The sequence below is a fragment of the Panicum virgatum genome, chromosome 1K, assembly GCF_016808335.1.
Source record: "Panicum virgatum strain AP13 chromosome 1K, P.virgatum_v5, whole genome shotgun sequence".
NCBI classification, from domain to species: domain Eukaryota; kingdom Viridiplantae; phylum Streptophyta; class Magnoliopsida; order Poales; family Poaceae; genus Panicum; species Panicum virgatum.
Window position 1 is genome coordinate 8,461,800 of NC_053136.1, and position 140,296 is coordinate 8,602,095.

General features: G+C 47.3%; 11 protein-coding genes, 1 long non-coding RNA gene, 2 other non-coding genes and 2 pseudogenes across 15 annotated transcripts; 8 read left to right on the forward strand and 8 right to left on the reverse strand.

The window, feature by feature from the left end:
* Positions 1–3,779: 3,779 nt before the first annotated feature.
* On the forward strand, positions 3,780–4,709 carry LOC120651145. The gene has a single exon (XM_039928542.1). It carries the CDS (start codon positions 3,780–3,782, stop codon positions 4,707–4,709), a length of 930 nt encoding a protein of 309 aa, XP_039784476.1.
* A 25,482-nt stretch (positions 4,710–30,191) lies between these two features.
* LOC120679504 (50S ribosomal protein L7/L12-like) lies at positions 30,192–32,206 on the reverse strand. The gene is made up of 2 exons (XM_039961143.1): positions 31,885–32,206; positions 30,192–31,085 (listed from the first exon to the last, which is right to left on the reverse strand). Exon 2 carries the CDS (start codon positions 31,046–31,048, stop codon positions 30,470–30,472), a length of 579 nt encoding a protein of 192 aa, XP_039817077.1. The 5' UTR covers positions 31,049–31,085; positions 31,885–32,206; the 3' UTR covers positions 30,192–30,469.
* Positions 32,207–35,194: 2,988 nt separating this feature from the next.
* Positions 35,195–35,810, reverse strand: LOC120679425 (annotated as a pseudogene).
* Positions 35,811–44,242: 8,432 nt separating this feature from the next.
* Positions 44,243–45,871, forward strand: LOC120679592 (disease resistance protein RGA2-like). The gene has a single exon (XM_039961237.1). It carries the CDS (start codon positions 44,364–44,366, stop codon positions 45,852–45,854), a length of 1,491 nt encoding a protein of 496 aa, XP_039817171.1. The 5' UTR covers positions 44,243–44,363; the 3' UTR covers positions 45,855–45,871.
* A 162-nt stretch (positions 45,872–46,033) lies between these two features.
* LOC120679662 (peptidyl-prolyl cis-trans isomerase FKBP16-1, chloroplastic-like) lies at positions 46,034–49,788 on the reverse strand. 2 transcript variants are annotated; one of them, XR_005677288.1, is made up of 9 exons: positions 49,633–49,788; positions 49,314–49,511; positions 49,181–49,215; positions 48,994–49,087; positions 48,834–48,894; positions 48,662–48,707; positions 48,510–48,580; positions 48,181–48,322; positions 46,034–46,220 (listed from the first exon to the last, which is right to left on the reverse strand). XR_005677288.1 is itself a non-coding variant. In XM_039961373.1 (8 exons), exons 1-8 carry the CDS (start codon positions 49,692–49,694, stop codon positions 48,245–48,247), a joined length of 645 nt encoding a protein of 214 aa, XP_039817307.1. In that variant the 5' UTR covers positions 49,695–49,788; the 3' UTR covers positions 48,168–48,244. The 2 variants fall into 2 exon arrangements, 1 of the variants encoding a protein (XP_039817307.1); XM_039961373.1 differs by lacking the exon at positions 46,034–46,220 and having other exon boundaries at positions 48,168–48,322.
* Positions 49,789–49,792: 4 nt separating this feature from the next.
* Positions 49,793–49,873, forward strand: TRNAL-AAG. Its single transcript has one exon. It is a non-coding gene; the product is annotated as a tRNA-Leu (tRNA).
* Positions 49,874–50,901: 1,028 nt separating this feature from the next.
* On the reverse strand, positions 50,902–53,026 carry LOC120679950. The gene is made up of 2 exons (XR_005677413.1): positions 52,905–53,026; positions 50,902–52,185 (listed from the first exon to the last, which is right to left on the reverse strand). It is a non-coding gene; the product is annotated as an uncharacterized LOC120679950 (long non-coding RNA).
* Positions 51,498–54,832, forward strand: LOC120679851 (F-box protein At3g07870-like). Its single transcript, XM_039961548.1, has 2 exons — positions 51,498–51,723; positions 52,950–54,832. The coding sequence occupies exon 2, from the start codon at positions 52,972–52,974 to the stop codon at positions 54,268–54,270; it is 1,299 nt and encodes a 432-aa protein (XP_039817482.1). The 5' UTR covers positions 51,498–51,723; positions 52,950–52,971; the 3' UTR covers positions 54,271–54,832.
* Positions 54,805–56,381, reverse strand: LOC120679773. The gene has a single exon (XM_039961455.1). The coding sequence runs from the start codon at positions 56,233–56,235 to the stop codon at positions 54,910–54,912; it is 1,326 nt and encodes a 441-aa protein (XP_039817389.1). The 5' UTR covers positions 56,236–56,381; the 3' UTR covers positions 54,805–54,909.
* Positions 56,382–63,056: 6,675 nt separating this feature from the next.
* On the forward strand, positions 63,057–65,201 carry LOC120680006 (pentatricopeptide repeat-containing protein At3g02490, mitochondrial-like). The gene has a single exon (XM_039961685.1). The coding sequence runs from the start codon at positions 63,119–63,121 to the stop codon at positions 64,919–64,921; it is 1,803 nt and encodes a 600-aa protein (XP_039817619.1). The 5' UTR covers positions 63,057–63,118; the 3' UTR covers positions 64,922–65,201.
* Positions 65,202–65,216: 15 nt separating this feature from the next.
* LOC120680211 lies at positions 65,217–75,113 on the reverse strand (annotated as a pseudogene).
* Positions 75,114–75,359: 246 nt separating this feature from the next.
* Positions 75,360–80,102, reverse strand: LOC120680113 (26S proteasome regulatory subunit S10B homolog B). Its single transcript, XM_039961765.1, has 10 exons — positions 79,880–80,102; positions 78,580–78,699; positions 78,172–78,308; positions 77,887–78,048; positions 77,685–77,771; positions 77,513–77,599; positions 76,985–77,122; positions 76,070–76,261; positions 75,896–75,994; positions 75,360–75,806 (listed from the first exon to the last, which is right to left on the reverse strand). The coding sequence occupies exons 1-10, from the start codon at positions 79,983–79,985 to the stop codon at positions 75,732–75,734; spliced, it is 1,203 nt and encodes a 400-aa protein (XP_039817699.1). The 5' UTR covers positions 79,986–80,102; the 3' UTR covers positions 75,360–75,731.
* Positions 80,103–94,001: 13,899 nt separating this feature from the next.
* LOC120680296 (SEC14-like protein 5) lies at positions 94,002–105,169 on the forward strand. Its single transcript, XM_039961919.1, has 11 exons — positions 94,002–94,239; positions 94,353–94,381; positions 96,313–96,396; positions 96,475–96,528; positions 96,775–96,852; positions 97,559–97,612; positions 97,855–97,914; positions 98,004–98,099; positions 104,120–104,221; positions 104,315–104,395; positions 104,583–105,169. The coding sequence occupies exons 1-11, from the start codon at positions 94,185–94,187 to the stop codon at positions 104,874–104,876; spliced, it is 987 nt and encodes a 328-aa protein (XP_039817853.1). The 5' UTR covers positions 94,002–94,184; the 3' UTR covers positions 104,877–105,169.
* Positions 105,170–106,200: 1,031 nt separating this feature from the next.
* Positions 106,201–106,271, forward strand: TRNAG-CCC. The gene has a single exon. It is a non-coding gene; the product is annotated as a tRNA-Gly (tRNA).
* Positions 106,272–107,937: 1,666 nt separating this feature from the next.
* LOC120680443 (glucan endo-1,3-beta-glucosidase 14-like) lies at positions 107,938–111,111 on the reverse strand. Its single transcript, XM_039961968.1, has 3 exons — positions 109,793–111,111; positions 108,611–109,653; positions 107,938–108,355 (listed from the first exon to the last, which is right to left on the reverse strand). Exons 1-3 carry the CDS (start codon positions 109,911–109,913, stop codon positions 108,281–108,283), a joined length of 1,239 nt encoding a protein of 412 aa, XP_039817902.1. The 5' UTR covers positions 109,914–111,111; the 3' UTR covers positions 107,938–108,280.
* A 16,032-nt stretch (positions 111,112–127,143) lies between these two features.
* LOC120680536 (protein WVD2-like 5) lies at positions 127,144–130,145 on the forward strand. Its single transcript, XM_039962062.1, has 7 exons — positions 127,144–127,721; positions 127,836–127,985; positions 128,101–128,162; positions 128,518–128,677; positions 128,767–128,838; positions 128,924–129,034; positions 129,564–130,145. Exons 1-7 carry the CDS (start codon positions 127,491–127,493, stop codon positions 129,957–129,959), a joined length of 1,182 nt encoding a protein of 393 aa, XP_039817996.1. The 5' UTR covers positions 127,144–127,490; the 3' UTR covers positions 129,960–130,145.
* The last annotated feature ends 10,151 nt before the right edge of the window (positions 130,146–140,296 follow it).

Here is a 140,296-nt window from a genome sequence, read left to right on the forward strand (position 1 = left end):
GCCTACCATTGAATGCACAACACCGTTCGACGGGAACATCACCTACCACTGAATGCACAACACCGTTAAATTCTAGAATATTCGCTGCCTTGGGGAGTCAAACCCAGGACCTCAGGTGCTACCGAGGCTCTTGTCATCACTAGGCTACATGCCCTTTTGCTTTTGACTTTCTTTTTTGGAAGAGATTTTGTAAACATTTTGATCAATTTTCGCTATATATCGGTTGGTTGCTTGGAAGGACAAAGCTGTGAGCAAGACTGTCCAGTTGGAGGAATGGTTCATGATGAATGAATATCTCAAGCTCAATGTGACATTTGCATATTGATACCAGATTGATCGTAATATTTGGGTCCAGTATATACTATTACAGGTAAGGCCCTGTTTAGTTCACGAAAATATTTGGGTTTTGACACTGTAGCATTTTCATTGTTATTTGATAATTAATGTCTAATTATTGACTAATTAGGCTTAAAAGATTCATCTCGTGCTAATCAGTTAGACCGTGTAATTAGTTATTTTTTCAACTACATTTAATGCTCCATGCATGTGTCCAAAAATTCGATGTGACGGGTACTATTGAAAATTTTTTGGGAACTAAACAGGGCCTAAATCATCTTTTTCTTTGGATCCATTTAAATATTCTTGTTGAACCTCGGTTAGTAGGTAAAAGTTAGAGAAGACATTGGTGGCAAATTTTATCCATCAAGCACACACCAAGATACGTGATACGGGTACCCAATAATCCAATACTCCCTCCGTTGTATTTACATGTCATATTAAGTTCGTCCTAAATCAAATTTGACTAACTTTGACCGGGTCTATAGAAAAATATAGTAATACCATATTATCCAACATATACTATATCAACAAATATTTCATAGTGGATTCAATGAAACAAATTTGGTTTACTATAAATTTGATCAAAGTTTGCTAAGTTTGAATTAGGACAAACCTAATACAGTCTGTAAATAAAAGCAGAGGGAGTATCATACAAGCCAGGGAAGACAGAAGCAGGAAATTTCAAATCCACACGAGTCGCTGATTCGAACTGTGTTTCATGGACCCAACATGCATCTTTCTGCATCGGTCTTTTTCATCAACTAAATTGCTCCAAACAAGAAAAGCAAAGAAAAAACTTCAGGCCTCCAGGGTGCAGGCAATACGTGCCACGCCCCCTACCTAATTGCAATGCAGATGGATCATTCATTTCCGGCCGCATGCGCGTGCCTGGTGGCTCAACGTATATATACAATCATGCGCATTGCTGCGTGCATCAACTTGAGAGCAGGCTTGTGATCGATGAGGATGGGGATCGATGGAGAGGGAGAGGCTAGCTGCTGAGAGAGTGAGACTGAGAGCTGTGAGATTTTGGAGGGGACCAAAAGAAGGCGGCTTTGGAGGGCAATGCAACCAGCTCAGACAGTCAAGCGCCATGGTTTGCTGTTGGAGCTCGAGTCCTCGCGCCTGCGGTGAGCAGCCAGGCCGCCGGCTAGCACGCAAACCAGCCAAAAGGATGTGGAGTGTGGAGGGATCCGAAAAGTGCGACAAGGAAGGAAGACCATGGTTCACTCCTCGTCATCGTGGCATGCTCCTACTTGATCGGAGCAGCTACTTGTCCACAGCAACGGTTGTGAGTGCGCTTGCGCATGTGGCCGGCCGCCCCCTTTCTTCCGGCAACCGACGGTGCGCCGGTGACGGTCGGGTTCCGCTGTGCCAGTGCGGCCATCGGGGGCGATTCACGCTTTGCAACATGGCGAGGACGATGGCGGAGAAAGCAATGCGAAGAATAGCCACCATTTCCACTTGATTGTCCTCGCTCGTCCGATCGACTTGTAGCCAGAGGCAGCACTAGTATCGGCGACTATGCTCCGTTGGCCACCAGAATTCTATGTTCGTGGACTCAAAATTTCTACACTATTGTAGCGATTGGTATTTATTCCGTTGAACATACATGATTATGGTGTCCTGAAGCTGCTGGTACAATTGTGCAGTTCTCCACTTTCGACTGAATCCACCACTGAACATATGAAACGATTCAGATTGGATCAGAGTGTTGCAACCAACAGCTGTCCACTGTCCCGTCGCTTTCAGATGCACATCCATTTTATAAAGAGAAGGTTTGCATTAAGACTCCAAAATGGTTGGAAATCATTTGTGCCCGCGAGCGTACCGTATTAAGCCGACGGCCTGAACAAATGCCATTAGTTCTTCGCCACGAAAAAGCAATGAGTTTACAATGATCTCTACTACTTAAAACGGTTCCAAATGGCGTCGTACTGTCTAGTTGACGACATTGTTTCCAGGGTCCGCGCGCGCCTAGCTGGTACCTGAACTTGGTTGAGCTACTGTGGCATTGTTCAGAGTAGTTTGGTCAGATTAATGTGCAGATTGTTCAGCTGTATAGCTCCCCAAATTTGCTTTCCCAGAGTTGGTCGTAGTATTCTTTTGCTAGAAATAAAAACTTGTCCCTTATGAGTGCAGCAGCGGCACAGCATCAACACTTCTATTTCATTTGCTAGAATCATCAGAAGCTTTTCAACAATTCCAACAGCTATCCAACAATATTTCTAGTTGTCAAATGCATGTCTCCAAGGACTTGCGGACCTATATATAGGGCAAAGAAATTATAATTCTAGCGAAGCCTACAAAATCCTGAAGGGAAATAAAGACATTTATTCTGCGTCTCCATGGATGTGGAAGAGATCATGTCAACCCCAAGCAGAAAATCTTCGTTTGGCTAATTTTGAAGGATAGATTGAACACAAGGGATCCCTTAAGAAGAAAGAATTAATATGGAGCTGCAAAGTTATTTACTCCCTCTAAGTTGGTAAAGCGAATCGTTTCAAAAATAACTTTGATCACTATCTTTTTGCTATAAAAAATTTATAAAATATAGTCAATATATACTTTTACGAAATTACATTTCAAGATAAATCTAGCTACTTATATCGCTTTTATATTTTGAAACTCAACAAAAAAGAATTTATTTATAGTAAGTTTAAAATATTTGACTCAAAACAAACTCAAAACGACTTCCTTTTTATGTATGGAGGGAGTACGTGTTTTGTGCTCCCAAAATGTTGATGAAACCATAATCTTTTTTTTTTGCATTGCCCTTTCTCCCAACTTTGCTTTTGGCTATAAATATAGTAGCAGCTGGCCGACAATGCATGCAGCACGTAAGGGCATTTGGAACCGAGGCTCATGGAGTCATGCATGGGCAAGATCGTCATTAGAAACTATATATTGAAAAAATTTGTCTTAAAAAAATGAAAACAAAAGGTGCTGCAACTAATTTGAGATGCCCGTCACCTTTTTACTCTCTCTTTCCTGGCCATTTCTTCGTTTCCGTCAGCCTCCTTTCTCGCACCTAAATAGGAATTTCCTCGTTCTAAAAAAAGATAGTCTTCTCACCCCAGCTGATTGCAAACTGACCACGAAAAAAGAAATGATTGCAAACCGACATTAAGGTATGTTCCTCACGTCCAATTGCCCATGTCCATTTTTCTTTGATTTTGTTCGATTCTTAATTCATTCCATGTCCAGAATCCAGATGTTCTTCCTCACTTCCCCACTTTTTTCTAACTGTTCATCCGTGTCGTTCATGCCCACGCACGCAGCCCTGAGCCCATGACGAGCGTGGAGGATCCTGATTCTCGATCATGGCTGGCATGTTCTTGACGCGACGAATGCGGAGCAGCCCATGCCCATGCGTTTGATCTTGTTATTAACAGTTACAAGTAACAGCAGCACGGGGGATTGAATTTTTTGTTTTGATCATGCACAAGCGCTCCAAATCTTGCGAGCCGTACAGAAAGATGGAGGAGCACGCCGGGTGCGGCAATGGCGCGACGTCGTGCGACGACTCCGCCGCCGCCGCCGGCAGGGCGCCGGCGGCGGCGCAGTGCTCCACGGTGTCGGTGTACCTCGCCAAGATCCGCGGCGCCCCGCGCCTCGTCACCGCCGTCTGGAGCAAGAACCTCATCAACCAGTCCTTCACCGTCTCCATCTCCCGGCCCGACGACGACGGGGCGGCGGCAGCGTCCCACAAGGTGGAGCTGAAGCCGTGGCCGTTCTGGAGCAAGAAGGGCAGCAAGGCGCTCGACGCCGGCGGCGGCCACCGGGTCGACATGTTCTGGGACCTCCGCGGCGCCAAGTTCGCGGCGAGCAGCAGCCCGGAGCCCGCCGGCGGCTACTACGTCGCGCTGGTGAGCGACGACGAGGTCGTCCTCCTCCTCGGCGACTCCAAGAAGGACGCGTACAAGCGGACCAAGGCCCGGCCGTCGCTGGACGACCCCGTGCTGGTGTGCCGCCGGGAGAGCGTCTTCGGCCGCCGGAGCTTCGCCGCGCGCGCGCGGCTCGACGCCAGGGGGAGCAAGGAGCACGACATCGTCATCGAGTGCTCGCCGGCCGCCGGCACCATCGTCAGGGACCCAGAGATGTGGGTCACGGTGGACGGCTTCGTGCTGCTGCACGTCAAGAACCTGCAGTGGAAGTTCCGGGGAAACGAGACGGTGCTCGTCGGCCAGGCGCCGGTGCAGGTGATCTGGGACGTGCACGACTGGCTCTTCGCCGGACCGGGCTCGCAGGCGGCCTTCGTCTTCAAGCCCGGTGCGCCGCCGGAGATCCAGGAGGACAGCGGAGGGAATGGCATCCAGAGTGAAGGGACTGACTTCTGTTTCTTCCTTCAGGCATGGAGGACGGAATGAGGCTGTGGCATGTAATAGGAAGGGTTGAAATTCAGAGGGAGGGTGGGACAATGATCATGTTAATATTTTGATGTGTGTGCCACTGATCTGTTGATACCAGTCACATTGAAAGCTTATTCAACAATCTTTTTTTCCTCGGCGCCTAGGGTTTCCTGGGCGACTCGAGGCGATCGTCCAGGCTGCCGTCGTTGTCACCATTGTTTTCCTCCTGATCTCCTCTTCCACATAGATCTACACTGCTGTGGTGTAGATCTAGTCCCTAACTCACGTTTCCACTCCATTTTCTGCGTTATTCGCAGCCGTTTCCCCCAAACCCATCTGCTAGCCTAGGGTTTGCGGTGACGACGACGAGGGGACCTTAACCCTTTTCGTTGGATTCGGTTTTCGGTGATGGAGGGCGTGGAAGGGTTGCTGCGGAATCTGCAATTGTCGGAGGCAGAGAAGAAGGGGGTGAAGATCGATGCAAGTGGGAAGAAGGGGTTACGGGGTTAGCAAGGAAAACAATTGCCAAATAGCTTTGGACTTACGGGGTTAGCACCAGTGGCATGGCACAATTTACATCTCTCCCTATATATATATATATTTCTAACCGAGTTCTAACCGTTCTTAACTTACGTAATCGTGGTTAGTATACCTGCAGAAAAATGACAGATGTATATTCATTGAACCTTTCATGCCAGCACACATGAAAGCGTCTCCATACATTACCGCTCACTATAGAAGCGGCATCCATGCGTCCAACACTGCATGGACAGCGCTCATACGCTACCGAGGTGACGTATTCACGGTTTCTTTTACTCCCAATATAATCGACCGATGGTCGGTATATTGGCAGCAGCTCAAGTAGGCCACTGCTTGAGCGCAGCGTTCGGTTCGCATCACCGACGGGAAGGTCAGACTCCCTCAGCTGACTGAGGATCCTTACCGTCTTACCTTAGCATAGGTGCGTCGTTACATAATGTAAAGTACTGAATTTAAAGTACAGAAAGAAATGTGCTGGAGGTCAGTCTTAAATAAACCATAATTTAGATAGCCACCTAGTAACTCCCATAATTTTCCTAGGGCTTTACGTACTATGCACGATCCTTTGCGAACCAACGTATTTTCCAAATGCGATTGTGAGGCTAAGTTTTAAGGAAAACTTTTGAAATCTAGTCGCACTCTCGGGTGTGCGCTTTGTTCGGCTCTGATACCAGCTGTGGCAGTACCTGCCCTAATTAATCCGGCTCAAGTGCGCTAACCATCATCTTAAAGATAATCCCGGCAAATAAGCACTTCAAACGGAGTAATTCGGCAGTGCTGTCGGGTAAAGTCCCGAAGAATCCACCTGAGTGTCGATCGAACCCAAAGCTTACATGCAACCCACACGAAGGTGAGTCCAGAGAGTACAACATTTCATAGATACATTACAGAGTCTTAACTTAATTATTACAAACCAAGTTCGAAATCTCCGAAAAGTACTTGAAGTTCGAATTGAAAGTAGTTCAGAGTTCACTGCAACGGAAATAAAACGAGTTCTAAACGACGATACATGATGTCATGATGAAGCCCGTACATGACATCACTCGGCATTGCCATCGTTAGCCGGAGTCGTATCCCACTCCACCGACCAACCAGGAGGTAAAACACACTGCCAGGTCAAACTAGCTATCTGATCTTCAAACGTATCACCTGAAAACAAAGTGGAGCCACAAGCAAGGCTGAGTATTCTAATACTCAGCAAGGCTTACCCGACTAGGGTATATTTAACCCTCTAACTAGACATGTAAGGCTTCTGGCTGGAGGGGTTTTGTTTTTGCCGAAAAGCAATAAAGAGTAAGTCCTTACTTTCCAATTTTAGCTTCCAAGTTCTAGTTCAATTAACCGTTCTATATTAGCATCTATCCAAAAGCATACATGGTGAAAAACAATTATTTTACATCATTCAATCATAATTCTCATCATCATTGTTCCACTTCTTACTCTATGTGGCAAAAGGGTTAAGCAGTCTCAATATCCGTGAGAGACGGACGATTCGAATCGAATTTGTTAACCTGACCAGGCAGACCTAAACACACGCATGGGAATGAAATCACCCACGCGACTTTTCCCCTTTTTCCCCGGGCATGAAACAGGCCCACCGCCCTAGGGTGCCCTGCACCCGTGCGTGACCAAAGACCAGACAGTGGGGAGTATGTTCCACGGCCGGTTCCATCAGGTACTTCAGCTTACCGATTACCATATTCTCGGCATGTGGTTAGTACGTTCAAACGCTTAACCACCACTACCACACATCGCGGCCTTATCCATTTTCACTAAACAGACGGGGTACCACAAGTACACAACCCCGCCCGTAAACCTTATATTGCAGTGAGTAGTAAGCATTCAACTTCTACGAGCTCGCGAGTGACAGGAAATCACTCGACTTCTACCGAACCATTAGCATAGCCAACTAGCGACCTACACATACTAGTATTCAAACATAGGTACTTAAGATTATGCAACTAGGGTTCCAAACAATTCCTACAAACTTAAATGCACAGGTAAATAGGAATATATAACAGTTGCATAAATTTAAAAATAGGTAGGACATGCTCCGGGGCTTGCCTTCCTGAGCGGAGCTAGCCCTGGGCTCTTCTAAACTCTGGTTCAGGTCTTCAGTGATTTCAGTTAGGTTAACTTGAGCTTCACGCTGCTCACTCTCGGACTCCGGCACCAGCTCGTACGTACCGTCGGCGAGAGTAGTCAAATCTACACGAATGCATATGCGTGAGTTGTGGTGATGGTAACAATCTTAATTTAATTCATTATAAAGTTGTAAAATAATTTCTCTACATCTCCTTGGGCAATCATTTATAGAGTAAAAATCATTATATCTGACTTCACAAAGTAATTAGGGGGGATTTTACCTTTTATCCCTATGCAGCAAAAGAAAGGATTTTTCTCATTTATTACTAGGTTAAGCATATCCTTATCATAACTAAAGTTACACCGAGATTCTGGGTTTGAAATTTTTATGCAAGGTACAGGTCTGAGTAACTTGCCTACTGTGAAATTTTCAGTCCATTTAATGTAGTATATTAACCACTAAAAATGCATTAAACAGCCACTGCTAGGATTAAGATTCATTTATACAGAACAAACCCTACCATTAAAGATGCTAAAATTTTTACTGAGCACTTCTAAACTGATTGTGAGTCTACTGAAAATTTTTCAGATTTAAAAGAGCAATACACAGGGCATGATAAATAGGACAAAATAAAGCTACAACAACCTAGTTTAAAACCTACAGACAAAAATAGATTGTTCCAGAGCTTCATATTTTACCAGCATGGTTGTAAACTCAAAGTTAACACTTAGAAAAATTATTATAATTTTTCATGCGTAAGAACTATTTTTCATGATTTAATGTATCTACCCTCACCATAAATCATTTGGTCCAGTTGGATTTAACTAAAAATTCTCAAACTTTTTATGTAGACTCTGGGAACAAAAATACAAGTACTGTAAAAGTTTGAACCCATGAAACATATCATAACAACTTAGATAAATAAAACTATCTATCCTAGGCATAAATCAAGACTTAAATAAACTGATAGCTAGGCATGCCAACTATCCACGAAACTTTTACACAAGGTTATACATCTAACATGTACCCCACTGACCAAAAATGGCTAACAACTCATGCTTGTAACTTGAGATCTAATATAAAGTATATTTTTTTTGTATTTTAAATGAAGCAAAAACTATTGAGCAAAAGAAAAAGTGTATGTAATAAAAGTCGTAGATCTAGTCACAAGGAACTCAGAACAGTTGAGTTTGAATTTTTCCAATTTTTCTACGAATTTACATCAATTTTACAAGTTTGCTGGAAAAACTAGAAAACACAAACTCAGATTTGAAAAGAGGCCCCTGGAACTTTCACAAAACCCCCTGGAAATCTAAAACTAATAGCGCAGGGGTCCCTGGCCAGAGTTGGGGATAGAGGAGGCGGCGGCGGACCGGTTCCCAGCGAGTCCGGCGGCCGGCGGCGAGGGAGGAGAGGGGGAACAGCACGAGGAGGCCACGCTCTACCTCTAGGTGGGCTCCATTGGGGCTGGGGACGGCCGGAAGGGGCTCGCCGGCTTGGAGCAGGACCGGCGGCCGGCGGCGGACGGCGGCGGCGCCGCTCTGGCGGTCCGGGGCGGAGGTGAGCTGGTCTGGAAGCACCGGGGCGGCGAGAGGAAGCTCGTGGGCGGGTCTATTGGGGCGACGATGGGTGGATGATGGGGTTCACCGGGGAGGCATGGGGCGGCGACGGGGCGGGCTTGCTCCGGCAAGCTTCGGTGGCCGGAGCGGATAGAGGAGGGGGCCGGTGAGCACCAATGGGAGGTGGGGATCCCGTTCCCGGGCTCCGTTGGGGCGGAGGGAGGCCGGAGATGGGGGCTCCGCGGTGAGGTGGGGCTCGGCGGCGGCAATGGCGTGGGCGGCGGCGTTCCAGGGCGCGGGGAGCGGAGTGGGAGCTTGGTTTGGGGTGGAACGGAGAGGGGAAGAGCGGGAACGCGAGGTGGCGAAGGGAAACGGGTAGAGGGAGCTCGGCAGGAGGGGGAGTTAAGGACGGGCGGCACTGGCGGCCGTCGGCTCGTCGCATCGCCGTCGTCGCGGAGTGCCAGCACTCGAGCAGGGGCGCAGCGAGGGCGGGCGAGCACTTGAATGCGGGCGCGGGGTCAACGGCGGGGACAGGCGGGTGTGGCATGGCCGGGCAGCGGGGCAGCGCTGGCGCCGCGCGCGCAGGGCGCTGGTGGCGAGGGTGCGGGCGGGCGGCAGCGAGCGGGGTCTGGGCGCGTGCGCACTCGAGCGGGGGTGGGGTCAGCGGCGCAGCGAGGCAGCAGCGCGGCGGCAGCAGGCGCAGCGAGCTCGCGGCAGCGGCGCAGCGAGCGCACGCACGGTCGCGCTCAAGTGCCTGCGCGCGCAGAGAGGGGAGGGTCAGTGAGGGAGAGAGAGAAAGGAGAGAGAAAGGGAGTGGAGAGAGAAAATAAAGGTCAACCATTTGACTTAGTCCAAACTCAAGATTTTCAATTGAAACTCAAAAAATTTTGAACACGAAAGTTGTTCAAAATTTAATTTCCTACAACTTTCCTTTCAGGAAAAACTTCGTTTGAGAGATGATTTGAAAGTTTAAAATTTGAATTCAAGTTTCAGGAACCCACTTGTTTTTTTCTAGGTTAACTCCAAATTTCATGTTATAACTTGAAAAACTTTGAACACGAAAGTTGCTTATCTTGTCAAACTCTACAACTTTCGTTTTGGGCAAAAGTTCATTTGAGCCAAGGTGTGAGAGTTGACTTTTTGGTTCATTTAAACGGATTTCGGCTTTTAAGTAATCACCAAACTAGGGTTTAATGTGTCATTTGATGTTAATTGCATGTTTAAACAGTGCTAAACACCAGAGGTGTTACAGCCTACCCCCCTTAAAAGAATCTCGTCCCGAGATTCAGATAAGTAAGCTAAGCGAGGAAAAGGGTGTACCTCCAGTTGTATTCAGAAAACCGGGGAAATTTTGATTTAGGTAGCTTTCAGTTTCCCATGTAGCTTCCTCTTCGGTATGGTGACTCCATTGAATTTTGTACATTTTAACTGCTTTTCTTCGAGTGACCCTTTCCTTTTGATCAAGAACCTTGATAGGATACTCGACATAAGAGAGATCTGGTTCTACCAATATCTCTGTTTGTTCAATGATCTCGGTGGGGACTCGAACACATTTCTTGAGTTGAGAAACATGGAAAACATCATGTGCTGCTGCAAGTCGAGGAGGAAGTCGCAGTCTATAGGCTACGGGTCCACAAATCTCAGTGATTTCATAAGGGCCAACATATCGGGGAACTAATTTGCCCTTTACTCCGAATCTCTGCACACCCTTGGTTGGCGAGACTCGAAGATAGACATGATCACCCACTTCAAATTGCAAAGGGTCTCTCCTTTTATCAAAATAACTCTTTTGCCTAGACTGAGCGGCCTTTAGATTCTCTTGTATTACCCTTACTTTCTCTTCTGCCTCTGTTACGAGATCGGGTCCGAATACCACTCGTTCTCCGACTTGCGACCAGCTCAAAGGGGTACGACACCGTCGACCATATAAGGCCTCAAATGGTGCCATTTTCAAACTCTCTTGATAACTATTGTTGTATGAGAACTCCGCCAGAGCTAGACATTTGTCCCAACTCTTGTCATAATGAATGACGCAAGCTCTCAACATGTCCTCCAGGATTTGGTTCACCCTCTCAGTTTGTCCATCAGTTTGTGGGTGATAAGCTGAGCTTCGAATCAATTTTGTCCCAAGAGATGCTTGCAACTATTCCCAAAAGCGTGCAACGAACTGTGTTCCCCGATAAAAAAATGATTGTCTTGGGTACCCCATGCAAGCAAACAATGCGATCGAGATAGATCTCAGCATACTTCTTGGCAGTGTAAGTAGTATGTACCGGAATGAAATGCGCCGTCTTGGTGAGTCTATCTATGATAACCCAAATGGAATCGTGCTTCTGGGATGTGTTGGGTAATCCAACAATGAAGTACATACTTATGTCTTTCCATTTCCACGATGGGATAGGCAGAGGTTGAAGCAACCCGGCTACTCTCAAATGGCTGGCTTTTACTCTCTGACAGGTGTCACATTCCGAGATATATTTAGCAATTTCCCTTTTCATCCTAGTCCACCAGAAATTTTACCTAAGATCTTGATACATCTTGGAACTGCCCGGGTGAATAGAAAATTTGGAAAGATGTGCCTCGTCGAGAATTTGCTTCCGAAGATCATGATTTTTCGGAACAACTAAACGACTTTCAAACCATAGGACTCCGTTATGGTCCTGACGAAAACACTTATACTTCCTTTCTCCTTGAGAGAGTTTTTGTTTAATGATCCCCACACCTTTATCATGTAACTGTGCCATGATTATTTGATCATGAAGAGTTGGTTCAGCTGAGATGTGATTTAAAGTGCCTTGGGGAATCATTTCCAACTGGAGCTTCCTCATCTCATGACAGAGGGTTTCAGAATAGGATTCCACGGCTAGGCAATGGCAATGAGCTTTGCGACTTAGTGCATCTACTACAACATTAGCATTGCCTGGGTGATAGTGCACCTCAAGATCATAATCCTTGATTAATTCTAGACACCGTCTTTATCTCATATTTAGGTCAGCTTGAGTGAAGATATATTTGAGACTTTTGTGATCGGTGTAGATATTGCAATGAGTACCCATAAGATAATGCCTCCATATCTTTAGAGCATGAATGACAGCTGCTAATTCAAGGTCGTGAGTAGGATAATTCTGCTCATGGGGTCGAAGAGCTCGTGACGCATAAGCAATAACTCTATTGTCTTGCATGAGCACACAACCAAGACCAGTACCCGACGCGTCACAATACACGTCAAAGGACTTGGTATTATCAGGTTGAGCTAAGACAGGTGCTGTAGTCAACTGCTCCCTTAGGGTGTGGAAAGCCTTTTCACATTTTTCATCCCACACAAACTTTACTCCTTTCTTCAATAGTTCAGTCATTGGCTTAGCAATTCTGGAGAAATCCGGAATGAATCGGCGATAATATCCGGCTAAACCAAGAAAACTACAAATTTGATGAACGGAGGTAGGAGGTTTCCAGTCCATCACTTCTTGCACTTTGCTAGGATCCACAACTATGCCTTCGCGGGAAATAGTGTGGCCCAAGAATTTCACACTATATAGCCAGAATTCACACTTGGAAAATTTAGCATAGAGCTGATGGTCCCGAAGACGTTGGAGAACAATGCGCAGGTGCTTAGCATGGTCTTCCTCATTCTTGGAATAAATAAGGATGTCATCAATGAAAACCACGATGAACTTGTCAAGCTCAGGCATGAATACCGAGTTCATGAGATACATGAAGTAGGCAGGTGCATTTGTGAGACCAAAAGACATGACTAAATATTCATAGAGTCCATATCGTGTGGAGAAGGCGGTTTTAGGAATATCACATGGACGAATCTTGATCTGATGATAACCAGAGCGAAGATCAATCTTTGAGAAAATCCTAGCTCCAGCCAGTTGATCGAAGAGAACATCAATGCGGGGAAGTGGATATTTGTTTTTAATTGTCACCGCATTGAGAGGTCGGTAGTCCACACACAACCTCAAACTATCATCCTTTTTCTTTACAAAGAGAGCTGGACAACCCCAAGGTGATGCACTGGGGCGAATGAAGCCTTTGTCCAGAAGCTCTTGAAGTTGAATTTTTAACTCGGCCAACTCCTTAGGTGGCATTCTATACGGTCTCTTTGAGATAGGGGCAGTGTCTGGTTGTAGTTCAATAATAAACTCAATCTCTCTATCTGGTGGCATTCCTGGCAAGTCATCCGGGAAAACATCGGTGTACTCGCATACCACAGGAATTTCTTCTAGTTTGGATGCGCTCATGGCAAATGCACAAGAATTAACACACTCTCGGAATGGTAAATAGAGAGTGGTGGCTCCATATTTTGGTGAATTTAATTCAACAGCTCTGGCGGGAATATCTATTATAACCCCATGCTGAGTCATCCAATTCATCCCCAAGATGATATCTATACCCTCCAGTGGTAGGACTATAAGGTCGGTGTTGATGGTTAGGCTACCCAACTTGAGTGGCACAAGTCGTTTTATTTGGTTCGAAGCAATTTTACCCCCTGAGGTTGATATCATGTATGACCCTTTTGTGTGAATAAAATCCAAACCCACTTTTGCACCAAATTTTGCACCAATGAAGCTATGTGATGCACCAGAATCAAATAATATAACTGCAGGCTTGTTGTGGATAGAAAACGTACCCATCATCACTGGTGCGCCCTCAGGAAGTTCTGCAAGAGTGGTGAAATTGATGCATCCTTGCCTGACCTGAACAGTCTGCCTTCTGCCCTTGTTCTTGTTGTTCTGAATAGAGCCTTGGCCCTGGTTTTGTCGCTTGGGCTGCGGGCACTCCCGGGCGAAATGAGTTGAGCTCCCACAATTGAAACAACGATTTCCCTCACTTGGACGGGCTGGCGGTGGAGCAGTTGGCCTTGGGCCAGTTAACTGAGGAACAGGGAAACGTGCAACGCTCTGCTGCGGTGGAGGCCTGATAACCCAACGCCCTGGCTGAGGGGCTTTCTGAGGAATCTGGGGTGCAACATTCTGCACTACGCGATACCTCTGTGGCTGCGCACTAGAGGGTCCAGCTGGCGCTTTCCTCTTTCTCTCAGCACAGTGAGCCATGATACAGTCTTCTTGAGTGAGTGCGAGATTAACCAGCTCATTGTATGTGTCGACGCTAATGGGGTTTAACCGTTCCTTGAGATTGGTATTTAATCCTCTACGAAAACGATCACGCTTCTTAGCATCGGTGTCAGCATGATAGCCCGCGTACTGACAGAGATTGTTGAAAGCTTGGGCATACTGGAGAACTGTACATGTCCCTTGAGTAAGAGCCAGGAACTCATTCAGCTTCCTATCCATGAGTCCTTCTGGAATATGGTGACCCTTGAATGCAGTCTTGAATTCATCCCAAGTGACAAGGTGATCAGCTGGGAGCATGCCAAGGTAGTTATCCCACCAAAGACGCGCCGAACCGCGAAGCTGTTGCTCGGCAAAGCGAGCCTTGTTTTGCTCTGAGCATGGCGCCAGAAGTAGTGAAAACTTGGACTCGATTGTGCGAATCCAAACATCCGCATCCAGTGGCTCTTCTGTCTTGTTGAACAGAGGAGGCTGAGTTGCCAAGAATTCCGGGTAACCAGCAGCTTGAGGTTGATGAACATTGGGTCCACCCCGCTGCTGTTGCTATTGTTGCTGTCCCTGGACGAGTTGACGGAGTAACTCGGTTTGGGCGGCCAGATATTCCGCAAAGTTGGGTGGCGGTGGTGGCGGCCGCTGCGATCCGCTACCATTCGCATCCCCGAAACCTTCAGGGTTGCCACGTGTCGCTCCCACCATCTGGAATGGCAAATTCTCTCATTAGTAGGGTGACATATGACTTCCCCAAGTACAGAAGGGTAAGCGCGGAAAAGTAGAACTGGAACGAGTATGATAATAACAGGGACAGCAACGCTGTTTGTTACAAGAAAATCCATAACTCGCACTCTGTTCATCGAAATGCGCCCAAATTTTGACAGAAGATAGATAATTTATCATACTACAACTTTGGTATTCAACTCCAAAGCTAAATCGACAGTTAAGGTGGGCGAAAAATACAATTTCTGCCGCTCTGTCCAGTCTGCTTTTCAGCAGGCCGAGATACACTGCTCGGGCCATAACTTTTGGCACACAGGTCTAATGATGCTGAAATTTTGTGAGCATCTAGATCATGAAATTTTCAACAACTTTGGTATTCAACACATCGCCCATAAATGCAAGGAAACATGGATAAAAATTTAGACAAGTTTCTGCAGCGATAGATCCAACTGCAATCAAACCATTACAACCATCCATCAAGTTCTTAGCCAAGGCATAAGCGATTAAGGTACTTTTACATATGAGTGGCGCTTATTACAAAAGCAAGGTACTCAACTCTTAGTTAGCCTATTACATCACCATCCAAATTAGGCTACCCTATAGAGGAGTATGCGCGAAAGACTACTTAAGACATCATCTAAAAGTCGTCCAGGTTGTTGACTGAAGACTCGCTCCTCACTGGTGAGTGAGCTCCCGGAAGTGGTGGCAGGGGCACTCCAGACGTAGTGTCAAGTCCTGAGATACCCTGAACCTCCTGAGGCTCCTCCTCCATGGCCTCGGGCTGGGCCTGCTGAGCATCCAACATCTCAATGTGATCCAAGGCATCATTCAGTTGAACCTGTTGGGCGGTGAACTGCTGCTCCAGAAGTGCATAGTCAGCGTCCCTCCCGTCCAAGAGAACATCACGCTCCTCAATTAGACCCTCAAGTTGGCCAACATAGGCATCAAGATTCCTGATCTGCTCGTTCTTAGCAATCACTATCTCATGGCTGGTCCGTGCAGAAGCAATGATCTGGGCCATGGCTTTGGCCTGTAAGGTCCGCAAGCAGTAAAGTGCATTCATGCACTTCACTGACATGGAGATAGTCTCTGCAGCTCTGTTCTGCTGAAGGTACCCAGTGTGTCCGACCCGACTAAGCCAATTAGGGTCATTGGGCTGCTCTGCTGGGAAGAGGCCAATAGGGGCTAGTGTGACAGCTGCATAATTCTTTTCGCAAAACTTGTTGAGTGCTGTCATGGCTGCAATTTCCCAAGTGTCAACCAGATGGTGTCCAACTACCTCCAGCTCCAAGAAAGCCCAGTGAGCGGGAAAAGGGTGGGGAGCATGAGTCATGCGCACGCGACAGCGCGCAACTCCCATCTCATGGAACTCCTCGCCCACATAGCGCGGGGGACTGGGATATCCGGCATCGCGCATCACTTCCCTAAGAATGGAGGGAAAACCCTGCCAGTGTGTGCACTTGGAGTGTGCACGCCCATCCTCATCAAACACCAGGAGAGCAGGGGCAGCCATCTGTACAAAAGATGTGCACAAATGAGTGATGGTCAAAATAGATTGTAGGTAGTGCACGAAAACGAGTATAACTGGAAGCATAGAGCTCTAAAAATTCTCAAAATTTACAAGAACATTCCTAAGGTTCTTAGGCACAACTTTGCTAGTCAACTCAAGAGCTAGATCAGAGCCTACGAAGGTCCTATCCTTAGTGATTTCTTTTGCTGTCTGGCCAGAATTTTCAGTGACCAGAGAGCTAGTAAACTGAATGCTGAGGACAAACTACTAAGCCTAAAATTACCAAATGTTTACAGAAGCTTGGTGAGTAAATTTGGCACAAGTTTTGTGTTGAACACATCTGCAGAAAACATCTCTAGGAAGACCTAAAAATTCGTGCAACCCAGGTGCTCAAAGCTGACAGAAAAACAGGGTGTCAAGGTTTCTAGTGTACCCCACTGTATATTAGTCGAAAAATTCTCAGATTTTAACAGCAGCTAGTAGACAAGTTTTGGAGCAAAATTATCCACTGGTACTCCTACAGATAAAGTCATCTACCATGTCAATTAAATTCATCTTCCAGGATATAGCAGAAAATGACAGATTTCTAGATAGGCCTTAATTGAGAGAAATGAATCATGCCTGTGTGCAAACCTTAACATTCCCGACTAACCCACATCTATTTTCATTGGCTTTCAATTTTATGAGCATGATGCATGCACGACCTATTCGTCCTCACAAGGAAAATAATTGCCAAATAGCTTTGGACTTACGGGGTTAGCACCGGTGGCATGGCACAATTTACATCTCTCCCTATATATATATTTCTAACCGAGTTCTAACCGTTCTTAACTTACGTAATCGTGGTTAGTGTACCTGCAGAAAAATGACAGATGTATATTCATTGAATCTTTCATGCCAGTACACATGAAAGCGTCCCCATACATTACCGCTCACTATAGAAGCGGCATCCATGCGTCCAACACTGCATGGACAGCACTCATACGCTACCGAGGTGACGTATTCACGGTTTCTTTTACTCCCAATATAATTGACCGATGGTCGGTATATTGGCAGCAGCTCAAGTAGGCCACTGCTTGAGCGCAGCGTTCGGTTCGCATCACCGACGGGAAGGTCAGACTCCCTCAGCTGACTGAGGATCCTTACCGTCTTACCTTAGCGTAGGTGCGTCGTTACATAATGTAAAGTACTGAATTTAAAGTACAGAAAGAAATGTGCTGGAGGTCAGTCATAAATAAACCATAATTTAGATAGCCACCTAGTAACTCCCATAATTTTCCCTAGGGCTTTACGTACTATGCACGATCCTTTGCGAACCAACGTATTTTCCAAACGCGATTGTGAGGCTAAGTTTTAAGGAAAACTTTTGAAATCTAGTCGCACTCTCGGGTGTGCGCTTTGTTCGGCTCTGATACCAGCTGTGGCAGTACCACCCTAATTAATCCGGCTCAAGTGCGCTAACCATCATCTTAAAGATAATCCCGGCAAATAAGCACTTCAAACGGAGTAATTCGGCAGTGCTGTCGGGTAAAGTCCCGAAGAATCCACCTGAGCGTCGATCGAACCCAAAGCTTACATGCAACCCACACGAAGGTGAGTCCAGAGAGTTCAACATTTCATAGATACATTACATTACAGAGTCTTAACTTAATTATTACAAACCAAGTTCGAAATCTCCGAAAAGTACTTGAAGTTCGAATTGAAAGTAGTTCAGAGTTCACTGCAGCGGAAATAAAACGAGTTCTAAACGACGATACATGATGTCATGATGAAGCCCGTACATGACATCACTCGGCATTGCCATCGTTAGCCGGAGTCGTATCCCACTCCACCGACCAACCAGGAGGTAAAACACACGGCCAGGTCAAACTAGCTATCTGATCTTCAAACGTATCACCTGAAAACAAAGTGGAGCCACAACCAAGGCTGAGTATTCTAATACTCAGCAAGGCTTACCCGACTAGGGTATATTTAACCCTCTAACTAGACATGCAAGGCTTCTGGCTGGAGGGGTTTTGTTTTTGCCGAAAAGCAATAAAGAGTAAGTCCTTACTTTCTGATTTTAGCTTCCAAGTTCTAGTTCAATTAACCGTTCTACATTAGCATCTATCCAAAAGCATACATGGTGAAAAACAATTATTTTACATCATTCAATCATAATTCTCATCATCATTGTTCCACTTCTTACTCTATGTGGCAAAAGGGTTAAGCAGTCTCAATATCCGTGAGAGACGGACGATTCGAATCGAATTTGTTAACCTGGCCAGGCAGACCTAAACACACGCATGGGAATGAAATCACCCACGCGACTTTTCCCATTTTTCCCCGGGCATGAAACAGGCCCACCGCCCTAGGGTGCCCTGCACCCGTGCGTGACCAAAGACCAGACAGTGGGGAGTATGTTCCACGGCCGGTTCCATCAGGTACTTCAGCTTACCGATTACCATATTCTCGGCATGTGGTTAGTACGTTCAAACGCTTAACCACCACTACCACACATCGCGGCCTTATCCATTTTCACTAAACAGACGGGGTACCACAAGTACACAACCCCGCCCGTAAACCTTATATTGCAGTGTGTAGTAAGCATTCAACTCCTACGAACTCGCGAGTGACAGGAAATCACTCGACTTCTACCGAACCATTAGCATAGCCAACTAGCGACCTACACATACTAGTATTCAAACATAGGTACTTAAAATTATGCAACTAGGGTTCTAAACAATTCCTACAAACTTAAATGCACAGGTAAATAGGAATATATAACAGTTGCATAAATTTAAAAATAGGTAGGACATGCTCCGGGGCTTGCCTTCCTGAGCGGAGCTAGCCCTGGGCTCTTCTGAACTCTGGTTCAGGTCTTCAGTGATTTCAGTTAGGTTAACTTGAGCTTCACGCTGCTCACTCTCGGACTCCGGCACCAGCTCGTACGTACCGTCGGCGAGAGTAGTCAAATCTACACGAATGCATATGCGTGAGTTGTGGTGATGGTAACAATCTTAATTTAATTCATTATAAAGTTGTAAAATAATTTCTCTACATCTCCTTGGGCAATTATTTATAGAGTAAAAATCATTATATCTGACTTCACAAAGTAATTAGGGGGGATTTTACCTTTTATCCCTATGCAGCAAAAGAAAGGATTTTTCTCATTTATTACTAGGTTAAGCATGTCCTTATCATAACTAAAGTTACACAGAGATTCTGGATTTAAAATTTTTATGCAAGGTACAGACCTGATTACACTAAAAATGCATTAACCACTGCTAGGATTAAGATTCATTTATACAGAACAAACCCTACAAGTAAAGATGCTAAACTTTTTACTGACCACTTCTAAACTGATGGTGAGTCTACTGAAAAATTTTCAGATTTAAAAGAGCAATACACAGGGCATGATAAATAGGACAAAATAAAGCTACAACAACCTAGTTTAAAACCTACAGACAAAAATAGAAGGTTCCAGAGCTTCATCTTTTACCAGCATGGTTGTAAACTCAAAGTTAACACTTAGAAAAATTATTACAGTTTTTCATGCGCAAGAACTATTTTTCATGATTTAATGTATCTACCCTCTCCATAAATCATTTGGTCCAGTTGGATTTAACTAAAAATTCTCAAACTTTTTCTGTAGACTCTGGGAACGAAAATACAAGTACTGTAAAAGTTTGAACCCATGAAACATATCATAACAACTTAGATAAATAAAACTATCTATCCTAGGCATAAAACAAGACTTAAATAAACTGATAGCTAGGCATGCCAACTGTCCACGAAACTTTTACATAAGGTTATACATCTAACATGTACCCCACTGACCAAAAATGGCTAACAACTCATGCTTGTAACTTGAGATCTAATATAAAGTATATTTTCTTTGTATTTTCGGTGGCCGGAGCGGACAGAGGAGGGGGCCGGTGAGCACCAATGGGAGGTGGCGATCCCGTTCCCGGGCTCCGTTGGGGCGGAGGGAGACCGGAGATGGGGGCTCCGCGGTGAGGTGGGGCTCGGCGGCGGCAATTGTAACACCCCTGTGTTAATCGTCTCGCTAAGCATGAGTTAACTCGCTAATCGTGGACTCGAATTCGTCGTTAACGCTAATCACGTTCGCGTATTAAACAGCTACTTAGCTGTGTTCGATCTCGTTTTTGCCCTTGATCCGAGCTCCAAATCAACTTTCACCCAAAACGAAAGTTGTAGATCTTCTTGTTCTCTACAACTTTTATTTTGGCCAAATTTCATGTTCCCATATAGAATTTTGAGTTTCAACTTGTCAAACTCGGGCTAAAATCATTAAACGAGCAAACAGTGCAGCTCCAGTGCTCAGCACTGTGCACGCCCGCGCCCATACCGGCGACTGAACGCCGGCGAGCGCGTCCACGCGTCGGCAATCGCGCCCGGCGCCGCTCTTCTCCTCTCACGGACGCCTCGAAGCTTCCCGGGCCGTCCCAATCCTCCTTCCTCCTTCCTCTGAGCTAGGTCGAGCTCGAGCGAGCGAGCAGAACCGAGCGACATCGCCGTCGTTAGTCGCTCCGGCCAACCCTCGCCGCCCCGCTTCGATTCATCGCGCTCCAACCCACTACACCTCGCCCCGAAGCTCGTCCATCTCTCCACGAGCGCGGCCGAGCCCTACCCGGCCGAAATCGCGCATCAGACCACCGTCCACCATTGAAGCTCCGCTCCGAGCTTCGCCCCTCTCCGTCGACGACCACCTTCCGGCCTTCCTCCGCGCAAAATCGACCCACGGTGAGCTTCCCCGCAACCTGCTCTCGCTCCCCGACCCTCTCCCCACCCTAATCCGCGGCCGCCGCCGTCGAAGCGCCGCCGCGCCGCCGCAGAACGCGCCGCCCGCCACCTGCTCACGCCGCCGGCTCCCCCTGCTCTAGCCCCGTGCGCTGCCTCCGCCCCCCTAGGCCCCCGAGAACCCGTTGCCGCCGCTCCGCCGCCCGCCGGCTCCCCTTTGCCGACCGAACACCACGCGCCGCCGCCTTGGCCTTGCGCCGCCATGCCGCCGCCGCCCTTGGCCCTGCCCTCCCCGCTAGCCGTCCGCCGCCTGCAGCCCCGGCCGCCCCTAGTCCTCTTCGCGGCGCCGCCCGCAGCGCCGCCTGGTCGGCCCCTCCGGCGGTGATCGCCGCCGCGTACTACGCTGGCCCGCGCCGCCCGTGCGCTGCAAAGCAGAGGAGGAAGGGGCCGGCCTGGGCCACTGGCAAGTGGGGCCCGGTGTCAGTTCCCCCTCCCCCCCTTTTTTATCTTTTAGTTGTTTTTCTTTATTCCGGCTGAGAAATTTATAATTTGCCTAGAATTTGTAGAAAAATCCAAAAATTGCAACCCAATTTGTTAGTTTCTAAAATCATATCTTCCAAGGAAAAATAGCTGTGCAGAGCAGTTGTCACTTTTTCTCTGATGAAAAATTCAATTTGTGTTTAACCTAGTTTATTTTGTACCACTTGTTTTGTTACTCTAAAAATTATGAAAAATTCGTAGTGGCTTACTCATTTCATGTGTAATCCACTGTAAAAGTTTCGTGGCCTGTTGCTATGCGCTTTTGAGTAGATCTATTTTATACTTTGCTGGCTTGCTAGGGTTAGTTATTTGTTTCGTGCATGCAAAGCAAACTCTTGTTAATCCATGCTAACCTAAGTCGTTTTAGTAGTTGTTTTCGTTGGAAACACTTCAGGCTAAAATGTTTAACTTTTGGAATCGCATCAGCAGCACTCATGTATTGCTGGGTTTTGATCTGTTGTTTTGGCATATTTTTATTCGTGTAGACGCCACGACCGACGCTGTCCACGAGCTAGTTGCTGAGCCGGTCCAGGAGCCACGAGCAGGAGCGCAACAGGAGGACGCCATTGAGCACGCCCCCGGAGACTTTGTTAACCCCGCTGACCTGCAAGGCAAGCCCCGGAGCATAACCATAATTTAAATTATTCAATGTTTATTTAAGTATTGTGCATGTATGTTCTAGGAGTTGAATGGAACCATAGTATGCATGTTCCCTAGGCACCGTGGGCCTATACTAGTATGCAGGTGTCGATAGAAATGCTTTGCTAAATAGGATTTCGGTAGAAGTCGAGTGATTGCTGTCACTCGCGAGTTTAGGATCTTGATCCCTTAGCTTTGGCTTGAAATGAATTGTTGAGTAAAGAGAAATGGAGACCGGGCGGAAATGAGTTGGTTTTGGTATGGAATAGATGGACAGTAAGTTCCGCCTGTGTCGATTGAGGACCGTTCCGTTGTTGGCAGTGCTGATCGAGGATTGAACAGTACTAACCACATACCGGAAGTAGGAGGTAGTCGAAACCGGTAAGCTGTGTACCACCTTACAGCGGTGATTTGAATTCCGCCATGCTACGCTGGGCGTGGGAGTTGGTGGGTGATGGATAGGATGCCGCCTCCGGGTTCTCCGGGAGTTCACTGCGAGGGGCCCATCACCTGGGTTTTAGCAGGCGTAGTTCAGATGCCGTGGTAATGTGGAAACAGTTGACGCGAGTGGCCCGACGGGGCTTACATGTGTCGTGTGAGTTAGGTCCACCTTGCAAGGTTAAATCGGATCGATTCGCCGTGACTCGCGGTTATGAGAGCCTTGATCTCTTTGTCACATCGTAGTAAGAAAGTGGAATGAAAACGGAATGGAAAAGACTGGGTTGGAAGTTGCTAAAAGATAATCTGTTCCACCATGTGTGTTTTAGATGAATAGGCGAACTTAGTAATACTTGGTATACTAAATGGGGCTAAAATATTGAAAGTAAGGATTCACTTCTAGCAGCTTTTCAGCAAAAGCACTCCAGAGCCAAAAAGCTTTGCATGTCTAGGTAATGGGCTAAGTATACCCAGAGTCGGGTAAGCCTTGCTGAGTATTAGTATACTCAGGGTTGTTGTTGTAACCCCTCTGAGCAGGTTGTGTCCCGGCGGACTTCGAGGAGATCTGTGCGTCCTGGATTGGACAGCCGCTTCCTCCAGGTTGGACCGTCGAGTGGGCCCCGTCTTCCCCGTGAAGATTGGGCAGGTTGGCATCACATCGGTGGGCAGGATGTGGAGCTCACCTTTTATCGTCGTCGTAGCTATCGTATTGTATTTCGAACTCAGTTTTAAACTTCCGCTGTGCGTTTGAACTCTGTTGTTTGTATTTAAGACTTTTATGTAAAACTGGTGTTGTAAATTAATTTGAAGTTTTCTGTTGCTGGTAACACCTGTGCTCGTCTTCGTACGGGTCTAAGTGCAATTGTGATCCTGGAGTACAGTAGTTTAATCGGGATTTTACCCGACAGCCTGTCAGGTTACACCGTTTTAAGTGCACAGTAACTTGATTAAGTATTAAGATGATGGTTAGTGCATTTAAGCCGGTTTAATTTGGATGGTGCTGCTACAGCAATGGCGTGGGCGGCGGCGTTCCAGGGCGCGGGGAGCGGAGTGGGAGCTTGGTTTGGGGTGGAACGGAGAGGGGAAGAGCGGGAACGCAAGGTTGCGAAGGGAAACGGGTAGAGGGAGCTCGGCAGGAGGGGGAGTTAAGGACGGGCGGCACTGGCGGCCGTCGGCTCGTCGCGTCGCCGTCGTCGCGGAGTGCCAGCACTCGAGCAGGGGCGCAGCGAGGGCGGGCGAGCACTTGAATGCGGGCGCGGGGTCAACGGCGGGGACGGGCGGGTGTGGCGTGGCCAGGCGGCGGGGCAGCGCTGGCGCCGCGGCGCGCAGGGCGCTGGTGGCGAGGGTGCGGGCGGGCGGCAGCGAGCGGGGTCTGGGCGCGTGCGTACTCGAGCGGGGGTGGGGGTCAGCGGCGCAGCGAGGCAGCAGCGCGGCGGCAGCAGGCGCAGCGAGCTCGCGGCAGCGGCGCAGCGAGCGCACGCGCGGCCGCGCTCAAGTGCCTGCATGCACAGAGAGGGGAGGATCAGCGAGGGAGAGAGAGAGAAAGGAGAGAGAAAGGGAGTGGAGAGAGAAAATAATGGTCAACCGTTTGACTTAGTCCAAACTCAAGATTTTCAATTGAACTCAAAAAATTTTGAACACGAAAGTTGTTCAAAATTTAATTTCCTACAACTTTCCTTTCAGGAAAAACTTTATTTGAGCAATGATTTGAAAGTTTAAAATTTGAATTCAAGTTTCATGAACCTACTTGTTTTTTTCTGTGTTAACTCCAAATTTCATGTTATAACTCGAAAAACTTTGAACACGAAAGTTGCTTATCTTGTCAAACTCTACAACTTTCGTTTTGGGCAAAAGTTCGTTTGAGCCAAGGTGTGAGAGTTGACTTTTTGGTTCATTTAAACGGATTTCGGCTTTTAAGTAATCACCAAACTAGGGTTTAATGTGTCATTTGATGTTAATTGCATGTTTAAACAGTGCTAAACACCAGAGGTGTTACAGTGGTGCTGGCAGATGTTGATCGCCGGAAGACATTGGATGAAATTGAGTTTGTGTCCGTGCCAATCTGGGTTAGGATCATGAATCTCCCGATTGGAATGATGAACAAGGAGGTTGGGATGACTGTTGGAAAGGAGGTGGGGAAGTTTATGATGTTGGATTTGGAAGATGGGGATGTGCCGATATGGAGGTTTTTGCGGGTGCGTGTGTGTCTTTGCATACACAAACCGATCATGAGGGGTGTCACAGTGCAGGAGGAGGATGATGATCATGGGAGATGGTGCCCCCTTGTGTATGAATATCTGCCCGATTTTTGTTATGTTTGCGGGATCATTGGACATACTGAAAAGTCGTGCTCGATCCAGCTTGAAGAAGGAGTAGTCCCACAGTTTGATAAATCACTGCGCTATATCCCAGCGAGGGGGAAGGGTGCTCGGGATACCCTGAGGAGGCAGGAGGGGGAGGATTGTGGGTTGGCGTTCGAATCTGAATTCTGGCGTAGTGGCTCTGCTGGTCGCTGGGGATCTGATGGATCACGTAGTGATGCACCATCATGGCAGAGTAGCGGGGATGGAGATAAACAGGACGGAAGGGGTGACGATGAGGTAACCAGTCCACTGAAGGCCGGGGGGAAATGGGGCTGATGAAGCATAATGGGGGGAGTGCAAAGAAGAATCTAGAGTTTGACAAATGCATGATTAAAGATGGTGCGGTGGCCCCTAATAATGATCAAATGGAGGTGGTGGTGGCAGAGAGGGAGGATGGAGTTAAGGAGCAGCAAGCTCTGGTGCCACATGTGAACAGCTCCATGCAGTCCATGCACGTGGAGGAGGCGGGAGAGAAGGAGGACCTGGTGACGATTGAGGGAGAAAAAAGTAAGATCCCAGCTAGCAGCAGGAATGGCCGCAGAACCTATAAGAAGAAGCCACGACCGGTAACAGAGGGGGATGATCTGACTTGGTCCCTTTCCGTGGACACTAGAAAGAGGGCTTTCGAAGTTGTTGAGGTGGAAGATGGTGAAAAGGAGGATGGGGGTGCGCTGAAACGAGGCAGGCTTAGTGAGAAAGAGAAGATGGTTGATGGGACTTCAACTGTGTTGGCGGGGCTGCCGGAGCAGCCCTGTGGGAAGCAATGAAGCTCATTGCGTGGAATTGCCGGGGGTTGGGAAATGGCCCGGCAATTCGCGGCCTTCTGAACCTTCAGAAGGAGGAGGATCCTGACATTCTTTTCTTGTCCGAGACAAAAATGGACGAGAGGGGAATTGAGCGTTTAAGGTGGAAGCTGGGGTTAACGAACATGGTGGCCAAAGATTGCAAGGGGAAGAGTGGTGGGCTTGCAATCTTTTGGAAAAAGGAGATCAACCTCCAATTGCGGGGGGTTTCCCGGTTCTACATTGATGCCGATGTAGTAGAACCGGATGGCTTTATATGGCGGTTTACTGGGTTCTATGGAGAACCAAAAACTGACCAAAAAGAGTTGTCGTGGAAAGCTCTCGGGGCGTTGAATGCATCACGTCGGCGGCCATGGTTGTGTGTGAGGGATTTCAACGAGATCTTGCTGAGTTGTGAAAAGGAGGGAGGACAACCAAAACCGCAGAGATGCATGGATCGGTTCCGAGAGGCACTGGAGGAGTGCTCGCTAACCGATCTTGGATTTGTGGGTGATCCATTTACTTGGAGGAATGATAGCCATACGAGTGAAAACTATATAAAAGAAAGGCTGGATCGAGCAGTGGCAGATGAAGCATGGTGTGGCCGGTTCCCAGGCTTTCGGGTTATAAATGGAGATCCGCGTCACTAGGATCATCGGCCAATCATTGTTAAGTTGACGACGGAGGAGAGTGAAAGCAGGAGCTTGAGGGGGGGGGGGGACAAACCTTTCGATTTGAGGCGGGGTGGGTTCAGGAAGAGCAGTGCAAAACTATTGTACAAAATGCATGGAACCTTACCATAGATGTGAGAAATGGCACTGTGGTGGATGCAGTCAAGGAGGTGGGAGCGGAGTTGTGGGATTGGAGTAAAAATATTTTGGGCGACTTAGAAAAAAGAATTAAGAGAGCTAAAAAGGCACTGGAGGAGTGCCGCCGGTCCATTACTAATGATCGGAATGTGGCTCGGGAGGGGATTTTGAGGTATAAGCTGGAGAAACTAGAGGAGTAGCAGGAGCTATATTGGCGTCAAAGGGCGAAAGTCCATTGGCTGCGGGATGGTGATCGTAATACCAATTTCTTTCATAAATTTGCCTCTGAAAGGAGAAGGAGAAACAAAATAAAGAAGCTGGTGAGGGAGGATGGAGGCGTGGTGGAGAATGAAAGGGAGATGCACGAGCTTATCACTAACTTTTATAAAGATCTTTTTCGCAGCTGTGCAGGGACTCGTTATGATGAACTTCTAGATCAGGTTCAGCAAAAAGTCACCTCAGAAATGAACCAATTTCTTTTGAAGGAAGTGACGGATGATGAAATAAAAGCTGCTCTTGACAGTATGGGGGAGTTGAAAGCGCCTGGGATGGATGGCATGCCGGTTCTCTTTTACCGGCAGTTCTGGGATACTGTGGGCGCAGATGTTATCAGGGAAGTCAAATCTTTTTTGAGTGGTGGTGTAATGCCCATGGGATGGAATGAGACAGTGGTGGTCTTAATTCCTAAGGTCCCCAATCCTGAGCGAATTAAAGATCTTAGGCCAATAAGTCTCCGCAATGTGATATACAAGATTGCTTCCAAGGTATTGTCTAACCGGTTGAAGATTATTTTGCCAGATATTATTGCATTAAATCAAAGTGCTTTTGTCCCTGGAAGAATGATAACAGACAACGTGTTGTTGGCTTACGAAATGACACATTATATGCAGACGAAGAGAAGCGGCCGGGACTTTTTCGCTGCTGTGAAGTTAGATATGAGCAAGGCGTACGACCGTGTGGAATGGTCATTTCTAGAGAAGATGATGCTTAAATTGGGGTTCCATGAAGATTGGGTGGATGTTATTATGAAATGTGTTACTACTGTCACTTATCGCATCAAAATTAATGGTGAGCTCACTGATGAGATTGTGCCCGAAAGGGGCTTGAGGCAAGGGGACCCTATCTCCCCGTACTTGTTTCTGCTATGTGCTGAAGCTTTCTCATGTTTGCTACATGCAGCAGAAGCTAGAGGTGATCTGACAGGGGTAAAAATATGCCAAGAAGCACTGAGCATTAATCATTTACTGTTTGCTGATGATTCCTTGCTACTCCTAAAAGCTGATGAACGGAGTGCAAATCATTTGCAACATATTCTTTCACTGTATGAGGACTGCTCGGGTCAGACAATAAATAAGGAGAAATCGTCAGTAATGTTCAGTCATAATACTAAGAGTCCACAGAAGCAAGTAGTGATGAATGCACTTGACATTGCGGTTGAAGCACGAAATGGAAAGTATTTGGGCTTGCCAGTCTATATGGGGAGGTCGAAGGAAAAAACTTTCAGTTATCTAAAGGATCGTGTTTGGAAACGAATTCAAGGGTGGAAGGAAAAGTTGTTATCACGAGCTGGCAAAGAAATTTTGATTAAGGCGGTGGCACAGGCCATTCCTAGTTATGCTATGTCATGCTTTGACCTCACTAAAACCCTGTGTGATGCAATCAGTGCCATGATATGCCGTTTCTGGTGGGCTCAGCAGGATAATGAGCACAAGATGCACTGGGTGTCGAAAGAGAAGTTGTGCACCAGAAAAGAGAAGGGGGGTTTGGGCTTCAGAGATCTGCATTTGTTTAACATTGCTATGCTTGCAAGGCAAGGGTGGAGATTAATCTCCAATCCGGAATCATTGTGTGCCCAGGTCCTTAGAGCAAGATATTTCCCCAATGGTGATTTGCTATCTGTACAGGAAAAGCCGGGTATATCTTATTCCTGGCGTAGTATTGTCCGAGGTGTACAAGCTCTGAGTAAAGGTTTAATTTGGAGAGTGGGTGATGGGACTCAAATTAATATTTGGCTAGACCCATGGATACCTGATGGTATTACTAGGAGGCCTATAACACCGAGGGGGCAAACAATCTTGACAAAAGTTTCAGAGCTTATAAATCCAGTAAGTGGAGAATGGGATCGTGAGCTGGCGGAGGAAATTTTTTGGGAAGAAGATTGGAACCGTATTCTGAGTATACCAATTAAGTCCGGTATGGAAGATATACTGGCATGGCATTTTGATAGTAAGGGAGTTTTTTCTGTGAAGTCTGCATATCATACACTAGATGAGGATAGAGCAAGGAATGCTGTCTGGCAGGATGGTGAGGGAAGCACATCTGCTGGCCATGCTGTAACAAATGGCTTCAAGTGGAAGAAATTATGGAAACTGAACTGTCCACCGAAAGTAAAACATTTCTTTTGGAGGTTTGCACTTAATTGTCTGCCTGTGCGAAGGAATATTAGTAGGAGAGGGATGGATATTGATACAAAATGCCCGATTTGTTTGAGATTGGATGAGGATGGAGGCCACTGTTTTTTGAATTGTAAATTTGCAAAAGAGTGCTGGAGAGCACTAAATCTGGAAGAGGAGAGGGCCAAGCTGTGTATGCTATCTTCATCTATGCAGGTTTCAGAGCACATTATGTCCCTGCATGAAGAGAAGAGGATTCTTATTATTGGTCTCCTGTGGTCTTGGGGGGATGCTCGAAACAAGGTGAATGTTGGAGAAGAAAGAAGATCAACTGATGAAATCATATATAGAGCGCGATTAGTGACACAAATGGGGCATGTAGTGACTACTAAAGTTGGTTCGACCAATGCACGTGCACCTGATCGTCGCTGGGTTCCGCCGAGGCAGGATGTGTGGAAGATAAACATTGATGCAGCTTTTTCTGAGAAGGATCTTGGGGGCGCATGGGGTTTTGTAGTCCGTGATAATCATGCCAGAGCAGTCTTGGCAGGTGCAGGCCGAATTGCAGTAGTGAGTGATGCCCTTTGTGCGGAAGCCACTGCTTGTATTGTGTCACTACAGGCAGCAGCGGATCAAGGCATGCAACATGTCATGGTGGAGACAGATTCTCAGATTCTGGTCAAGGCTCTACAATCTGATGAACTCGATCGTGCTCAAGGAGGTGTGTTATTCAGAGAAGCGAAGTTCTTAATGGCCACCTTGTTTAGCTCGGTATCTGTGGTGCATGTTCACCGTTCTTGTAATTCAGTAGCTCACGAAATGGCTCGTGTTGGGCGTACTAGGGACTTGGATCACCCTGCAGTGTGGGTGCATCCTCTCCCGGACTTTGTAAACACTTTATTGGTTCGCGATTCCGCTGAACCTCAGGTGGCCTAAATAAATCGATGAGCTTAACTCAAAAAAAAAAAGCTTATTCAGCTTTACAAATTTTTAACAAGGAATACTTCAGGTGAACCAAAGTTTCAGTCATTGGTGATTCATCCAAGTGTTTCAGTCATTGGTGATTCATCCAAGTTCCAAGCACACCAGATGGAATGCCTAACATGCAAACATTTCATCACAACACCACCAGATTATTATTGTTCATCAACACGAGCCCAAAAGGTGATATTATGAAATGTTTAATTACAGAGATGAGACTTCTTAGACAAATCAATATAGAACAAAAATAATCTTACATTGTGCTTTAACTGTGAGATAAAGATTTCAGCGATTGCCAGATGTTTTCGAGTCATAAGAAGGTATGAGACAATAATGGTGTCCACACTCATTCACTGAGTTATGGTGCACGGCACTCCACCAGAAAATGTGTCAAGCGACCAACGAAAGCTTATTGCGGAACAAGTCAAAGTTATCATCAATCATCATAGCAACTAAACTCTAGTTCCCTTCTCACTTTGGTTACAAACATAGATGAACCATTTCATTTATCAGCACAAAATATGATGCACCTCAAATGCCTCGTAATGGTAACAACAAAAACTGGAAGAAAATAAGTTCTGTTGTGTCCAGAAGATGATCCCTTCACTCCATCACAGCAACACCACCAGCAATCTTGATCTTCGCTATGATTGCTTCCGCTTCCTCCTTTGTAAGCGATTGCTTCAAAATGACAGGGGCCTTCTCCACAAGCTCCTTCGCCTCCTTCAGCCCCAAATCTGTAAATGTTCGGATCTCCTTAATAATCTTGATCTTTGCAGCAGCTTCGAATTTCTCCAACTTTACATCAAAGACTGTCTTCTCAGCTTTCTTCTCCTCAGCCTTCGCAGCGCCAGCCCCAGAACCACCCTGCGGACCAAAACTGAAACCCTGGCCAGATATTGCCTGTGGTGGCTCTTGGTTCAGTCTGAAGAGGAGGGCTGGAGCGATCTGTTTGATCTCCTCAGGAGGGAGAGCAGCGATGCGGTCAGCTAGATCCACAACTTTCTCGGATGGTGGTGGCATGGGCCCATAAGGATCGTATACATCAGGGTATTTGTACTTCTTAGTACCTGTGTCCTTTGCAGCCTCGGTGCTGTATAGATGAGCCCAAACTGTTGAAAGACGACTGCCAGAGGACAATCTTGAAAGACATAGCCGTCTTGCTATTGTACAGAGACTCATCCTACTATCAGCTATGTGAGTGGAGCACTCACTCTCCCTGCACAAGGACCCAAACAAAATTAACAGCAAGTGGGAGTGCCGTGAAAACTTTCTAATGATCAGAGACCATTTTGAACGGCAAGAGTTTTTTAGCACAAATGGAGGCATATGTGTACCCCCCCCCCCCCTCCGCATATTTTGAAGCTAACAAAAATATGTAATAGATGATTTGGATAAGCTGGTATGCATTCGCACCTACACTACACAAGCAGAATAACTTGATCCATGAAAAATGACCGTCACATAACCATTTCCCAACAACCATAAAAGGTGAGATGCTTTAGCTTCACCCAGTTCCCAAATGTTGCATATCAATATGCAGGCGAGAGCAACAGATACAATCTGCACGGTCCAATCAGTGTTGGTAAAGTACAAATCATGAGCAGAGAAATCTAATAATCAATCTGAACGTTAATATCGGGAGCAAACCATCACATTGATCTTGCCCTCGCCAATTAATCAGCTCATTGGTTAATCAGCAAAAGTTTTTTTCCCAACTGAAACCTAAATGATTCACAACTTGCTACTCTAACGCGAAGGAACAACATGCATAAGGGACAAGGCTTCCAAATTTCCACACGACGAACTAAATCCACCTCTAGTGATACTTCCTCCCAGGGGCGGACCCAGCATAGGGCACGGGTGTGCACCCGATAATTTTTGCAAACGAAATCGAACTTAGTAGTTAGTAGGTAATATATTGTAACTGGATCATTCAGATCCGAATACATAGTTTTGTTAGGGTTTGTGGTGCTCCGTCTCGCACAGCAGAAGGAAAGAGAAAGGGGCGGGCGTACCTGGAGGACGCGCTCGTCGCCGGCAAAGGGCTGGGCGAAGACGTCACAAATGGCGCCGCCGCTCGCCCAGTCGGCGCCGCCAGGGAAGGAAGAGCAAAGGGAGGAGACGCTCCTAGCACAGCAACGCGGGAGGACGGAGGAGGGACCTGCGCTCTCGCCAGGCCCCGAGGTCACTGATTCGCTGCGGCTTCAAGCAAGCAGGAGCAGCAGCCGGCGGCTGGGCGGCGCGGGGGGAGAGAGGAGAGAGGAAGAGAGAGCGGGGAGGGGGGTGGGGGGGGGGAGCTTGCTTGGTGCACGCGTGCGTGGTGTGTGGCGGCGGGGGTGGGTGGGCAGCCTGGTGATGGTGAGAAAGGTGCATGCGTGGGCGGTAGGGTGGATGCGCTGTTTTGGGCCGGACTAGTTGGGCTCGTATAAGATATATTTGCTGGGCTTGTTTAAAAGTTCGGTTTATATCGAGTAATACGGTTACCCGAGCCCCAGAACCGAATTGACCGAAATTATTTCGGTTAGTGCAAATTGGAGACTGAATTATGACCGAAATATTTCGGTTTTGGGTAGTTCGGTTTCGGTCTCGGATATTTCGGTTCGGTCTTCGATTAATTATGCCTAGGCCTAGAGAGGAGTGAGGAGAGCTGGCTTCTGGGACTGGGCTGTTTCTCCGCACGGCTTTCTGGGCCTGATATGGGCCTCAAATGTGTAGTGCCTGCACTTGCGTTTTTTGCTAAACTGCCTCCTCTCGAACGTTGCCGGCACTTAGTTTTTCTTTTTTTTTAAGAAAAACTAAGTGCCAACAGAGGCACCGAAAGAGTAGCAACTTCTCGTTCCTTCCGTTGCTACAGGTGCGAAGAGGCGAAAAGCAGGCGACAAGCTTCCGGCGCCGATTTCCTCCGTTCCCCCTCCAATCCGGTGGCCGATTTGGCGCCGGAGAGGATGGGGAACGGGGATTGAGGTTGCCGTGGTATATACTATCTACTAAGGGTAGTTTAGTTCCAATCGGTGGTGGTCGCAGGGCGGAGGCGACGCTGCTGCTGTGGAATAAGTGCCTGCAGCTCCTTCTCTGCCTCGCTGGTGAGTTCTTCGACGCCAGTGGCGAGTTGCAGTGGTCTGTACTCGATGGATTTGGAGAACTTAGTTTTCTCTCAGATCTAGTCGAGCTAGGGTTAGGTTGGATCTTTTGCCAAGCTTCTCTGGTATGGGATTTGTTGTTGGGGGCTGGATTACAGTGGTGCTTCCTGAGCGAGAGATGTACATCGAGGCTCTCTTTTGTTGGGGGTTTGACTTTGGCGATTTCTTTTTTGTTATCCTTCGTCTGCGTCGAGGTTCAAATCTCCTGTGTGCTTCTTTGGGGTCTCTGTAATTTTCTTGTCAAGAGAGGCGCTGAATCCGTTTCCTACAACATACCTGGCTGGAGGAGTTTAGATGCTTTTGCCGGTTTTGTTTTCACCGGATTTCTGTACCTCCAAGGAGTCTTCTTTTGGAGGTTTGTATCTACCGACTCGATGAAACCGGGTTGGTTTCTGCCTACCACCTGCGTTGGTGGTTCAGCTCCCCTATTGGGTGCTCCGTCGGCCGGCGTGCTGCGAGTTCTGGCGGCCACTGGGGTGTCAGATTTCTCAAAGGCTGGCGTTGCGATGGCCATCGGCCATCTTTGGAAGCCGGGGCGTTCAGTGCCAAGAAAGCATGTCATTGATGTGCTACTCAAGACGGCGATTAAAAGTTTTGTCTCTTCGCCGGTAGGGGGATCGGCTCCAGGCCATGGATTCCGGTCGTCAGTGGCGAGGAACACCGGGAGAGGGTTACAAGGACCTGAATGTATTTTTTATTTTTATCAAGGGTGTCTTTGTATGAGCTGTAATCACCAAAACCTTGAATGAAAAACTATCCCGGTTTCTCAAAAAAAAAACTAAGTGCCGACAAAAAAAGAGAGTGATTAAATGAATTTTATCACCAAAAGGAAATATTAAACTAAGTGTCTGAATTTTATTGCCAAATGAAGACACATATGCACATATGTACAACGAGAGATTATTACAAATGGTTTGCGACTTGCGATTAAACAACCAGACCAAGCAAAGCAAGACAAGGATCAAAGCACTGAAACTAAGAAAAAAAACAACTTTCTTTGCTTAGAGCAAGGACAACAACCCAGCCCGCCCGCCGGCTGACTGCGGCGCGCATGCGCCCGCTCAGCGGCCGCTGCAGGCTGACTGCCACCGTTTGCATGTGTTGGGGCCCACGAGCAGAGGCAGTGGCGGAACCAGGATTGAGTTGAACCCCGGGCCGAGTTTTAAATATAGTTGTGACAAAAAACCAGATGTCGACAAACTCATAGTTCAAAAGATACACGAGAACATAATGGAAGTTTAAAAGATACACGAGAACATAATGGAAAAATAGAAAACATACAACAAGTGTCATCGCGAAGTAGTATATTTATTCTTCTTCAGTAATTTTTTGGGCTTCTTCAGCAATTTTTTGGGCCGAACCCCGGGCCATGGCACGGGTGGCCCGGGGTGTACATCCGCCACTGAGCAGAGGCAAAGCCGCCCCTTTCAGCCGGCAGGGAGTGAGACGCCGCTTTATTCTCTCTTCCATGTAGGATTTAACCAACTTGTATCTCACTATAATACTTGCTCTTAGGGAGTCACAACATCGATTAGACCAAAACTGAATATCATCTCGGTGTCGTCTTGAGATCTGAATATTTGTTGTCGGCACTCGGTTACCGTGCCTTAATGATTTGCCAAATTTTGGCATTCCATACAAGGTTGGCACTTGCAAGGTTAAAGTCGTCTTAATTCTAATTGAAAATAAAGTTGACCAAAATACAAGGAAATGGCAAAACAATTTGTCCCGGAATCAGATTACAACATACTAAAGCTAGAACTAATAACTCAAAAAGGGACCATGAGGAAACAAGCATGCCTTCTTTACCATTTTCCAACTGTGCAACGTTTGATAAATAAAAAACAATGCAACATTAATGGTCTTATCACGGCATATGTGGACACTTGAATGGCTAGGCCGGCGATCTGGAACGAAGAGTTGAAGAATAGGAATTTTTGGTGTTGAGCTGATTGGTATCACGAGAAGTCAAAATCGCACGCTCAGAGTCGACATAACCCTAGTGGCAAGAACATTGTTTTCAGGTCATTATCAAGCTTATTGTGGAACAAGTCAAAGTTATCACCATAGCAACTAAACTCTAGTTCCCTTCTCACTTTGGTTACAAACATAGATGAACCATTTCATTCATCAGCACAAAATGTGATGCACCTATAATGCCTCGTAATGGTAACAACAAAAATTGGAAGAAAATAAGTTCTGTTGTGTCCAAAAGATGATCCCTTCACTCCACCACAGCAACACCACCAGCAGTCTTGATCTTCGCTATGATTGCTTCCGCTTCCTCCTTTGTAAGCGATTGCTTCAAAATGACAGGGACCTTCTCCACAAGCTCCTTCGCCTCCTTCAGCCCCAAATCTGTAAATGTTCGGATCTCCTTAATAATCTTGATCTTTGCAGCAGCATCGAATTTCTCCAACTTTACATCAAAGACTGTCTTCTCAGCTTTCTTCTCCTCAGCCTTCGCAGCGCCAGCCCCAGAACCACCCTGCAGACCAAAACTGAAACCCTGGCCAGATATTGCCTGCGGTGGCTCTTGGTTCAGTCTGAAGAGGAGGACTGGAGCAATCTGTTTGATCTCCTCAGGAGGGAGAGCAGCGATGCAGTCAGCTAGATCCACAACTTTCTCCGATGGTGGTGGCATGGGCCTATAAGGATCGTATACATCAGGGTATTTGTACTTCTTAGTACCTGTGTCCTTTGCAGCCTCGATGCTGTATAGATGAGCCCAAACTGTTGAAAGACGACTGCCAGAGGACGATCTTGAAAGACAGCCATCTTGCTATTGTACAGAGACTCATCCTACTATCACCTATGTGAGTGGAGCAATCTCCCTGCACAAGGAACCAAACAAAATTAACAGCAAATGGGAGTGGCGTGAAAACTTTCTACATGCTCAGAGATCATTTTGAACAGCAAGTGGTTTTTAGCACAAATGGAGGCATATGTGTAACCCCCCTAAAAGAGGACAACTTAATAAAATGTTGACAAGTCCAGCATTTCAAGGTGGCTATCTTACATGTTTTGAAGCTAACAAAAAATATGTAATAAATGATTTGGATAAACTGGCACTGCATTCGTACCTACACTACACAAGCAGAATAACTTGATCCATGAATAATGACTGTCACAACCATTTCCAACAACCATAAAAGGTGAGATGTTTTAGCTTCACCCAGTTCCCAAATGCAAGCTGGCACTGCATTCGCACCTACACTACACAAGCAGAATAACTTGATCTATGAAAAATGACAGTCACATAACCATTTCCAACAACCATAAAAGGTGAGATGTTTTAGCTTCACCTAGTTCCCAAATGCTGCATACCAATATGCAGGGGAGAGCAACAGATACAATCTGCGTGGTCCAATCAGTGTTGGTAAAGTACAAATCTTGAGCAGAAAAATCTAATAATCAATCTGAACTTTTAACATCCGGAGCAAACCATCACATTGATCTTGCCCTCGCCAATTAATCAGCTCATTGGTTAATCAGCAAAAGTTTTTTTTTCCAATTGAAACCTAAATGATTCACAACTTGCTACTCTAACGCGAAGGAACAACATGCATAAGGGTCAAGGCTTCCAAATTCCAACACGACAAACTAAATCCAGCTCATCCACGATGAACCCCTCTAGTGATACTTCCTCCCAGGGGCGGACCTAGCATAGGGCATGGGTGTGCACCCGATAATTTTTGCAAATGAAATGGAACTTAGTAGTTAGTAAGTATTAGTAGTTAGTAGGTACTAGGTAATATATTGTAACTGGATCATTCAGATCCGAATACATATAGTTTTGTTAGGGTTTGTGGTGCTCCGTCTCGCACAGCAGAAGGAAAGAGAAAGGGGCGGGCGTACATGGAGGATGCGCTCATCGCCAGCAAAGGGCTGGGCGAAGACGTGATAAATGGCGCCGCCTGTAACACCCAAAAATTCAGTTTTGTTTGAATTCAAATGAATTTATTCAAAGGAAGTTTTTGTATATAAAAAAAGAACTTTTCTTCTCCTGTCTCTTTTCTTCTACCAACCCAGCCCAGCCCACCATCCTCCTCTCTTTCTCTTCTTTCCCTGCGCGGCCCAATCGGCCCAACAAGCCCCTACAGGCCCATCCCACCTCTCCCTCTCACTTCCAGGTAGACCCCACCTGTCGGGGTCATCCCCAACCTCCAGCCGCTCCCCCCCCGCCCCCCCCCCCCCCCCCCCCCCCCCCCCCGCTGCTCGTGCCGCCGGTCGCCTGTGTGCCCGCGGCCGCTAGGCTCCCTCCCCGCCCGAGCCCGCCTTCAATGCCGCCATCAATGCCGCCGCAATCCCCTCGCCTCCCTTCCTCCTCGGCCAGTAATGGCCACCACCATCTTGGCCTTCATGGCCGGCCGCTCGAGTTCCGCCACCTCCCTTTCCCGGCGTTTCCTCTCTCTCTCCCTCGCTCTATAAATGGCGTGCCCGAGACTTGCCTCGCTTCTTTCCCTGCTCTCGCACCTCGCGCCCCCTCTTCTCTGCAGCGCAGCACCGCCGCCATTTCGAGCTCGCCGCCGCCGCCGCCGCCGATCTCCTTCACCGCCGCTCTTCCTCGGCGTCAAGCCGCAGCCGGAGCTTCGCTTGGTGGTGAGCGTCGTCTCCAACTCGTTTCCCCTCTCTCTCTCTCTGTCGTTCTGGTGCCACGGGAATTGCTCGCCGGAGCATTCCCTTTCGCCCCTCGCTGTTGTGAGGCGCCGCCGTCGCACCAACCCGCCGCCCCGAGGTCTCCATCGAGCTCGCCGACGTCTCCTCTTCCTCTCCGGCCCTTTTTGTGCCACGAACCGAGCTCCGGAGCGCCGTTCCGGCCGTCCGCCGCCGCGCTCGGACGTTGCCGGCGCTCGCCGCCGCCCCGCCCCGCCCCGCCCGAGCCGCTGAGCCGCGCCCCCGCCTGCATCGCGAGCCGAGCCGAGCCATCGCCCCACCAGCCAAGCCGCCGAGCCGCTGCAGCTGATCCTCACCGTTGGATCAAGATCCAACGGATTAGAACAACCCCAGCCGGAGTCAAAACCCCAGCATACCGGTCAGCATTGGCCGTTTTGCAAAAGAGTCTCTGGATTTATTTGAAATCAACCCACAGTACATTTCAGTTCAAAAATAATTCCATAAAGATCATTTTCTTTCTGTTTTAGCCCCTGAGCTTTCTAAAAATAGAACCCACCGTCCTTGACCCCTCTGTTTTCAGTCTAACCCTTCAGACTAAGATTTAATTATGTTCTAGTCCTCGGTTTCTTCAAGTTTAGCCCATAGAAGTTCTGTTTCTTTGCAAATATGCCCCTGAACTTTGTTTTAGCTATATTTTCCTCGTTTTAACTCTGTTTTCTGCGATTATTGCGCTCACGCGACCCTTGCAACTCGTACAACATCTTTATCATCATATCTTTCTTTGTTTTTACTGTTTGTTGTGTTGTTTCTTATTTGTTGCTTGTTTTTGTTTGTGTGAACATGTAGACAACGCGTCGTTCGAGGGAAATCAAGAACAAGTATACGAGGAAGAGAATTAGCAGTTTGGCAAGGAAGGCAAGTGGACTTCTCCCCTGCATATTCCAGTTTATCCCAATAATAGCATGATAATTCACTTTACTTTATTGTTGTTTTGCATAAACTTAAAGGGAACACCTATTAAGGATTTATCTAGTCTTTTACCGCAAAACCTTGAATACCGGGTATAATAAATCTTGTTGGGTAGATATGATTAGATGCTTTATCTTGGGATGGTAATATAATAAACTTTTGACTCTGGTTATTTACAAGATCATATGACTTTAATTGGAACATGGAGAACCACCCCAGGAAAATAGTACAACCACAAGGACCACATGACTCTGGTCTTGACTGGTTAATTTGAAACTCTAGTTTGTGACAGTCTTACCGAAAGGGCAAGAGGGGAAGCATCGATGGGGTATAATCCGGTCCCCTTGGGGTAGCAGCCTTTGCTAAGGTGCTGACCATTAGGGAGGTTTATGCTCTGCTTTGACTTGAAATCTTAGCGGATTGTCACTTGTTAGGGAATCTTTGTAAAGGCCTCATAGCGTCCCTATGCAACCACACCTCGGAAGTGTGGTATTGTGCCTGATCAGCACAGCGTGGTTGGGCCCAAAGTTCTTTTGAACTTTTACGCGACTTGTGGGTAAAGTGTACAACCTCTGCAGAGTGTTTAAAACTGATAATTGAAGTTGAAGAATAATTAACTTATGGTTCTTTGGTATGTGTTGGATCCTTTATGATCTTTATGCTTAAGTGGGTTGGTATAAACTTATACCTAGTAAATAGGTGCTTGCTAATAAAATATGATCAACTTAAAATGCTAACCGCTATGAACCCTAATCTCTCTTGATAGCCATGCATTCTTCCCCCACTTGCTGAGTACCAGCCATAAGAGTACTTACCCTTGCCTATTTGTTGCTCAGAAGAGAACACAGAAGTGGTGAACTGCGACAACTTCGAGAAGTTCTAGGCGTGCGTTCACCAGTCAACCGCCTGTGGAATAAGACGCTGCTGCAGTACTCGTTTAGGTTATCGGTGGAACACTTATAATTTATCGGAGTGTAATAAAGTTATTTACTCTCTCTTATCTATGTTTTGGACACTGTTTTTGATATATTCATTTATAATGTCTATCATATGTGTGTAAACTTAATCCTAACGTACATATGAGATGCATTCGGTTTTGTTCTGAAAACCGGGTGTGACACCGCTGCTCGCCCAGTCGGCGCCGCCAGGGAAGGAAGAGCAAGGGAGGAGATGAACCTGAGAGGAAGTGAGGAGAGCTGGATGCTGGACGCCCATACCACAAGCGTCTTTTTTATTTTTATATTTTTCAAAAAAAATTACAGAAATATATTTTTGGTTTCAGATTTTACAGTTCTATACCCCTACCGCCCGGCAGGGGGGCGGCAGGGGGCCTACCGCCCGACAAGGGGGCAGTAGGGACCTATATGTAAATAAATATAAATTTTTTTGCGCAGATGTCCTTGGCGGGAACCTGCCGCCCGGCAGGGGGGCGGCAGGCTCCCGCCCCAAATATAAAACTCCGCCCCTTCCCTCGCGCCCTCATTTTCTGCCCACGAGATCCAGAGAGGGGGGAGGGAGAGAGGAGGGGTGAGGGAGGTAATTCCACTGGCGAAGCCCTACCGGATTTTGGATCCGAACCGCAGGTAACCAATATTTCTCAACTTTGTCATTCCAAAATTTTTGTATGTTTAATTTTATGATTTGTATTTTTTATTATTGTACGCACTTAGGGTTCGGATTAGTGGTTATAATTGAACCCATAGCATATTTCTAGATATTAGATTAATTAAAATGAAGTCTTTGGATGGCCAGATATGTCGAGCAAAGTGGCGTTTCAAGTTCATTACGGTGATTTCTATAGAATTACTCATGATTTCTATGGAGTAAATCTATCAGCATTGGAAAGAAGACAGTGCAGTCTAGATAAACCCCTATAGAGGAGTTTTGAGTCCATACGGAAATGTCTTCACAGGATGTTCAATGTGAATTCAAAGACCCATTTACTTACGGTTCATACCTTGTGTAAGGATCGATGGACCAAGAGGGGGGGTGAATTGAGTCTTTTTCAAATTTCTAAAATAATTAAAGCAACCTTAACCTATGCAATGCTAGTAAGGCTCAATTCACCAACCGACTAACTAAGCAAACTACACAAGCTATTAAAGATACAACAAGAATGTGAAACTAAGCAAGGTAGAGCTAAGTTATGATCTCTAAGGTCAAGCACATAAATAATTGCATGAAAGTAAGTGTTTGAAATGAAAGAGTGGGCAAGAGACAACTGGATTTTTTCCCGTGGTGTCGATGTGTTGGCACACACGCCTAATCCACGTTGTGACACTCACTAAGAGTCTTGTTACCTCCCATGTCACCGAAACTTGGGCGCTCACTAAGAGTCTTCGTTCACCATCCCGGCGTGGTGGAGCTCAAGCCACGTACAAACTTCTTCGGGCTCCCACAATCCTTGGCAAGCTCCGGATGTCAATCACCAAGAGTAACAAGGTAGGGCCTTCACTTGAGCAAGAACCGATCACCAAGAACGGATGCACACAAGCTTCTCTCTACTCAAGTCCTTAGTCTTGCTTCTTGAATGATTGAATGAACAAGTGTGTGAAAGATGAAGCTCAAGGTGGCTCTCAATAATAGTATAGTGTATGAATGTTTTCTGGTGTCAAGAGAGAGCAAAATGACCCATTGGAGGGGTATATATAGGCAGCTCACACGAATAGAGCCGTTGGAGAAAAGCTGCCAGAAAACTGCTTAGCACCGGTTAATCCGACGAACCTCCAATAGCCAGCGTCGGTTTAACCGATGAATGTAAACTGCCCACTTGGAAAACTAGCCGTTACAACTTGGGCAGATTAACCGACGTATCATCGGTTTAACCGGTGAGTGTAGTTGTCCATTGATCAACTGAAAAACCAACTCTCTGGACAACTGTACCGACGTTAACTCAAATCCATCGTCGGTTTAACCGGTGAGTACAACTTCTGAAATCCCTGGAAAAACCATCTCACTGGTCAATTGCACCGACGTTTGATTTCAAACATCGTCGGTTTAACCGGTGTATAGATTGAAGCACCCTGGAAAAACCAACTCTGGACTAATGCACCGACGTTAATTTCAAACATTGTCGGTTTAACCGGTGTATAGAACCTGTCCAGACTCTGATAACTGCGTTTATCTGACGTATTGAAAAGTTGAGTCGTCGGTTAAACCGGAATATAGACTTTTTCTGATTTTGCCTTTTCTGATTTGAGTCTTTGAATGAAATCTAAATATTCTTGAGATATAAGTTGAAAACCACTTATTTGAACTTTTTAGAACCTGAGTGACCATAGTGTGCATCCATTTTTAATTGACCATGTCCATGCTCAAGTTACTTGGCCTTAACCCCTCTTAATAGTGCGATCACTACAAAACTATACAACCTATACTAACCTAAGTGCCCTTCTCAACCTTACGACACTTAGGACTAGAAAGATTCTTAGTCTTGATATATATTTGAGTTGAATACCGAGATCACCTTTTTGAATAATGAAATTGAGGGGCCTCTTTAACAAATGACCAAATGAGCGATAATGATTCATTAAGCTGCACAAGCTCATTAGTCACAATAACGGTTGCCATTAATCACCGAAACATACCTAGAGGGCCTAAATGCTTACGCCTTGACTTCCTGGGAAACTAATGGGGATTTCTGGGAGTTGACGCATATAAGTAGTACGGAAGAATGACAACATTATATGCACGCAACACGGAGAAATATTGGTTACCTGCGGTTCGGATCCAAAATCCGACAGGACTTCGCCGGTGGAATTACCTCACTCACCCCTCCTCTCTCCCTCTCCCCTCTCTGGATCTCGTGGGCAGAAAATCAGGGCATGAGGGAAGGGACGGAGTTTTATATTTGGGGCGGGAGCCTGCCGCCCTGCTGGGCGGCAGGCTCCCGCCAAGGACCTCTGCGCAAAAAAAATTATATTTATTTACATATAGGTCCCTACCGCCCCCCTGCCGGGCGGTATGGGTATAGAATTGTAAAATCTAAAACCAAAAATATATTTTTGTAAATTTTTTTTGAAAAATATAAAAATAAAAAAGACGCCATACCACAATAGCTTCTGGGCCTGAGCTGTTTCTCCGTGCGGCTTACTGGGCCTGCAATGTGTTGTGCCTGCACTTGCGCTTTTGCTAAACTGCCTTCTCTCGAAGGAAAAACTAAACTTGTGCAAGTAATAATTCAAACTAGATTAGAAAATATAGCCATAACAATTTCAAAAGTAGAAAGATATTGAAAGGATATTAATGGGAAAAAGTTAGAAGTTGGAGAAAGAAACTCTTTAGTGAAATATTTTTAGTTATTGTTTGTCTTTTGACTGAGGTTTCGAGTGAACTCTCCTTTATAAGTACTACTCCTACTCCTAGTTATTTTTGTCGAGCATGGATCTCAGCAATTTTGTGTGTCCGCTGCTTTGCGGAAATATTAGGAGTCACATGTATGACTGGCAGTCAAACCATCACATAGAGCGAAATATTTTTTATATTGCTGGAATAATTGTTCCAACTTCAAAGAAAATTGTTCGTGTCAAAAAAATATTCCACAAAAAATTTATCTTGTTTTGAAGATTTCATCACAAGGAACACAGTGGTGTTGTCGGATTTTGATTTGGATATACGATTTTGGAAAATATGACTATGACAGTCTCACAAGTGACTCCTAATAGCCCCCCACCCCCATTTTTTTGGGGGGGGGGGGGGGGGGTCATTTCCTTTTGTAAAACTAAAACATCTTGTGTACACTCATCCAAATAAGGCTACACAATTTGTATGCTCCAACTGGCATATTGTGTTCAGTTTTTGGCTTAAAATCCGACATATGTAGTTTCAAGATGCTCAAAAGGTAGATTTTGTCGTCGGCATCTATCTACTAAACGTTGCCGGCACTTAGTTTTTCTTTCAGAAAGGGGGAAAAAGAAAAACTAAGTGCCGAGAAAAAAGAGAGTGATTAAATGAATTTTATCGCCAAAAGGAGATATTAAACTAAGTGCCTAAATTTTATTGCCAAATGAAGACACATATGTACAAAGAGAGATTATTACAAATGGTTGCGACTTGCGATTAAACAATCAGACCAAGCAAAGCAAGACAAGGATCAAAGCACTGAAACTAAGACAGAAAAAAATATACTCCGTTCTAACAACTTTCTTTGCTCAGGGAGTCACTACATCAATTAGACCAAAGCTGAAGGCGTCGTCTTGAGATCTGAATATTTGTTGTCGGCACTCGGTTACCGTGCCTTAATGATTTGCCAAATTTTGGCATTCCATACAAGGTTGGCACTTGCAAGGTTAAAGTCGTCTTAATTCTAATTGAAAATAAAGTTGACCAAAATACAAGGAAATGGCAAAACAATTTGTCCCGGAATCAGATTACAACATACTAAAGCTAGAACTAATAACTCAAAAAGGGACCATGAGGAAACAAGCATGCCTTCTTTACCATTTTCCAACTGTGCAACGTTTGATAAATAAAAAACAATGCAACATTAATGGTCTTATCACGGCATATGTGGACACTTGAATGGCTAAGCCGGCGATCTGGAACGAAGAGTTGAAGAATAGGAATTTTTGGTGTTGAGCTGATTGGTATCACGAGAAGTCAAAATCGCACGCTCAGAGTCGACATAACCCTAGTGATGGCAAGAACATTGTTTTCAGGTCATTATCAAGTTTAATGATTTCGAACAGTGTTTCAACTTGCAAAGCGCATACCAATACAATCTCCTATGCCCTGGTCATCCTGGAGGTAATAGACGGAGGAGTTTGAGCATGGCCGAAGCCGTCGTGTCCGCGGTCATCGCCGATGTGGCGGGCAGGGCGATATCCCTCCTCGCGGGGCAGCTCCGGGACCGGCGGGGCGAGGACGCCAAGCTGCGGCGGCTACGGCACATCGTCGTCAAGCTCGAGAGCGCGGTGGATGCCGCCGGCGCGAGGCGGATCACGAGCCGCGCGCTTCTCGAGTGGCTCTCGGAGCTCGGCGGCGGCGCGCACCGAGGGCGCTACTTCCTCGACGCGTTCGGGGGCGCCGCGACGGACGAGGACGAGGGTGACGGCCATGGCGACGCGGGGCTGCGCCGGGCTTTGTTCTCGCCGAGCTCGTTCAACCCCGCCAAGCGCCTGCGCGTCGCGGCCACGAGGATGCTGTTCCGCGGCGGCAGCGGTGGCGGCGAGCTCGACGGCGTCCTGGCGAACATGGAGGGCATCTCCGGCGATCTTTCCGAGTTCATCATGCTTCTGCAGTGCTGCCCGCCGGCGCTGCACCGGCCGCTGGCCACGAACATCTACGCGGACTCCCAGATGTTCGGCCGGCACCTCGAGCGGCGCCGCGTCATCGACTTCTTGCTGCAGGACGACGACGATGGTGGCGGCGAGCTCGGCGTCCTCCCGATAATCGGGCGCGCCGGCCTGGGGAAGACGACCCTCGTGCAGCACGTCTGCGACGAGCCCGCGGTGCGCCGCCGCTTCTCGCTGATCTTGCTGCTGGACTTCCACTGCATGAGCCTCACGGTCGCCAGCGAGACCGTGAAGCTTCTACGATCTCTGTTCACCGTCGCCGGCACGTCAAGCGCTGGCGAGGCCGGCACCGGCGAGCTCCTGAAGGTTCTTGAGCGAAAGCTGCGCGGCGAGAGGTTCCTGGCCGTGTTCGACAGCGTCGACGCGCGCAAGAAGCAGGTGATAGACGCCATCATGCCGGCCCTGCGGCGCGGGCGGCGAGGGAGCAGGGTCGTCGTCACCGGCACCGGCAAGCACGTCGCCGATCTCGGCACCACGGAGCCCATCACCCTGCGGCCGCTGCCACCGGCGGAGTACTGGTTCTTCTTCAAGGCGCACGCGTTCGGCGGCGCGGACGACGCCGTGGCAGAGCCGCGGCTGGCGGCGGCGGGCCAGGCCATCGCCGAGAGGCTGCGCGGCTCCTTATTTGGCGCCAAGGTCGTGGGCGCGCTGCTGAGGTCGCGCCCGGACCATAGGCTGTGGCGCCGGGTGCTCGCCGCCGGCCACGCCGAGCCGTCGTGGCTTGGCAACGTCGCCGCGGCGGCCAGCAGCCTCCTCCCTCCACACGTGACCGTGCGCGGCGTGGCCGTCTCAGGCTCGCCGGTGAGAGGGCTCGTGGGTCTCCAGGATGCCTCTTTGACGGCTTCACCTCATGGCGGCGGCGGCAGCCAGCCGGAGTTGCCTGTTCTGCTGTGCAAGACGGTGTTCCCTTCTTATTGCCTGTACTACACCGCTTATTGCACGATTGATAAAGAGGATAAACAATAAAATCTTTGCATATAAACAGCGACGGCATTCAAATTCACTTTTTTGACTTTCTAGCAATTGGTGAAAATCACTCTTTTGATTTATCAGGAAAAAAGAACTGCTTGTTGGGTCTGCAGCGGCAACACTGCAACCATAATGACCTGCATGCAGCTTACGAATGATTTGTTTGCAAATGGTCATGAGGAAGTTCTGAAAATTTTGATCCGCTTGTCCAGTTACAGTGCATAACTATTCAGACGGTCCCGATGTTTTGACAAAAGCTGGTGGCTGCTGTTTGACTCTTTCATTAATTGAACCTGCTGACGCTCATTTCGTTTTCCATGGGAGACAATTCAAGTTCAGAATGAACTATATGACTCCCTAGGATCATTCTGCCACCGAACCCCAGGACTTGGAAAAAGCCCCCACGTCGTCCCCCGCGTAGGGCGACTCGGGCGGCGACCCCCTCCCCAGGCAGTCGCCGCCCCCTCCTCCCCTCCTCCCCACCTCGCCGCCGCCGGAGGGCGACGCCTGAAGTCCGGCCGGACCCCGGGATGGCGGCGGCGGGGAGCATCCCATCCCTTCCTTCCCTTCCTCCCCCTTGAAACAGATGGCCGGCACGGACGCCATCGAAAGGGGGGAGGACGGCGACCAGCTCGCGACGACGGCGGCGTGCGCGGCCGGATCCGGCCTCTCCGCCCCCGGATCCGGCTTGCCCGTGGCTGGATCCGTCGCCCAGCGGTGGAGCTGGGCACGGCTTCGATCAGGACGGCGGGCGCGGCGAGGTCTGCGGCCGGCGGAGCATGAGGCCGGCGGAGGAGGCCCTGGGTGCGGCGAGGCATGCTGTCGGTGGAGGTGTGCGGCCGGCGACGCGTGCGGCCGGCGGCGCGCGGGACGGCGAGGCGAGGCGCGCGGGCCGGTGAGGTGCTCGGCCGGAGAGGTGCGGCCGGCGGAAGGCCCTGCGCGCGAGGCCGGCGGAGGCCGTGCTGGGCGCGCGACCGGCGAGGTGAGCGGCCGGCGGAAGCCGTGCTGGGCGCGTGGCCGGCGAAGCGCGTGGCCGGCGGAGGGAGCTGCACGTCGATCGGTGGTGGAGCGGGACGACAGAGGAGCGACATTGCTGCACAATGACTCGTGGGGTGCGGTGGAGGCGTTGCCCGGTTGGGATGGCCGGGACGGTGGTGCTGTCTCCTACATCGCGCGCGTGCAACAGGGATGAATGCTCTGGGCGAAAGCCTTCTGACGGCGGCGTTCTCGGACGTCGCTTTCCCTGTTGGGGGCGTCTTTTTGGAGCTTCATTCCTGCTGCACGAGGTCTCTGGGTGAAAACCCTGTCTAGTTCTAGACGAGCAACGGCGGCGCCTTTGGCGTCATACTCTTGAGACCCGCTCGGTTTGCAGCTTGGCCGGCCCACTGTCTTTGGCGGCCTCGACCGGTGCTGGCAACTCCGTCGTGGGACAAGCTAAAGGGTGTGACTACCACACGTCAAGGCAGCTATCTATTGGTGATCAAGGGTCGTCGCTTGGGTGTCGCTCGGCTGCTCGCAGCGGACCACGGCGGCCGACGTTGCTTCGCAATTGTCGGTTCGGTGTGGGACAGCGTCTGGAGGACGGCGCTTGTGGCAATGGCATCGGGAGACGACTCGGCCTGTAGCAGATCGCGGCGAGTAGGTCAGCATGGCTAAGCCTATTCGGTGCGGTACAACGTTGGAAGACGGCACAGGTGACAACCTTGATCTGCGGCGGCTTCGTGCGGGAGAAGGTTACGTGTTGAAGTTGAGACCACGGCGACGGTCTGTTGTTCTGGTAAAGTTCCTTGGAGGCGGGGCGGCTATGCTCGCTATCTCGACGGCAACTTAAGGAACGAGTTCGAGCATGGAGTTGTGGCGGGATTGGCGAGGCCCCCGCGCACGAGAGAGGAGGCGTCCAACGGCGGATGCGGCGAGGCCCCCGCGCGTTTGGTTTGCTCGGACTCGGTATTTCTCATCCCGTCGGATAGGTCCTGCTTTGTTGCAACGCCCAATGAAGGCGTCTGCCTCCATTGTTCCTTCACCAGCGCCGGATCACGTCGGAGTCTCGATGACTGCAAGGGTGCGGTACGTGGGTCGGAGATGCGGTTCGTTTCTCTCCGTTGTCGTCTTCATGTGTGGGGCTGATGCCGATGGGTGGATATGAGTGGTACCCCGCATTGATGTCCCAATCCAACTGGGTGAGTATAGTTGCTTTTTTCTTTTCTTTTCTGTTTCCCTGTCTATGGCCTCCCAGGGCCGTAGTCTTGTATTTTCTGCTATATTAATAGAAACGCACTCGTCGAGTGCCGTTCGTTCAAAAAAAAAATATGACTCCCTCGGAACAGCGTCTGTATTGACCAAGGATGGTGATGATGATATCATGATACGATGACAGAAATGCAGAATCACAGGACCTTCAGCAACTGAACCTCAAACACCAGAGGCTCCTTGGCATGAGACAGCAGACTCCGCCGTGGTCCGAACTGTAATAACATCCAAGACAAGTAGAATTTGTAAATGAAATGTATACACCATCAGGTAAGTGCAAAATTTACATTTTATAGATGCATTGAACTACTGTAATTTCACGAGAATAGAAGTTATTAATACTAAAAATGCTTAAAAACAAAAAGATATGAGCTATGGTTCTTCAAGGCTATACTGTTATACCTCTTCTGGTATGGGCTTCAAGGTCTCACTGATGTAGCCAACTTCAGGAGGAATTAAAGCCCTCCTCTTGCCTGCATATCAAGACAGGAAGAAAAATATAATTCACAGCACCATCTGTATGCTGTCTAGAACTAAGTTGATATCCAAAGTACCTCCAGCCTTCATCCCAATTAGGACGTCTTTAAGGCCTTGAATCATCTGAACACCACATTAGCTATACTTCACATCAAACAAACTCAAATAACCAGAAACTGAGGCAGAGAGAACCTAGAGGAGATCTGAACTTCTGAAAATTGTGAAAAAAAATTCAGTGAAGATTATAACCTCTTCCCCACCAAGTGGGAGTGTCACTGGCTTGCTCTCGCCGCTGAACTGGTCTACTGTGCTGGGTCACAGAATGCAGGGAAAACATGGTGAGACCGCCAGACGACGGGATTCGATCTAACCATATGGACTGCACATTGTCTATGAAAAATTCACACACCTATGCACGAAATAACCGTTTGCACGGCGGCACACGTAGTTGAACTGCACTAAATCGCCTTCCCGTGCTTCAGGTCCCTCCCCTTCGACGACATCTTCAGATCAACAAGCACAATTCTTCCATGAGTAGTCAGAAACTTGGCTGAAAACTCTGCAAGAAAATGCCACTGCTACAGTGCAACTTGTACCTTCGAGTATCACTCCACTGTCCAGCTTCCGGTACCTGAAAACTTCAAAAGGAAATCAAGAGATCAGATTCCCCAACCACCGAATCGACCGATCTAACCGTTGCAACTCGTTACGCTACGCGATTCGGAGTACCTGATAACGTCAGGCTCCGGCATTGCTGCCTGCGCCGGCATGAGGTGGGCAAGAGGATCGATGCATGAGGCCGCTGCGCCAAGAACCACCATCCCTGAAACTGCCTTCCGCCTAGAGATCTCACAGGTTGCCTTCAGAGGGGAAGCCATCCTGCGGCATGCCAAACGGATCTTCTTGGGCTCTGATGGACACCGGTATCTGATTGGGGGAAAGAAAACGCATAGAGAGTTCAATGGAGCGTTGAAATTGAGTAAACTGAACACGAGCGAGACACACAAATTTTCTCACCTGAACGGTAGAAAATGCAGTTGTGCATTACCTTGGGGATTGGGAGGTGCACGGGAATGGATTGCCGAGTGACGTGAGCGACGCAGACTCCATCGTTGCGCCTCCGAGGAAGGTTACGGATGGGGAAGGAAGTGGATAATGGCGCGAAAGGGGGATAAAGATCTATAGTTAATAGAAATAGCTAACAGAAGGACGAGATGGCCGAGTTGGTCTAAGGCGCCAGATTAAGGTTCTGGTCCGAAAGGGCGTGGGTTCAAATCCCACTCTCGTCAAAAAAATTTGATTTTTTCTGACTTTTTAACTTTGTAAAACTTTTTTTTTGTTTCTGTTACGACCTTTTCCCTTCTTATTAAAAATCTCTAGGAATGCTCTTCTCAATCTCAGCCGGACACCCTATGAAAAGAATTTTGTTTGGATCAATCGACGTCTCTCATTTTCTCATCAACTTGAGTGTGTTTGATTTAAATTTTCTAAAATAATCTTTGCTTCTTGGCATCCAAACTCCAAAAAGTTCCCAAACATGGATAACCGACAAAAGCATTTCACTGCAAAAACTAGTGTTCTTTTCCTTGCAGATTGGAATCATTTGAAGCTCGGTTTCTGCTGCACCGATGAAAATTTAATTTACTTGGTTAAATTAGAGTAGTGTACTTAACCTTTTGAAATCCTCTCATTTTCCTAACTCGTTAATACTAGTAGCTTGGCACAAGTGGCACACACGTGCACATGGGCGGATTTTTGCGTCAACGTGTTGCACAAATAAAATATACAAAGTAATACTCCATTTATTCTCTTTTTTCTTTTGATAGTTCTATTTTATCTTGATACAATGATCAAGAAGAAGAACCTTGCTTATCATCTTATTAATCATGACTCCTAGTTTTCGATATTATCTTATGCTCCCTCCGTTATATTACATGTCGTATTGGATTTGTTCTAAGTTAAATCGAACTTTGATAAGTCTATAGAAAAATATAACAATAACTATACTATTCAACATATGCATTATCAACATACATTTCACGATAGAGCAATGAAATAAATTTGGTATTGTAATTATTATAATTTTTTCTATAAATTTGATCAAAGTTTGTCAAGTTTGATTTAAAACAAATCTAATGTAAAATGATAATGAAAATAGAGGGAGTACTTAAACTAATCTTTTTTCAAGAGAAGTTACTATAGATGAAAATCCAACGGCTATCCATACATTTTCCAAGATATCAACTTAAATGAGTATAATTCAATTTTGAAAATAGGAGTATCAAAAGGAATAGAAGGAATAAAGCTAAATGTTCAGATACACTATCTTTTCTCTTTATTTATCAGATTAAATCAGTTTTTTAGTCTAATCTTTATTTATCAGAAGAAATTGGAAAAAGTTTATATCACCCCCTCACCTAGGGGGGTTAGAATACATAACCCCCCCAAACAATGAAACGGTCTATATCACCCCCTAAATTTTTCAAAATTAGTCAAATTACCCCCTAAAGTAGTTTTAAAAAAATCATATTAAATCACAGAAAAATCATAAAATGAAAAATCCAATTGTGTTAGACTCCGAATGAGTAGATCTACACAGTGAACATATAATATGGTATGCTTTAGTACATTTTTTTACAGCTATGAAGAAAATCATAAATCTAAAGCTACAATAAAAAATATACTAAAGAATACCATATTATATGTTTACATTTGAAGTCTAATACAATTAGATTTTTCATTTTATGATTTTTCTGTGATTTACTATGATTTTTCAAAACTGCTTTAATGGGGTAATTTGATCGGTTTTAAAAAGTTTAGAGGGTGATATAGACTGTTTTATAGATTGTGGGATTATGTATACCATCCCCCATACATGAGGAGGTGATAAATTTTTCCGAAGAAATTTGGTAACGGAACCGGAGGAGAGCTGCTGATTGACAGCCCTCCCGCTGCTCAGAGCTCAGCCGCTGAGGGCCTCAGTTCATCTCCTCCCTCTGTTTCTCTTCTCGAAGGGAACCTTTCCCTTGTCTCCAAGAGATCCTCCCTTGCTCGAGATCTTCCTTCCCTACCTGGCGGCGACGACTGGGCGAGGGGCGGTCCAGCCCTTTGCCGGCGACGAGCGCCTCCTCCACTCCAGGTATGCCGCGCCCGCCCCTTGTCTTCCCTTGTGCTGTAGGAGACGGAGCACCCCAAACCCTAACAAAACTATCTGTATTTGGATCTGACTCCAGTTACAATATAGTGAGTTACCTACTAACTTGGATTTCGTTTGCAAGAAGAAGAATTATCGGGTGTACATGTGTACTCCCATGTCTTATGCTGGGTCCGCCCCTGATGTGTCCCTTAAAGAGACTTTCCATCTTGCTTTTATCATTCAGAATAGGGATTCATCATGATCTGTAGATGGAAATGCATACATTTCATCCACATGATGGAAATGATCGTAGTCTTCAGCCTCTATTTACTGCCTAACTGGTGACGCAAATGTTGATCACTGCAGTATTTTTGGAGGGGATAAAAGTTGCTTAGGACTTCCCTGCTTCTATGTAGATATAGGGAATACACTGTTAACTTCCATGCTTCTAACAGTAGAATAAAACTGCACATAGAAATGGACATTAGCAGACCTGAGAAGAGCTAAAATAACAAGTATTTGCTATCAACGTGCCTTGATTTGTCCATGACAAAGTTCAGTGATCTAACATTGGAGATAAGGTTGGATGGGTCTAATATATTTACTAATGCGTGAGTGTTCAAATTTAGTGCATAATAAATGCTAGGGAGAGAGATGGCAAAGCATATTGGTTCCATACTGTGCTTTTCATGCCATGCTGGTTCCTTCGTTGTTTTAGAACTTGTGAATTTGATATGTGCACCTCTTATTATTTTCACCTGTAAGGTGAATTGGTTTTGATACCTCACTTAATGTTTATCAGAATACCTCAGTAATGTTTCCTCTATGGATGAACATGTTTTTCTCTCATCTTACTGCAGTTCATAGAGTCTAACATCTGTAGTATTCAATATCCATTGTCTAGAGGAAGGAGGTGTTAAGTTTAAGTCTCATTATTTCATCAAACTGGCGCATCCATATTGGTTTCAATGATAGTTAGAACTTGCTGGTACTGATTTGACTCGGTACTTGCGTTCTACATGTAGTCAGTCATTTATGAGCGATTTAAAATGGCAGCACCGAACCCATTCTCTTTTCACCTAAGATGTTAATTGATCAAGAGGGAAGATATTATTACTTTTATGTTATGTACTAAAGGGTATACTTTTATTTCAGTACAGTTTTATATCAGCAAATTTCCCTACCTTGCTGTTTTTATTGCATGCTGACTAAACTTGTACCTTGGACAGAATCGTAGATTGAATCCTAGCCATGGACTGCAACAATAATGATCTTGATAAGAAAAATAAAGGAACAGAAGCTCAAGTATACGTTCCTCAGGATGCCCAAAGGATTGTCCTTGCTTTTCTACCTGGTAGGATTGTTGTGAAACTTCGCAGTGTGTGCAAGTTCTGGCGAGACTGCATTGAAGAACCTAGTTTTGTGGACAGTCACCTAAACAATGCTTACCGCTTCCACCAGTCCATTGCTTGTTTCACCTCGCTTGATCATGGCCTAGTCCACATGTACACATTCGATTCTGCCACAATGAATTTCAGAAGCGTGGAACTCGTGTTCTCAAATAGGTTTCAAATGTCAGGCCCCTGCAATGGCTTGGTGTGCTTGTATGATATAAAAGACGACGCTGAGGTCTTGAATCCCACAACAAGGAAGCACTTGAGGCTGCCAGATTCAGTACTCAAGTCACGGTCTCTTTACTCTGAATATTTTGTTGGATTTGTGCACTCCACAAAAGAATACAAGGTGGTCTCTGTCCGTCACTGTGTGCGGTTCTTGGCATTTGAAATATGCACTGTTGGTGCGTTGTCATGGAGAACAATACGTGAATCTGCAGAGCTTCTAAAGGCAACGAAGGCAGTTATTGTTAATGGTAGCATGTACTGGCTACTTCTTCGCAAGGCATCCTCCAGTTTGTCTCGAGAAATCCTGATGCTCAACCTGACAGATGAGACGTTCACAAAAATTGCCATCCCTGATGCTGTAAAAAAACATGATATGGAATTATTCGAGGGGGAAGGAAAGCTTCTTTTGTTGTCAAATCGTTATGATAGATCATCAAAAAATACAGTTTCAGATATTTGGGTGGTGGACTTGACTCATCAAGAGTGGATTCACTTACATACAGTTGCTCCTCGGATGCCTGTGGGCATGAACCCATTTTTCCAGCTCAAGTCGAAGATCTTCTTTGGCAACCAAAAGAGACTCGTCTGTGTAGATCTTGAAGATCGTACAGTTTCATACATTGACATGCCTTCTTGTGAGACTTTGATATCTTGTGGCATGTTTGTGGAGAGTTTTGCACCTGCTGTGACAGGCTTGGTGAGCTCTACCGCGTCATCATATGGTAACAGTTCTGGTCTCAATGAACCATCCTCAGCAGACCCTGGACAATCTTTTCGAAATGCTGAATCATCCTCGATAGGCTGTGATCAATCTTCTGGTCTCACTGGATGGTCCTCAGCTGACTTTGAGCTGTCCTTTAAGAGAGCAAAGAGAACAACGAACATGGTGTGGAAGATATTGAAACATGGTGGTCTATCCCTGGGCTGAACATCAGCCGGTTCCTTTAGGCTCATACGAGTTGCCATCTTTTGTGGGTAAGGTGCGATGCTGTGTTTGCTCATTGGTATGGTACTGGTGGGAATAATAAGCCATGGGCCCATGGCAATGGACAGAGTATACCCAGAAAAAAAGGGTGGGAACTGAATAAACATCAAGCTAGGAGCGCCTGGCTTGGTCTATGGATTATCCTTTCCGGACACATCGGCTGGTTCCTTTTGCCTCGTACAAGCCGCCATCCTTTGTGTGTGCTGTATTTGTTCATCACTGTGGTACTGGTGGAAGTACAACGAAGCCATGGCAATGGGACAGAGTATACTAAAGGAACTGAATAAACAGCAAGTGACATGGCTGTGACTGTGCTTCAAAAAAGACATGGCTGTGACTGTAACCTATAAGTTGTGGGCAATAATGTTTACCCCTGCTTGTGGGGTTTGTACAGCTGAGAAATGCTGAGGTTATCGTTTCGCTCTGTACCTGTAAGCTGTGTCTGTATGTATGCAGTGAGTTTGTGAGCAAAATGAATCAGCAAAAACTGCTCATTATATTATTATGTATATATAGGCAAGACAAACTCTAGGCTCCATGCTGGAACATAATTCTGTTCAGCAATGCCACCATTCTGCTAGCTCATACAGTGGGCAAGGCCAGCGATGGCGGGAAGCCGAAGTACGGCCAGCAGCACTGGCCGGCGGCGCCGCCGGCACACCGCGCCTGGCAGATCTTCTCCAGCTGGAAGCTCTTGACGTCGATTTTGAACATCTCGGCGTCCCTGACGCAGTATCTCGCCATGAACGCCGGCTTCTCCTCGCTGACCTCGAGGATCAAGCACCCGTTGGCCGTGCCCCGGACGCAGAACGGCTGGTGGCATGCCGCCGGCCACGGCAGCGGGATCGTCTTCTCCAGCTGCCACTGCGGCGAGTCGGCGTCCTGCGCGATCGTGTAGTAGTGGAGATCGGCTTTGCCGCCGGGGTGGTGGAAGTCGTGCGCGAACACGCCGACCTTCCCGTCCGGGGCCTCCACGACGGCGACGTGCTCCTCCCAGTAGCCGGCCGGCGAGGGGATGATGGCGAGGGCGAGCTCCATGGCGCGCGCGTCGAGCACGAGCCACCGGTTGGTGAGGCAGTCCACCCAGTAGAAGCGGCCGTGCGCGTAGTGCCGCCGGTTCCAGACGGTGTGCATCGGGCAGCTGAACGGCGACCGGTGGCGGCGCCAGATGAAGCAGTCCGGCGACGGGAGCGCGCGCCACCGCCCGTCGCGCGAGGAGAAGGCGAAGGCGGCGAGCTTCCGCTGGCACCGGGCCGTCCAGAACACGGTGAACGGCGGCCGCTCCGCGTCCGGCTCGCAGGGCTCGGCGGGGGCGAGGAAGGGCTCGCACGCGCGCCGGCCGCCGAAGACGCTGAGCACGTCGCCGACGGTGTCGGCGAGATCCTCCGGGATGGGCGGGAGCAGGACGTAGCGGCGGTACAGCGGGTCGCAGACGGCGAGCTCGGTGAAGACGGTGCCCCGCTCGGTGCCGGACGCGGCGCGGTCGAGGAGGAAGCGGCCGTCGCGGTAGTCCCGGACCATCCACCCTTCGTCTCCGGCTCCGTCCGCGGCGGAGGGATCCGCCGGGAGGAAGCCGAAGGAGAAGTCGGCGGCGGCGGCGACGGCGCGGGCCGCCGCCGCCGCCGGGTGCGGCGGCTCCGCGGGGTGGAAGCCCGTGCCGTCGCGGCTGAGGGAGAAGGTGAAGACCCCGAGGAGCGCGCCGGGGTCCCGGTGCAGCGCGCGGTGGCGGCGGAGGAAGCGCGGGGAGGAGACGAGCGCGCGGAAGCCGCCGCTGGCGGCGGCCGCGCGCGCCAGCGCGGAGCGGGAGGGCAGGCGGAGCAGGATCTCGCCCGTGATCTCGTCGGGGATCTCGCGACCCGGCTCCTCGCCTTTCCCGCCAACGCCCGCCTCGCCGCCGGCGTCGGCCATGGACGCTTGGCTCAGCTGAGCTGCTGCTGCTCGATGCGTGGTGGTGGTGTGAGCTGTGTGGGGGCGCCTTGCTGGAGCTCTGACCTCTGAGCAGAGGTGGCGTGGCGCGAGCTCCGCGAGCGCAAATTATGCAAGCGAGGTGTGGTGGTAGTTGTTCCACGGGCCTGCGGCGCCGAGTCGTGCCCTCTGGGCCCACCGACAGCGAGAGGAAATCTTGAAATACTAGTAGGAATAGGATTAGTTAGTTTGAGGAACGACCTCCGCTGATCAATCTCAAAACAATTATTGTTGATTAATCCTGATCCCATCTCCGTACGGTTTGACACGGCGATCTCAGAGCCTTGATTGTTTTCTTTTTGGTCTGTGTGTGTAGGTGGGGTGGGGGGGCAAACAGACAGATGGTCATGCTAGTATTGTTTGAGCCATGTTTCGTGGGAACTTTGAAGCTTAAAGCATCATCACTCAAATATGGCATGTCAATTCTTCCTTGAAGAAATGATCGCCTTTTTGTCACTCCACATTGGGTTGGGGGGGGGGGGGGGGGGGGGGTGGAGAGAGTTTGTGTGTTTCTGAATTCTTTGCGAAGCTTGTGGTTGCCCCATTACGCTGGCTAAATTAGAGGGAATTATGTTGCTCTACCATGCTACAAAGCAACATCAAGAAATTATATGTTTCCCGCAAGTCGTTGCTAGAAGAAAATGTCAATGGTACATTAATTGCAAATATTATAGTTTTAGGAAAGATCGAAAGGGTTGTATAATCACAGTGAGTATAATTTTATAAGCGGAATCACTAGAAAAAAAGAAAAAAAAACACACCGGCCGAACATCAATATCCTCCTATAGGCAAATAAGGTTTGAACAAAATAATTCTGAGGAACTTTAAGAGGACTTAGATAATGGAACTTTGTAAGGACCATCTTAGGGATGGAAAAGGACGTCATATCAAATCTGAGTTGTTTAGACTGTTTTTAGTAGTTTTTCTTAGATTACACGGGAGAGAAGTTGTAGAAATCATATCCAAATGATTTGGATGGACACTGGTTGGTTGGGTCATCGTTGTCTTCGATAAGGTGTCATCCCTCTCCAGCAAAATAAAGTCTTCCATAATATGAAAGCGAAATCTCGAAAAATTCCGGCTCCGATTATACTAGGTTACAACGTGTGTACATCATTACTACGTAGTCCACATTGTAAATAAAAAAGATGGTGATTTTCTTTATATGCCACCTAAAACTCGTAAGCCCTCATATGTCATCGTTGTATCTTAAATACATCAGTCCGACGGTGCCCACAGCCCCACAGTTACCGGTAGTGGCACATAAGAGATTCAAAGGTTTAACTAACGGCATGTGATGCTCCTTCTTATTAATGAATGCTGGACGTGTAATGTCCAGGTCTTTCAAAACAAAAAACAAACGGCATGTGAGGATTTTTTTAAAAAGAAAAAGACCCCCCCCCCCCCCCCCCCCCCCAGATTCCCTGCATCACCCACATCACTGCCACGACAACGACCACTAGGCCACCACCTCCTTGTGCTCAAGTGCTCAACCTCCATGGTGTCAACGACTCTGGTCAGCTGCCTGTTCATCCATGTTGGGTTCCATGTTCCTGCTAGTAGCGGACTAGCAGTTGGAATAAATAATCGGCGGCAAGCAAAATACTTTTACAGTCTTGGGAGATGCATGGGAGATGCCCAAATGTTCTCATTGTCTTCCTAAGGTTCATGATTGTAACAATCCAAAAATTTGGATTAAAATAAAGAAATTTCCTTACACGTGGACCCCACCTGTCATACAACCACCTCCCATCTTCCTGTGCTGCACGTCGCAGTAATGGCGCCCCGAGCTCTCCCGAAGCTCCCCACCGCGGTGCTTGCCGTCGTGGAGGCCGATCCCAGTTTCCCGGCCGTCGGTGACGCCGCCAAGTCGCCCACGACGTCTTCCGAGCTCGCCACCTGCCTTCACTCTCGTTCACGCTCCCGTTCCTCGCCTTCTCGTTCCTCTGCTCGCCATGGACCGCGTTTGAGCAGCGAGCGCTCGTCGACCGATTTCGCGAGTCACTCACCATGGAATTCAAATCCCTCGCAACTGAAGCTTCTTCACCTTCCTAGCTTCCTTCCGAACCCCACCAAACCTATCCCCAGGTCCCCTCTCGCTGGGAATCAGAGGTTCCTCGGCCGCCGGTCACCAGTGAGCTCGAGCTCCGCCTCAACGCCGACAACCCACCTCCGGTCCCCGTTCTCTTCGCCCAGCAGCTCAAATCAACCCTAGGTGATGCACTGAAGCTCATGCTCCCCTTACTTTTCCACGTTCACCAAGTTTCCACGCTCGTTCTCGACCACGCCGCCGTCGGCCGAACTGCGTCGCCGCCGCCGCACGCTAAGCGCCCCGCTCGCACCGCCTTCCGCCCCGTTTGCGCGCGCACCAGGGCCGCCCGAGCCCTCTGCTGCTCACCCCGCGTCGCACCGCCGCCGCTTGACCCCGCCGCCGCCGGCGCAAGCGCGCTGCCGCCTCCCCTGCCCTAGCGCCGCCGCTGGCGCGACTGCGCGCCGCCGCCACCCCCGCGCCGCACCGCCACCGTGAGCCTGGGCGCGCGAGCCAAGGGCCTCGCCACCGCCCTGCTCGCCGTCGGCCGGCGCCGCCGCCGCGGCCTCGCCCCAGCGCCGCCGCGAGCCTGATCGCATCGCCCCCTCTCTGTTTTGGGTCACTGGCCAAAGGGGCCCACGGGTCAGGGATTAAAGGGATTTCTTTATTTTGTGTTTTATTTCGGCTGTAATTTGTAAATTCCATATAAATTCAAGGAAAAATGCGAAAAATATGAAATAAACTTTGTTGGTTTTGTTAGAGTAAGATCTATAGAGGAAAAATATCCACAATGGCAAAATGTCCTTTTTACCGCTGCAAGAATTTAGATTGTGTTTAGTCTTGCTTAATTAGTTTCCATAGATTTGTTAATCTAAAAATTATGAAATTTTTGCAGTAGCTTACTTTAAACATGAGTGATCCACCATAAAATTTTCATGCTCATAGGACCTAGTTTAGTATATGAATATAAAATGTAACCAAACTTAATTATGTGTATAAGAATAATAATATTTTTACATGTAAATTTTTATACAAATTATAAGAGGCAAATAATAATGTCTTGCTAGTCATATTTTATTTTATAGTAAATCATGCTCTAATTGATAATTTGTTCTCTAATTGTTTCTAGCACTAGGATTAAAGTTAATTATCACCATACCTGTGTCATTTTATGTAAATTGTTAATTTGTTTAATATTTATCTTCTAATTACAAAGTCAAGTGTGCATCTACTCATTGTCTCATATGCATACATATAGAGTCCGCGACCGAGGAAGTCGTATACGAGGTGATCGCGGAGCCGCAGGAGCAGACGGAGCCAGCCCCGCAGGAGTTTCGTGACGACCCGGCCCAAGGCCCAGTTGACACCAGCACTGAGCAGCAGCCCGCAGGCAAGCCCCGGAGAATAACCTATTAGTTTAACTTATGAAATGTTATATATATTTACTTGATTATGCATTAAGTTTCTAGGCGTTGAATGAAACCTTAATTGCATGATCCCTAGGTTCTCTTGGTTTTATACTAGTATGGATAAGTCGATAGCACTGCTATGCTTAAATAAGTCTCGGTAGAAGTCGAGTGATTTCCTATCACTCGCGAGCTATAGGGCAAAAGTCGAGTAATTTCCGGTTACTCGCGAGATTTATAGTTATCTTTATATTCCAGTATATAAGATATGGAATGAATGGAAATTTGAGACCGGACGGGGAAATGATGATGAGATATAGGTATGGCAACAGGACAGGGTTTCTGGTGTCTTAGCCCCGTCTGTGTCGGTTAAGGACCATACCGTTGTCGGCCCTGCTGATCATGTTTGAATTGTACTAACTGCATGCCGGGAGTAGGAGGTAGTCGAAACCGGTAAGCCGAGTACTGCCTCATCTCGAAAGTACAGGATTCCAACTCACCTCCTGGGGTAGTCGAGTAGTCGCGAAGAAATAGGGTTGTATATGTTTACTTTTGGTGGTCTCACGTTGAGCTCGGCTGACCATATGATGGTGGGGCGGTCCTGTAGTTCGAGGAGGGGAGGGGAATGGTTGGTCCGTATGGTCCGACGGGGCTAATACGTGCCGTATTGGTTAGGTCCACCTTGCAAGGTTAAATCGAATCGATTCGCCGTCAGTCGCTCTCGGACATGAGCACCTTGATCCCCGAGTCACATCGTAGTAAGATTATGGAAGTGAATGAGATGATCAGTATAGTTGTACCTAATCAATTGTTTTTCCACACTGATTGGTATAGATATGCAAACTATAGAAAATAGGTATCATTCCTAATCTTGAGCTAAAATATTGAAAGTAAGGACTCACTCTTAATTGCTTTTCCGCAAAACAACCCACAGCCAGAAAGCCATGCATGTCTAGATAATGGGCTATGTATACCCATAGTCGGGTAAGTCTTGCGGAGTATTAGTATACTCAGGGTTGTGGCTCAAACTATTTCAGGTCAGGATGAGATCGACTTCTGTCCTTGTTGTGCTAAGTTTATACAGCTTGGCGCGGATGGTTGGGAGGTGGCCGGACCAGATGTTTAGTCCTTGCTAGTTTTCAAATCACACAACCGTGGGCTGAGTGTGTGATTCGATACTGCGCTACATGTTTTATAGACGTCAGGTTTCCTATGTCGGACTCTGTTTTAAAGTAAAGTTGTTCTTGTATATTATTTATGTATTCAAACTAGGTTTGTAGAACTTAATGTACGCTACTCGGTATTGTAATCGTATTCATATGTGCTCGTCATGTTTGTACTGCCTGCGCTCACCTTCGCGTGGGACTACTGGTGTTTGTTTCGATCGGAATGTCGGTTTCGAAAGGACTGTCAAATTAAACCGTTAAGCCAAATGTGCCTGATGTGTTCAAATGATGGCCATTTAGCTTAATTTGAGTTTTAATTTGGCGGTTCTGTCACAATGATGAAGAGCTAGCTCTGAGTAGCGTAAAATAGATCAGCTGTGATACTTTCAGAAGATCTTTTTTTCTTTCTGATGTGAGCTGTGATATTTTGCTATTGGGTTTGATGTCGGTGAGCAAGTGGGTGTTCTCATCGGTGCCAATCTATTGAAGACAAGATGAGAACGACGAGTTCTACCTTCGAAAGAAGCATCTTCGGTGCAGCAAGACTTTACTGGAATTTTGTGCAAACTAGCATGTGTAAGTGCGCGCTCGCCGCTTGTAATGGTGAGGTCTCAATCGGATGGTAAACTTGCTGACTAGTTACTGACTTCTAACACCTATGTATTAGTCTATACTCCCTTGGTTCTAAATTATAGATCGTTTAACCACTCGTTTTATTCAAAACTTTATGCAAAATATTATTTATTTTATCGTGGTTTGCTTTATTAAGACAAGTTCTTTAAGAATGACTTAAATTTGATTATGTTTGTATAAATTTTTTGAATAAGACAAATGATCAAACTTGAGGTTAATCACCTATAATATGTATTCACTTTTTGTTCCAGATGAAACACATCCCTTCTTTCTTTTCATAAATTTCTTGTTACGTCATCATTTTTATCTATACGACAACTCATTTAACAAAATTGGACCCGTTTAGTTTGATTGGCTGGATGGCTGGCTAGTTTTGCCTGCCTGCTGCACCGTGTCGGCACTCGATGGCTGGCTGGCTGCTGCACCAGCCAGCCGAACGGGCGATTGACACTCGTCTGAAACCAATCCGACTCTAAATTCGATATGCGGTCATACTCCATCCACGTGGCCTCGGTCTTCATCACCAAATTCTTCAATCTTCATCGTATAAAATTTATCCTAAGGCAGCTACTGTACGTGTGCGGGTGCTTAGTTACAAATTGTACAGTAATTTTGCATCGTTTTCCGTGACCATCTCTTCTTTCTTTCTTTCTTTTATTTTATAAGAGAGGGGCGTGGCAGAAAGAAAATGACGGCGACATAAAAGTCGTGATTTGTGGTGGGCACTGGTGCTAATCTTGGACTTTGGAATTATGCGGGGCCGCACGAAGGTGTCGCCGTGTCGGAGAGCCTGGGGCACAGGAGATTGACACGATAATCCGCGATAGGTCATTGTCTAGTTTTAATTATACTCATCCTCCAACTCATCGTGATGTAAACAGAATTGAAAGCTGTGGTGCAACAAGACAACACGCTATACTTGTTACGACTAGACAACACGTTGTACTTGGGGCACAGTGTGTTGTCTAGTTGTGTGACGTAAATTAAACAGGATTAAAACCTGTGGTGCAACGAGTCGATCTGACATCGTGGACAGGACAAAAATATATGTATTCTACGGCAAAATAACTTCGGTTTTTGTTAATATGCAGAAATTTAAATAGGTTTGCGCGCTAGCAAGCTGCGGACACACATACAAGTTCGGTTGTGTACTTGTGTTTGGGTTACAATGGTACCCGCCAATAATTTGTGGTCGCAATTTTAACCATCGGTTCAGTTTCTAAAAAATGCGAATGAATTACATTCAACGAAGAATCATATCATATAAAAATTTTAGGTATATAAAATATAATTTTTTTGAAATAATGTATGATTAAATCTACAAATGTTTGTCCTTTTTGTGAGGAACAGGAAAGTGCAAACTTCTGTGAAGTACTCCGGATACGAAAATGGCTAGAATCACAAATGCATACGCATCTGGCTGGCAAGGCGGGTTGGGCTGAGTCTGGCGATAAATGGGCATCGATAGGCCGGCCCAAGACAAACAGACAACCCAACCCAAAGCTCATTAACGGGCAAAACCCCCCAACCCATTTCCAAACCCCTCCCTTCCGTTCCGCCTCCCTTTCCCCTCGCTCCTCCTCGCCGCCGCCATGCTCCGCGCCGCCCTCACCTCCGGCGGCGGCCGCCTCGCCGCCATCCTCCCCCGACACCATGCCCGCCTCCTCTCCTCATCCTCCACCATCGCCGCCCTCTTCTCCGATCCCACCCCTCCCGCGGACCCCGCCGCCGCGATCCAGTCCGCCGGCGTCGATCTCTCCCACCCGGACACCGTCCCCGCGCTCCTCCTCGACCCGGGGCTCGCGGGAAACTACCCCGCGGCCTCCCGCTTCTTCTCTTGGGCCGCCTCCGACCCCGCCGCCAAGGCCGCGCTCAACTCGCGGTCCTTCAACTCCATGCTCCAGCTCGCCGCCGCGCACGGCGACGCCGACCGCTTCTGGTCTCTCGTCGCCTCCATGCGGTCTAGGGGCTACGGGATCTCCAAGCCCGCCTTCCGGGCCGCCTCCGAGAGCTTCCGGGCCAAGGACATGGCCAGGGACGCCGACCTGCTGCAGGAGGCATTCGCCGCGCACGGCAGGAACGCGGCGGCGGCCGAGGTATGCAAGATTCTACGGGCGCCGGGCAAGGATGACACCCAGAAGCTAGCCATGCTGAGTGAATCGAGTGTTGAGGTGACTGATGAGCTGGTGGCATTAGTGGTGGAGAAGGTCGGGCAGTTCCCGCAGCAGGCGATGGTGTTCTTCCGGTGGGTGGAGCAGACAGCTGGAGCTGGGATAAGTTGGGGCAAGGTTTACAATGCGATGGCCAAGGTTCTCGGCCGTGAGGATCGCATCGAGGAGTTCCGGGAGGTCCTGCGGAAGATGAGGGGCAAGGGGCTTGAGATGGATCGAGATGTGTATGTTACTGTCACCGACAGGTTCCTCAAGAGGAAGATGGTTGAGGATATTGTGGACCTGTTCCAATTCATGACAAGCAGACCGGAGAAGCTCTTGAGGGATGATTTCATATTCTTGCTGAAGAAGGTCCTAGTGACTGGTGACTTGGATCTCAAGTTGGTGACGAGAGTCTTGCGGTACTATCGCCATGTGGGCAGCAAGGTCAAAGACTCAGCTTTTGATTCTGTTCTCAAGTCGTTGAGGAGTGTAGGGAGGCTTGGGGAGAGTGGCAGAGTTCTGAAGGCGATGCAGGAAGGTGGTTTCGAACCGGATAGTACTGATCATGAAAAGGCTGTTCTTGCAATGTGTGATGCTGGCAATCTGGAAGAAGCACGGAATTATTTGACTGGTGTGGAAGAGTCAGGGCATAAGTTGGGTCCAAAGATATGGCCTTGTTTAGTTCAGAAGTATTCTCTTGGTGAAAATGTGGATACAGCAGTGTCGTGCTTCCATGAAATGCTGGAAAAAAGCGGCAGCGAGAATGTGGGTTCTACTCTTGAGGTGCTGGTTTCTGGATTGCACAAGAAGAAAGGGGCGAAGGAAGCATTCAAAGTTCTGAAGAACATGGTAACAGAGAAGGCTGTGGTTCCTTGGCAAACTACCTACAAGTATTTGATCCACAAGTTAATCCGCCAAGGACATCTGAAACCAGCTTTTGAAGTGCTAGGTTTAATGAAAAGCCATGGTTATCCACCTTTCGTTGATCCTTTTATCCCTCATATTTCAAAATCTGGGACTGTGGATGATGCCTTGGGTTTTCTGAATGCAACATCTTTGAGGGGGTTGCCGTCAAGAATAGTTTATGTGCGCTTATTTCAAGCTTTGTTCAAAGAAGAGAGGCATGAAGTTGCCCAACAGCTGCTTTCCCAGTCTCCTGCTGGCATCCAAAACCATGCAGATATTCGTGATATTTTCAATAAGCTGGAAGAACCTGTTGCAGCGGCCTTGGCAGAGGGTTGATACGTGGCTAAATTGAGTTTTTGATGCCCACATTTGGATGGCAAGCTGATACCAGAAACTTTAGATGAAATGCTTGCACTATTTCCAAAGAAATAAGTTACATTATTTTCTTTAGTTTCTTTCTGTTTCAGCCACATATTTCCATGCCTTAAACTGGCAGGGCCGTATGAATCAATAGCTGTTGTCTTTGTACTGCTTTGTTACTGGAAGATGCAAAAGATTGGTTCTTATCTTTCAGGATCGGCTACAACATGAAACATCTTGTGATATATTTTGACTATATACACAATTCTGCTTGAACTCCTAAATGGTAAACACTGAATTCATAAAATTTGTGACATGATGTCTGTGGCTATTTGTACAAACACTCTGTCCACATAGGCTGACCATCTGTATAAAAACTGGGCCGGCAGCTATAGTGGACAAGAGCTGAAACAAACTGAGACTGGCTAACTATCACAGATCATGTCTGCACCTGATAATTGCTGTCATCTTTTAATCTACCTGAATCAATAAATGCTCGTCTTATGCTGCTACTAGCTTTTTCCTGGAATTGCATTTCAAAAGAGCAGGTCAGTCATCAGTGTTGCTGCTGTTCCAGATCAAAGACAGTAATTTACCGAGTTGCATGTTGTTCAGGGTTGAACTACACTAGTTACCAATAGATGATTAGTTACTCTGAACATCTATCATTTGTGTGCTGAATTAGCAATTTATTCTTGGGGTTGTAACACCCCAGGTGTTAATTACCTGTAATTAGGATTAATCATGTGTTTAACATCATCATTAGCGTTAATCGTGCTTGTAAAAAAATTTTGGATTAAATTTTTGTTAGCTTGTTAACACATGAAATGATGTCTAGGTTTCAACCCAATAAAACATGCTTTAAAAACAATTTTGAAATTTTTGTTCAAATCAACTTTTGCCTAAAACCAAAGTTGTAGAGTTTGGAGTGGTGAAAAACTTTCGTGTTATGATTTTTCAAGTTTCAGCACAAACTTTGAAGAAAACTTTTGATTTCGCTTTGAAAAGGACATTAATGAGTTGGTTTCAAAATTTCAAATTTTAAATTATGATTTAATCTTCAAATGAAATTTTGCCTGAAACAAAAGTTGGAGGAAATTAAATTTTGAACAACTTTCATTCTTGGAATTTTTCGAGTTTCTATATGAAATTTTGAGTTTTGGACGGTCAAAATCGAGCTGAGTTTCATTGAATCTTTTTCTTCCAGTGTTTATCTGCTCGCGGCGCTCATGCCGCCCACGCGTCGCCGCCCGGCGAGCCTCGCCCTCCACGCCACGCGTCGGCCGTCGCGGCAGACGTCGTCACGCCTCGAAGCTTCGCCGCTCTCCTCGACGTTCGTAGCCTTTTCCATTCGTTCTCCTCCTTTCCTCGAGCTCAGACGGAGCCGAGCTCGTGCAGCGCATCGCCGAGCCCTGCGCCAGCCACCCCTCACTGTCCTGCCGCCGATTTGCTGCGCCCTAGGCCACCTCGCTTCGCCCCACACCTGCTCCACTCCTCCTAGAGCCGGGCCGAGCCCCTGCTCGCGCGCCAGAGGCGCCGCCGCGCACCATCAGCGCCGTCGCGCCCCTGCTTCCGTGGAGACCCCTCTCTGGCCGCCCCAACCCCGTCCGAACCCACCAATGGGTAGCTCTCGACCTCCTCGTGCTCATCCACCCCTCCATCGCCGCCGGTGAGCACCCCACGGCCGGAATCGGCTCAGTCACCACCCGCCACCATTGGAGCCGCCCGGAGCTCCTGCTCCCCGTCGACCCTCCCCTCCAGACCACCTCCGCTCGAGCCGAGCCCCGGAACGGCTCCCTCTCGGCCCACTGAAGGTCCCCAACCCATCCTTGCTCGCCCAGCCTCGCCGGACCGCCGCCCCACGCCGCCACCGCCGCCGCCAAGGCCCTGCTCCCGCCTCGGGCCCTCCTCCGGCCATCCCGGCGTCAACCGAGACCACCCGCAGGTAGCTCTCGCGTCCCTCGTACTCCCACACCCTTTCCTCGTCGCCGGGAAGCCCTCCCCTCGCCTGAATCGCCGTTCTCCATACTCCTCTTCTCAAAAATCGCGACCAGGGACCCCACGCAGCAATAGGGACAAATCCAGGGGGTTTTCTGCACAAGTATAGACTCAAAGGAATAGTGCTGCGAAAGGTTCTTTTATAATACATTGGCTGAAATTTTGAAAAATCGTAGTAAATCATAGAAAAATCAGAAAAATGCAAACTAAAATTTGTTGGATTCCTTGTTCTAAGATCTAAAACTTTCTTTATAAGTTGATATTCAGTTTCTAAATAGTTTTTGCTCTATTTTTAAATGTTGTTTTAAGTGGTTGCAAGCTTTGAAAATGCATAGTAAATAGTAGAAAAATGGTAAAAAGGTAAAACCAGTTGGGTTTGTTTTTTTTTGGTACGTAGAACTTAGTAAAAATATTTAAACTGCTGTGTATTTAATGTTTTTATGATGTATTGATTTAATCATGAGTAATGCTTTTTTAGCTTGTTTATTTAATATCTGCATTTAGGAAAGTCGAAAAATTATGAAATTTATGCAGTAGATTAATCTTTACATGTTTAGTGCGCTGTAAAAATTTCAGAACCAGAAGCCGTGTGCATGTTTGTAAATATATTTTTGTTCAGTTTGTCTTGTTGAGGCTAAAATAAATGCTTTATGTTATCAATAAATGTTGGTTAATTGTTTTTACACTTCTTCTTAATAGCTTATCATGCTGGTAAAATTTGGTTACCAGTTTATGATTGCAAGTTAAGTTTTTACTTTTTGTTTGGTTCCTAGTGTAGTTTTCCTGGTATGCGGTTACTAGGAAATGCTTGTTGCGTGTTAACTCATTTGAGATCATATGTGGTTTGCTTTATATGGCTTGGTTCAGTTTACATTTCAGGTGGTTGCGTATAGAATCAAAATATGGGTTGCTTTCATATCGCTTGGTTCTATGTGTTTTTTAGTTGAATAGAAGTCCCTAGTTATTTCCATCTTGCTTATGTTTGTTGGTTAAACTAAATGAAAACCTTAGTATGTTCTCTTGCTCATACTTGCTTGCCAGTTAACGAAGTTCTAATCTAACCCTTCTTTCTTTACATGTTGCTTGGCTTTTCTAAATGAGTTTAGTAATGCTTTTAGGAAGGAAACACTTCAGGCTAAAATACTTGAATGAACTCTCGTGTTGTAGCACCAACCCAGTTTGCCTTTTGAGTGTGTATGCGGTGCTTGCTCGATAAATGATTGCCCAGTCATGTCTTTCCTTTAATTGCATTTGCATCGTTGCATATCATCTAGGTACGCTAAATGTGCGACACGTGGAACCGGAGGGCAATGTTGAAGCCGAGCTAGAAGATGGTGCACGGGTGGACCAATCCAGAAGACGGAAGGACCGACTGGAGTGCATGCTTGGACTGGATGATGTCAAGCCGGTGCAAGACTACAAGCTAACTAACTGACTTTGTGTCAAACCCAGGCAAGCCCCGGAGCATAACCCCTAATTTGAGTATTCAATGTTTATTTAAGTATATTGTGCATTTATGTTTTTAGGAGTTGTATGGAACCCTAGTATGCATGTTTCTCCCTAGGTACCTATGGGTCAATACTAGTACACAGGTGTCGTTAGTATTGACATGCTTAACTAGGATCCGGTAGAAGTCGAGTGATTGCTGTCACTCGCGAGCTATAGGTTTCTGTTACTTATGATAACGTGGCTTGAGAATGAATCAATGAGAAAAGAGAAATGGAGACCGGGCGGAGATGATTTTGGTTTTGGATATGGAATGGAGGGAAAGTTAGCCTCCGCCTGTGTCGATTGAGGACCGTACCGTTGTTGGCCCTGCTGACCGAGTTTGAACAGTACTAACCACATGCCGGAAGTAGGAGGTAGTCGAAACCGGTAAGCTAATTACCTGATTTGCAACGATACTTTGAATCGCGACCTGCTACTCTGGGAGTGGAATGATGACGGGTGTTGGAGTGTATGTCGCCTCCGGGTTCTCTGGGAGTTCGCCGTGAGGGACCCTTCACCCGGGTTTTGGCAGACGTGGTTCAGACGTCGGGGTGATGATGGGAACAGTTGACATGTGTGGTCCGGCGTGGCTGCACGTGTCGTGTGAGTTAGGTACACCTTGCAAGGTTAAATCGGATCGATTCGCCGTCTCTCTCGGTTAAGAGAACCTTGGTCACTGCGTCACATCGTAGTAAAAGATTGAAATGAGATTGGAAAGTTGAGGTTATGAGATATGACTGTGGTACTCTAAAAAGATAATATTATCAACCATGCGTGCTCTAGATATTCAGACAAATCTAGCTGGTATTTGTATGATAAATTCGAGCTAAAATATTGAAAGTAAGGATCCACTATTAGTAGCTTTTCAGCAAAACAAACCCAGAGCCAAAAGCCTGCATGTCTTGGAGTCGGCTAAGTATATACCATAGTCGGGTAAGTCTTGCTGAGTATTAGTATACTCAGGGTTTGTTGTTACCCTATTTTTTTCAGGTAGCTACTGCTGGCTGGAGCTAACCAGGATTCACATCGGTGGGCTCGATGTGACGTCCTCACGTCATCGTAGTAATCGTTGTTTTTCTAAACTAAACTTTTATTTAATTTCCACTGCATTTTGAACTCTGATATTTTACGTAAACTTGTTTGTAAGTTCTGCTTGTAAATTAACTTTGAGAACTTCTGTCTGCTTGTAATCATCTGTGCTCGCCTTCGGGTGAGACTTCCGGTGTTTTCGATCCTTAACCCAGCAGGCTGCCGGATTACACCGTTTTAAGTGCGCGGTGGCTTGATTAATACTTAAAATGATAGTTAGCACACTTAAGCCGGTTTAATTTGGGCGGTTCTGCCACAGGAGGCAACCAGTTGCCTTTGAAAGGGTACCTTTTCTTGATGTAATCTCCTTTTCGACTTCTACAAATATCTCCCTCAACCTGTTGGTGGAATTCGCAATGACATTCTTTGCAGCCTTCTTCTGGTGCTTAGCGCCCTTCAACCAGGCAACCCCTAATAACACCTTGAGGCTGCAGGTGTTTGGTCTCAAGGCTGTGCTCGTCATGTGGTACTTCAACTGGATCTGCAATATCAGCAGACACTGTGACCTGACAATTGGAGGTAAAACATGGGACTGCTTTGGACAAAAACAGTTTTGGTTATCTTACACTGGAGTAGTCTTCATGCTGGATGCCTTGGAGGGTCATCACCTCCTCGATGACCCAGCCTTCTTGGTTTGGTAACTTATATTTTTGTTGAGTGGTCGTTGCTTCCCCTCCATATCTTGACAAGCTTTTGTCAAACCTAAAGCTGATACGCCTTTGGTATATGTCCCGGTTCAGCAGCTCCCATTCTGTCGCGGAGTAATCAACACAACCAGCTCTCTCCATCACTTTATGTTCCAGTGAACCTCCGGAGAACATCTCCATCAAGCCACTGATCTGCAAATGCATAATTACTGAGATTTTAGCAGATTCTTTTGCATTGCATTATATAAAAGTTCCAGAGATGAGTCCACTGACAAGATCACAAGACAGCAAGACTCACGTCAACGAAAGAACTGCTGAGTAGACTTCTGACATTTTTACATCATCGTTGGCCAATAGAGATCCTTCTTCGTAGGGAAGCTCTTTCAGTTCAGATTCTTTATCAATTATCTCACCCTTCTGTTCCAGACCTGATGACCGCATTTTCCATATTGCCATGATAATCCTGACAGAAATGTTTGATATGTTAACACAAACATGTCAAGAAGCCTATTGCAAATACTTATAGAAACATGAGAGTTGACTCGATGCTTTGTAGAACCTGAAAGAAGTATAGTGATCTACCAGTAAGGAATATAATGATAATAAAAAGGAATTTATTATTAATTTACTGCACTATTCCCGTTCCTGAAAATATGAGTAGGATGAATTGATATTGGTTATCCAACTATGTATGTGCGTTTGTAGAGTCCAGAGAGGTATTTGTGTACCTGTGGGGGTTGGCAATCATACTACTCTCTCTGTCCTTAACAAGTCATTCTAATCTTATCCTAAGTCAAACTATTTTAAGTTTGAGCAAATTTATACAGAAGATATATCAATATTTATGATACCAAATGGGTATATTTTCATTAACTTGGTCAAGTTAGTTTGACTTAAGATAAAACTAGACTAACTTGTTTTCTGGGGATGGAGGGTGTATGGTAAGCAGAAAACAACACCAACTATACCTTAAACAATCTATACAACGAAGAAATTCCAGGTATTTTTTCCATCATGTCAACCATGCTGCCTCAGTACAAGTTGATTATTGAAACTATTACATCAGGAGTTAGGAACACAGGATAAAAAGATATAGTAAAGTATTTATGATCCTTCTTATTTAAAATCATCTGAACCAAATGGCGTGATAATGATCAATAAAATCAGGTTCTTAACTATAATTGTCTCAAACAAATGCATAATATGGTCCAATATCTCTTCAGAATTCTGCATATCAACATGAAAATTAAAACAAGGCTACCTCATACCATACCTGTGAGCATCATTGAATGAAACAAATGTCTGGAAATGGAATTTCAGTCTTCCTTGAGGATCCAATGTTTTGGCTCCATGCCTAGCTTCAAGACCTCTGTCTTTGCGAAGGATGATCATCAAGGATGGATTGCCAACTGTTGCGAGTTTCGGTGGAACAACCTGGATATCATCGATGTCTTCCCAAAGAAAGAAAAATTTTGTTTTCCGGCCAAATATATTGGCATAAAATCCAGCTATTCTTGGGGAAAGAAAGAGCCGCCCCTATTAAAATGATAAATACCTCAGTTATTGGTTAATCTGACCGAAAGCAGGGGCAAAGGATAAAAATGAGATAACAAGTTGCAGCATCAGTGTGCTACACAAATCATCAAAAGGTGTACATCGATGACCCTATTTCACTCAGAAACATGGTACATAGACTTCATGTGCAATGTTTACATTGATTTATTTCACATATGCAAGATCCAGCACTGCATATTGCGTGATGAAAATAAATGATAATAACGTATTCCAAGACAGTATCTCCTATTCTGAGCAAAAATTCAGCTGTACCGTGAAGGCATAACATTATTACCTGAAGTGGCATTTTCCGTTTTAGATGGCAAGTAAAATCGTCAATGAGGAATTCTTCAGGGGGAAGGCTAAAGAGCTTACGGAATGCTGAATTTGTCTGTGCTGAGCGCAAGTGAATCTGAACATTCAGTCATGCAAGTTTAGTATTAGAATGCATTGTGGTGGCACTAAAACAAATTTGGAGAACTTTTTCCTCGAATTTTGAACAACTTGTACCTTCTTGCCAACTTCTTTCCCCATTTTTTCTAGATAATCCAAAACAACTTCAGTCCCCCGTGAGTTACTCAAAAAGATCCGCAGATGCAATTTTGGCTGGTGCCCTTGGGGAAACCTTCCAGCAAGAGGAAGCCACATGTCACCCAAATCTGACAAATTATTTTTTACAAAGTTGACTTCTGTTTGACCAATAGGAGTTTCATTGCTTGGACCATCTGAATCATGCACAACCACGTCCAACCTTGCTGGAGGGTCATCCATCGCATCGAATTCAAATATCTCTATATAGTTGAAAAATCAAAGAATCAAGTAAATTCTTAGAAGATCAAGAGCTACTTTTATCGTTAAGGTTAGAGGAAACTCAACGCAGAACCGATGCTTACCGTTCCATTTTGGTTCAGACGTCTGGTACTTGACTGAGCTAGTTTTCCTCTTTCCATTGCAGGTGAAAACTACATAAGGATCAGGCAAACCAGGTGTACCAGCACTTACTACACTACTTCCCTCAATAAGTGCAATTGTCAATAACCAACCATCTCCATGAGCTTTGACTCCATGATCACTACCTAATATTATTGAAATAATGAAAATGCAAATTAGATGTCTTCCTCATAAGGGAATGAAGAACTTCACAATTTGCAGAATGAACCATATTTTCGAATATGAATAATTTGCTCTTTTATATCATCTAGAAGACTCAATTGAGAAAATATTCACTTCATTCTTGATTAACATCTACTAGATCGTCCATCACAAAGACAATTAAGCATCCGCTGCTTTTAGAATAGGGAGATTTGTTACCGCGCTGTTTCCAGGCTTGCAAAAAACGTCTCCCTACTTTGATGATATTATGCCCCTGAATGATCAAAACGATACAAAATACAACCTCTCCAATGGAATCTGGAAGATCAATACCAAAGTATTCAAGTCCCCCATGCACCATATTGGGTTTGGCTAGATGAAGATGTGTAATAATATACAGTGCTGTACTGAGAGAGAATATGAATGCGAAGCTCCCAAGGAAGCGGGCAGCCAGCTTCCAATTTGATTCTTTCTGCGGTTGCAGAGAAGCTAAGATTTTATCTTTGCTATTAGCATCACCAAGCTCAGCTACCTTGACTTTCCGGGACAGTACTTCAGAAAACTGTGAATATCCTTCTGCAAGGCCTTGTCTTGTCCCATTCTCGATCATTCCTTTCAGCATCGTACTCTGAACAAAGTTCAGACGCCAACTTACATTAAGTTGTGTGGTTTGTTCTTCAGAAGCAGACTGGGGACCCGGTATTATACGGTACAATATCTCCACCTTGAAACAATTACCACAAGGAACGTCAGGAGTGTTAACACTAGACAAAACTGCAAAAGAATTTCCAGATGCCTTCAAGTATTTCTGCTCTTCAGTTGCTTTAACAGATTTAACTAATTTGCTTGCAGCCTTTGTGTAAGTTAATGTTCTTTTCAAACAATTCTCACTATTATCATGTTTCCAAGGCTCGATGTTAAATCCACTTGTTCCTTGAAGTTCGGCAACTTCTGGCCAGAAATCTGAATTTGCAGTAAACAACATTGAATTCAGTTCAGCTGGTGCGATGCTGTAAGATTGATCCACTAATACACCACCAGGCAAATTTGCCGGCATTTCACAAGCTTGGTCTTTGGACTCCATAGTTTTCTGTAGTTCGTGAAGACTGGCCTCAGGCGGCATGCAATTCTCTCCATTTTCACGAGCGTCAGAATGCATTTTTGCATCTCGAAGCTGGTCTGTGACAGGACCGGATGCTACAGAATGTGCAGCATCAGCAGATTTCCTGAAGTATCAAGACATGACCTCAACTACTGATGATGTATCAGCAATGGGGCTACCGTCATCTTCTTCAGGCTCCAGAAGAATGGACTAATCTGTGTTGACACAGGATGGTGGCCCTGTGCTTCTAGAGCCTTGCTGCTCCATGATGCTTTGGTTCAAACCATCCAAACTTCTGAGGGATGCCAGAACAGTTGTAGATTGGGGACAGAGACTCTTGAATCCGAAAAAATCAGTCAATTAGGGAGCCATTGCTCAGGGAAGTCGCGAATTTTACTATAAACAATTGGAGCAAGGCAATATGATTTGATTTCCCTGGACAAGTAGAGTTCCTATTATGAAGTGTAATCCATGTATAACATCCATTCTCCTACCCGCATTTCCTTGGATTCTGTTTCGATTGCTTTGGATACTATTACGCGACGAAGCATTGATTTGACGATTCCATGGCAAGAGGGGAAACGGATGGGAGTACCGCGCCTCTTCCTCCTGAACTTGCCGCCGTTCCTGGGCTGGAGCTGGTACCACTTGGTGCCGAGCGAGAGGTCATCCGTCTCCATGATCGCCTTGAGGGGCTGCCGCACCCGCCCCAGGAACTCGGCGCCGAAGAAGCGGTCCTCGTTGAGCACGGAGACGACGAGCTCGTCGGCGACGTCGCCGACGAGGAACCCGAACTCCTCGTCCCACACGGGGCTGAGGCTCCGCTTCACCACCGTGGTCGCCCGCGGGCGGCGCCGCCCCAGCTGCAGCCGCACGTAGGGATCGCTGGAGCCGTTGAGGTAGATCGCCGGCAGGCCCCGCGCCTCCATCACGTGCACGCGCAGCAGCATCGGCGCGTCGTGGTGGCCGGGCTCCGCGCGACCGGGAGGGCCCGCCGCCGCCGCCGGCCTCGCCATCTGTGGGGCCTCGCGAGACGAGACGAGCGGGTGAGGCGGTGCTCGGTGAGAACGGGAGAGATCGAGCAATGGCGGGCGATCTGCGGCCTCCACGGAATTGGGGATTCGGATGAGGCGAAAGGTGGGGGATTACCCGCGGCCGTTTGAATTCGAGACGTGTTTATCCCGTGGCGCATTTTCGCCCCGGGCCTGTTCCGAGAAACTTGGGCTGCCTCAGGTTAAACCGAGATCATTCGGGAGCAGCAAAGAATCGTATGCACTAAAACTAGACAACGTGGTGCAAAAATCTAGAGGGTCCAACGCCAAAAAAATTAGATTCCGTTTGGAGCCCTGCATAAGCTGGAACTTGTTCTTACGAAATACGCAAAAATCATGCACTCCATACAAATTGAATTCCGCGTGAAGCAAGCAGGGAGGGGACATCGCAATTCAAAGATGAACACAAACTAGCCTCTTTTTTCTTACTCTTACCGAGCAGGCAAGCACACTGTCCAAGTACATGGAATGATGGAAATAAAACTGCCCGAACAAGAGTTACCAGACTAATACACAGGGAAGCTGATAACGTATGATGATCACTGAAGCAAAGAGCAACTGGTTCAAAATTAGTAAATTCTCGAATGGTTTCTCCCAGTGGTCAGCTTGACAATCCTCCTCACTACGATTGTGAATATCAGAAAAAGAGAGTAGTGTCCTGGAGCCTGAACATAAATAGCCAATTTCTTTCTTGCTTTGGCATGGTGATGGCTGAGCTCCCCAGTGATACACAGCATATGCATTTGTAGCAAAATCGCACGTTACTACTCTTTCCCAAAGTCTGCGCTGTAGTGAGCACTCGATTCCAGCTTCTTTGCATCATTCAGCTTGCGCACAGCCTGAAATGAAGTTTGTAGGGATTTTGTGAGTCAACACCTGACCACCAGTTTGTTCAGGTACAGATAGAAAAGGTGTGTAAAAATCGCACCTTCATGAAGTCTTCATGGACCACATAGTCCCTTTCTGCCCGAATTGCAGCCATACCAGCTTCGGTGCAGACATTCCGAAGATCAGCCCCGTTGAAACCCTAAAACCAGACGAGAGTTAGGAGAACTCGACAACAAGTTTAAAGAAGTTAGACACAACCATACAATTAACTCACTTCTGCAAGCTTCACGACAGCTTCGTAATCAATTTCCCCATGTTTGGCAATACCAGCAGCATGAATTTTAAGAACTTCCATTCTCGCCTGCTCGTTGGGTAGTGGAATCTCAATCTTCCTGTCTAAACGTCCAGGACGCAGGAGGGCTGGGTCCAAAACATCAGGTCGGTTCGTAGCCATGATCATCTTAACCTGTTCAAGCAAAAACATCCTTGTCAAAGCTAAAATGCATACAGAACCAACAAAATACAATGTGTGCTGTGCAATATTTTTAGAAAAAGAAGGCACAACGAGTGTCATCAGCTTAATTGTGCCAAGCCCACAAAACCGATAACAAGTAGGTGGATAGATCAATAAATCAATATTATATCTAGGACTCTAAAGGTCGTATCCTGTTACTAATATCTTCAATCAGAGTTGATTCAGGTGTCAACGGACCATGCAGAACCTAACCAGGAATAGAAGATCCCAAAAAACAAGAACATCGCCATGGATCGATATATTTCCAAATATCTACATCAACTACATGATCAATTGGGAGAACAATGCAACAAAAACAAACCTTAAGTCTGTCCACCGATAAATCAGTGTACACAAACAATAAAGCAGCATACAGATATTGTACCTTTAGGAATACAGTATTCCAATTGTTAAATAAAGTTTCATTATGTTACAGATCCATTATAGTATCAAACAGCATTGCTCAACAGTACTACAGAATCAAGCAGATTGGATTGACCCCACAAAATCGAGAAAATACACTAACAAATCACATGAGAATGATACCCAGATGTTATATATCCAAGAAATGTGGAGTGCAAAACTTTGCTTAGCTCCACTTGCATCTGCAGATTGTATTAATATACCTAGAAAACAATATGAGCAAATATCAACATATCAAATAACAAAGTTTACCTTCCCAAGCTCATCAAATCCGTCTAGCTGGTTAAGGAGCTCCATCAACGTCCGCTGGATCTCACGATCAGCACTAGTTCCCTCACTAAACCTTCGCCCACCAATGGCATCAATTTCATCCATGAAGATGATGCATGGCTAAATAAGAATAATTTGACATGAAAAAAATTATTAGAACAATTGAAGTAAGATGAATGACTGAATGATGCTACAGATTAAAAGGTAAGGGAAGTGCATTATTGATTTGGTAGAGTACTAGATCAAATGAAGTCATTGGTCCCAGTGATTACTCGGTTTTAGAAACGAAACATATGTTTCATTTCATGTTGACAGGAAATATGATTTAATTGCAAAACATATTCAGCAAATAAACTATTGTAAATATGAATTGATGGCACAATATATTCATCATTAAATAAATATGCATCGTTGTTAGAGGATAAGCATCCTCTATTACGCCCATGGTAGGCCTTCCAGATAATGAATAGTCAGTTCAGAATTCAGATCCAGCAGAAATAAGGTACTTACTTGGTGATCTCGTGCATAGCCAAACATTTCTCTAATCAAACGAGCACTTTCTCCAATGTACTTGTCAATAATAGCACTTGAAACAATCTGTTTCCAAGATCATATAATGTAAGCATTATATTGGAAGTGTAAGAAAGACCAAATGCTATTGATGAAGTGAAAAGCCACACACCTTCAAAAAGTTGGCATCGATGTTACTGGCGATAGCCCTCGCCAATAGTGTCTTCCCAGTCCCTGGAGGACCGTAGAGTAGGACGCCCTAAATGAGTAAAATAAACAAAACATTGATTTCCACAAGTCAGAACATTCCATGTTACCTCTTTTGCCTCATATGCATAATTTGGGGTCTAAGAAAAAATATATATTGCATTTACCTTAGGAGGCTTAATTCCCACCCGAAGAAAGAGTTCAGGGTTCATAAGCGGTAACTCAATGGACTCCCTGAGTTCTCTAATCTGATCAGACAAACCGCCTACAGCAGAGTAACTGACATTTCCAGGGTCTTCATGAAGCATGTTGTATACCACAGGATCAACCTAAAGGATTTTCATTCCATGTAATCAAAATCAACTTTTCTATATAACCATTGATCTTATTATGGAAATCTAAGAATAGTATAACCAAAAAATACATAAAATGATTCAGACAAACAAATATACCTCCCGTGGTAGAGTGCGCATTATTGTCAAGGTCGTCATGTCAAGTACAACACGAGTTCCAGAAGTCAACTTCTCCTTGTCCACTTTACTTCGGCAACCAACCACATATCGGGGACCACTGCTGGCCTTCACAATGACTAGAAGAAATAGGTGTTTCAGTTATTTATTTTTTGTAGTATCAATGAAGAAAAACAGAAGCAAAAAAGTGATATTCTCAAATTTCATATAGAGGTGCCAACGAAAATGATCGAGTTGTGAACTAAGAACGATAAACCCGTCTTTGTTAGTTATTACAAAGTCAAAAGGGGCAGCAAAAACTGGTAGATAATAGTGGGGCTGAAGAGACCACTCCCAAGCCACTGTTAACCAAATACAGTTCAAAACACCAAGAAAATACTTTTTACTTACAACGTTCATTATCTAGAGGCCGGAGGACCTCTCCAATTATTTGACCCACGCTTTGCAGCGATTTCAAGTCGTCTTCAGTCTTGGCAAAGTCCTTCTTTGCATTTTTTAGGCTTTCTCTCACTGCATGTAAAAGCAAAAAACAAATCAAGCTAAATAAATTGGGAGAAGGTTTTCAGAGAACAAGCAAACTTCTTAGATTACCCCCAAGAACAAAGGCCATTTTTAGCTCCAAGGCTTATAATTTTGTGCAGAACTTACTAAGGAAAAATATTACTAGACCACAGCAGCCTAGTAACAACAAACTTATCCTGTAGCTTTTTTCTATATTAGACTAATAAAACAGAAACAGAAGCTTCAAATGTGAAAAATCTTAAACCGGTATACTGGGATGAGGCACAATACAAACTTATGATCACTTATTTACATATTATATTACCAAATGGCACTTGGTACACAGCATATTATACCCTGGCTTTCAATATACCACATTACCACATAATCAGATACAAAGACCCCAAGCTTGGACTAGAGCATTTATACCATACAAATTCCTTACCAACAGATTTATCAGCATCCAGGCCAGTGGGACTAGTCTAGGATTGCTAGACCTATAACTTCGCTCAATCTGAGCTACAAGTATAAAACATGAATACCATAAAATTTCTAACCCCTCAAACGAAATCAACCTAAATAAAATGCATCAAATACACGAGCAACAACCTCTACGAAACTTAACTATTGATGCTCCAACAAACATCTCTAGTCTTTCATTGTCTAACAGCAAACTCTTGAATGCCAAATGAGCGAAGCTACCGAGTGATCAACAAATACTGCGTGGCTCAATCAGGTCGGGGGAAAATATTGGGCCCAATTATCCCCCACAACTACCGAGGTTGACCAAACTAGACCTAAGTTCACTTCACACCTGCAGAACTTCAGATCCACATCAAGCGCCCAGCATCCACACCACCAGATTCAGTGCCCCAAAACCCAAATCTACCGAATCAACAGCCCGAGTCAAAACTCCCAACACCCGAGTCCCCGATCTAACAACGAAGCGCATCGCCAACACAGACGGTGACCCCTAGTAAAACCTCGAAATCGCCGAGTGCGCCGCACCGTGGCTAGCGAATCTTACCTCCCCCAAAAAAAATAGCATCCAAACCTCGGACTAGATCCCTCGCACACAGCCACTAAGCCCCTAGAAAGCGGCGGGAATCGGGCCGCTCCGAACCCTAGGGAGACCGGGATCGAGCAGGGTGGGTGGGCGACGGGGGGGGAGCCGGGGGCAGCGACTCACCGGTGCCGACGCGCGACTCGAGCTCCCTGCAGTTGAGCAGCTTCTTCCGGTAGTCGGTGATGGCTGACCGGCGGCGCGCGGCGGCGGCGTCCTCCCCGTCGGCCATCTCGTCCTCCCGCAGTCTCGGCCTCGCTCTCTCTCTCTCTCTCTCTCTCTAGTTTTGCTTCCGTCCCAAGAAGAGAATCGCGCAGGGCTCCATCCGCTTCCGCCGGTTACGTAAAACAAAATTTATTTCCGCCTCCCTCGTCTTAAGTAACTGCGGAGCGGACTCTGCCGCTGAAAACGTAAAGGAAAAAAAAGTTAGGCTCTAAATCACGAGGCAAATATAATAATGCTAATTAATCTATGATTAATTCATAATTAGCAGATAGTTACTGTAGCATCACTGTTGCAAATCATAGATTAAGTAGACTCATTAGATTCGTCTCGCGATTTACAGCCCATCCATACAAAAAATTTTGTAAATAGACTTCATTTAGTACTCTATGAATGTGTCAAAATATTCGATGTGACGTTTTTTTTGTATTTACGGAGTTTACAGGTAAAGATCTAAACAGGGCCCGAATTCTTTTTTTCTTCCTAGATCATAAAACCGGTTATTTAGACTCTTCGAACTTCCGAAACCATTCGCGCGACCTTCTTTGAGCGGTTTCAGGGTGACGTGGCAGCGATTTTCTTTTTTTCTTTTATATTTATTTTGACAGAATCTTTGAAAAATCATATTAAATTAAAAAAATGATAAAATAGAAAATTTAATTTTGTTGGACTCCACATGAGTAGATCTATGCAATAAACATATTATATAATATACTTTAGTATAAATTTTTGCGGTAATTTTATATATATACTTTTCTGTAATTAATTCATAGATACAGTTTCCATTGTCTAATTATGGTGAAATTTTTATGGTGGGCTAATCATTATATGATGGAGTTGTAGTAAAAATTTTATGATTATAGGATCATGTATGACTGAGATATAGATTTATCTTCTAAGTTTATCTATAGATTCGTCTAAATTTATCTAAGTTTATATAGATAAATTTATATCTCAGTCATACATGATCCCATAATTATAACATTTTTACTACAGCTCCACCATATAATGATTAGCCCACCATAAAAATTTTACCATAATTAGACAACAAAAATTGTATCTATAAATTAATTATAGAAAAGTATATATATATAATTACAGCAAAAAATTTATACTAAAATATATCATATAATATATTCACTGCGTAGATCTACTCATGTGGAGTCTAACAAAATTGGATTTTCTATTTTATGATTTTTTTGTGATTTAATATGATTTTTCAAAGATTCAGTCAAAATAAATATAAAAGAAAAAGAAAAAACCACTGCCACGTCACCCTGAAACCGCTCAAAAAATGTCGCACGAACGATTTCGGAAGTTCGAGGAGTCTAAATAACCGGTTTTGTGGTCTACGGAGGAAAAACAGATTCGGTCCAAAGTTGAGGGAGGCAGAAATGACTTTTTCCAAATGTAAAACCTTTTGCAAGTGTGGTGGGCCGTGCTTCTTTGGGCTAGACGGCTAGTGGGCCGGGCTGAATTGTTTGTTTCATGACCACGGAAATTGCTCGCGCTCGCCGCGTCGGACTCACACCAGACCCTGACGTCTTATCCTCTAGCTACAGCATATCGAGGTGGAGAGGAGGCGATTGGCTTGTCGGCGTCGATTCCGCCGGCGCCTCCTCGCCTCCGGCAGCCGTTCCGGCGTTGAAGATGGGGAGGGGCTGCGGGGTCGGTGGCCGATGTATATTACATCTCCTATTATCTTAGGACTTGCTAGGTTAGGGTTAGTGTCCTTCGTTTCGGTGTTGCCGATGCCAAGTCCAGTTTCCCTCCATGGTGATGTGGATGAAGGCGACGGCGATGATGCTGGCGACTTCTTCTGCACCACAGGTTGGAGGTATGTTGTCCACTTATCCGAGAAAATCGGGTTGGTGTTTGCTTTCCCGCTGCCGCGGTCTTTTCCCCTTTTGGGTTGCTTTATCAGCCGACGACTCGGGGTCGCCTGCGTAGCTTGAGGCGGTTAATCCTGGAGCTTTCGGCGATGCGACGGCCAATGGCCGTCAAATACTGCCTGTGCGTTCAACGTTCCAAGGGCAGATCGAAGTTTTCGATGTGCCAATCATTGCGGCATCAAAAAACTTTAAAGCTTCTTCGTCGAGATGGGACCGGCTTCAAGCTGCAAGCTCGGCGTGTTCATCTGTCAGCAGAGGTGGCCCGACGAGTGGTGGCTCCGATCGTCGTTGATGAAGATGACTAGGTGGAGCTTACAAGGACCTATATGTAATTTTAGTTTTACTCAGGGACATTTTTGTAAGCAATAGAATGTAGCTTGTTATATAAATAAATGAAATACAACCTGGTTTCTCAGAAAAAAAAAACAGGCCCTGACGGCAGCCAACGCCGTCGTTTCACACCTTCTTATACAGTTATACTTTTGCGCTGCGCCGAGCAGAAATGTTAGTTCTTGCGGATATTTCGTGCTCCATGACAAGAGTAAGCATTCATTGTATGACACTGAGACATGTTTCTGTCATTTTATAGCTTTTTGTGCTTCGTAATTATACTATTTCCGTGATTCTTATCTCCTTTTTGATTAATAATAATGGATCGAGGCTCAAACGTCCCTCATAAAAAAAGATTAACATCGAGATTGAACCTTATACTAAATTTGCATCATGTGAATCGATCTTGAAGAAAAATTCAAATTCAAATTACCTCATATGGACAAGAGAGAACGAAGACACCACAGCCAAAAAGGACCTTATATTTTTATTTTTATTTTTTTGACGGTCACCGGGGGAGAGAATCCCCACCTGAATAATTCCATTGATAGGGTTTTTGGCAGCCAAAATCACATATTACAATTTCAGCATATTGGGGGAAAAACCAGGGAGAGAAGAGAACACCAACACCAAGGTACAACGATAAGAGATACGCAACTCACTAACTAACCACAGAAGAGTCATGTCACGAGCCGAAAACGACAACCGATCGCCGATTAACGCCACCACCGAACAACATACTTGCCGGCTACACTATGACCAATGCATCCCCACACCGCTCCTCGTAACTACGCCGCCCCACTGCCACCCTCCATCTGAGGGACCACCCAGTGGAATGGGGACTAAGAGAGGTGAAGGACACGCAAACCACAGTTTACCGGACACGACAGTCTCCTTTGAAGTTGATGGCGACACCTACAGCACATCCGGGCTCCACGTACAACCATCCGACGCCATCCAAGGGGAGGAACCCATGAAGGGGGATGACAGTAGCGGTGGAAACACCACCCAACAATTGATTTAGTGGCACCACCAAGAAGAACGCCGACGAAGCAGAGGCGCCAGAGGAGGACATTCAACGAACCATGATGGCAGCCTGCAGCGAGTGCTCGCCTCGTCAATGAAGAGTCAGGAGGAGATAGAGCATAGACCTTTGAAGAAGCGGCGCCTAAACCGGCAGCTCCAAAAGAATGTGCGAGCGGCATGAGGGGATCTTCCAAAGCGATGCCTTCACCAAGGGAACGACGTCAAACCGACGCCGCCACCGCTAGACAGGAAGATCGGAATGGATTTTCGCCCGAAATCCCTCATAATGGAACTTGGCTTAGGGGATCTGCGGCGGCGCCTCCAGGAAGGAATGTGAAGCCCAAGGACATCACCGCCGCCGGCGCCGGCATTACACCGGGCAAAACTTCGCCCAGCACCCATCAATCACCAAGATCACACTGACAGCAACAAGATTTGACTGCTGTTGCTGAAGAACCGCACATGTGCGCGCGTTGCAGCGAGGCACCCCGCAGAAGAGGGCATCGGAGCGCCGGCTGCATGCGGCAGCCGCACAGCTGCGTCGTGCACCCCCTCCGACCGCGACGGATCCAGGCCAGCACGCCGCGCGGCGGATACACAGCCCGGAGCAAGCGAGCCCTCGAGCCGTGCCGGCCATCGTGCCCTAGTCCCGGCGCACGCAGGTCCGGGGACACCGCGCCGCGAGCCGCGCTGGCCATTGTGCCCCCAGCAGATCTGCGGGGGGGGGGGGGAGGGGGGGCAGGCCAGGACGGCCCTGGAGGTACCAGATCAGCAGCAGCTCCCAAGCCCCGGCGCACACGCAGGCCCGGAGACGCCGCGCGACGAGCCACACCGGCCATCAAGCCCCCAGCCGATCTGCACGGGGCAGGCCACGATGGCCCAGGAGGCGCCGGATCTGTAGCCACTAACACCTGATCTGCACGCCTCCGGCGAGAGGACGGCGGCAGCCTCCGGGCAACACGCCAACACCGGTGATAGGAGAGAAGGGGGGCAGAGGGGAGGCTGTGGAAGAGGGCGAGTCTTCAGGGGAAGGGGAGGGATGCGCCCGCCGCCGCCCTCATTGCGGCCGAGTGGACTTCCACCGGCGAGCTCCGGCGGCGACGAGGCGGAGGGGAGGAAGGAGGCGGTGCTCGGGGTGAGGGGGGCGGCGCCGCCCGAGTCGCCCCTGGGACGATGCGGGGGCCTTTTTCGCAATCGGTCAAGGACCTTATATTTGCGAACTGGTACGCTCAATTGGGCAGGTTTCACCATAAAAAATCTTACATGTGCTATTGTAGGAGTTCGAGTTCTCAACTCATCGCTGACATATTTCTGAATTTATTTTAGATTTTAATCGGTGCTATTCTTTCAGGCGTCGTGCCCCTCGATAGTGAGGCCCAAGTGGTGACTTCGTCATTCTCGAGGATCTGCCGACACAGTCTCTCAGATATGCTTATAGGGGTAGGGTTGCGTGTGTGTATTCATAGGGGCGAGTGTGCGTGCGTTTGTGAATGTCTGCGTTTGTACTGTGTTTCCAAAAAAAATCTTATATTTTCTTATCTCGAGATTGATGAAGTAATATTTATCTTTTTATTAATAAATCAAGGCTCAAGAGTCCTTATGGAGCAGATTTCATACGTATAATGAAAAAAAATCCAAATAATCCAAATTCACATTAGCTCATGTGGATAAGAGGGAACACAAGTATACAGCGGTCAAAACGTCCGCTCAATATCGACCAAGTACCACGGGTACCACGTTATCCACGAACAAAGAATAATACCGGTTAGATTCAGAAAATACGAGCAATTGTGCCGAGTCAATGACTCTGGATGAATAAATACTAGTTAAGCTACGTTAGTTACGAACATGTAAAACGTTGAGCACCCTTAACTTTATATAGTCGGGCAACGTGGCAAGATCTGACACCCTGGGACTCTTTTCAAAGCGTATCTAACTCCATGATAGAACATCGACTCATCTCCAAATCTTCTCTCCTGAAATAAATGATCTAGGATCTGGTAACACAAGCCGTAGTCAGCAGTCACAAAATCCAAAACCCCTAGAACAAAATCCCAAGTGAGGAGTATTTAAACTCACCACAAATATTGCCACAAGGATTTGTCAGTGCCATTATTTTGTGATGAAATCATGATCGGCCATTCGGCCGTTGCATCGCAGAAGACGAGCAACAACCACCGAAGAGGCACGATCCAATCTTTATAGCTGTTTAGCATTTAAGCATACCACTTTTAGGGCAAAGCTTAAGATTAATCTCAACTAAGGGCAGTCTCAACTCAACATTTATAGCTGTTTCTATCTCTATTAACTACAGTGACAGCTCACCCATTTGCTGACGTTTGCTGACGTGTCAAAGCAGTTATCACGGAGAGAGATAGAAATCGTTTCCTTAGGCCAGTCCCAACGCTCCACGCCGGATGGTGTCCAAGCGGTGCCAACTAGGCAAAAACTGATGTGGCAGCGCAATTAAAGAGGTGAGAGAAGGAAAAAAAATCCAAGAAACGGTGTCTTCTGCACGACACTGTTTCGACGCGGCGACCAAGGCGACCCTGCCGTCGCCCTCGAGCCATCTCCTCCCGCATCTCCTCGGCGCCGCGCCCGCAACCTCCCAACGAGATGCCGGCGACTGCCCGAGCTTGTCGCGGTCACGCCGTTGCAGCCCCTAGTCGGGGCCTCCCATCCATGGATGCGCCTTGAGGCAGTGCGAGGACTCCGCGCCGCCCGCCCCCAAGCCGCCACCGGCCCTCGAGCTGCCGTCTCCCGGGGAGAGGATCCCGCGCCACCGCTCCCGGGGCGAGGAACTCGCGCCGCCGGCCATCGAAGCCGTCGCCTCCCAAGGCGTGGCCTCCCACGGCGGGGCTGGGTGAGCCACCCGTGGGCTGCCGCCTCCCGGGGCGAGGACCCCGCGGCACGGCCGGACAGCGCCGCCGATGTCTAGAGCGAGGACTCGACGGCCAGCTGCCCACACTTCGCCAGAATGAGAGATTGAGAGAGCGCTGAGCAGGATAGAGAAAGAGTCAGAAATATTTATTGCGAGGTAGACGAAGACACCACGCGTTGGACCGGTGATTTCTAGATGCACTGTCTCCGCACTCTGTCACCTACATGGCAGCATCGACACCGGTCCGCTTTGGGACTAGCCTTAGGCAGAAACGACATCGTCACTAGTACCAAGACGCAAAGAAATGAGAGAAAACCTATTGGAAAGAAACGACGGCTTCCCAAGGCCATCCTCCGGATCCGGCGCGCTGCAGCCGCGCGCCCACCCGCACGTCGCTGGTGGTGGAAAAGATAGGGAAGCCCACAGAGGATCCAAAGAGCAGATACTGGAATATGGTCGATCATTGGTCAATATTTTGTCTGAAGTTTGATAGAAATTTTTGCACTGTGAAGAAGTAGTTTCTTGGTACGATATCCTATGTTATAGAAACTACCGTGATTTTTTCCATTGAGACTGCCCTAACTACTACTCGTAGCTTAAGATCCACTTCAAAGGTGGGCGGTGGAAGGAGTCCCTCTCCTCATCATAAAAGGAGAGAGAGAGAGTCGTGGCTCATTAGAAAGGCCCGCGGCTTTGCCGCGTCGGGCCCGTATCCCGCGTCGATGTTTTGTTGTGTATGTGATTATTTTTTTAGTTTAGATGAAAAAAATACTTATCTGCTTTTCAGGGTCAAGGCAATTATGAATACACGGATAGTTTTTTACTGCTAGAAGATCAGTTAATTTGATGATTGATGGAAGTAATGTTGTTCATGTTAGAATGTGAGATCATGCTATTCTATAAACTTTTATATAGAAAAAACTCACATGTATTTTTATATCTGCGCACATGGATATTGAATTAGAAACACCACTAATCACAAATTGAAATCGAAAAAAACTAACATGACATAGCTCTCAAAGCTGGAAAGATAGTAGAGTATAACCAATTTTGAAGCGTAAGAAAAGCAATTCGTCACTGAAGAGTTGTCCTTCAAATTGTTCCTACTTCTGTCATGTCGAAAGCATCCAAGGAAACTACATATTTAAATATTTATAAACCATTTAATAAGCCTAAACCAAATTAAATCAGTTACTCGATTATATGTTATCTAATGAACTTGAAATTAAACCAAGAAAACTGAAGAGTAGCCTACCATAGATATGAATTAAGAGAATTCTTGAACCCTAAAAACCATAGATACATATATACAACAAAAACTTTCTACGAAAACATCACATATTATCTATTGCATATATTTACTCATAAGGAGTCTAACAAAACTGTCTATGGATTACTACCGATTTTCAAAGTTTAGCTGATTATACACATTTTTTAGAGAAAAACTGATTATATACATTGGTTATCTTGGCCATCCCAGTTTAACTACCTTCCTGCTAGCTTATCTTATCGAGATACAGCTTGAGGCTCGGTTTGATGCATGCTAACACATGGTACTGCATGTACAAGCTTGTATTATTCAACGGAAAAAATGTTTGCATGCAGGAAAAATGAATGGATAACTCTCGTGCATATTTTTAAAGAAACAAATAGGTCTGTTTAAGCTGCAAAATCTGTCATAGGAGGCAAATATGAATTAGAACCTCCAAGCACCATGCTGGGTTCCTTGATAAGGGAATCATAGAGAAAGTTCTAATGCAAAAAAAAAAAAATCAATTGAGCATTTCAGCACCATTGCGTACTCATGATACATGAACATCATGACCTGAAATGTTTGGGAAATACAGTAGGCATGCACAAGGAAAATGATATCAGGACTGATCTGAATTTTTTTTGTGAATACCAGTTTATTGCGATTGTGTGAATAGTACATTTAACCTGAAAAAGTTGTCGGTGTCTCAACCCGGGGGCCCGGATCCCAACTAGTAAATGCTGCGTGTTTCCTCGTCCCAGATGATGATGCAAGAGGCAACACAGTAACGCACGGTTTATCCTGGTTCCGACCGCGGGGCCGTACGTCCAGCAAAGTGGGAGTGCGAGGGCACTGTATTATATTGCACCCGGAGTGCTGGTAGTAGGGGTTACAAGCGAGGCGAGAGAGGGAGGAAAGCTCCCAAGTCTCTTCTAGGAGTGGAGTCTGTTGAGATGGGTGCTCAGTAGTCCCTGAACGTCCTCTTGGAAGAGAGAAGATAGAGAGCGAAAGACCAATGAGACCAGAGAGCCCAGCCAGACCCGTCTAAAGGAAGCCTACCTCCTCCTTTTATAGTTATAAGGAGGGGCGGTGTACATGAGTGGGAGTATGGAAGTCGTCGTTTTCCCCTGAATCGCGGGGGTACAGTGGTCGGATACTGTAGGAAGCATACTGTGGAAAGACGGCGCGCGTCGCTGTCATCCTGGATTTCGTCCTTGGTCCTACGAAGATTGTGCCGGTCGTCCTGTAGTGTCCCGGCGGTAGTAATGGCACGGGACGGCCCCGGACCCCCTGGTCGGAGTGCGGGCGTGCACACTAGAAGGTCCGGGGGACACGTGGAGGCCCCGGGACTCCGACCGTGTGTGCTGAGTGCCTCTCCCGGAAGGACACATAACGTCGCCGGACTCCTTCCCCAGTGGGAGGTGAGTCCGGATGGTCGGTGTCGGCAGAACAGTACGGGAGCAGTACCGGGCCTGTCTTGTCCCGCATCACTGGTCCCATCGTGTTGCTACAGCAACTGGGGCGGCGGAGCGGTGACCGAAGTCAGCGGATGGGACCCCGGTCATATCCATTGTGGGAGTGGCAGTCTGACGTCGCCTGTCCTTTGAGCCGTGGCGGAGCGGCTGGCTTTTAATGCCTTCGTACAGTGAGCGGTTGGGCGGCGGGGCTGTTTGTCCCTTGCGTCGAGGGGTGGCCTCGAGCGAGGCGGAGATGAGTCACCTGCTCGAGGGTAGATCCGCTACCCTCGAGCGAGGCAGAGATTGGTCACATGCTCGAGGGTAGATTCGCTACCCTCGAGCGAGGCGGAGGTTGCCCAGCGAGCCTGAGAGGGACCCTCGAGCGAGGCGGAGGGGGATGTGAATGGGCCACACGCTGGGCTTCTTTGAGTCCTTTCCTTTCCTCCGAATGGGAAGTAGGCCGTGGTCCTTCGTGGGCTCAGTTGTCTTATCGGGTGTTTATGTTTTTAAAAGCGGTCTTAGTATCCCGATTAGGGTGTCCCTAATTGTGGTATCCGACAAAAGCCAACACCCAAAGGAAACATTTTCACTATAATGGGAGATTAGGATCCAGTGGAAATGAAAGGGAATCTAGGTGAAAGACAACTCTGATGTATGTAGAAGAGGAAATCAAAAAGACGTTTTAATGTTGAAAATTCTTAACGTTCTCATCAAAATTGATTGATGTTCTCTGAATCATAGCACATGTATACATTACTAGGTCAACCGCGCGCTACGCCGCGCCCACTTGAAAATGTGTAGCAAAATGGTTAATGCTTTGAGAGTTACCTATGCATATAGAGCAGGAAAAAAGGTACGCTGAAGGGCGTGGCAATGGACTGATTGTTGCGTATAGGCCGAAAGGAGCGAATGCCAAATCTATGCCTCGCGTCGGGCTTCCTCCCACCGGGGGATTGGGCTGATTGTCTCCACGTATGGGCAATGGACTGATTGTTCTCGGGACACATGTCACGTCCACAATCTCCAAGCGCTCACAGGCCACCAATCCCACGGTGTATAGGAGTAAGAATAAAAATAAATAAATACATGTTTGGCAAATTTTTTTGAAGAAATGGGCCCAAGGAGGGGACCAGGGGGGCAGTGCCATGTCAACAGGGGCATACAGAGTTGGATGTGCGCACTCATCACAATCTAAATTCACCCTTTAAAAGGAATATATATTCCTGGTCATCTAAATTTCTACGTCCAGTTTTACTGCATCCGTTCATTCTCTATCCCATCCTCTATATCAACAACCAGGTGTAGGGCTCACATGTCAGTTTTTTTAACCCCCCACCCCACTGGCCCCCGGCGTGTGCTAATCGGCGAGCTCGCGCCAGGAGAGCTCCGAGCGCTCAATTTCAAATAGTTGGATTTTCCTTATTTGCAAAAGTTTTTTATCCACCACTTTCTATTTTCAGAAAGTTATAACTTATGTATATATAACTTCTTCCATATAACTATTAGATCATATTTTCCAGCATAAATATCAGATGATAATTTTTTAGCACATGTTTTATGATGTGCATAACTTTTACCCATAATTTTTTCCAATCAACTTTTTATAGGATAATTTTTGAACACAACTTTCACAGCACATACAATTTTTACGTATAACTTTTTGCAGCCTACTTGGTAAAGGATAATCTTGGACCTAACTTTCATGTAAAAGTTATTATAAAAATTTCTCACATAATTTTGATGCATAAGTTTGCCACATAGATTGTAGAAAATACAAATTATGGAGATAAATTTTCAGCATACTTTTGCAAAATATTTGCTTAAAGAATATCTCGGAAACACAACATAAAGGTGAAAAAAGAGAAAGAGAAGCTGCCGCATCCTCCAGCATGTGGAGAATCAGAGAGATAGAGATGCGGAAATTAGCGGTAGGAAAAAGAAAAAGGAATACAACGCTTGAGATAAGCGGATGGGGAAGGTGGCATTAATTGCTTCTGGGTCCGTATAGGTGAGGAGAGCAACTGAGATCGATCATTGATTTCGTTAATTGCGCTGGCCCCCTCCCTTCCCCATTCTCTCTCTGCTGCCTCCCTACCTCCGCCGTTCGCCCTCCCCTGCATTCCCCGCCGCCCCGCCGCCCCTGCATCTTGCACCAGCCTTCCTCCTTCGCCCCCTCCTCCCTCTCCGCACCCCGCACGCCCCTTCTCCTGCACCCCTGCGTGGGACAAGCAGCGCCGTCCTTCACCTCGCGCGCATGGCGGGTGCGGCCCCTCTCGGCCAGCTCCTCCGACGGGGCCATGACGGTGGAGGCCACTGCCCCCCTCGAGCTCGGCCACGGCCCCTCGCCTACGGCGGCCCTGGCGTGCGGGCCGCGGTGGGGTGGCCACGGAAGCAAGGCGGCGCTCCGTGCGCGGGCTTCCGGCCGGCCACCCGTCCCGGCCCAGGCAGGCACGCGCGGGCCGCCGGTGGCCACTGCCCGTCCCTGCCTGCTGCGGTGCACGCGCGCGGGCGGGCTGCGGCGGTGCGGCGAGCCGGCGGCCGTGCACGGCGTGGCGAGCCGGGCCGGCCGGGCGCGGCGTGCTTCGCGACAGCATGGCGAGCAGGGGAAGGTGGCGGGGAGGGCGCCACGGCCACGGCGAAGGCGTGCGGAGCTGCGGCGGCGAACGGAGCTGCGACGGGGCGGGTCGGCGCGCGGCGGGCCTCGCTCCACGGCGTGGATCTGCGGCGGCGTCCGGCGTTCCTCTCCTTCCCTGCCTCCCCCTTCCCCTGCGGGCGGAGCTCGGGCGGCACGGCGCGGCCGGCGGTGGAGGCATCCAGCGGCGGGCGGTGGCGGCGGGGGAGCAACGGAGGCGCGTCCTCGGCGCGGCTCCTCGGCTCTGCTCTTGCCCCGGCGCGGGCGGAGCTCTCCCTTCCTCTCTCTCTCGCTCACGCGGCGCGGCAGACTGGCGGCGGCGGCAAATCCATGCCTCGCCCCCGGTAGGCCCCACAAGCAGGCAAGGCGGTGCGGCACGCAGCGAAGGCGGGAGCTGCAAATCGACGGCCCGCATCGGTTTTGCCTCTTGCGGGCACGTGTCGCCCGCGGAGAGCTGGAGCGCTCTCGTCGCTCCCTCTCCAGGGTGCATAGTGACTAGAGTACATCCTAAATTAGTTTCCAAGTACTACTCGGCTACTACTCTAAAAAATTCTACCTTTTTATTAAGCATCTGAACTTGTAGGCATTTCGTCAAGCAGCTGGTAGGCACCATATATGTCAGCCGCTTCTATTGCTGGGAGCGCTGGCTGAAACGCTCAGTTGCCAGAGGAAGCAAGGGTATCGAGGAGCTGCACAGCGTTGGCGCTACCAGCTTGCCGGCCCGTAGCCGTAGGTGGATGCAGGGTTGTCGGGGGCGGCCTGACAGCGAATGGAAGGCTAGCGACGTCATGCTGCGGAGTCCAGGGCCGTGACGGTGGTGACGAATTCGGTGGCAGCTGCTCGTCGAGCGGCGGGGCTGTGCGTCCCTCGTGCGGCCTGAGCGGCGGCGGCGGCAGCTGTCGTGGCTGCTCACCGGCGTGGGCGTGGGCGTGGCCAGCTCTTCGGTGTGGGAAACGGCCGGCGGCGATGTGTAACTTGAAATGCGCAGGCGGGTGCGAGGGAGCGGGCAGAGAAGCTGCGGCCCGTGAAGGTTCGCGATGGATCGGTCACGTTTAATCGGGTGGGAGAATTCAAACCGACCCGTATTGGACGGACCAGATTGCATGAGTGCTCGATCCAACGGCTAGTGGGTTAACGGGCGACATGGCCCTATCGGGCGCCCGCGGTTTGGTCCAGGAATCGTATATAGAGATGTCAGTGAGTAGAAAAGCGCTCAGTTGCGTTCATGTACCCAAGTTTAAAAATAACTTTATTGTGCTTAAGGATTATTTCGCATAAACTAATAACTCAATATACTTAAGGTCAATGCATTGTATGGGCACTGTTTGGATCCTCTCATTTTGGAGGAATTGAAATCTACTTAATATATAGACTATGCTATTTGGCTTAGAATTTGATATCCCACCACTTTTCAAAGTTTAGATATATAAGCATATCCTCAATTCATAGTGTGGGAGATGGAAATTGATTATATACACCACCAAGCTATACTTCTATTCTGTAACTTATAGCACATAGCACATTCTTTGGTTCATTCCTCTACAGTAGAAACATAGCATATAAGTATCTTATATGCCCAACAATAGTATACAAATATATTCCGTATGTAATCATATTAGCTTAATAAATTTGTATCTATATTATGCTTTTTACAATGAAATTCAATTCCAAAGTTCCAAACGGGACCTAATGGAAATCAATCAATAAGTTTAACTAGTTTATTTATACTATTGAAATAAGACTTGCTGAAACATCAGAATACGCAAGATTTGAACTAGTGCCATTCCTTTGGGATGGGAATATTTCATAGAATATGCTTGTCGTTGAAAATGGCACGGACTGTTGCCTAAACTAGAAGAAAGAAAATCTAACCTTACTACAAGGACAGTTGCTTAGGGAAGCAACAAATGTCAAATGAGAACGGAAACGGCAACAAGACTATCCAAATGCTCTCTCTCTCTCGCGGCAATCGAAATGCTCTTGGGTGCCAGGAAACAAATAAAGAGCTCTATGCTTGTGGAGAACTAGATATTATAGTCCATGTCTCAAATGGAATTAAAAAATATTATTGCAACTCGAAGCGGCCTCTCAAGTATTTCCAGGTTTCGACTTCTGAAATACTCCCTCTGTTCCAAATTATGAGACATCCCAAAAATTTTAAAGAGTCAAAACAATATCAAGTTTGTCCAAAATTATAAAGAAAAATATAAAAATCTATGATATCAAATTAATGTAATATAAAAATATAACTAACAAAGAATCTAATTGTACTTAGTTTATATAATAAATATCATTATTCTATTATATAAATTTAGTCAAACATAAAAATTTTTACTCTCCAAAATTGTTGAAATATCTTATAATTTGGAATGGAGCGAGTATATAATAAAAATGCCTTCAAGCCTTGTACCAGGACACTGTGCCGAGTGCTCTCTATTTTTTATTTTTCTAGAAGAAGAAAGGATACTTTTCCATTTGCAGACGCGAAAAAAGTGCATCCGTGTTACGGCATGACGCACGCTTCCCCCTTCTGCACCGAGCATACGCACACGGCACACTGAGTCTGAAACGGAAGCAAAGGCGCCGCCCGCGGGAGCACACAACCGGGGGGAACAAATACACCTCTGGACTCTCGGGGGGCCTCCCTCCGACCGCCGACTGAATCTACCTCGCTTCGCGCCTCCGGTTCCGCGCCGGGCCCGCCAGAATCGGAGCTCGGGATCGCCTCGGCCCGTGGCAATGGGAGCTGACTGCGAGGACGCCGTCAAGCAGCTCAGCAGCCTCATGGAGCAAGGTGCGTGCTTTCTTGCTGGAGCCAAGCTCCGCGCCGCTTCCCGGGCTTTCTTCGCGATTCTTGCGGCGTTTCTGTCTTTCTGACTTGTCTTTTCTTGGTCCGGATTTTCGCAGTGGAGGCGCCGCTGAAGAGATCGTTTCAGGTATGGATCTGGGGTGCCGCATGGCCATTTCGCGGGGAAAGCATGGATCTTGGTTTTGTTTCTGGTAGAATTCAGCCTTCGCAGTCGGATCATAGCGTTGCTTACCTAATTTCGGCGAGATTTGATCTGATTTGGAGAGGGAGACGGAGCTACTTAGTGTATCGTTACTCCTATGGAATTGCTATATCGGCATGGGTCAAAATGGGACAATTCGCTTCATCTCTGGTGTTTTCTTGGTTAATAGTACACGCTAGAGATATGGTGATGCTGCTATTACTGCTAGACAAGTGCTTGCTTGGAAATGTTGCGTGATCTGTAACAAGTAGTATGTGCCATGTGAATTTGCTGCATTGTCAATGGGGTGGTCAGGTTTGGTGGTGTTTGTCTGCTTGACCTTGCCTAGTATGTTAGCGGTTTGGAGCTGTGCATGCTCTATGAAGTTCGTTATAGTTTCCTGGGTTGACATCAGTTGGAATCCCCGTGGATCTTGCTTCCGGTCCATGATGAGTTGAATTGCAAGACTGTGCTGATCTTTTGTCCATGAAGTGTCCGAAGTAGATTTGGACGTATTCGGGAATTGGCATTTGATGTGGCACTTGTATAAGTTCGCAACTAACTGCCATCTAGGAACTTTTGGTATCCTGTGGCGTGATGCACCCTTTCGGTGTTTAACGTTAACCAAACTTGCAGCCTGGAGTCTGAGACACGTGCATATACATAAAAAGTCTCAACTATGTTTACATTACCGGTATGTTCTAAATGTTCTATACGTGTGCTAAGTCAGTTCCATTCATTGTTTTCGCAATTCACTTATACTTCAACAGAAAGGAAACCTGCAGAAACCAACAAGGGCTGTGATTGTCTTTTGGTGAACTGAAGACGAGGTCCTACTGAATTTGATGGGCTTTAGCTGATTTTACTGTTTATGTCTGCCTTTTCATTTTATTTCATCTTTACACTCTGTTCGTCTGGCTGTGGCTGGTGGTTGGTGCTGATTTGTTGTGAGAGAAAAGTACTGCCGGATGGCTGGCGGCTGGTGCTGGTTTGGTGTGTGAGAAAAATACTGTTAGCTGGTTGCAGCCGAACAGAGTGTTAGAAACCTACATTTCCTGATGAGGGGGTGAAAGCTGGGCCGAAACCACCGGAAACCAGCTGACTGTACATTCATGAACCCTCTCAAGAATGAACTCAACTGCTATATCTTCATGTAACAACCACACCTAGAACTCATGGAATGGTGTAAAACTCTTTCCTTCTATTTTTCTAGTGAAGGCTGACCAAAGAAATTGTTTGGTCTTTCATAAAGTTCTCTCTTGCCACAGGGAGGGCGGCATTAGTGAAGCAGAATTGAATCCACCTATCCCATTCTGGAGGATATATTCCCAAGCAGAAATTTCAGGATTGTAAAAGAGTCTATTGTGATTTTATGTTCTTGGGAGATCACAATCAAGAAGTGATGTTTTGTGAACCAAACCAGCCCGGCAAACTTTAATTTAATTTCACAAACCATTGATTATCATTTGGTTCATGTCCACCCGTTTTAAATTCTGTCAGTTGCGAACATACTTGATAAGTTTGCATTTGTCATAGGAGAATGTTCGGTGAATGGAGTCAGCATTCTGTTTCTGATACATGCTTTTTTTTTCTAAGTCGTGATTGCAGGAATCACAAACCTCCTACAGAGACTAACTTTGTTCATAGTGTTTTGTATTCTGGCTCTTTAGTCTGTGCCAGCCATCACATATCCATGCTATGTATTTGTACGCTTGACTATGTAGATATGATTACATTTCTTTTTTCAAAACAGAGGAATTGCTACCTTCACTCTGTTGGTACTTGATGTAAATTGTAATATGATTGATCATCAACTTAATCTGTGACTTGTAGACTGATTCTGGAAAACGACTCTAACCATCTCTTGTTGATTTCAGAATGTGCACCAGGGTTATCCCAAAGAAACATTGATGCGTTTCCTAAGGGCTAGAGAGTGGAACGTATCTAAGGCTCATAAAATGGTAAGCTTTCATACAAAGTTTCTCAACAGTGGGTGAACTGATTACTGAAATTGACTAGTAATATTGCTGTTTCTATAGATTGTAGATTCTTTGAATTGGAGGATTCAAAATGAAATTGATAGCGTGCTGGAGGTGAGTCACCCTCTCTAGAATATAATCCTACCAGATGTTACTGGTGACATATGTTAATCGGAAAGCTACGGAAGACTCCCTTGTAGTTCTACAATTCTGATTTCTACCCTAATATTTTAATCATTTTATTTAATTATTTTTGTTAGTGCACAGCATATCACTCTTGATAATACGCCTATTTCCGCTATTTTTATTTAGCAAAATTCTTCACTTTTGCTGATCAATGTTTGTGTTGTCCATCTGCAGAGACCTATAGTCCCAGTAGATTTATACAGATCAATACGTGATTCACAACTTGTTGGCCTATCAGGATACACAAAGGAGGTACAGCTGTTTTCTTCTAATAACTAAAATCTATGTATTAGTTGAACGTTGATTTGGCTGTGATCATGATGTTTCTTACCGGTATGAATTGATTATGAAGCAGTTATTGTGTCAGATAGACATACCATTTTGGACATGCCTTTTTATTATTAGTATCCTAAGGTCACTGTATTCATGTGCTTAATTTGATCTAGCTGCATGTTGGAATTTGTCAAAAACAGAGCACTTCAATGTTCACAAGGAAAGTTATATATGCTGAATGAAGATAGCACTGAAGAGGTTGAAGTTTTAACTTATGTTGATTGTCAAACTTCCATGGTGTGATGTGCTACTGTCCGCAACACTATAGCCTACCTTTCTCTAGCTAGGGAAGGCGGGTAGTGCCACAGCTTAAGATCTGTAGTTTTAAAGTATGGTATAGAATCAACATGGTTTTCTCAAACTGTGCTAACTATAGTTGACTTGTCAGTTTTTTATTATTAAGGTCTCTAGGATAATAGTTTGATCTGTAGGATCTTATGTTTTCTTACTTTTTAGTTTGCCTTTCTTAAACTAGGTAAACATGGGAGAGTCATTAGTTTCCCATTTATATACTAGGATCTAGTATGTGTGCTCCTTGAGGCTAAGTTTTTAAAAATATAGCAAGCCTGCGACCCCAATTCTTTCTATCATTGTTTCAGTAAGTCTTTGTTTCTCTCATTGGCAGGGTCTCCCGGTTTTTGCCATTGGTGTTGGACATAGCACATATGACAAAGCTTCAGTAATTACCAGATGCTTGCTATTTATGATTAGGCTCGAACCAAAATCATGGAACTGGTTCCTTTTACTGTCTGCGGAAACATATATATTTCAGAGTTTGATGCAACCTTCAAACATAGTATCATAATCAATTGGTTACCTGAATAATGAAGCTTATCCAACTAACTTGATTTTATCTGCGGTCCTGTGCTTCCTTCTACTGAATTGTGTTTTCTTGTCTAAAGTAGATGTATTTTATCTCAGGTCCACTACTACGTGCAATCTCATATCCAAATTAATGAGTACCGTGATCGTATACTTTTGGTGAGTATCCAAACACAAATGCTCTGAGTTTAATAGATTGCTTATGTTGACATAAATTCTTTGCTAACGTTTATTTATACCACATTTAGCCTAGGTTGTCCCAACAGTTTGGGCGCCCTGTTACCAGCTGTATAAAAGTTCTGGATATGACTGGTTTGAAGCTATCAGCACTGAGCCAAATAAAGGTTCGCTTTGTGACTATCAACCCAAATTTTACCTTTTCATGAGATCAAATGCTACTGAGTAACAACTTGACTAGATTAAGCATATATACTAGATTAAGCATATATACTAGATCAAATGCTAATGACTGGTTATTGTATATACATATATGGATGTATACACTATACTGAAAGCAATATGGCTGGAACCGATTGGATTGATTGATTAGGGTTGCAATGCACAGGTTACATATATAGGCAAGGGTCCTAGGGTTTATAGAAACACCCAATCACTGGAGCCTTGCCTAATCAACGGTGGCACAACCCTAATCTACCTAGCCGCACAACCAGGCCTATGCGCCATGCACTAGGCAGGCCAGGCCCAAGAGGGTCCCACAGCCCATAAACTCTACTCGCTAACACGCCCCCGCAGTCTGATCGTTGCACTCATGGACGTTCAGGCTGGATCTGAACTCCGTGAAGACCGAAGTAGGAAGACCTTTGGTGAAGGTGTCGGCGTACTGTGAAGACGTCGGAATGTGAAGAACACGAACATCACCAAGAGCAACCCGCTCGCGCACAAAGTGAAGATCAATCTCGATGTGCTTGGTCCGCTGATGCTGAACAGGATTGGAGGACATAGAGACCGTACTGATGTTGTCGCAGTAGACCAACGTCATGCGGGAAAGCGGAGTATGAAGCTCGAGAAGAAGCTAGCGCAGCCATGTTGCCTCAGCCACTGCGTTGGCAATGGCGCGATACTCAGCTTCAGCACTGGATCTGGAGACAGTGTTCTGACGCTTCGAAGACCAAGAGATGAGATTGTCCCCGAGGAACACTGCATAACCCGAGGTGGATTTGCGAGTGTCGGGACAGCCAGCCCAATCAGCATCAGAATAAACCACCAGATCAGCCGACGAGGAGGGGCGCAGAAGAAGACCCAAATGCAATGTGCCGCGAATGTACCGTAGGATGCGCTTGAGAGCAGCCAAGTGAGGTTCCCGAGGATCATGCATATGAAGACAGATCTGCTGAACTGCATAGGTGATATCTGGATGAGTGAATGTCAGATACTGAAGAACACCAGCCAGACTCCGGAAATCCGAGGCGTCAGCCACAGGGGCGTCAGTGTCCATAGACAGCTTTGGATTGGTGTCAACTGGAGTGGAGCAGAGTTTGCAGTCTGTCATACCAGCACGAGCGAGAATATCCAACATGTACTGTCGCTGAGAAAGAAATAGGCAACCATCACGGCGCTGAACGTGCATCCCGAGGAAGTGATGAAGCTCACCAAGATCCTTCATAGAGAACTCTCGCTGCAAGGCTGCAATAGTGCACTGAAGCAAATCTGAGGACGAAGCGGTGAGCACAATGTCATCCACGTAGAGCAGCAGATATACAGTCTCGTTGCCCTGGTGGTACACAAACAACGAAGTGTCAGACTTAGCTTCCACGAACCCAAGAGACAACAGGTAGGTAGCAAACCTGCTGTACCATGCGCGAGGTGCCTGCTTCAAGCCATACAGAGAGCGGTTGAGGCGGTAGACAAAATCCGGATGAACTGAATCCTCAAAACCAGCAGGCTGAGCAGCATAAACAGTCTCTGAAAGTGTCCCGTGGAGGAAGGCGTTCTTTACATCGAGCTGATGAACAGGCCAACTGCGAGACAAAGCAAGTGACAAGACTGTGCGAACAGTGGCTGGCTTGACGACTGGGCTGAAAGTCTCAGCAAAATCAACACCGGGTCGCTGTGTGAAGCTGCGAAGAACCCAACGAGCCTTGTAGCGCTCAAGAGTGCCATCTGCATGAAACTTATGCTTGAAGATCCACTTCCCAGAGATAACATTCCCACGATGAGGCCGCGGCACCAAGTCCCAAGTGTTGTTCTTCAGCAGGGCGGCATGCTCCTCTTCCATCGCAGCCCGCCAATTGGGGTCGGCGAGCGCGCTGCGATAGGTCCGCGGAACTGGAGAGAGAGGCACAGCCGTGTAGGAGGACAGGAACCGTAATCCCGCCTTGCCCCGAGTCGTCATGTGGTGCTGGTTGGCGATCGGAGCAACCGGAACAGCACCACGTGGAAGGGGAGGCAGACTCGGAGTAGCAGGGCGAGCCGGGGCGACGCGGCGCGTGTAGACGTGCACAAAGTCGCTGAGGGGGCGGTGGACGGGCGCCACAGCCTCGCGAGACTGTGCAGGAGTCGATGACGACGTGGCTGCGCGGGGAATGAAGGCGCCTCGGCCGCGCGTGGCTGCGCGGGAGACGGCGGCGACTGGGCCACGCGTGGCGCGGAGGCTGGTGAAGTTGTGGCCGCGCGTGGCGCGGCCGAGGAGGAAGCTGCAGGAGTCCGGGGGCCGCAAGTGGCCGCGCCAGCGTCCGAGCTGGGCGCAGACTCAGGTGCTGGTGGTGGCGTATCACCTGGGGGAGCGCCAGGGGGTCCTGCAAGAGAGGCGGTGATCGGTCCCATAGGAGCCGGCACCATGTCAGTAGGATCCTCCAAAAAGGTGAAGTCCGCCACAAATGGAGGGGATGGGTGACCAGCAAGAGGAAACACCGCCTCGTCGAAAATAATGTGACGCGAGATGATCATCCTGTTGCTGGCCATATCAAGACAACGGTACCCCTTGTGGTGTGAGGAGTAGCCAAGAAAGATGCATAACGTGGAACGTGGTGCGAGTTTATGGCTAGCAGTGGCGGAAAGGTTGGGGTAACAAGCGCAACCAAAGACGCGGAGATGCTCATAGGAAGGAGCCGCGCCATAGAGGGCAGCGTGCGAGGTGGAGAAGTTGAGCGTCTTGGTTTGGAGAATGTTCAGGATGGTGGTGGCAGTGTGGAGCGCCTCCGCCCAGTAAGAGGGAGACATGCTTGCCTGAAACAGCATAGGGCGAATAACATTGTTTGTGGAACGAATGATACGCTCGGCTTTACTGTTCTGGGCGGAGGTGTATGGGCAGGACATGCGAAGATGGACGCCGTTGGTGAGGAAGAACGTGCGGGCGCTGGAGTTGTCAAACTCGCGGCCATTGTCGCACTGGACTGCCTTGATGACTGCGTCGTACTGGGTCTTCACATAGGCAAAGAAATTTGTCAGAGTGGTGAACGTGTCAGATTTGAGGCGCAAGGGAAACGTCCATAAGTAATGAGAGCAATCATCAAGAATGACCATATAGTACTTATAACCATAGACACTAAGAACTGGAGATGTCCACAGGTCACAGTGTCTCGAAGTTGTGACTAGCACGAGAGGATGATGCATAAAAGGGAAGACGAACATGACGCCCTAACTGACACGCATGACAAATAGAACTAGCAGTTTTATTACAGCCCGGAATAATGGAAGCTAGTTTAGAGAGCGCCTCATGGCCAGGATGACCGAGACGGCGATGCCACAAGTCGGAAGTAGCGGAGGCGGCAACCAAGGAGTGGGCGGCTGGAAGCTGGAGTGGATACAGCGGCCCGGAGCTATTGCACCTGATGATCACGTTCCGCGACAGATCCTTCACAGAACAACCAGCAGAATCAAATTCAACAGAACAATTATTGTCAGTGGTAAATTGGCGAACCGAAATAAGATTCTTGATGAGTTTAGGAGAAACAAGAACATTATTAAGGTGAAAAGGCCCATGAAGGTGGGCGGCGCCAGTGGCTGTAATTGGTAGAAGAGAGCCATTACCAACAATAATATTGGACGGAATAGGATGCCGCGTTGGGAAGGAGTAACTGAGAGTATTAGAATCAGAGGTCATATGAGAGGAGGCACCTGAATCAAAATACCACTCATTTTGTTGCGGTTGGTTCAGTGTCATGGTGCTGAACGTGGAAGCCAGTGACTGCTGATCCCAAGACGGAGAGCCATGCAGAGGGTTGTAGGAGGCCGGCGTCGGGGAGTTCCACTGCTGCAGATGACCTGGTGCGCCGGCAGTCCACTGCGGTGCTCCGGTCGGCATCGACCAGAGAGAGGCGCCGGACCCGGCAGGCCACTGCAGGCCGGGCGCAACGGGTCACGTCTGTGTAGGCGGCTGCGGCGTGGCGGCCTGCGGAGAAGGCCCAGCCTGGTTGGCCAGGAGCGCCTACTGTGGGCCGGGCCGCGGCACTGGGAGCGGGGCGAGCGGCGGCCGTGGGCCGGGACACATGCTGATGGTCCCGGTCCATGGGTTGTAGAAGCTGGGCCAGGAGCCCGGTGGTGGCCCAGCGCTGGTGCTCTTGGCGGAGGAAGTGGCGCCGCTGTTGGTGCCGGAGGTTGCACCGCTAGAGGGGGCCTGCGACGCCAGCCTGCAGCCGCCGCGGGACGCCGCGCTTCCCGCGGCGGTTCTTCTGCTTGGGAGAGCCCCCAGCCACAGAGCCGCCCCCGGAGTTGGAGGAGGGGCGGGGTGCAGGGGGCGGAGGAGCCGCCAGTGGTCGCGACGAGGGCCGTAGAGGAGGACGAGCGGTTGGCGGAGTGCAGTTCCTCCATGAGGAGATCAGCAACGGCCTCGTCGTAGGTAGGGAACGGACGAGCGCGACGCAGATGGAGGACGATGGCGGAGTAGCGCTCGTTTAGGCTGCGGAGCACATTGAGGACAAGCGTGCGATCCGGAACGACCTCGCCAAGATCGCGGAGCCTGGCCGCCATCTTCTGGAACTCCCGGCAGTAATCGGCGATGGACAGATCGCCCTGCACGAACTGTCGGAATTGCACGTCGAGGTAAAGGAGCCGCGTCTCCCGGTTGCCGAGAGACTGAGTCTGAGGACAAGCCAGGCGGCGCGGGCGGTGGTGTTGCGCTCCATCGCAGTGTCGGCGAAGTCGGAGGAGATGGTGCCGTAGATCCAAGACTTGACAACGCAGTCCATGCGTGTCCAGTCCGGGAAGATGCACGCGGGAGTATCATGTAGAACGTGATGATCCAAGGCGAACTTGCCGACGACGAGGAGGAATTGGTCGCGCCAGCGACCGTAGTTGCTGGTGGCGAGGTCGAGAACGACGGGGATGAGGCCGCGGATGTTCTGGACGGCGACGGCTTGCGCATGAAGATTCATGATGGTGGCGGCCTCGTGCATGAACATAGCCTGCTGGACGTTGGGGTCGAGCGCAGGGGCCTTGCCGTCGTCGTGGTCCTTGGCGGCGTCGGGCTCGTCGTCGTCGGAGGGCGGGGTGTCTGCAACAGCGCGTTCGTCGGCCGCACGCTGGAGGGCGGCGGCGGCCTCGGCTTCAGCAGCCTTGGCTCGGGCGAGGGCGTTGGCGCGCGCATCAGCGCGCGCCTTGAGGCGGTCGGCGGCGGCGCACTGCCGTTCCTTCTCCGCGCGGTGCACATCATCGCCATCAGGGAGGGTACCATCGGCGGCTGCGCTAGATGGGATCGTGGGAGGTTGGGAGGAATCAGCCATGGGGCTTGCGCGGCGCAGCGGAGCGTGCGCGCGCAGTTTGGTGGGCGTGGCGCGGCGGGAGGCCGGCGCGCAGAGCGCCGCACGGCGAGGAGCCAGCGCGCTTAGGGCAGCGGAAGCCGAACCAGGAAGGAAGCCCGGACTCGTGATACCATGAAAGCAATATGGCTGGAACCGATTGGATTGATTGATTAGGGGTGCAATGCACAGGTTACATATATAGGCAAGGGTCCTAGGGTTTATAAAAACACCCAATCACAGGAGCCTTGCCTAATCAACGGTGGCACAACCCTAATCTACCTAGCCGCACAACCAGGCCTATGCGCCATGCACTAGGCAGGCCAGGCCCAAGAGGGTCCCACAGCCCATAAACTCTACTCGCTAACATATACAATAATAACTTGACTAGATTAAGCATATTCTTACACTACTAGTAATTAGATAGAATATTCAACTTAGCTTTATCTTAACATCTTGTGTTCATGAAGAACAACTTTTCTTGAACTTCCAACTCAGTTTTGTATACCATTCAAAGCAAAACGTTACACTAAATCTAGGAAGTAATTTTCCACTTATTCCATACTTTTTTTTGTTAAAAACACTGCACACCATGCTCATTACTTGTGTTACTTCTGGGTTTCAGTTGTGGTATGTTATTTTGTTAATATAGTTTTAATATGTTTCAGATGTTGACTTCCATATCGACAGTTGATGATCTGAATTACCCTGAAAAGACAGAGACCTATTATGTAGTTAATGTTCCATACATATTTTCTGCTTGTTGGAAGGTACTATTAGTTTTCCACTGATGTTCAGACCTAAAATTTTACTATTGAGCCTTTAGCAAAACCTGATGACAGTTATTTTGAGCATGCTGCTAGGTTGTGAAGCCCTTATTGCAGGAGAGGACCAAGAAGAAGGTTAAAGTTTTGAGTGGCTGTGGGAGAGATGAACTTCTAAAGGTAAATCACTGGAAAATTACTCTTGCCTCCTGTTGGATTTTTTTTTTGTCACTTACACCCTTCATTTCTGGGTGCAATAATACCCGTCCTTGTGATCATGAGTACAGAATATCTGTAGGGAACGCCACAGAACATTTTTAGCATTTTCTCCCCCTTGGTAAGCAGTCACAATGCTTCACTTTTGTAGATCATGGACTATTCATCACTGCCCCATTTCTGCCGCCGGGAGGGCTCTGGATCATCGAAGCACTCTTCACCGGACGTTGACAATTGCTTCTCCCTTGACCATCCTTTCCACAAAGAACTTTACGGCCACATCAAGGAGCAAGCGTCACACCGGGAGCTCATCAAGATGGGATCGTTGCACGTCAGCATTCCCGAGCCCGATCTGAACGAAGCCAAGATCGTCGAGGTCATCCAGGCCGAGTTCCAGAAGATCGGCGAGCAGGACGAGATCACCACCAACGGCCACAAGGATTAGCATGTGGCCGGGGCCGCCGGTGTCCTCTGATGAAACTGGCAATCGTCGGTCATCCCGCATTTCAGTTGACGGTCCCCAGTCGCCTGGGGAATATAGTAGCAAAGCCTTGCGCCTCCATTGGTGCAGGCCCGAGTTTATAGTTGGAGAGGCTGAGAGATAAACAAGTGGGTGTATATTGGATGGACGTGGAGCCATAAACACACCTTTTTGTTAGTGTAACCGCAAGATGGTATATGGGAGGAAATCCATGGAAGTGCCTTCTGCGCACTTTTGCATATGCGTCGGTTTTTCAAGAAGTGTTTCGTAAAACAGTGAATGATGACTTACTCTTTGCATTTTCTTCGTTAAAACCTCTTCGCGGTTTCAACAAAATGGTTTGTGAGCCATGTTATACAGTCGTTCGACTAATCGCGATTAGTCGCGATTAGTTGACCTTATCGCTCCGCTGGCTTCGATAAGTGAAACGACTAGCTTTTGTCGATTAGATGTCTGATCGTCCGACTAATCGTCGCCTAATCGCGATTAGTCGTGCGACTAGCTACTTGGACGATCAGGCCAAAACCAAAAGATGTCCAGCAGACCAGCCCGCCGCCTGTACTGGGCTCAATTAGGCCCATTAGCCATTAGGGTTAGGTTAACTATATAACTTGCGCCATTAGCTATTAGGGTTAGGTTAACTATATAACTTGCGCCATTAGCCATTATGGTTAGGTTAACTATATAACTTGCACCATTAGCCATTAGCCTGTACTGTGTGGGACAAGAATATGGAGTTCTGGACAGTTCAAACATCAAATCTCACAAGTAAGTGTCACCAAACTGACTATCATTGTGGTGTTCCTGCTTGCTATATAGTATATAAGTACATATATATGTACATACATGTCGTGGAATATATAGGACGACTATAGCGACGACTAGGACCGACTAGGGTCGACTAATCGACCTGATCGACGACTAGTCGCCTTATCGGTGCCATGGCGACTAGGTTCGACTAGGCGACTGTATAACATTGTTTGTGAGAATGAGTTGAGGGGTGGGGAGTAGGCTTGCCCGACCTATCAAAAAGCAGGGGCAGTGATTTGGTCACTGTGCGTGTAGATATCTGTGAATTTACCGAAGCTTGATGAGTACCATGTAACCTTGACGAGATCGCACGGTTTGGTCACTATGCGTGTTCGCAGAGTTGCGGCGGGGACCGTGTGGTCCAGCGCCACAAAGGCGACCATCCCGCCGCAGAGGAACGCCGCGGCACGACGAGTTTCGCGCTTGACCACGGCCCTGCTGTACTTATTTAGTATCAGTGTAATTCAGTGCCATCAGAGCGCATCTGGTGTAGTGGTATCATAGTACCCTCCCACGGTACTGACCGGGGTTCGATTCCCCGGATGCGCAATTCACTTTAATTTTTTTAACCTTACCTTCTTACATCTTACTAATGTAATTGTTGACCTTCTTACCTTTATATTTTAGATTAATTACAGTGCTCTGCTATCATGAGGAACGACCGTTAAGTCATTATGTTTTTGGACAGCAACTTGTGGTTAGTTATGACTTATGAGCAGATAAGTTGGCTTTTAAAGTAGCTATCACATCGAATATTTGGATGTCAATTCAAATGATTGGATGGCAACTTAATATAAAACTAATTGCATAAATTACAATTAGGGCTCTGGACGAATCTAGTAAGTATAATTAATGCACGATTAGTGAATGATTATTGTATCAATTAGTAATCAAATTATGGACTAATTAGGTTTAATAGATTCGTCTCGTGATTAAGTCACGACTTATGAAATTAATTTTGTAATAAGTATATGTTTAATAATTTTAATTAGTATTTAAACATGCGATGTGACGGGACTTATGATAAAAATCAAACGAGACAATTCTCAGGAATTCCTCGTTTTGTATGATGATAAAGGTTGTAGGACCAGAAAGACCGTAGGATGCTTTCCAGCCTTCTTTTTCAGTTTGGGGATACTAAACTTTGTGCAAGGTTTAAAAAGTGAAAGAAAAGAGAAACTCACTCACTGACTCACCAACTCATCTAAAAGTCAGGCTCAACCATGAGGGTAGCGATGAAAACGATCGAAAATGGTCGGAATCAGTATTACAATACAGAAAACAGAAACGGTTAGGTTGGAATTTTCCCGTATTTATAAAATTAATAAAATAAAAGATGGTGAAAAATAACTATAAAATTAATTGTAAATGATAACTTTTATATTTTTCTAAAAACGGATATAGTCGGAAACGATATTATCATACGGAAAATGGTATCGATCGGTGCGAAAATTTCCCGTCCCACTTCCCGAAAATGTCGCCGATAATTTGTTTCTGCAGCTGCTGCTGCCCACATGTAGGTCCGCATATATGCGCAAAGTCTAGTGTGTCAAAATGGGCCTTGCTGTCCCGAAGGAACTCTTGGCTTTACAAAAAGCAATGGCTGGGGAGCCACAGGAATATGCTTGAGCAGTTCTCGTCCCAGGGCTGAAACTTTCCAATGAATCACCTTGCAGTAATTTTTTTAATCAATCCAGTGAATTATTATGATAAGCACAGCATCACAAAACCCTCTTGTTTGCAAGGCAGCATCAAGCTTGGAAACACTTGTTGGAAGCAGCAGAAGATTACCGGATTTTCCATGCTGTGCAAGTGATCCTTAACTTGAGCACATCAGTATGTGCTACTTCAGAGGTTGCATGCATTGGCAGGCTTGTGGCCAAACAGGTCAGATGCCTTGAGTGCCATGTGCTTATACAGTACAGTGATTCCACAGATACTTACTGGGGAAGGAAAGGCTCTAAATTCCAAGTCATGTGCGTCCATGACAATTACCTGCTGAATTATTGCCTCCAGAAATTATTTGGTAAAGTGAGAAAAGCATAACGAATGATTTAAAGATCCAAGTGGCAGTAATTCTCCAATAGGAGTCGTCATCTGGATTTTTAGGCCAGATTGTTCAAATTTGGGGAAAGTAAGCAGTGAATTATTACAAGGATATGAAATAACCTTACTAGATTCTTGAGGTGAAACAGGGTGAAAATGAAATGCCGACTAGAAGAGGTAAAGTTGAAGTTTCAGATTTAAGGAGATCAGGCTGAACTATGAACCATGAGGCTTGATTACTTTGTACAGAAATGAGAACTGCATCTGGTGGTCATGCAAGTAAAACTAAAATTCTGAACGTAACTGTGATCCGAATCAACTGTTGAAATTCGACACCTCAATTTTTCTATGAAGTTCCATCGAAAGAATCGGTGTTAATAAACCGCATGCACTTGTCCCCAGCCTCAAGCCTGGAGCAGCAGCTAGCTCTTGATGAGCGCCATGAGCATCCAGTTCAAGAAGCATGGTCCTAACACACTATACAGTTTGCAGCCATGCGTGCTAATCTGTGGTCATGTTGCTAATGCTAGAAAAATCAATGTACATGGAAGAAGCGCAGCCGAGTACCGTACAATCCACCCCCGTGCCTGCAAAATCAAAGTCACAAATAATAAGAAATTATACACAAGTAATAATTAGTTCGAGCAATGACAAGTGGGAAAAAAAGACTCGGTACGATTTTGTGCAATTATGTGCACATAGATACCACGCCTGCACCATTGATATTGCATTGAGACGCGTGCTACGCCATCTGATCCTTAAAAATTCAAGGATTAGATGGTGTAGCACAGATGCACGCGCACACACCCAACCAAGCAAATTAAAGCATCATGTATGCATACCTTGAACAAGGCCATGGGAGACGATGGCGGCGGCGGCGCGGAGGATGGCACGAGCCCCTTGAGGCCGATGTTGATGGAGACGCTGCCGTCGGGCTTGAAGAGGCCGTAGTGGCGCTCGGTGGTGGGCCCGGGCTTGAGGTTCTCGTTGAAGAGCGCGAAGATGTAGGCCTTGGCCACCCGGCCGGGCCTGTAGGGCGTCCCCTTGCGCAGGAAGAGGCGCTTCCGGAGGTTGCGGTTGTAGGTGATGGCGTTCGCCAGGCCGGCGCCGGCCTCGGTGGCGTCGCCGGCGGACGCCCAGCCGGTCTCCGCCACGCGCACCTCCATGCCCGGGTACCCGGCGGCCTCGAGCGCGAAGTAGGCGGCGTCGAGCTGCGCCTCGAACATGTTGTCGTAGTGCAGGCCGGTCTTGGGGTCGACGATGCCGGCGTTGGGCTTGAAGAGCGCGTAGTTGATGTCGATGTGCGACGGGTCGCTCATGTAGGCGAGGAACGGGTAGGCGTTGACGTAGAAGGGCGCGCCGGTCTTGGAGAAGAAGTCGAGCAGCGGGCGGAGGTACACCATGAGGTCGTCGCGGAAGACGCAGGCGGAGGGCGGGTACGAGTTGGCAAAGACGCCCTCCGAGTGCGGCGTGGAGAGCTCGATCCGGCGGTCGAGGCGGAGCATCCGGAGCGCGTCGTGCACGTTGGCGACGGCGCCGACGAGCGCCTCGGCGAGCCCCGCGTCGCCGCCGCCCAGCACCTCGTTCCCGACGGTGATGCCGACGATGCGCGTGGCCGGGTAGTAGGGCTGCACGTTCTCGTTCAGCCAGTCCATGGCCTTGCTCGGGTTGGCGGCCATGTCCTTGAGGAACTCGTTGGGGATGGCCACCACCAGGTTGAGCCCGCTGCCCCGGAACGCGTCCAGCACCTTGTGTTCCGCGTCGTAGATCTTCACGTTCCGGATCCGGGCCAGCTTCAGCAGCCGCACCACGTCCTCCGGCGCCGGCAGGTTGTCGGCGATGCGCCCGTAGTTGATGCCGTACGTGCCCACGAACGAGTGGATGCCTGCACATATATACATAGGATGGGCATGTAAAATCATGCGTCAGTCAGTGTTCATAGATAGACTGATTGATAAACTCAAGAACACCAATCATTTGTTCATCTGCATCAGAAGACTCGATCGATCGGTCGATCAGCGAACCTTGGTCTGAGCGGTGGGAGACGTTGGTGACTTGGCAGTGGCAGGGGAAGGCGAGAAGGCTGCAGCAGAGGAGCAGGAGCAGCCGCCGGCGCCCGTCGCCGGACTTCCACCGCGGCGCCATCACCGCCGCCGTCTCCCAGCGGCACGGCGAGGAGCTTGGCGAGCAGCGGGGGAGGGGGAGGAGTTGGAGGAGGAGGAGGAAGGCGTGGTGGCAGCGCGGGGGGCGGGCATTAGAGGAGCAGGCGGCTGGCGGCGTGCGGGGCACGTTGCGTGGGGCGCGGGGCACGGCGGCGCGGCCATGGGGCGCGCCCCCACGAGCGGTTAGTTTAGTACTTCTCCCCCGCGCGCACGCCGGCGGCGAGGGGTGGGTGGCCGTTTGCTTGCCCGGCCGGGCTCTCTCGGCGGGAGTCGAGGTAGGGAGTGATTGCCAAGAATGGAATGGCGGTGGCCGGGGGGGAATGGTATCCGGTCTCTTGCGTTGCCTTGCCTTGCCTATCCGCACGCGACGCGTCTGAACTCCGCGCCCTCTGCTCTCCTCTGCAGTCTGCACTTCACTGACATTCCCTGGCGAGAGAGGAGCGAGCAAGAAGACGGGAGAAACATTGCTGCAGAGATCCGGATCGGAAGGAATTGAAGCAGAGCAAGTGAAGGAAATGGAGTGCTGACAGTGACGAGGTACACAGGATCAGAGCAGGAACCACGTCAACGGATAAGCATGGAGCAGTGGCCATTGTTCTGGCCGAAGAGAAGAAGATCAAAGCTGAATGGACTGAATTGTTGAGCAAGGGCACTCCTGATGCTGATGGTGCAGCTTACACATGACCTGATGATCAGGGCACCTTTGATCAAAGCACGTGTTTATTTGCTCCCATTTCTAGGCAAATCAAGCGCAAGCCTTTCAGGCTCCACTTTGCTATGGCCTGATCCTTTTATCAAAAAAGAAAGAAAGGCCAATACAGCTTTAGCCTTTGCAGTTTGAAAATGTGCTGTAAAGGGTAGTGGTTTATCATGGATCATTTCAGCACAATTTAGTTTGCCCTAAAGAGGTCTTTTGGCACGGAACTCGGCAGACGTCTGCTCCGCAACGAGTTCCCGGAAATCCAGGGAGACTGAAATTTGGTGGCGGCCATTTATCTGACCAAGCGACACAACTTTGTGCATCAGCACGGGACAATGTGGACAACTTTGTTCCACTCGCGGAAAGGGACGAGAAGACAGGTCTCTGTATCAAGAAAAGATTCCATGCTGGTGTTATTCTCATGAAAGGATAAACATTCTGATAAGGAGATAGTGTAGTACAGTTGCTATACTAACTGCTAATGGGCTAAAAAAACACAGGATGCTAAGACTTCAGAAAAGTGTAATAAGCACAAAGCATCATCCAATAAAAATATGTTCAGTTGTTTTTTGCGAAGATCCCATAAAAGTATATAAAGATGAGGAATGTTGAGTACTCTATCTTGCTTGTGATGAGTGAATTGTCAACCGTGCGGTGTGATCGTTCGCTTGGTCTTTGGATTGCAGGTACACGGGCGCCAAGTGTCGACGGAGAGCTGCCGTGGAGGTGCTGTGGCCGATGGACCGTGCGGTGGACGGCGGTGAAGGGCAGCCGGGACCGGAGCTCGTGCCGGGCGGCAGTTGTGGCGTCCACTCCTAGATCGAGGGCGCAAGCGGCGACGGAAGGCGTGTTTCTTGGTTTGCGCCACAAAACCAAGGAGGCGGACGTCGGTTGAAGACGCCAAGTCGTGGAGGCACGGGCGTCGGTCTCGGGACTGACGGAGGCGACGGGCGTCGACGGCGTCTAGGGCCTCGCTACGGCCGAGGAGGTGACGGGCGTCGGGCGGCGTCTAGGGCCGTCAGGAGGCCGAGGCGGGAACGACGTCTAGGGCCACGGCGTGGAGGCGGGAATCTTCTCGTGCGTGGAGTTTTGGCGGTTTTCTCAAAACCGGCCACCTACCCGGGTTTCGCGGACCCCCCAAAACCACGAACCGGATCTTCATCGACATGGCGGCATCGCGGAGAAGACTTCGAGTCGAAGAAAGAAACTCCGCCGTCGTGTACATATTTCCGATTTTGCCCCTACGAGCATTTTAGTGTCTAGTTTGAGTCGAGGGTATTTTGGACCCCTGCGTGGGCACCTTAAATACCCCTCACCCTCTCCTCTTTCCTTGGGCGCCAGCTAGACAGAAACAGATCGCCACCACCATCTCTCCTAGCGCCGGCTCCTCCCTGTTTCTCCTCTCTGTTCGTCCCTCTTCTCTCTAGGCCAAGGATGTTACGGATGGATTTTTGAGTTCTTGTACTGAGATTGATCGGGAAAGGAGGCCCAATCCTCCTTGTGCCCTCTGGGGTTTTGAATTCATTTCAATCTCATACGATTTGTGCTTTGGTTTGATTGAAATTCGATTTTCCTTTCTTGATTCTCGAACTCAAGATGACGGGTTGCTTCTTGACAATTTTGTGACTCCTTGGGGTGTTCCTAATCCATCTTGTCTAGCCCTTGAAAGGATCTTGATCACGTGATGTAGTAGCCTAGAGGGGGGTGAATAGGCATTTCTTCAAAATTTGGCGTTTAATCCCTGCTGGGACTGCCTGGACCGGTCAGACCGGTCTACCAGACCGGTCAGACCAGTCTATGCAGGCAGACAGCCCAGTCAGCAGGAACAAGTCCCCTCTCGAGCTTGAACCTATAAGAAACTTGGGATATGTGTCTTGCAGAGTATTTCTAACAATATAAACAAGTTTCTACACACAAGTAGAGCGGAAGCACAATTCAAACTCAAAACTCTAAATGCAAGGTAAGTAAATCAAACCGAAATAGAGATGATGCAATGAAGACACAGTGATTTGTTGGACCGAAGTTCGGATTCACCCCGTGCACCCACGTGTGAATCCTACTCTCCATTGAGGAAGCTCGTAGTGACCCCAAGGTCAAGCTATCTCCTCTTCTCCACTATATGACCATGTGCCCTTTTTGCACACGATCGAAGCCGCAACAAACTTGCCGCTGCTCACCACAACCTTGGGAGCTAGCCGGCGACGCCTAGCCGTCTAGGAGCCGGTGCTCCAAGAGTAACAAATGCTTCAATCGAGTTGGCCGACGCAACCTCAAGTGCTCAAAGCTCGGGATGTTTCTCTCTTGCTCAAATGGCTCTCAAGGAATGGATTCACTCAACCCAACTCAAAGATTCACCTTGAATCAATCAACTCTCACAAAGAGAGGTTGGGGAGGACTCTCCAAGTGCTCACAAGGCTCTCAATATGTTCTGAAATGTTCTAGCATCAGCACCCACGAATGGGTGAAGTCATGGGGTATAAATACCCCTTCTCAAAAAACTAGCCATTGCCCTGTCAGTGTTAGACTGGTCAGACCGGTCCCATAGACCGGTCAGACCGGTCTATTTTGAAAACTAGCTGTTGGAGGCTCACCCTGCTCAGACCGGTCAGACCGGTCCCTTGGACCGGTCAGACCGGTACCTCTCTGTTTTATGCAGTTAGCTCTCACTCCTTAGGCTAAACTCTCTAGGGACTGATTTGAGCACTTTTGGTATTGTCTAAACCTACTGATGTTGCATCCCTCTTGATAGTACGGCATACCTATACTCAAGTGCACAAATGAAATATACAATTTCCACGATTACTTGAGCTTCTTCATAATATGATCATGCCGACTTTTCTTCGATCAATACCGTGAGGGCATCAACATCTTCTTTCTTTTGAGCATACCCGCTTTGAGCTAGTGACTTTGAAACTTTGAATTGCATAGGAATGAAATCCACCTTGATTCACAAGTCACCTTCTTTTCTTGAATAATGACACTCTTCAACATAGAGCTTTCCATGACTCTAGGATCTCCGGTCTTTGACCCGTATCGGTTTCTTTGCTCCCCCCAAGCCATCGCTTGCGTAGCCTCTTGAAACACGCCTCTCGGTCCTCTACCTTTATCTTAGCCGTCCATCTTGAACTCATATTGATTTGTGCCATGCATGAAATATTTATTGTCAATTTGAATTCTCAATTCAATCTTATATGCAAGCCTTCCAATTTGAGACATCATATATGTATCAACTCATGTCTCATTCTCTTTGGCCTTGCTTGCTTGCATCTTAAGTTAACATCCATTTATCACATGTGACAAGATCTTCTATATTTGAGACTATGCATAAGCATATCACATCTCATTCACAAAATCTTTACTTGTCACTTTGAATCCCATCATAGATCGAAACAAGCCTTCGCAAATATTAGAGCCTTTATATTAATCATGAATACTTTGCTCTATTTTCCTTTTCTTGTTTTGCTTGTCACATACACATTATACCAATGGGATAAACACGCTTGCTTGCAATACTTGAGCTATCTCTTTTAATACACATTTCATAATTAAATACCTATTCATAATCTCATGCAAACAAGTTAGTCCTTTAATCGTGTTGTCAATCAATGCTCCAAAACCCACTAGGGCCTAGATGCTCTTTCAGCCCTAAAACCCTCGGATTCACGAGCTCCTTCGAATTTAAGTTTTGGCGTTCTTGAGAAAACCCCAATCTTGCTTAGAATTTCATCTATTTCTCCCAAACCATGGAGTGATTCGTCGATTCCTTCCGTGGACCTGTTCACAAGTCCCTTGTGATCATGCAAGCAAAATTTGGTGAGATTTGGACTTGATTTGGCCACTCGATCATCGAGTTCTTGGAAGAGCGCGGGCTGAAAAACATTTCTGGACAGAGTTCTTCCGAGCACCGGTTAAACCGACGCTTGTGCTCATTGGCATCGGTTCAACCGGTGAGTGGGTTTTTCCTGCGTTACGGTTTTCTGTTGCTCACTTGTTGCACCGGTGTTCTAGCTCTCCATGAGCATCGGTTCAACCGGTGCATGTTTCCAGCGTGCTGTTTTTGATCATTTGACCGGCGTATAGACTTTGGTAGACATCAGTTCATCCGGTGATCAGAACATTTTGATATGGAGCCTCTCTGGTCAATTGCACTGATGCAAAGCCTTTGATTTCGTCGGTTTAACCGGTGCGTTGAAATCTCGGTTTTGTTGCCCCTCTGGACAACTGCACCGACGCCAGAGGTTGATTTTGTCGGATCATCCTGTGTATGCACAACGGTTGAACCGATGCTGTTCAAACCTCTGCGTCGGATCAACCGGTGCGTGCATTTCTTTTGCTGCCGGCTCTGTCTCACCGGTCTAACCTACGCCTACGAGTTTATCTACGTCGGTTCAACCGGTGACATATACCATGCCTGTTTTGCTCCATCTCTTCGAGTTTTCTTCCGCAGTTGCTCTCGTTTGTTCCTAGCGCTTTCGTGTGTTTGTGTAGCTCCTCCATAGCTACTCCATGTTGTGCTTAGGTCTCTTGGGTTGGGTGTGTGCCTTGGGACTTAGCCGGAGCTTTCTTTTGCAAGAAATTTTTATTGGCTTCCATTCACCCCCCCTTTGGTCGCCCCTTTCGGTCTCTCAATTGGTATCAGAGCTTGGTTGAGGTTTTCAGTACCTTAACCGGTTCGAAAACCACTTTGCGACCATAGCGAGTCTTGGTAAGATCCCAGTGTTTTCCGGCGAGGACTATGCTTATTGGAAGGTTCGTATGCGTGCCTTCTTGCAAAGCATGGGAGCCGGGGTCTGGGATATTACCAAGAACCAGGCGTACGAGGTGCTTGCCGTTCGGACCTCTCCTCTTCAAGTGTCCGAGCACGAGGCTAACGCTAAGGCTATCAATGCCTTTTTCGCTGGCGTTTCTTGTGCGGAGTTCTCACGCGTCCAGGGTTTTCAGGAAGCCCACAAAGTCTGGACGTGTCTTGAGAACTACCACGAGGGCACACCTCAGATGAAGGCTAGACTGTTCGAGACTCACCGGCGTGAATATGAGAACTTCGCACAGGGGCCGGGTGAGAGCATTGGCGACATGTTCAGTCGGTTTCAATCGATTGTGAACAAAATCAATGCGAACAGATCTGCTGATGTCCTTGAGTACACAGAGCATGAGAAGGCCCTCAAGTTGCTCTACGCACTTGGCCGCTCTGTGTGGGATCTCAAGGTGAACATGATCATCGAGTCTGCAGGCTATGAGACTCTGACTGTGAATGAGCTTTTCAGCAAGCTCAAGGCCACGGAGGTGGATAACTAGACACGAGCCAAGCTAAATGGTGCCCCTCCTTCCAAGAGCATCGCTCTTGTGATTGGCCCTGGTGGATCGAGCTCTAACGCTAACTCTGCTCTTGGCTTTTCTCTTGCCTCTTTGCCTTCTGTTACAGATGAGCAGCTAGAGACGCTGGGTGACGACGACTTGTGCCTCCTCATCAACAAGTTCCAGCGTGTCTACCACAACAGGCAGAGGAAGAAGAACCCCGGGTGCTACCACTGCGGTGATTTGAACCACTTCATCGCCGACTGCCCCAAGAAGTCCGGCGGTGTCCAGAACAACAACTTCGACTACTACCGCCACCGCGACCGCGACGAGGGAGGCTCCAACAAGGAGCGTCGGCGCCACAAGCACCGCAGTCGTGACCGGGGAGGACGCTTCGACAAGGAGTCGCTTAAGAAGTGCTTCCAGTATAAGGCCAAGAAGCGGGAGAAGGCTTTCCTGGCGCAGCTCAGCGACCTCGACAAGAGCTCCGACACCGACCGCTCTTCTTCACCGACCTCTGACGACGACGACAAGAAGAAGAAGAAGCGGGACAAGGATGCCACCGGCTTCATCGGCCTTTGCTTGACAGCCGGTCGGCGCAAGGGTTTCTGCACCATGGCGGGTGAGACCAATGGTGCTCGTGCGTCTCCAGGTGGACATGCTACACCGATGCACGATGGCTCTTCTCCTGGATCCGAGAGTGATTTAGAGGTAAACTCCACCATTGACCTGCTTGATACTGAGATTAGGGAGTTGTACGCCGCTCTCTACAACCAAAAGAGGCTGCTTAAGAAAGCAGCTAGAGAGCGTAGAAAGCTTAGGGCTGAGCTGGCTTGTGCTAGAGAGAAATCTGGTGAGGATGAGTGCGCTGGCTGCATATCTCACATGAATGATCTTGTTGCTCTCCGTGCCAAGCATGATGAGAACGTTGCGAACTTGGATGTTGCCAAGACTTCGCTTGCTGACGTGTCTCATGAGCTAGCTAAGGCCAAGCATGAGCTTGAACTGACTAAGGACGCTCCCATCATTAGTGATGTGTTTGAATGCGATGAGTGTCCCATTTTTAAGTCTGGTCTAGCTTCTTTGCAGTCTAAGTTTGCCACTGTTGTTTGTGAGCTAGAGGAGCTTAGATCTAGGCCTGTTCTGCTTGGTGCCTGTAAGTTTTGTCCCACGCTTAGGTCGGAGCTAGATGAGAAGAACGCCTTGATTAAGTCTTTAGGGAAGACTAAGGTCGGGGAGTCTAGCCCACCTATTGATTATCATGTTTGCCCTGGTCTGATTTCTGATTTGGATAATCTTGCGGTAGAGAAAGCCAACTTGGAGAATGAGAACATATATCTTAGGGCGATTCTTAGTTGAGTTTCTAGCAGTGAGCCGCAATTGGGCATGATGATAAAGCAGTTTAAGCGTGGTGATGGTTTTGGGGTCGGTTACCCATACATGAAGTCAGACTTTGACAAGTTGTATGGTAAGATCGGCAAGGCTGCTGGAGCTCCAAGTGCTCTAAACACTGCTAGCACGAGCACGCAGCCTTCGCTTGTTGACCCCGTGGAAGGTGTGCTTAAAGAACCATCGAAAGCACCTCCACAGAAGCAGGTTTGGGTTCCAAAGCCCAATGAGCTGAGAAATCCCCTCGATACACTCCCTGCTGCCACAACCCAGGTTGCCCAGAAGAAGGGGGTTCTCCTTCCCGTCCGCAGGCGAGGCCTCCACCTCCCAAGAGAGAGGTGAGGTACCACTGCGAGTACTGTGACAGAGAGGGTCACTTGGAGGAGTTTTGCTTTAGGAGGAAGTGGGTTGTGAGGCATGAGCAGGAGAGATGCAACCTGGACATGTACTCTGCTCGGGTGCATGGTCCTCCTCGGCGTGATAGTAGGCAAGATGCTAGGGCGCGCCGTGTAGGTGGAGGACAAGGAGACGGTGGTGGTTTCCGTGCTCCAGCGGGTGGTCGCTTTGCCGGTCGTGCTCCTGGTCATCCTCAGTACGGCTATGGACCACGAGACCGAGGCTTTGGAGGAGGTTACGATGCACCACGCTTTCCTCGCGGTGGTGGTCGTCAGCCTCGCGGTAGACGGGACAGGGGATACGATTTTACTGATTTTGCTAACCCTTCTGTAGAGCAAATGGCTCGACACTGGTTTGCTTCACACTTTGCTAACCCCAGTGTTGAGACATTTGCTCACCCTTTGTCTCACTACTAATGTGCAGGTTGGAGGCTTAGAGAACAGGTGGATCATGGACTCCGGTTGTTCGCGCTATATGACCGGGAATGACAAATGGTTCTCCAGCCTCACCCCAACGCGCCACAAAGAATACATCATATTTGGGGATAATGGTAAGGGCAAGGTACGTGGTGTTGGCGCTGTTAGAGTTTCTGATCGCTTCACCCTGAGAGAGGTTGCTTTGGTCTCGAATCTTGGCTTTAATTTGCTCTCTGTTTCGCAACTTCTTGATGAGGGGTTTGAAGTTCGTCTCAAGGAGGGTTGTTCCTGAGTTTTGGATTCCAGAGGAGACCTGGTTTGCCGGATCGTTCCTCGTGATCGAGTTTTCTTGGTCGATTTCTCTGGAACTCCTTTTGGCCCTTCTCATTGCTTGGTGGCGGGTCCTTCTTCTGATCTGTGGAAGTGGCATAGGAGACTTGGACATTTGAGCTTCGACTTGTTGTCTAGACTTAGCTCACTTGGCCTAATCCGAGGATTGCCCAAATTGAAGTTTGAAAAGGACCTTGTTTGCCATCCGTGTCGCCACGGGAAGATGATTGCTACTTCTCATCCACCTGTTAATCAGGTGATGACCACTCACCCTGGAGAGTTGCTACACATGGACACAGTTGGTCCTTCTAGGGTGATGTCAGTTGGTGGGAAGTGGTACGTTCTTGTGATCGTGGACGATTTTTCTCGCTATTCTTGGGTCTTTTTCATGAGAACCAAGGATGAGGCTTTCGAGTTTGTTCGAGACTTGATCTTGAGGTTGAAAAACGAGCTACCCCAGGCCATGAGAGCAATTCGCAGTGATAATGGCACAGAATTCAAAAACGCTCGTTTTAACACCTTTTGCAGTGATCAAGGTCTTGAACACCAGTACTCTTCTCCCTACACTCCACAGCAGAATGGAGTTGTAGAACAGAAGAATCGGACGCTGGTTGAGATGGCGAGGACGATGCTCGATGAGCATAGGACTCCTCGAAAGTACTGGACTGAGGCGGTCAATACCGCTTGTTATGTGTCCAATCGTATTTTCTTGCGTGCTTTCATGCACAAGACTTCTTATGAGTTGCGATTTGGACGCCAGCCCCGTGTTGACCATCTCAGAGTTTTCGGTTGCCGGTGTTTTGTGCTGAAAGAAGAAAATCTTGATAAGTTTGAGTCTCGCTCGTCTGACAGCATTTTTCTTGGTTATGCATCTCATTCCAGAGCATACCGTGTGTTGCTTATTGATTATAACATCGTCAGAGAGACTTGTGAAGTCACTTTCGACGAGACTGCACCGTGCAATGCTTCTGTCTTTGAAGTTGCAGGAGAGGATGAGCTCGGCACCTCCATCTTTGAAAATGAGGAGGAAGAAGCTGCGGAGGGTGATGCTGAGGCTACCACGCGTGCTGTGGACCCAGTCGCCTCCGCCACGAGCTCGGACGATGATGATGGCCCCGATCCTACTACGTCTACTTCCCGGGGGCCGATCGAGCAGGTGACTCAGCCTTCACCAGCTGCACCTGAGGAGGCACCAGCTTTGGTTGAGGAGGAGGCGACTTCGACAATGGAAGCACCGCGACACATTCAGCGTCGTCACCCACCTCAACAAATGCTAGGTGACCTCAATGAGAGAGTCACACGGTCCAAGGTAACAAGTATCGCTGGCTTTGCTCATTCAGCGTTTGTTGCCTCTTTTGAGCCCAAAGATATTGGACACGCTCTTTCTGATTCTAATTGGGTCAATGCCATACATGAGGAACTCGAAAATTTTGAAAGAAACCAAGTTTGGGTTTTAGTCGAGCCTCCACCTGCTTGTAATCCCATCGGAATGAAGTGGGTTTTCAAAAACAAGCAGGGTGAGGATGGGTTGGTTGTTCGGAACAAGGCTCGGCTTGTAGCCCAAGGGTTTTGCCAAAAAGAAGGGATTGATTTTGAGGAAACTTTTGCCCCTGTTGCTCGTTTGGAAGCGATTCGGATTTTTCTTGCATTTGCTGCTTCTAAGGGTTTTAAAGTTTTCCAAATAGACGTTAAATCTGCCTTCTTAAATGGTTTTATCGAAGAAGAGGTTTATGTGAAACAACCCCTGGTTTCGAAAATCCCAAGTTTCCAAACCGTGTTTATAAACTTCATAAAGCACTTTATGGTTTGAAACAGGCACCTAGAGCTTGGTATGATAGACTGAAAATATTTTTGCTGGCTCAGGGTTTTAAAATGGGATGTGTGGATAAAACTTTGTTCCTCATGCGGTCTGGCACTGGTTTTCTATTAGTTCAGATATACGTGGATGATATTATCTTTGGTGGCTTTTCTCACGCTCTTGTCTCCAAGTTTTCTGAGCAGATGTCCAGGGAGTTCGAGATGAGTATGATGGGTGAGCTGCAGTTCTTCCTCGGGCTGCAGATCAATCCAACTCCTCAGGGCACGTTCGTCCATCAAGCCAAGTACACCAGGGACTTGATGCGGAAGTTCGACATAAGTGATTTGTCACCTCAGCCGACTCCGATCAGCACTTCGACGGCGCTTGATGAGGACTTGGATGGCGAGGCGGTGGACTAGACGGAGTATAGGAGCATGATCGGCTCCCTCCTGTACCTGACGACGACGCGGCCGGACATTCAGTTCGGCGTCGGCCTTTGTGCGCGGTATCAGGCTTCGCCGCGCACCTCCCACAGGCAGGTGGTGAAACGCATCTTCAGGTATCTGAAATTCACCTCTGAGTTTGGCCTTTGGTACTCTGCGGATTCTTCTCTGGTTTTGGTTGGCTTTTCTGATGTCGATTTCGGTGGGTGTCGGTTGGATCGCAAGTCGACATCCGGCACTTGTCAATTTCTCGGTACATCTTTGGTGTCTTGGTCCTCTCGCAAGCAGGCTAGCGTAGCGCTATCTTCCACAGAAGCTGAGTATGTTGCCACTGCTAGCTGTTGCTCCCAGATACTTTGGATGAAACAAACCTTGCAGGATTATGGACTGAGTTTTGATAGTGTTCCCATCTTTGTAGACAACATGTCCACTATTAGCATTGCAAAGAACCCCGTCCTACACTCCAGAACCAAACACATAGATATCCGGTTCCACTTCCTGCGAGACAATCATGAGAGATGCCACATAGACTTGATCCATGTCCCTTCAGAGAGGCAAACCGTAGATATCCTAACCAAACCTCTTGAGCAGGACACCTTTGCTCACTTGCGAGGGGAGCTTGGGGTTTGTTACCCCTTTTGATCGCTGATTTTTCTTTGGTTAGCTTTGTAGGGTTTATTTGTTCTTCTCTTCGTTTTCTAGGTTTGGTAGTTGTATTGTGCATATGCATTGTACGTCTTTGCATTTTGCATTACCTCACTTGCACTAGCATTCTTGTATACATTGCTATGATCTCCTAGTACTTGCTAGTGTGAGTTTATAAATGTGATCATGTATAGCTTGCTCCATTGTGTATATGACATCATCTGAGTTAAACTATTTAGATTTGAAAATTTGAAAACATGGTCACCCTGTCTTGGCTACTAGCATGTTAGGGCGTGTTGATATGCTTTGCTATCTCATTCATGCTAGTGTAGCCTTTCGTTCAGCAATTCATACTTGATATGATCTAAAATTGATAAAATTGCTTGAATTTTTCTTGAAATGGAATGGAAAGATCCAGGTGGGATTGCTTGTCGCACTGATCGGGATTTCGGGACGGCTCACTTTGCACTTGTGAGAACCCGGGCAAGGCTGTGCATGACTGAAACGAGTGTCTTAAGCTTCTGACTGCCTTTGGCATAGGCTTGGCCTCGTTGCTAAGTAAAGCATGACAAGCTTTCAACCCCTGGCATTAATAATTTGATTGAAACATGAATGTTTGCAACTTGCTATGGCTGTATTGGCTCACCTGTATGAGTTTGATTAGCACTGATTTCCATTCCTTACTTGTTAGTGCTAGATCATGGGTGATGCTTTTATTTCTCCAAAACTGACCTTGCCTAGCTCTAGACTGATTTGATATACCCTGTTGAGCTAGATGCAGGTCTTGTTTATGGATGCACACGTGCTTGTGACTAGTTGTTGCTCATATCATTGTATCCCTGAATGCTTTCACTTACACTTCCTGCATTGCATTCATTGCATAGCATTTGTTCAGGGGGAGTCTCAGTTTCAAGGGGAGCTTTAGGTCTAAGCCTTGATGTGTGCATGTGCCAACAAGGGGGAGAAGTTAGTGATCGAACCAGAGGGAAACTTGTTGTGCACAGGGATTTGAGAGTGCATACATGAGTGCATACATGTGGTGAGAGTTGCACTGGTAAGGGGGAAATGCATTCAATGGGAGTTTCTGCTTTGTTTAGCTCCTAGTTTTCCCTCCGCTTCTGGCATGACTGTGTCGAGCCCTGCCTCTATCTTTGAGGAGTCATGCCTGTGTTTGATCGATTGCGTCGAGCCATTGCCCTTGTCTGAGGGAATCGATCTTTGCTTGGTCAAGTGACTTGTTCTTGCTTCTCTTGAGCTTTTGTCACTTGTTCAAGTTCTCTCTTGCTTCTTTGTTCTTCACTGTTTTTGTTTCAATCTTGGTTCGTTTGTGGTGTGTTGACAATGCACTCATCAAGGGGGAGATTGAGAAATGTTGAGTACTCTATCCTGCTTGTGATGAGTGAATTGTCAACCGTGCGGTGTGATCATTCACTTGGTCTTTGGATTGCAGGTACACGGGCGTCAAGTGTCAACGGAGAGCTGCCGTGGAGGTGCTGTGGCCGATGGACCGTGCGGTGGACGGCGGTGAAGGGCAGCCGGGACCGGAGCTCGTGCCAGGCGGCAGCTGTGGCGTCCACTCCTAGATCGAGGGCGCAAGCGGCGACGGAAGGCGGGTTTCTTGGTTTGCGCCACAAAACCAAGGAGGCGGACATCGGTTGAAGACGCCAAGTCGTGGAGGCACGGGCGTTGGTCTCGGGACTGACGGAGGCGACGGGTGTCGATGGCGTCTAGGGCCTCGCTGTGGGCGAGGAGGTGACGGGCGTCGGGCGGCGTCTAGGGCCGTCAGGAGGCCGAGGCGGGAACAGCGTCTAGGGCCACGGCGTGGAGGCGGGAATCTTCTCGTGCGTGGTGTTTTGACGGCTTTCTCAAAACCGGCCACCTACCCGGGTTTCGCGGACCCCCCCAAACCGCGAACTGGATCTTCATCGACATGGCGGCATTGCGGAGAAGACTTCGAGTCGAAGAAAGAAACTCCGCCGTCGGATGAGATTGTGTACATATTTTCGGTTTTGCCCCTACGGGCATTTTAGTGTCTAGTTTGAGTCGAGGGTATTTTGGACCCCTGCGTGGGCACTTTAAATACCCCTCACCCTCTCCTCTTTCCTTGGGCGCCAGCTAGACAGAAACAGATCGTCACCACCATCTCTCCTGGCGCCGGCTCCTCCCTGTCTCTCCTCTCTGTTCGTCCTTCTTCTCTCTAGGCCAAGGATGTTAGGGATGGATTTTTGAGTTCTTGTACTGAGATTGATCGGGAAAGGAGGCCCAATCCCCCTTGTGCCCTCCGGGGTTTTGAATTCATTTCAATCTCATACGATTTGTGCTTTGGTTTGATTGAAATTCGATTTTCCTTTCTCGATTCTCGAACTCAAGATGACGGGTTGTTTCTTGACGATTTTGTGACTCCTTGGGGTGTTCCTAATCCATCTTGTCTAGCCCTAAAACCCTCGGATTCACGAGCTCCTTCGAATTTAAGTTTTGGCGTTCTTGAGAAAACCCCAATCTTGCTTAGAATTTCGTCGATTTCTCCCAAACCATGGAGTGATTCGTCGATTCCTTCCGTGGACCTGTTCACAAGTCCCTTGTGATCATGCATGCAAAATTTGGTGAGATTTGGACTTGATTTGGCCACTCGATCATCGAGTTCTTGGAAGAACGCGGGCTGAAAAATGTTTCTGGACAGAGTTCTTCCGAGCACCGGTTAAACCGACGCTTGTGCTCATTGGCATCGGTTCAACCGGTGAGTGGGTGTTTCCTGCGTTAGGGTTTTCTGTTGCTCACTTGTTGCACCGGTGTTCTAGCTCTCCATGAGCATCGGTTCAACCGGTGCATGTTTCCAGTGTGCTGTTTTTGATCGTTTGACCGACGTATAAACTTTGGTAGACATCAGTTCATCCGGTGATCAGAACATTTTGATTTGGAGCTTCTTTGGTCAATTGCACCGATGCAAAGCCTTTGATTTCGTCGGTTTAACCGGTGCATTGAAATCTCGATTTTGTTGCCCCTCTGGACAACTGCACCGACGCCAGAGGTTGATTTTGTCGGATCATCCTATGTATGCACACCGGTTGAACCGACGCTGTTCAAACCTCTGCGTCGGATCAACCGGTGCGTGCCTTTCTTTTGCTTCCGGCTCTGTCTCACTGGTCTAACCGACGCCTACGAGTTTATCTACGTCGGTTCAACCGGTGACATATACCGTGCCTGTTTTGCTCCATCTCTTCGAGTTTGCTTCCGCAGTTGCTCTCGTTTGTTCCTAGGGTTTTCGTGTGTTGGTGTAGCTCATCCATAGCTACTCCACGCTGTGCCTAGGTCTCTTGGGTTGGGTGCGTGCCTTGGGACTTAGCCGGAGCTTTCTTTTGCAAGAAATTTTTATTGGCTCCCATTCATTCCCCTCTGGTCGCCCCTTTCGGTCCCTCAAAAGAAGTGTTGAACTTTGTAATAACATGATGGAAACCACGTCAGCTCCACATCAGCACATCTGATTTCCATGAAGAGCACTAGGAGAACCCAACAAATAGCAATAAAAAGAAAGGAAACATAATTTTAAATACCTAATAACAACATAAAAGCAAAAAAAAAAGAAGAAGAAGAAGGCGATTTTGTACCAAAGAGCAATATATGTGAAGCAATCACCACTCCCCTTTCCCTCTCTTTCTGCTTGACCTACCAGGGGATGTAATCATGCAATTGGCCTTCCAAACCCTAGTTTGGACCATGGAATGACTTCGCAAAAGTAGACATGTATTGTGAGAATTTGCCCAAATGACCTTTCTTAGGCATGTTCATGAAAATGAAATAAAAAAAAGAAATGACCAGTTGGGATCAGGATGGGATGGAATGATGGACATTGGATGCACCGCCCTGTCCCCGACCCTACACTTCATTCTCAGCACCAGACAAGGGTCTACAGAGAAAGAAACTTGACCTCACAATGCTATGCTTATCAAGATGAAGAATCATCTGGCTACAAAAAACAGTGCAAAAGTAATGTGTATCATCCTGTTGTTATCACAACTATATACATAGGATGGGAACATCATCTTGTGTGAACCCAACCATCGATCGAGAGAGGCTTGGTTTTGTTGGTTCTGTCGGTAAACCACAGCTGTTACAAACGAGCTTCTGTGGATAAGTTGTTGACTACTGATGACTAGGCTAAAAGGTTAGGAGACTAGAGTCATTTTCTCAGAAAAAGGAGGATAGGATTTAGGAGCGGAGGGAGCCAATAATAATAATAATAATAATAATAATAATAATAATAATAATAATAATAATAATAATAATAATAATAATAATAGGACTCGAAGAAAACTCAAGTTACTCACATGCTTTTGGCCTATGTTGAATTTAAGATAAGAGCTAACCTCTGGAAGAGCAAAGCTGGCAAGCCTAATTAGGTTAATATCGGATTGCTTGCAAAGTTTCAATCCTATTTTTTTTATCTTTGGTCTTGAAAGTTAGTCCTTTCTATTTTTTCATTTACATGCCTTGTTCCCAAATTTTTTGAAGTCTATTTTTCGTCCAGATGTTAAACCACATATTGAATAGACGTATAATTGAGCTCTTTTTAAATTTTTTGTTGACGCATCTGACTCAATTGTAATAAGGCCCATGGTGGTCCATGTGTTTGCACACGAGGTTGTGAATTGGATTTATATTCCAACTTTCTACTTTGAGCCTATATCCATGTTTACAAAAAAAAGTGACAAAAGCCTAACATTTCACAGATCATTTTCACTCTTGAGGTTCACTAACTTACTAAAACTAAGTTTATTCTAGGTATGTCCAACAATAAGGAAGCACACATGGATTGCGCCAAAGCTTAAGCAGACATTAGGCCCTGTTTGGCCTTCGACATCTCCTAAAACAGCTGGTGAAGCAGCTTTTCTGGTGAAGCTGATGTTATTTTGAAAAAACGTCTGGTGAAACAACTTATTCTTGTTCTTCATGAGTGGATAGAAGAGGTGAAGCCGGTGAAGTTAGTATTTTTGGCTCCTGCGTAGTGTAAGCCCTTTTCCGGCTTAACGAGATGCTTCATGGATGAAGCTGTTGCATTTATACCCGTTTGACACGGCTTCAAGTGAAGCTCTCTGTGAAGCTATTCAAGAAGAGAGCCGTATATCACATTACCAAATGCCAATGTTTAAGTGAGATTCATAGGACATGTGCATCTCTTAGATTAACTTACTTTTACAATAGCTTTGAGGGAATAGGATGATATATTTAATCTAATATAAACGAGTGTTGCATATCATACCGTTATTGGAAATGTTGGATATCACGCCACTAAAGCTGCATGATAAGACAAGATATTAAATTAAAAAAGGTTGTAATGTAACAATAGTATGATGAAGATGGATCTAAGAATCATGTCCAAATAGACGCATAACTTGCATCACTGACATGTTCTATAATATAGTTGATGCATGTAGATAAAAAAGAAGAGTATTGCAGAAGGGAAGAGAACATCTAGTTAACTCATCAGTATGATATCCTCTCATAGTTTTCCTGAACCCATAAATCATTCTTTTCACCTTTCATAATTCTATGTTCATCACTAGAGATTTCGTGACGGTTTGCCATTTGCGTACCTAGCAATAACTGTGATGTAATTTTAAGAGAATTTATTTCATTTGAACTATCCTTTTCCCCTGATGAGAACATAAGATTCCATTTTAAGATCTAAGGACAGGAGATATTGAAAGGAGGAACTGGGGACAAAAAGGAAAAAGAAAACAGTAGGAAAACAAACAGAGAAAAAAAAAGAAAAACAATGAAAAAACAGCAAGATTGGAGACGAGTAACCACCCCCAGCCCAAACAGAGTCACCACCACCTACAACCCCCGCTGTCTCCTCCCTATGGATTCCCTGCCACAAGCGGCCCTTCTCCGCGGAAGCCGGCGAGCCGCCGCCTGCCCCATCCTCCCCGCCGCGCTCCTCCGCACCGCCATTCCTCATCACTCCCCTCGGGTGAGGTAAAGAAGCGATCTTTCCACCATCTCCCGCCCCCTCCGGCAGCGTAGGCGCCGCACGCATTTCGTGCGCGGTTGCTCGGCTAGATCTGCGCGCATTTGGCGTTTCTCAGGCGTAGATCTCGCTTCTACCTCATTTCCCTCGGGGAGGTGCGTCGGTGGCGGCTTGGTTGAGATGGAGGATGTGGTCGATGACGTCATCGACGCAACGGGTCCGGCGGCGGCCGTCGAGGATGGGGCCAGTGGGAAGTCTGCATTGCCTAGCTTAGGGGGCCATGGTGAGGAAGAGCATGGGGAGAAAGGCAATGAGGATAACTCAGGGGAGAGCGAGGTGATCAACCCGCCCGAAGAGGCTGGCGGGGAGGCCACCTCGCCCGCCGAGGGCAGGAAGCCTCGCCTTTCCAAGGTGAGCTCTTGACGGTGATGTCTCGTAATGCTTTAGTGACAGTCTTCTACATATCAGTAGAATAATGTTACCTTGTGCTATTGTGCTGATTGGCATTCCCTAATGTATTTTTAGGGGACCCAAAGTCATGGACCTAAGGCTGTGAAGTCTAAGAGCCCAAGGAGTGGAGATGAAGCTCAGTCAAGGAGAAGGACCCCCAATTCTTCTCTTCCTAAGGCACCTGTTGCCCGGGTATCCAATGGTGATGCCAGTGTCTGTAGTAATGTAAGTAATTTACATGATGGTGCACTTTGTTTTAATATCTGCCCTTATGGATATCTGGAATCAGCTTCCTGCCCAATCTAGTCAGATCTGACATGGCTTGTTTCACTTTTATCAGAAAGCTGTCAAGAATGAGTCTCACTCATCTTCCAAGGATGCTGCATTGCTGGATGACTCCAAGTAAGTTGCTTCGTCCTTTCTGTTTGCATATGTCTATTAAGATCAGAATAATCCGAGAAAAAAAGAGATGCAGTAATGGACAAATGCCTAATGGTGTATTAGTTTATATACCTCAAATGGAGATCTTCACCACAAATAATGCTATTTTAGAACTATTCCAGAATCCAGAGTTCCAGACAAGAGTATCCCCCTTCCCGTTTATTTTTGCTCAATGTTTTTTCACATTTACTCTTAGTTATTCCCTGAGTAGGCATTGTAGATGCACTCGATAGTTATTTTTGAATAGAGTTATCTAATACAGCTATATGTTTGGAGAATCTCTTGTGCTATTTATATTCAACACGCTCAAATGCAGGGAGAAAAGGAGAACTCAAAAGTCGTCAGGCCAGCACTCTTCCATCAAAAGAGATGAAGAAGATTCCAACTGTGAGAGTACAAAGCCTCGAAAAGTTGGCAGCACTCCTTCATACGGCTTCACCTTCAAGTGTGATGAGAGATCTGAAAAAAGGCGAGAGGTGAAATCTTGTTTAGCTATTTTATTTGCTGATTCCATTTTGAAAGATGTATATTGCCTATTTGGTTCACCCATTCTTCAATTGAATAGTTCTATTTGAAGCTTGAGGAGAAGATTCATGCAAGAGAATTAGAAATAAGCAATTTGCAAGCTAAATCAAAGGTATTCTTATTTGCCCTTCTTTTGGGAAATGTTGCTTTCCACATCTCTATGTTGCTTGCTGATAATATTTCTTTAAAATGCATAGGAAACTGAAGAGGCAGAACTCAAAATGCTGCGGAAAAGTTTGAATTTCAAGGCAACACCAATGCCAAGCTTCTATAAGGAACCAACTCCTGCCAAAGTTGAATTGAAAAAGGTAATTTAGTGATTAATGACTCACGGCTAGCTATAGTCCCTTATACTTTGAGTGAACTTGTGACTGTTATGCCTTATGAACATGTGTGGAATCATCACTCATTCAATCATGCAGCATGACTCTATTAGTTATAGTCAACGATGGCCTCTTGCCATTTGAAAATATGTATTTTACAGATATAAAGGAGGCGAAGTTGAAACTATTATATAGTTTAGCTTGAACCTGGAAGCCTTTAATTCTCATGAAACCCCTGTTACCGGTTGGGATTCGAATCTTGATACCAATTGCTTTAAGACAAAATCAGAGGAACGTCTCTCCCTCCTTTAAAAGAACTCATGATAACATGGTAAACTGCAGTTGGATATTTTGTTTTTCTCTATTTACATATGTAGGGAATGTTCTGTTGTTGATCATCTCGAGTGTATATATATTACTATTGGCCAAATATGGAGTTTGTTTTTCAAACTAATTATCTGTTTTCCAGCTCTGACATGGTAATATTACTCACCGTATGCTGGTATTGTTGTAGATCCCCCCAACCAGAGCTAAATCACCAAAGCTTGGCCGTTCTAAAAACAAGTCCACACCAGAGACTGAAGAAAATACCACGTCGGACCAACCTGCCAGCCTGAGCCTTGAGGAAAAGGTTTCTCAGAATGGTGTGAAAAAACCAAGCCCATCAAATTCAGCAAAGAAGCCCCAGAGGAAGTCACTCCCCAGATTGCCATCACAGGAAACAGGTCTGCTCGACGACACAGCAAGCTCATCACCTGCAAGGCAGCTAAAGAACACCAAGCCAATTAAAGGTAGTGCTCAAGAGACACAGTCAGCTACAGGGCATCTACAAGGAACTGAGGTGAAGCCAGATTCCGTTCAGGGTCCGATCCAAGCTGGAGCTAATCCTGATGAACAGATTGCCGTCTAGCGAAACTCTCGGTGACTAAACCAACTGTTTTGAGATGGATGGTGTGCCCCCCGGCATTGTATAATATTGTGCTTGTCTACTAGAGTAACTTGTGACCTGTATTATGTGTATTATGCTATGTGATATACTCCTGTTTCGTTTTCCTGGAGTTGAGCCTGTACGCTGCTTATCTAGATAGCTTTTGTTCATAGCCTACAGATACGTCCAAATTGTCCCAGTCGTTTGCAGTTTGTCGTCAGAGCAATTGGTAAACTTCCTAATTGATCAAGTGCCTGCAAACACATCCTAACTAATATCCATGCAATGAAGGCCTTGTTACTTGAATCTGATCCATGTGAAATTTTTTCCCCAGCCCCCGCGTCGCCCTCCTCAGGGCGGCTCGGGCGGAACACCAAGCCCCGCGCCGCCAGCCCCTCCAGCATCGCTCCCCCCACTCGCCGTCACCGAAGCGGCTGCCGGAAGCCCGCGCAGCCACAAGGAAGGTGGTGGCGGGGCTCCACTTCCCTCCTCATTTTCTCCCCTCTCACGCTCTCTTGGAGGAGGCCCTGGCCATGACGGCGGCGGCCGGACCTGGGCGTCCGCGGCCGGATCCGGACTGGGGCAGGCCGGATCCACCACCTTGGCCTCCGGATCTACCTCCCAGCGCTCTCGGGGTGCCGGGGACATGCGGCGGCGGCCGGCTGCAGCTCGGCCTAGTTCTGCAGACGGAGCCGCCTGTGCGCGTTGTGTGTCGGGTGGCGCGGGCGCGGATGGTTGCAGGTGGCGTGCATCGAGCTGCGCCTTGGCCTGGCTGTGGTGGCGCCGGAAGCCGATGCGCGGCGTCGCCCGGCAACTGTTGTGCCCGGGGCCGCCCGCGTGGCTTGGCTTGTCGTGCGGCCTTCCGCAGCCGTTTGCGGGCGGGGCTGCGGCGTCGGCCGCGTTCTCGGCTGCGGCGGCACCCTTGTCTTGGCTGCGTCACCCCGCGGTGGGCACGCGACGTCTGCTCTCCTGGTGTCGTCTCTAGCACGGTGGGCGGGCAGGCTTCTTGTGTCGGCGCCTGCAACCTGTGTGACGATGTGTCGGTGGCGGCGTGGAGCCGTGGTCGACAGCGGTTTGCTTGGACGTATGTCAGCGGTCGTCGTGGTGACATCGTTGATTGCGGCCGTGCAAGGCTCCCCAGCAGCGCCATGGTGGTGGGGCTGGCGGCGCCGGTCGTTCCCTTATTCTGCGGTGATGATGCGGGTGAAAATCCATCCCTTCTTGGGACGGCGTCGATGGCGCCTTTGGCGTCATGTCCTTCGTGAAGGCGATGTCGGGCATCTCTGTTGCGCGGAAGGCATTGTCGATCATTTTCAGCTGGGACGCTTTCTTGGCGGTGGCTGCTTCTAATAGTGTGTTTTCTTTCTTTCTTTCTATTTTTCCTTTATTTAAAAAACAAATTTTCTAGTTTATAGCTTTGGTTGTGTGGTAACTCGAGTCGATGACCCAATCCGACCGAGTGGAGTTCTTTGATGAGGCTCGTGTCGATGTCTCAATCCGACCGGGCAGTGGTAGGTTATGGTGGCTCGTGTCGACGTCCCAATCCGACCGAGCAGTTTTCGCGGAGGCTCGGGTCGATGCCCCAATCCGACAGGGCGGAGTTTTTTTCGCTGTGGCTCGTGTCGATGTCCCAATCCGATTGGGCAAAGTTGAGTGAGTTCCGGTTGATGCCCCAATCCAACCGACTGTTGTTCAGTTGCAGGTGTTGTAGTTGTAGGTGTTGTAGTTGTTTAGTTTTTGGGCCTAGTTTACCTATAAACATGGTCAATTCTCTTCTTCTTATTAATGAACGCCGAACCGTAAGGTTCTGGATCTTTCGAAAAAAATGAAGGCCTTGTTTAGTTGCAAAATTCAAAATTCCAAAACTATCACATGTAATGAGAATCTTATATGCATGAAGTATTAAATCTAGATGAAATAAAAAATTAATTGCATAGTTTGCTTTGTAAATTACGAGACGAATCTAGTGAGCCTAATTAGACCATGATTAGACATTAAATTGTTACAGTAATTACTACAATAATCATATGCTAATGACATATTAATTAGTCTTAATAAATTCATCTCGTAATTTACAGACTAGTTCTGTAATTAGTTTTATAATTAGTCTATATTTAATATTTTAAATGTAAAAAGATTTCATTTCAAAAACTTTAGAGACGCAACTAAACAAGGCCGAAATATCTCTGCAAGACTGCAAAAGTCAGAGTTCTAGGCTATGGCGAAAGAACGCTGTGCTTACAGTTTTTTATTCATTTTGTCTGCGTGCGCTATTTGGGGTCACTTGCGTTGAAACAAATTATTATCCAACACGCAGCTTCTCCATATTCTAAAATAAATTGTTCCGTTGGAACAAATTATTCTGTTAGAGAAAAAAGTTTTATTGGAATCAAAATTAAAATTTGTTCAGTTGGATCTAATCTTAACCTTAAAAATGAAAAAATATTCCACTGAAACAAATTGTTCTGTTGGAACAAAATGGAAAAAAATGTTTCACTGAAACTTGCAGGAGGAGGAAAAAAAAGAAAACTGCACCAGTGGGCCGGCGAACCACCAGGAGCGAGCCGGCGCTTGTGCGACAGATCAGCTCGCATCCGCGCACGTGACCTCGAGGATTGGCGCACACTATCAGGAGCTGACACGTTGCAAAAGCCGTGCTAGCAAAGGAAGCGGAAAGGCCCAATATGCAGGAATCTAAATGGGCCGTAATTACCATGGTGAACTGAGTAGTAAAATGATACGGTTTCAAACAAAAAATATGAATATTTTTTCAACCAAACACTCCAATTAGAAACCGATTTCACTATTATATTTTTTACAATGAGATGTTCAAAATAAGACCATACTTGATATGTTTAGTTAGAACAATCTAATTGTGAAGGTGGAACAATTCGATTATGAAGCAGGAACAATTGTTCTATTTTAACAAAAACTGTTCCAGCTCCGAAAAAAGATCTAGCTTAATTTTTTTTCCAGCATTAAATAATGTTCCAGCTGCAAATATAGTTAAGTGTTGTCTAGTTTTGAAAATCTTGTAGAGAGAAATGTAATGGTGTAATCAACATTTGATCTGAACATCTGGTTCACAAGCTACAGTTTTTTTTTTCTTAATGTGTATTTGCACAAAATTTCATGTAATGAAAGTGATCGGGTGCTCTAGCCTAAGAGGGGGAGGTGGTGAATTAGACACTCTAAAATCTTAACCTATGGCTCCAACTAGTTTGCACAAAACTTAAACTAAATCAAGCTATCTAGATGCGCAACTACGATTCACCTTAGTGTAAAACCCTCATCCCAAAAGAGTTTAGCAATCTATAGCCAATCCTATCAAGATACTAAACTATGAAAGTAAAGGCACACAAGTTGCAATATGAAATGCGGAAGCTTAAAGAGAGGTATAAGAGGAGGCAAACTCTTGATGCGAGAATTTATCCCGTGGTTCGGATTGCCACAAAGGCGCCCCTACATCCACGTTGTTGAAGTACTCATGAAGAGTATCGCTTCCCGGTAATCAAGTCTTTTCCGTGAACACAATCACGATAATCTTGATCCCGATTTCCACTAAGGGAGATTGCCCACGAAGGAGGGGTTTCCGTCCCCCGCACAAAGTTGTCGACGCCGCTCCACACCAAATCGGAGGGTCGTTGATGTGCCGGCGAGCCACCAATGCTCCAAGGAGGCCGGCGCACCAAAATACAAGTTTGGTTCACTTTAGAACCAGCCACAAGGATCTCAACCTTGCTTGTTCACTCACTCAAGAGCTAATCTAGCACTCACACTTTACAAAGCTAGTGCTAAAACCTAAGAATATGATCTTTATGCTCTTGGATGTCTTGGAGGTGTTGTTGGATGTGTATGTGATGTCTTGGGACTCTAGCAACTCCAGCAAACTCAAAATGGATGGGGAAGAACATATATACAGGCCACACACTTGAACTAGCCGTTTGGAGTCGTTGGGCACATTTCTGCATAGGCATCGGAACTTCCGATGCTGGAGCGTCGGTTCTTCCGGTCACTCTACGCTCTAAGTAGCCGTCGGCTTCTCTGACACAGTTGCAGCCACTCCAGGGACCACCGGATGAACCGATGCTATGGCGTCGGAACTTCCGGTGACACAAGATCTTTATGTAGCTGTTGCCCTTGTTGACGTCATTGCTCCGACGCTATACACCGGTGGCCATCGGTTCTTCCGGTGCTAAAGTGCTGGCTGCTTCACGCTTGACATCGTCTCTGGAACATAGTACATTGATTGCACCGATGCTTGGTTTGACACCGATGGTTCAACTGGTGCTATACTCTTTCTTCACCTGATCTCCAGAGGCGCTCTGTCTTGCACCAAAACCAGGGTGTCGGTTCTTCCGACAACCATCGGATACACCGATACTTAAGGCATCGGTTCTTCCGGTGCTCTTGCTTTCAGTAGAACTCGTCCAATTCAGCGTTTCTTTGAGTTCTTTCTTCGTGTTTTGTTTTGTATGGTCTTTTACTTCATCCCTGGGATCTAGAAATATTCACTCAACAAAACCATTAGTCCCATTGATTGTGTTGTCATACGATCACCAAAATCACTCGAAATGGCATAAATGGTGCCATGTTCATTACAATCTCCTCATTTTTGGTGATTGATGACAACACAATCAAAGCAAGCATAAAATTTGCAAAAATTATCAAATTGAACCACTTATACTTGCTTGGATGCTTACCATCATCCAATTGATAGTTTGGCCTCCCCCTAAAACCATGATTTCCCATTTGTTCCTCCCCCTATTTTCTACTCCTCTCTCATATGTTGACTTGATCCACTCAGCATTTCTCTCTTTTTGAAATATACTTTTTTTTGGGAACATCTCTCCCCCTTTGTTGGGAACATGCCTTGCTTTGATCCACATCTTTCCCCATTTGGAATCAAATTACCTAAAAGGTCTTGCAAAACAATATAGCTCAACAGAAGATTAGTAGTCTAGGGAGTTATTTCCATGACTTATGATCTAAATGTATGATATCAATGAAGATATCAATTGAAAATTTCACTATAGTGGATCACAAAATCACAAAACTAGCATGACATGAGCTAAGTTTTTCATAAGTATGTGCACAAAATGATAATGTGAAAATCAAGTGCACAACTAGATGTTTCATCAAGAAGGCTTAGATCATATCATGCTTGGAGGTAGCTCTATAAAAATAAGGATTTGACAAAGATACCAATTGAATAAAATTAGAACCTTGCATACTTCCGGGGGTTTCTTTGTTTACCTTGCATGTACCAATTTGAAAGTGACTTGCAACAATTGAAGTCTTTAAAAGATGAGCACTTGGTACACCAAGATTAAGCAAATATATGAGCACATAGTCTATGAACTTAGATATAAGCATTTAAGTGTAATTGAACATGGCTCAATATGCATGTAAGCACAATTTATCTAATCACTCTTATAGAGTTGTTTGTTCACATTGAGCGTGAATAATGTTGTCTTAGAGTGTTAACTCCGTCGTGAGACTACAAAAGATAAACTTACAAACATGTTAGTCTCAAAATCACAACTCATAGGATGAACTCCCCCCTAAATGTGTGCATTTAGTCTTTGAATCACCAAGCAAATGTATGCACATTGATTTTGACACAATTAGAAGGTTTACCCTATAGCTTGTGTTCATGGTACACATATGAAATACATACCTTATGAAGTCCATGTACTATGAAGGGTAACCTTATGTAACTTTCTACACACTTATCAAACCATGTAGGTTGCTCATGGGTTGGATTCATGACACAAGCAACCTACCATATATAACACTAAGAAATGCAAAACATGCAAATATCCTAGCAAGAGCAATGGAGCTACATGATGCTCGAATTGAAATCTAGCTATCATTACCTTATGGGGGACTTGGGCAATAAATGTCCAAGTTTTGAGCTTAGCTTGTTTTGGCTTGAACCTTCACTTCAACTTGTAAGCTAAGCCTCCAAATCCCCCGAAGTCATTCTTGGGCTTCAAGTCTCCTTTGGAACCCACACCATTTGAGGCCCCTTCATGTTGGTGATGATGTCCTTGGGCACCCAAATGGAGTGGTTCCAACTCCTTTCCTTCTTCCCAACCTTGTGAGCAACCACCTTGTCATTTGTCTTCTTTTTGACCACATAGGAGGTGCTATTACTTTTGTTCCTCCGGTTGGACTTGGTGTAGATGAGAGACCTCTTGATTATGAGCTTCTTCTTATTCTTTCCATACGAAAGCTTCTTTTTTGGTTGAGGACACTTGTTGGACTTGTGGCCTTTTTTTGTGGCACTTGGAGCAAGTCACGGTGGACCCCTTTTCAAGCTTCTTCAGCATGTCTTCACGGTTATCTTGAGAAAGTTGGACATTGCTCTCTATGCTTTTGTCCTTTAATCTGTACAAGTCCTTCATGAGCCTTTCCACTTCTTGCTTGAGCTCATCATTTTCTTTGGCAATGAGATCATCACATGATTCTACAACAACATTCTCATAGCATTTCTCATTGCAAGAGTTAGAGCAAGATTCATCAATTAAATCGATATAAGAAGTTGAAGCATCTACCCTAGAGATTGAAATTGCACAAGGGATAGTTTTCTCCATTTCTAAAAAGTCATTAGTATCATTAATGCTCTCAAATTTTAATTTGAGCTCTTCATGCTCCTTGCTAAGCAATTTTAATTTGCACATCAAATCTTCAAAATTTGTAGCAAAAGAAATATTTAGATCATTGAGAGCATTAAGGTTTTTAATTTCTTTTGATTGCTTCTTAATAATTTTTTGGTGCTCATGAACAAGGTCAAAAAGTTCATCAATTAAAGAAGAGTCGGAGTCATCATCACTTACATCGCTATTCATACCTTTGGCCATGAAGCAAGTGTTGGATGATGATCCCATGCGGGTGGTCAATTTCTTATTTGATTCATCACTTAAGCTTGCACTTGATTCTTCACCACCACTTATCCATTCATCAAAAGTGGCAAATGACTCATGTTTAAGATTCTTCTCTTTTTTTTCTTGTTCTTCTCGAACTTCTTCTCAACCTTCATGAGTTGATGGTGAGGCCTATCCTTGAGGAAGACCGTATACCCCATTGAGTTGATTTTCTTTAAGCATTTGTTCATCTTCTTCACTTGCTTGTAGAGGTTGGGGTTCATTGGCTCTTTAGGATGGCAGCCTCCGAATTGGCGGAATTAAAGAAGCAGCTGGAAGAACTACGACGAATTGACCCCATCAGACCAAGCTCGTCGCCTTGGGGGAGCCCCAGTCCTATTTGTCAAGAAGAAGGATGGAAGTATAAGGTTGTGTGTAGATTACCGGGCACTAAACGAAGCTACTATCAAGAATAAGCACCCCTCCCCAGGATTGATGGCCTTTTTGATCAGCTAAAAGCAGCCAAGTATTTTTCCAAGATCGACCTGAGGTACGGATTTGCAGAAGCTCAATGGAGCAGACACGAAGTAGAAGAAGCTGCGTGGGAATGCGAAGACGCTCTGAAGAAGGAGTTTCCCCATCTGTTTAGGAGCCAGCCGAATCTCGAGGACGAGATTCATTTTAAGTGGGGTAGGTTTGTAACATCCCGAAAATCCACAAAATAAATCACGCGCTAAGTTATTTTCAAAATTAATTTTTTTCGTCGTTGAGTTCGAGATCCTCCTAAAACCTGAACCCTAACTCCCGAAAATCTTTTCTCTGTCCCGAACACCCGATTCCATTCGTCGTGTCTATCTCTTCTTTTCGCCGACCGTACCTCACTCTCTCTCTTTTTTCCCTCACGCCTGTCGCGATCATCGCCGCGAATCTCTCTTCTCTTTTCTCTCTCTCTTTCCTCCCCCTTCCCTACCGCGTGCACCCGAGCGCCGCTTGGCCGCAAGCGCCGCGCGTGCCCCACCTCCCCTGGCCCGCGCACGCGTGACCAACGCCGCGCGTGGCCGACCGCGGCTGCGATCGCCGCCGGCGCACACTCACTCCCCGTCTTCCTCTTTCATTTTTCTTTTTCCCCATTTTACATCCCTTTTTCCCTTTTCTATTTTCTTTCTCTCTTTTTCTCTCTCTCTTCCTTTTTCCTCTTTCCTTTCTTTTTCTCCATTTTCTTTTCCTCTTTTCCCTTTTTCTTTTCTCCATTTTTTTCTTTTTCTCTTTCCCTTCCTCCCTTCTTCTCTCTCCTTCCTCTGCTCCCGAGCGCCGCCAAACCCTGCTTCCCCCTCCCCTGCTCCGCGCCCGCGCGCGCCCCGGCCGCTTCCTGCTCCGCCCGGCCGCGCTCTCCACCACTACACGCTCGCCCCGCTCGGCTTGACCACGCGCACGCACGCACGGCGCTCGGCCCGACCATGCCGCGACGCCGCTCGGCCGCGCACCGTCCGACCCCACCGCACGCCTCGCCTCCTGGACGCGCGCCCCGCCCTGGCCGACCCACGCGCGGCTCGTGCACGCACGCGCGCACTGCTGCCCTCTCCGCGCAAGCCGCTGCTGCGCGCACGAGCTCGCTGCCCCGCTCGGCGCCGCCCGCGCGCACGCGCCCGCACCGCCTTTGCCCTCTGCACGCCACGACGTGGCCGCCTGACCAGCGCCCCGCCATCACCGCCCTGCCGCCCTGCCACTTACCTGTCTCAACGCCCGAGCCCACGAGCAGAGCCCACGTGCACGCCCCGCACTCGCCGCCGACTGCCCTGTGCACGCCCACGCGCAACGCGAACGGCGCTGCTCGCCGCGCCCTCCGCCGTCAAGCCGCACAGCACCACCGGCCCCGCTCACCGCCTGCCTGAGCGGTCACGTCGCCGCTGTGCCACGTCGCCGCCCGCGCCGCCGTGTCGCGACGCCATTAAGGCGCTCCGCACCGCTTGCCGGCCGCCACCGACGCACCCCGCCCCCCACCGCCTTTCCCCGGCTATAAAGAGCCCCCGAACGCCACGCCTACCCCCACGAGCCACACCGCCGCTCCTAGCTTTCCCTCCGAGCTTCCAGCGTTGCCGCCACCACCATAGTTGTCGAGCTCCACCCGCCTCCGTAGAGAGCCGCCCACGGGTCGCCATCACCCAAGGTGAGTGGGGGAATCAACCCCCCGAGGCTCCCTCGTGCTCCTCCCCCTAACCCCGGTCATTGCCGAGCTCCGCAGTGCCGCCACCGCGAACACCAGAGCCGGCCGCCGCCCGCCTCCATGGTCGCGCCTCCACGGGCCACCTCCACCCTAATCAAGTGGGGGAATCGACCCACCACGACTCCCTCTCCCTTTCCCGCTCGCTCCTGGCCGCCGCCATGGCTCAGACGGCCGGATTGGCCGCCGCCGGCGAGCACAGTTCCCCTTCCCTGTTCCTCAGCGCGAGGCAGGAAGGAGACAGGGCATTTTTGCCCATAACCCTCTCCCCTTTCCTCTATTCTGTTAAGAGCCCCTCCACCTTTGACCCTTTTACAAATTAAACCTTCTCTTTTATTATTTTTCCAAATAACTCCTACACCATATAAACACATTTATAAATAAAACCCTACTCTTTTCCAAAATGATCCAAATATTTCTTGGAATTCTAATCAGGCCCTTTTTCCAATTACAAACAAGTCCCTGGACCCCTGTTTAGACTCTAAACACCCCATTGACCTATCATTTCATGCACCCAACGACCTCGGATCTACCCAAAACTTTACCACGCCACTCATGACATAATTTTGTCCATGCCATTAAGAAACTACCCAAAAATATTACTCCGAACTCCATATCTTAATTATTTCCGATTCGAGCTCAACGATAAAACTTTTATTTCTTTTTCTTGATTATGTGTTTGTTTGTATGCGTCGTAGACCACGGTGAGAATGAAGGGGAACCCGTTGACGAGAAGTATTGCGAGCCAGTGATCGAGAACCAGTTCTGCGACCCGAGCCCGAAGGACAGTGCTTCGACCAGGACCTCCCCGAAGGATTCGAAGACAGCAAGTTCAATCCCATCCTTTGATGCATGCTTTTGTCCTAGTTTTTATAAACACCACCCATTGGCCTGATTTACAAAATTGCATATGTTTTGCTTGCTGAAAACACGGTTGGATAGCCACCCCTTGATTTGTTATAACCATTCCTTGACCACCTAGATTAATGTCTGATTTTCTCTGGACGTTAATCGCTGCTAGAACGCTTAGGATCTTGCATACAATACAACTTGTTTTATAAAGAAAAGGTGTGTGTGTGTGGGAAGGGATAAAAGTGGATTTTCGAAAGATGAGTCTAGACGGGATGGATGGCATTTCAGTGTGATTTGCCGTTTGGTGTGCTCGTGCCGGTGTGGCAGGGCAAGGAAGGGAGATATCCATCTTGTCACAACTAAGGACCGAGTTGGTG

Coding starts and splice junctions, on each gene's coding strand:
- LOC120680113 (XM_039961765.1), bottom strand. CDS start 79,985: ATGGCCGACGGGGAGGACGCCGCCGCCGCGCGCCGCCGGTCAGCCATC. Junction 77,772..77,886: donor TGGGAATTAAGCCTCCTAAG/GTAAATGCAATA, acceptor TTACTCATTTAG/GGCGTCCTACTCTACGGTCC. Junction 77,600..77,684: donor TCGATGCCAACTTTTTGAAG/GTGTGTGGCTTT, acceptor TCTTGGAAACAG/ATTGTTTCAAGTGCTATTAT.
- LOC120679592 (XM_039961237.1), top strand. CDS start 44,364: ATGGCCGAAGCCGTCGTGTCCGCGGTCATCGCCGATGTGGCGGGCAGG.
- LOC120651145 (XM_039928542.1), top strand. CDS start 3,780: ATGCACAAGCGCTCCAAATCTTGCGAGCCGTACAGAAAGATGGAGGAG.
- LOC120680443 (XM_039961968.1), bottom strand. CDS start 109,913: ATGGCGCCGCGGTGGAAGTCCGGCGACGGGCGCCGGCGGCTGCTCCTG. Junction 109,654..109,792: donor CTCCCACCGCTCAGACCAAG/GTTCGCTGATCG, acceptor ATATATGTGCAG/GCATCCACTCGTTCGTGGGC. Junction 108,356..108,610: donor CTCCCATGGCCTTGTTCAAG/GTATGCATACAT, acceptor TTGATTTTGCAG/GCACGGGGGTGGATTGTACG.
- LOC120679504 (XM_039961143.1), bottom strand. CDS start 31,048: ATGAGTCTCTGTACAATAGCAAGACGGCTATGTCTTTCAAGATTGTCC.
- LOC120679773 (XM_039961455.1), bottom strand. CDS start 56,235: ATGGCCGACGCCGGCGGCGAGGCGGGCGTTGGCGGGAAAGGCGAGGAG.
- LOC120680006 (XM_039961685.1), top strand. CDS start 63,119: ATGCTCCGCGCCGCCCTCACCTCCGGCGGCGGCCGCCTCGCCGCCATC.
- LOC120679851 (XM_039961548.1), top strand. CDS start 52,972: ATGGACTGCAACAATAATGATCTTGATAAGAAAAATAAAGGAACAGAA.
- LOC120679662 (XM_039961373.1), bottom strand. CDS start 49,694: ATGGAGTCTGCGTCGCTCACGTCACTCGGCAATCCATTCCCGTGCACC. Junction 49,512..49,632: donor TGCACCTCCCAATCCCCAAG/GTAATGCACAAC, acceptor TCCCCCAATCAG/ATACCGGTGTCCATCAGAGC. Junction 49,216..49,313: donor CCGGAGCCTGACGTTATCAG/GTACTCCGAATC, acceptor TGAAGTTTTCAG/GTACCGGAAGCTGGACAGTG.
- LOC120680536 (XM_039962062.1), top strand. CDS start 127,491: ATGGAGGATGTGGTCGATGACGTCATCGACGCAACGGGTCCGGCGGCG. Junction 127,722..127,835: donor GGAAGCCTCGCCTTTCCAAG/GTGAGCTCTTGA, acceptor ATGTATTTTTAG/GGGACCCAAAGTCATGGACC. Junction 128,839..128,923: donor ATTTGCAAGCTAAATCAAAG/GTATTCTTATTT, acceptor TAAAATGCATAG/GAAACTGAAGAGGCAGAACT.
- LOC120680296 (XM_039961919.1), top strand. CDS start 94,185: ATGGGAGCTGACTGCGAGGACGCCGTCAAGCAGCTCAGCAGCCTCATG. Junction 97,915..98,003: donor ACCGTGATCGTATACTTTTG/GTGAGTATCCAA, acceptor TACCACATTTAG/CCTAGGTTGTCCCAACAGTT. Junction 104,222..104,314: donor TATTTTCTGCTTGTTGGAAG/GTACTATTAGTT, acceptor GCATGCTGCTAG/GTTGTGAAGCCCTTATTGCA.